General features: G+C 41.0%; 4 protein-coding genes across 5 annotated transcripts; 1 reads left to right on the top strand and 3 right to left on the bottom strand.

Moving 5' to 3' along the window:
* Positions 1–59,394: 59,394 nt before the first annotated feature.
* RHOU (ras homolog family member U) lies at positions 59,395–78,380 on the bottom strand. Of its 2 annotated transcripts, XM_063306935.1 has the most exons (4): positions 77,822–78,380; positions 75,101–75,159; positions 68,742–69,077; positions 59,395–59,692 (listed from the first exon to the last, which is right to left on the bottom strand). In XM_063306935.1, the coding sequence occupies exons 1-4, from the start codon at positions 78,126–78,128 to the stop codon at positions 59,582–59,584; spliced, it is 813 nt and encodes a 270-aa protein (XP_063163005.1). In that variant the 5' UTR covers positions 78,129–78,380; the 3' UTR covers positions 59,395–59,581. The 2 variants fall into 2 exon arrangements, with proteins under 2 accessions (XP_063163005.1, XP_063162995.1); XM_063306925.1 differs by lacking the exon at positions 59,395–59,692 and having other exon boundaries at positions 65,869–69,077; positions 77,822–78,368.
* Positions 78,381–97,820: 19,440 nt separating this feature from the next.
* On the bottom strand, positions 97,821–104,267 carry EXOC8 (exocyst complex component 8). The gene is made up of 2 exons (XM_063306897.1): positions 102,631–104,267; positions 97,821–100,484 (listed from the first exon to the last, which is right to left on the bottom strand). Exons 1-2 carry the CDS (start codon positions 104,182–104,184, stop codon positions 99,876–99,878), a joined length of 2,163 nt encoding a protein of 720 aa, XP_063162967.1. The 5' UTR covers positions 104,185–104,267; the 3' UTR covers positions 97,821–99,875.
* A 180-nt stretch (positions 104,268–104,447) lies between these two features.
* Positions 104,448–112,040, top strand: SPRTN (SprT-like N-terminal domain). The gene is made up of 5 exons (XM_063306912.1): positions 104,448–104,814; positions 105,495–105,594; positions 106,730–106,858; positions 108,611–108,869; positions 110,286–112,040. Exons 1-5 carry the CDS (start codon positions 104,576–104,578, stop codon positions 110,996–110,998), a joined length of 1,440 nt encoding a protein of 479 aa, XP_063162982.1. The 5' UTR covers positions 104,448–104,575; the 3' UTR covers positions 110,999–112,040.
* A 4,525-nt stretch (positions 112,041–116,565) lies between these two features.
* EGLN1 (egl-9 family hypoxia inducible factor 1) lies at positions 116,566–140,984 on the bottom strand. Its single transcript, XM_063306883.1, has 5 exons — positions 139,642–140,984; positions 128,072–128,191; positions 126,946–127,082; positions 123,363–123,430; positions 116,566–118,955 (listed from the first exon to the last, which is right to left on the bottom strand). The coding sequence occupies exons 1-5, from the start codon at positions 140,596–140,598 to the stop codon at positions 118,891–118,893; spliced, it is 1,347 nt and encodes a 448-aa protein (XP_063162953.1). The 5' UTR covers positions 140,599–140,984; the 3' UTR covers positions 116,566–118,890.
* Positions 140,985–144,179: the final 3,195 nt, after the last annotated feature.

Raw genomic sequence — 144,179 nt, 5'->3', positions numbered from 1 at the left:
CAAAAGGAAGACAAACATACATAATATAGTACAATCTCATGAAGTATGAAAAAGCCTAAAGAAAGAGTGTATCTGTAATCACATACACCTAAGAAACAAAATCTAGGGCTCTTGCATGGTGGTACTTATTAACTTGCACATAAATGGGCAATGTGCTTTTAAAATGATATCATGCTCCAGGCCTTGCAGTGATTCCATCAACATAGCCTATAGGCGTCAGGCTTTATATGCTTTGATAAATTAAAGGAACGATGGGGAGGCAGAGAGGCCAAATAGATTTTATCTGTTATTGCTTGCAGGCCCAAACCTCAACCTGAAATTTATATCCAATAGTATATTCCTCTAGCCTCCTCACCATATACAGATGTATTACTATAATGCTCATCTGTGTGTATATCCACATGTGATGTGATTGCAATTATGTATACACATTTCAGATCTATGTTTCCATGTTTCTGGGTCCTTAATCTGAATGTGAAATTTTACAATTTCTGTTGGAAGGTTGAGTAATTGCAAATCATCACCATTATAAAAAGCCATTCTATAATCAAAGACCAAAAATAAAATTCAAAATGATCTTCATCAGTTAGAGAAATGGGCTGAAAAATAACAGAATGAAATTTAACATTAATAAATGCAGAGTTCTTCATTTTGGAAAAAAATCAAATGTACAGATATAGAATGATATGATACTTAAGAAAAAGATCTTGGAATAGAAATTGATTACGAATTGAATATAAGTAAGCAATGTGCTGAGGCAAATAAAAATAAAATAAAATAAAAATAAACAAGTAATTTCAGGCTGTCTCAGCAGAATTCTACTTTCAAAATCATGTAAAATAATAGTTTTACTATATTCTGCATTGAACATAACTTCACCACAAGTGCTGTGTCCTCCTCTGGGCACCATACTTCAAGAAGGATTCAGACCAATGGAACAGGTTTAGAGAGGAACAATATGCATAATCAGGGAACTAGAAACTAAGTATCCCAAAAGAGTGATTAAACAAGATGGGTGTGTTTAGCCATGAGAAAAGACAATAAGATAGCATATTTTTCAAATATCTGAGAAAGACATCATGCAAAAGAAGGACAAGACCTGCCGTCTATCATCCCAGAATACAAGACACAAACACAATAGATATAAATTACAGGATTAATACCAGAGAAAATAACCTTATAGTAAGAGCAGTTTAACAGTAGAAACAATTACCTAGAAAGCTGGTGGGCTCTTCTTCACTAGATACATTCAAGTGAGGTTGGGCAGGAAGGTGGACCTGATGGCCAAAATGGCACCTTCCTCCACTGTGATGCTGAATCTTGGAGTGTTCATGCTTCTATACACTCCTACTGTAGCAAGGAGATATTATAAGACTGAGGGTAATTCTGAGACTTGCAGGACTTTTAACAAATCACTGAAGGCGGGGAATCTCAGAAGAGGAAACTCTAAAACAACTGCTCAGCTACTGATTGACTATTGGGAATGGGGGTGGGGAAGAATGCATGGCAAGGCAATCAGCTGGGAGAAAGAGTTGAATGAAGTACAGTACAGTATCTGGAACTGGAGCCTGCTACAGGGAAGCTTTTTCGTTGCAGTTTCTACTTCTGTAGGGTTACTGTGGCTACAACCTGGGGTTGAACTTTCTCCATAACAATCCGTTATGCGCTCCCTGTTTGAGGGAACAAGCCACATTACTGACATTTTAAAAGACTTTAACATGGTCTATGTGTCACAATAGTTAATAATTCTAACGTATTTTTAGTTTGCAATATTGTTTTAATATTTTTCATTAATTCTGTTTCTATGTTATTATCGGAAACTACAGTGAGATTTTAGTAGACAACACTATAGAAAATTAATGTGAGGAGACGACAAAATGCTAGAATTGAAAGCCTCCCTTCTCATTGCAACATGAGGTTTTGCTTTTATATAAAAATTAGCAATCACAATTGAATAAATAAATAGCAACCTCAATTATGTATAAATCAATTGCTAGGTAGCCAAAACAATACATCAGCATCTGGGAGCCAGTGTGAGGAGAAGAAAGCAAACAGATTAGTCACCCTGTTCATCTGACATTTTGGAAGGGTGGGGGTAGTTTATCATGCATATAGCTAAACCCTACCAAACGCCCTAATTGTTTTAATTCCAGGGAGGTACATTCAGCTCCAAACAAAGCTGGGTCTTATTTGGTTTAAATTAATTTGCCTTGGTCATATACACAGTAATATCATCCAACCTTGGCAACTTGGTAGACTAAGAGATTAGTGGCCCTCATCTTTCCTGAGATTGAAATAACAACCTAGAATAGGCCTGCAAAAATAGCTGTGCTCTAGAAATGTTATCTCTATGCCTCCTCTAGTTTTTCTATTCCCCCTCATGGTCATACCTGGGGGGAAGATTAAAAATGGCAGAAGCAGGTGGAGGATAAGAGCCCCTAAAACCTTTCCACAATGATGCATCACTGATTGCATCACTGCATCTTGACCACCTGCCTGCCCTCTTGCTATAGTGCAGTGTTTCTCAACCTTGGCAACTTTAAGATTTGTGGACTTCAACTCCCAAAATTCCCCAGCCAGCATGCCAGAATTCTGGGAGTTGAAGTCCACATGTCTTAAAGTTGCTAAGGTTGAAAAACACTGCTTTAGTGAAAGAAAGAAAAAGAGAAAAGAAAAGAGGGAGACTACTGCCTTGTGCTGGCAGGGAGGATTGTCAGCATGGCCCTTCTTAGACATCCCTTATCATGTGCTGCTGGTGCATAAAGGGAAGTTAAATGAAGAAAGAAGGGATGACACAGCTGCATCATGGAACAGGGACACTCTAAGGTTTGCATATATATAAAAAATCTTTGTATGTCACACAGGCAATGAGTATTTTGGGAGGAGAGCCCAAAATGCTACTGGTAATTACCACTGTTTTTTAAAGAAGAGATACTGTATATAAATAAATAACACCTCTCCATTCTGCTGCAGCATTAGGGTAAGATGTCTGTTCTGTATCCACTGCTGTCTTTGTTGAAGATGTTGACAAATCAGCATGCCTAATTTTTGTATATGTATGAGTTGCTCTAGGATGCAGACTCTATGTGCAAGGAAGCTGTTTGTTGCCATTCCCACTTCCTCTGTCTCTCTTCCTTCTTCTTCCACCAACTGAGGAGGCAGCAAGCATGCTGCTCTCTCTCCCTCCATTATGGCCACATGCTTGGGCCTTGAAGAAGGATTTTCCCCCCTTTTCTCCATGCAGCTCTTAGCAACTATGAGGCTAAGAGTTCATTAAGTTTAGGAAACAGAAGAAACAAAGAATCTTCATTTTTCCACCAAAGATGGATGTAACTGAACCAAGAATAAAATCAGTAAGACTCTTTTTACTTTTAAACCTACTTTATCTAAGTGTGTGATTTTTTTATGCTTGGGAGGGCTGAGTGTGCAAGATCAATAACCCGTATTTCTCTAACATGCTCATTAAAGCTAATTTAAGATAATATTCTTTTTTCTGTGCGCAGCTTCTCTGCTGTGTTAAGCTCTGCTCCATTCAGTGGTCCTAGTTGTCCACTAATGGCTTCAGTCTTCAGGGGGGAAAAACACTTGGGAGTGAACCTTCCAAACTGCTATAAGACTAGATGGGATTAGTGGGAATAGCATGCTAAGCAGCTTTTGGGAGGTGGGAGGGAAATGTGAAACAGGGAGGAAAGGGGATGGGATTCAGTGGATTTTATTGCAGGTCCCACTCTTTTGCTGACATAACTTGAGTCTAATGTCATAAAAGTTGCATGTCAATCAAGTTTAGAACATATCTAGCTGTTTGCCTTGTTCAGTAAAATGGAATAATGAATACTGTATTCCTGCACTAGAAACAGAATATATATTATAAGCATCTTTCAACTTAACTGAGATTAAAATTTCTGCTGTCCCATAACAATAGAAGCATATATATACTCTTAAAATTGTTACCAGCCATCATACTATCTGAAATTGATTGTAATATGATGTGAGAAGATAATAGCTTTTAAAGTATGTTGTTCATACTGGAAAATACTCTGCTTAAAATGACACCTGGCTACAATTATAGTATGCAACTGGCCTATAGTGTTTTCCCCATGCTTCTTTCATTTTTTTTTTTTTAGTTTGCAGTGCAGAAAATCCAACTTTCACCAAATGTAAAATTGTCAACCGAACACCAAAAGTGTCCCAAGTCATTTCCTTGTGAGCTCCCCAGAGGCATCTGGTTGGCCAAAATGAGAAACAAAATGCTGGACTAAAATGGGTCTTGGCCTGGTTCAGCAAGCTTTTCTTATGTGCTTATGATCACTGAAAATTAGATTTCCTGCCTATGAAAGCAGAAGTGCTTTTAGCTAAGGGCAAAACCATCCTAGTATAGAGCCCACAGTATTTCTAAAAAAATCCTATTCATCATCTCGTAAGCCATGGTGAAAGGCAGATTAATGACACCTTTACACAAAGTAATTGCATCATTTCAGAATAAGCTCTGGATCTGTCTAATTACATAACATAGGTTGGTTCTGAGAGTGAGCCAATTTTTTTCTGGCTCTGCAATTATTTACTTGAAACCAGACTGCCTGTGATTTTCTTCTAGAGCTATCAGAAAGATAAGCATTCCCAGGAAGTTCAAACTTCAATTTTCAAAACAAATTCAGAAAGTCCCATATAAAAAAAGATTGAAGAGAAAGTACAAACCAGTACTGTTTGAAGCTGCCTAGCAAATGGCATTAATTATCATGTTGAAAACATGGATCAGGAAACATTGAGTCAAGTGGGGGAGGCAAATACTTGACCTATTCCATACGGGCCTTCCATTGTTCTACTCCAGTGTATTGTGACCTGCTGGATGCTTGTTAGCTATTTTTTCTTTTTTCTTTTGTTTTTCTGCATAGTTTCTGAGAAAGCGATCCTCAAAAACCTGTTATGTTCACATAACTTGTGTGACAGGCAAAGCTTAAGAGCAGGTAGATAGAGATGCAGATATAAGTTCAGGTGGACAAAAATAAGGCTGATGGATTATTAGATGCTAGAGAAGCCGTCCAGATGTGTTAGATTACCCTTCCCATCATCTCTTCCCAGCATGGCTTATCCTGACTCGAAGGGATGGAAGCTATAATTCAGTACATTTGGAGGTCGTTTAGTTGGAAAAGGCTGAGTTAGAACCATGTTGTGATGAAAGTAATAAGGATTTATTTATTTGTTTGTTTGTTTAATTAACAAATTTATATAACCATCCATCCACCAGAGGATGGTTTGCTTTTTTAAATAAACAAACAGACAAACAAATAAATAATGCTCTAGCAAGATGGGAATACTTTACTGATAAATTATCTGCCCAAAACTAATGTGGAATTTAGAGGAAAGACTATAATTCTATGGCAGACTACATGACTTGCACAGATGGCCCCATACTTGGCTTCTTTATTTGAAAAGGAGTGGATGGCATCCATGGAGAGCCATGGGCAGAAAAGACAATATACTGGCTATATTTAAAAAGCTGCTGACAGCTTTTTAAAGATATACAGGCTTATTGATGATGATGACATTAACATTATTTCTATTACTACTATTATTCCACATAACATCTTTTTAAAGCTATCTTAGTAATGTTTAGATTTAATTTTCACTAAACTGGAGATGAAGAGTTATTTTTCCAAAATTGCAGGTGAAGTGTCAAAGTTGGTAGAATACCTAAGTACCACATAAGCTTATGTTGACCCAAGGCTTGCACCAGAGGCTTATAAACTGTCTGCAGCTTCTGCCTGACCCTGCATGTAGCCCACAGATATCCTTTTTATGGTTCCTAGATCTTCCCACCCCAAGTTAGTGGAGCCAACATTGTTAGCCTTTTTTTTTTTGCATTTTGACTATTGGAAGGTTTAAAAGACAACATGGATGCCGCAAGGCTTAAGGAACCCATTTCATCTCTTAAAACTCCTAAAACTCCCTCTCAGAATGAGCTGTGGCCCCACCCACTCTGGAGTTCTCAAGCTAAGAAAAGTAGCATCAGGCAATTAATATGGAATTTCCACACCTAGTTCACATAAATGGGGTCTTCCTGTATTTTCCTAGAGTTTCTATCTTAAAAGAAAAAGTAGCAGAACAGTAGCACAATTCCCAGAAGTGTGGACAGCTTAGTGCCATATATCTCTTTCCAAGATAGGTGGATTTGATTCATACAATAATATATGGAACAGTGGAACTCATTATCATCACTTGGCATTCCTTCATGGTTAAGTCTCAGGCTATTTTTAATCACTTTATCTTTTAATATATTCTAAAATGTTTTTGATTATTTTTTAAAAACTTCATAGTGCTATTATTTTTTAATGCTCACACTGTATGTCCAGACCCTGTGAACTGCAGTGTGTTTTCATTTTTTATTCAATTCTCCTATCTAAAACATTTCTGATTGAAAACCACACCAAGAACATTTCACTCTTCAACCTTTTAACCAGGTCTGTGGACCAGAAACCAGTGAGAGAAGAGGTTTTAAAAAAGGTGCTCTGTGATTTGTGGAAATCATTTATCATTCTGCTTGTCATTTCTGAGTAAAGGAGGATTGGGTGCTAAGACTGAAGGTATATTAGAAGCATGCACATTGCCTTATAATGGTGGCGATAAGGTCCTTAACTGAGCAGCTACTCCGGAACCATTACTTAGGAGCCCAGCAGCTGCCTGGCCAAATAGCCTTCTTGAGACAGAGTCTTAAGGCCAGAAAGCAGCAACTGGCAACTGGTACAACTGGTCTTGCCTGAGGCTACTGGCCCAATGCAAGTTTTCCCTAATCTTATAACCACAACACTGAATTCACCAACTTATGGGCACCAGTTGATTTGCCCATGCAACAAGAGCTGCACTGGTTACCAGCATATTTCCAGGAACAGTTCAAGGTGCTGGTTATCACCTTTAAAGGCCTTCATGGTTCAAGATCTGAGAATCTACAGCAGGGGTCCCCAACCCCCAGGCCGCGGACCAGTACCAGTCCATGGCCTGTTAGGAACTGGGCCACACAGCAGGAGGTGAGAGGTGGGCAAGCGAGCAAATTTACAACCTGAGTGTTTACAGCCACTCCCCATTGCTCGCATTACTGCCTGAGCTCTGCCTCCTGTCAGAAAGAGCAAGCCCAGAAAAACAAATAAAAGGTCAGGAAAAAGAAGAAGCTCTTGAATCATCCCGAAACCATCCCCCCCCCCCCCCCGGGTCCGTGGAAAAATTGTCTTCCACAAATCCAGTCCCTGGTGCCAAAAAGGTTGGGAACTGCTGATCTACAGGATTGCCTACGTCCGGTGTTTCCTGCCTGGCCAATAAGATCTGGAAGAGATGGCTCTCTCTGGATCTGATCCCTTAAGAAGTGTTATCTGTTGGGATCTCAGATTAGGGCCACTCCTACCCATGTTCTCTGGAACAGCATTCCCTGTGATGTCAGACAGGCTTTGTCTCTCCTGGCCTTTTGCAAAGCTGCTACAGCCTGGTTCTTTCAATGATTCTTTGGGATGTGGGGTGGGGGCATGTTTTGTTCTTCCTGGAGTTTTATGTTATATGGGCAAGTCAGAATTCTGTTTGGGAGGTTTCTTGTTATTATTATTACAGATATTTTAATATCCTTTTAATCTTATTACCAGTGGTAGGAGTGTAAGCCCCCAGAGTCAGGTATGATTGGAGTGTCATATTAGCTTAGTAAGTAAGTAAATGTGCTAGGATCAAGTTCCCTGGATTTATCTGGGTTGGCAATGGGCACAGGACTTTAGCCTCCTTGTCTCTGTCACTGGGGCCCTCATTTCCCTGCACATCTGAAAATGCATGGCAGGAAAAAGAAAGCAGGTGATTCTTATGAACAACAGACATGATTCATGGACTGAATTCCCTTAAGGAGATTTTCCTGGCTCAGGGAATACCCCAGATTCGACTTCTTTTTCCTAGAAAATAAAAAAGGATTTTCCCAAGTTTTCCTTAGTCTTTAACATCTCTGGGTGAACTTGCTGTAAATAGCAAAATCATGGCAGAATTAGCCACCTTAAACAAGTTTGCCAGCTAGACGTTTGCAAACGGGGCAACAGGAAGGAGGTGGTAAAATATTTGGCACTGATGAAGGTAAATGAAGAGCACAGGCTGTGATTATCAAAGACCTGTCAGAAAATAAATACCAGTATTATGTGCTTCAGCTGCTGCCATCATAAACCAAGTCTACAGTCAATAATGGTCGCTGAAGTGCTTTCCCAGCAAGCAGTGCTTTAATTGCTGGCTCACTTGGTGGTTTCAATGCAAATGCCATTTCTTTTGTGCTCCCTTGTAGGGGTCCCTCTTCTCCCCCTGCTTTACTATTCTTTCCTCTCAGTGTAATAATAATAAGAAAAGGGAATGTTTAGTACAGGGTGAATTGCAAATGAGCTTTTAGGCAGAATCCAGAGACACTCTCATGAATGAGATCACAAAGATTGGGGCAGCTGTCCCACATATACCATAATATGTGAGCCTTGGGCATATGAAACCAATGGGGGAGGGTCATCTGACAATTTGGGGTACAGTATTATCAGTATGCTGATCTACCCATCTATGCATCGCTACCCTGGGCTGTAGGGGAGGTGCTGTTGAGGTTCAGTCCCTGAACATGGAGGCTGTGAACAGAAATTGAACCCAGACAGAGTTACTGTTTGTACAACAGGGTTCTTCTCTGATGCCAGTGTTATTCCTGAATGGACCAGCTCTACCCATCCAGGAGAAGGTTTGTGATTTGGAGGTCCTCCTGGACTCCCAGCTCCTGTTTGAACAGCAGGTAGAGGCTGTGGCTATGGGCCTTTTGCCCAGCTTCAGCTGGTGCTCCAATTGCCTCCTTATCTGTTGCAGGAGGACACAGGAACAGTAACTCATGCTCTCATCACCACCTATATAGGCTACTGCAATGTGCCTTATGTGGGGCTGCATTTAAAGACAAGCCGGAAATTACAATTAGCCCAGAATGTGGTGGCTAAAATGTTAACTGGTTCCCAATGTCGGGAGCATATTATACACATATTAATGAGACCTGGACTGGTTACTGGTTTAGTTCTGAGTACAATTTAAGGTGATGATGTTACTCTATAAATTCCTTCACGGCTTTGCAGTTGGATATTGATGGGACCACCTTCTCCAACTGGATTTGGCCTAGGCTGTTGGATCATATAAGGATACATTTCTGGGATGTTAGGGGAGCTGAACTAGAAAACATTGATGTATGGAATGGGTTCCCCACTGAGATCAGACTGGCCCCTCCCTGATAGCTTTTAGGAAGTTATTAAAAATTGAGCTTTTTCAATAACATCACCTGTGCCTCTTGTTCTTACTTTTTTCCTACTTTAGTTTTGTTTTTGCAATTTGAATTATTTATTGGTTTAATTCTGTTTTTGTTGTGACACTGTAACCACTGAAAGCTGTGAGATTGCAGCAGGATAAAAACTGAGTGAATGAGAAATTGCCTTCTACGGAATCTGCTCTCTGGTCCATCTAGCTCAGGATTCTCTTACAGAGATTGACAGCAACTTTATCACATTTCGGTAAAAATTATTGTAAATCCTACAGTGAGCGGGCAGGGATTAGAACTAGGTTATCTCCAAATCCCTTCCAATTGTGAAATTTAGTGAATCTCTCATCCCCAGTTTGGTTTCATGAGAGATGGAACCCTTAATTTTTTCTTCTAGAAGTAAAGCATGTGCTTTCCCACATGGCCTTTCTTTTCCCCAAGCTATGAATTATATCTAGCACTAATAAATACAAAATTGAAGCTGGGGGGAGTGAAGTATTAAAGAGTATAAGCTTTGATGAGCTGAACATCCCTAGTCCAAATCTCAGTGTAACCTCAGTCTCATTAAGTAGCCTTAGATAAGCCAACATCTTATCTTTCAACCTTAGATTTCCCTCTTTCTACCCTCCAGAAATATTATAATAAATTGATAAATTTGGCCTGTTCTTTGAAGAGATCCTTGGGGCAACGTGCCTTCTGAGCACTTAGGAGAAAAAGAAGTGCTAATTATGCATTTAACACTGCATACAGAGAGCTAGGAGTCCTACCGCTTTTTCCAGTCGTTACCTCCCATCAGCAAACTGGACTATATGGCAATTAATGCAATGGCTTGACTGGAGCAACGCACCACCAAAGCTTGTCACATTATATACAAGCCCAACACAAAGCAGAATATCTCTTCCAAAATTGTAGTATGTGGACAAAGTCCATATTAAGTAGCTTCCAAATAATCAAGCAAATGCAATTAACTGTTGTGCTAATAGGAATGAGAAGCTCATAAGAGGTAATTAGCTTTTGTAGTCATCAAACTCATTTGGACAACAGTATATTACAGTTTCCTGTTAATCAAATGAGACATAAGCCATGAAAATCACTCTCCCTCAGGACCCAGTGTGCTTTTAACCAGAGACACCTTGGGTGTCACTGAGTACAGTGATGTTGAATTTAATAGTTTTATGCAGGGCAAATTCCAGACAGGGCACACACTGAGGCTTTAAAGCCCACTGTGGAATAATGTGAAAGACACTGTGTGCAACTGCCTTTGATTTTTATACCATAATTGTTTCAGTTCCCAGTTAGTGTACAGAAGGTCAAACAAGTGAAATCTGAATCTATAACATTCAGGTCAGGTCTAAAATAGAAGGAATAAAATTAGTTGGCACTCTGAAGATGGATCAGATTCAACCAAGAAAAGTGGAAAGAGTGGTTAGGTACTTATATTTGCTATCACTTCAGCAGACTTACTGCTAAGACGTGATTGGAGAAGGGCTTTAGCTTGCCAACTATTTGGGAGCTCAGAACTACAACTTCTTGAAAATGCTTCTTCCTATAAGTTAAAAGCAGTGAGTCTCTATTCTCAGACCTCACCACCAACCCACTCTAATTATCTCTTTAACACTCTGTCCTGGAATGTTCACAACACTTCTGAAAAAGTGACAATAGAGGTAGCAGCAGCTGGCTGATTTTTTTCTAGACTTGGAAGCTGTGGGTTGGGTCCAGTTAGTACTTGGATGGAAGATGACTCAGGAATACCAGAGCTGTAGTCAGAAAACACTCTGGATATAGGCAGTGACAAAGCACTTCTGTACTGTTCCCAAAAATGGCATAATTGAGTCCATGTAGTTATCAGAAGTCAAGCTCAACAAGAAGACATCATTATCTTTTATCTTTACCATTCTATCCTTTGTGGCTCTGAGGTGTGTATTTGTTTAAGTAAGCCTTCATCAGTTTGTATCAAATTCAGTACCAAAATGGAACCCACCCATCAATCAAACATACATTCTCCTGCTTAGCTTTAAAAATGCAGGACTGTTTGTTTAACACAGACAGTTTTAATGCTTCCCTTCTGGTACATTCAAACTTAGCCCTTAAAAATACTTTATGCAGAAAAATACAACCTGATTGTTGTTGTTGTTATATTACAATCTTATCCCAAGTATGAATGTAATACAGTTTATTGTACAATTGTTGTTGTTTTAGAGAAAGCATATGATAGTGAATAGGCTTGAATTGTGGAATGTTTTCTGGGAATATGGAGTTGAAGTTGGTTGCTGAATGTGATAACAGCAGTACTGTATATGATGTAAGTAAAGTACGTGTGAGAAAAAGTTGAACGTTTAGCAAATGGATTGACACCGAGCAGTGAGGAAAATAAGGATGTGTGATATTCTTTTAATTATTTAATGTATTGTGGACAAACTCATAAGGGATGCTTGGGGTGATGTTAAAAGTGTGTCTGTTGGGGACATGAATGTGCATGAACTTTTGTATGCAAATGATTGCATTAGATGGCAATGAGGCGTATGGAGATGGCAATGAGGTGTATGAAGTGTGTGAAGATTAATGTATCAAATACCAACAAAGAAAATGGAGTGAATTAGTACAAATTACATACATATGAGGTAAACTAGAGCAAGTAGATTCATTTGTGTTCCTTGACAGATGAGGCAATGGACAGAAAAATTACAAGGTGTGCAAATGTTGATAGGAAGGTAGTGGGTAACAATGAATGACTGTTTGTTGAAAGAATTGAAAATGACTGTGTATAAGAAGTGCTCTACCCACTTTATTATATGGAAATGAAAATTGGGTATGTCAGAAGAAACATAAAAATAAGTTGAATGCAGTGGGAATGGGTTCCTCAACACATGTGTGTGGCAAAACAGAAATAAGATCAAGAATGAATGAGTGGTGAATGAAACCCAGAGTGAGTGATTAATTTAAAAAAAAGACATTTGAGTGGTTTGATCACATAGAGAGGATGAAAAGGAAATTTCCTTTCCTTTTACAAAGGAAAAGTATAGAGGGTAGAAATTCATGGTCAACAGGGTTGATGAGCTTCTAAAAAAGAAAATGATGAGAAGATTAAAGGACAAAAGGTGGTGTGTGAATTGGCATACGGAAAGATGGAAGCAAAGATAGAAAGGTATGGAGGAGTATTGGGAATGGTAGTGTAAACTAGATATAGCTGTATTTCTTTTCCTTATGCCATAATTTCGTTTGCTTGCTATTTCTTATTCTTTTCTGCACTTTGCATAACGTTGCTCACCCTGAAAGGGATAATGGATATGTTTATATGAATACTCAAGTTAACAATTCCACTGCCAACAGGCTGAATGTTATGCCACATACTAGGGTTGAGATTGTATCTTTAATTAGCATCATGGATTTTATGATTCTTAATTGTAGCTATTAGTCACAAGAAGAGAAATGCTGTCATTTATTTCTATCAGGGGAATAATATTGTTTGGATTTCTCCATGCCTTCTCTCTGAATGAGAAGTTGTCATCATTCAGAAAGACTTATCTCCCAAAAGAATATCTACGTCTTTCAGAAGTCAAATGAAAAGAATCATATGTTGATATTGTAAAGAAAAAACAATACCCCATGTCAATTGCTCATAGCAGCCAAAGTCAGTGATTTCCAGAATAAAGTATTAGGTTGTGAATTGAGAGAAAATGTAGTTTCAAAAGATGTAATAACCAATAGGTTGCCGATATACACACTACACAATTATCTGCTATTTATCTTGATCTATTGACAAAACTAGATATCTGCAGTACTACCTACTCCCTGTAACATTTGCTCACCTGATAAGATCTGGTATGGCACGCTTGCTACATGTCTCCTCAGTTAGAGGCTGTCACCCTCAGGGGCCACGTAAGCATACATGTTCAGTCATCTCCCCTCTTTTCTGGAAAAGCTTACCCCCTGAGGTATAATCAGGCCCATTGCTTCTTGCTTTTAGGAAGCCGGTAGGACTCCCAGTTTCATAGGAATACCTCTAGCTGTTGTTTTTAACTAACTGTACAATTTCAGTCTGAATTACTTGTTAGGGAATTGTTGAGATGTCAGATTGGACTGGCCTATAAACGCTGTGCATAAGTAAATAACACTGAAAATATTTTTGCTGCTAATATCATTCCACACAGTCTGCATTCCTTCCATCCATTACCTGGACTCTTAGTGTAGTTGAAAATAACAGTCTTAAATTAAGGTTAGTCTGATGGTTGGTGAAATGGGATACAGGGTGGACTGTGGCAGAGAGGGAGGTCACATATGTACTTATTGGTGTGAGCATTTGGAGTTGGGGCAGAAGCAACAGTGCTGTGCAGATATGTTGCAGCTGAACTGTCAGACCCTTCTAAGGTCAATGGCCTACACTGGGCCCTATTGATGAGGACTGGTCCCAGGCATTTTGTTGACTGAGGCAAAACAAAAACAAGGTGGCACTCTTTTCCATTCTCTGTAAGAAATCTGATTACAGTAGAAAAACAAAGACTCTTTCTTGAGTTCTGACAACAAGATAATGCTCCCTACAATCTAGCTTGCCTTGGGAGTGCAGGGCACCTGCGTGATACCCAACTCTCTCTTCCAGCATTTAGTTGCTGACTTTCAGCAAGCAATGACCAAGCTGACCATCTCATTCTGACAGGTAGAGCCAACCTTCTTCTGACTATTGAGCAAGAACAAAACTGCAGAAAACTTCTCCAGTAAGTCTTGTGTTGCTCTTTAAGAAGACATTTTACAGATGTCAGTAGGTGCCCTATACTGCCACTTTTCTCTAGTTCAGGCTGAGCTAAGCTGAAATCTTGCAAAACTAGTTTTTCTGAACAGGAAAAGATCTGTTTGTCCAGAACATGGATTCTTTCAAGGTAGCCTTACTATACCTAAGATAAGACCTTTTCACTCCCCATTACTTTCTTTTCCATTGGCTACATCATTTATGATTCCTTTGGTAGCTTTTCTTGCTGCAATTGAAAGGCAGAATGTGGACCTGAGCCTCTGTTCTGACAAACAGTTGAAACCAGCATTTGTAGCTGATTTAGATTTCTGTGATAAAATGCCTAACAGACCTTGGGAACACAGAGGTGGCAGCAAGACAATTAAGGGAGAAAACAGGGTGGTTATAGAAGAGATTCTAGAGCAGTGTTCTCAACCTTGGCAACTTGGCCATCTGGGAGTTGAAGTCCACACCTCTTAAAGTTGCCAAGGTTGAAAAACACTGTTCTAGAGATCAGGGGGAGGGGGAAGCATGAGAAAGAGGCTCAGAGTAACTGCATCTTAATTACATTAGATATAAGTTGTGCAGAAAAAAATACTTTGGGAGGTTTTCAAGATTTTGTTACATTACCCTGCTTGCAATAAAAATACTTCCTGAATCCCAAGTGGTTCTTGTTTCAGATTTGCCAGCCTCACAGGACTTGATATTAATCTGCCTCCTCTGTGTTTTCAAGCGATGTTAGACATCCCACTACAATTTCCTAGTAGGTAGCTTTTGATGGGTGAAATCCAGAGTTAGATGACTAAACTACCACTTGGGCCTCAAGTTGTCAATTCTCTTCCGACTAGTGGGTTCTCCAAAGCTGCTTCTGAAGGTCAAATGATCTCTGGAACAGTATGTGGTGGGACATGGGATAAGTACAGGTGCAGCAGGAAAGGAGGAATATGGCAGCCCTATCTTGCATTGGTGCAGCATTGCTTAAACTTTTTTCTCTCAGGACCCCTTCCCACTTTTAAAACTTATGGAGGACCCCAAAAATGTTTTTTTGTATGCATTATGTTTATTGCTATTTACCATATTAAAAATTAAAAGTGATGCACTTGCAGCCGCTACAGCTTGTCACAATTATTTGATGGGATTTTAATATTGTATTATTTTCAACATAGGCTGGCAAATAATTTTGATTTTGTGGACCTTGAGAGAGCTTTGGGGACCCCCAAGGGTCCTAGGACCACACTTTAAGAAACACTGCATTAGTGGAAGGATTGTCCTACTCCAGCAAGGTATTTTTGATTCCATGCAAATTTTAGCAGTCAAGCCAGTAATCAAAAAAGTATATGGCAACAACACTTTCATGTATATCCAATTATTTTTAATGACTTTTTTAAATGATCAAAAATAATTAGATATTGCATTTAAGAGCAATGAAACAGCATTTTAACCTACTCAGTTAAATGAAAAAGTGAGTGAGAAAGGAACTTGTCTGTCAAAGCTGAAGCACAAAATCTGATCCTTGTCAAAGGATTCTGAAAATGTCAATTGACTTCCTCTTCTCTTGCACATACTTATATACATTTAAATAAGCAGGAGCTATTTAAAATATACTCTTCTCAACCAAATCCTTACTAAATATAAACAAAAGATTAAATCGAAAAGATCCAGATGTGCATGGTATCAGTTGCTGGATTACTTTTTTTTTCTGAAATGGAAACCGAATACCTTTAAAATAAGCCACATAGTTGAAAAAACTAACCAATATCTTAGCCTTTATTAAATGAGGAAAGAAACGGCCTAAATGAAGATACCAGTCACTAGTTGATATAGGGTGCTACTCTACAGCAGGCTTGTAATGAATTCAATCTTTTGTGGCCTATTTTAGAAGGGTAAACATTGCCAAATAAATCACAGACATAGGTAGACTGCTCTGTGAAGCCCAAATGAAATTTAAATGTAACTTGACTGACTAGCCATATGTAGTTGAAATATTTTCTTCTTATAATCCCATTGCGAATTTTCATTCATTCATTCAAAGATACAATCTTCTTCTGTACAAAACCCCCAGTAATCTCTCAGGATCTTACCAGAAATAATAAATGGATGTTATATTGATAAAGAAATCGTAACTGTAAATTGTGCAGGGCTAAGAATAAAGAAGGATAACAGTGTAACACATTCTGTTTCCCTGAGGAAACAGAAAATAACTACTGGTGAGAATCCAAGGAACACAAGCTAATTCCACCCTTAAGCTGCTGCAGAAGGAAGGGAAGCTGGGAAAATTAGTTTATTGCATGTTGGATGACTTCAATTGTATGTGGTGTGGGTTTTTTTATATTTAAAATCCCTGTCTACTATTAGCTTTTCAAAAGGAAGGTGTCTCCTACAATACACTCAGGATATGTTAACAGTTAAAGTATAATTAAACAGTATTAAGTGTTCCTGTGCCTCTGTTCCTATGCCTATGCATTTTTGTTTAAGGATGGAAGAAATACCTCTGAGTCTGTAAGAGGTGAATCTGACAAACTGTACACTGTAGATATCATGCAAGATTTATAGTGAACCACAATCCACTTTCCACTACTTAATATACCATACTTAAGAGTCATCCACAAATGCTCTTTGCCCTGGCTCTGAGATGGCCTGCATACAGGTCACTGAGGACATCCCCTCATTGGGTACATGCCTACCACTGGCAGGCTAAAGCCAGATCAAAAAAATCTATCACAAAACTAGTGTTTTCCAGTAGAAAATGGGACAAGCCCTCCACTGGGTGAACATTTTGATTGGCGTAATCTAAAGAGCTCCAATTGGCCCCTGCAGGACCATTCCATCTCACCCAGCCTTGGGGCTCTGTGCTTCCATGGCCATATCTTCTTTGGATAGAACAGGGACTCAAGCAACCAAAATTTTCTTTTCCTTTGGCTTCAGTGGCTTTCTTTGGCTTCTACTGATCCTGTAGAAAGGATTCCATGAGTTTGATATTCTTACCAATAAAGGCTACCATTTCCGATTGCAGTGAGCCCTACGTAGAGTGATCCTCTGTGCCTTCTCCAGCGAGCATGGTGGTAAGGGCAGGGATTGCCAGGGTGGGAGGCAGCAAGGGACCCATGCTTGCTTTTGGGGGTAGGAGTGGGGTAGAGAAAGGCAGCAGAGAAGTCAGAGTCCCCTTCCCTGAACCTGAATGCCCAACAGCAGCAGCAGAAACTACAGCTCCTGACCGCATCTGGGCAACTTTGCTGGCTCCTTTTTCAAGGTGCAGCAAAAGGCTCCTGTGGATGGCAGCAGCTTTCCACTTTCTTCCTGTCATAAGGACAAGAAAAAGCACATCTCTTGGGAAAGACCCTACAGCGTGTAATCCAATAGTTCTGGAACAGTATCCTAGAGCTCATAGTATCCCATAGTCCAGGAGCCCCTCTGAGATCTGAGGTAGGACTCCAGTCTCACATAGGAAATCCAATACCCTGAATGGTTTCAGACAGCAGATGTACCCCCTCCTTTTTAAAAAAAGAATGGGCTTATAGTCCAAGATAACATCTTCTGGACCTTTTGGCATGAGTAAAGTGTTCTCTCTTTGTCTCCATGGAGAACAAAGAAACTAAGGTTCCTTCTAGTTAGTTGGATGAGAGCTGAGATCCTTGGCCTACAAAGATATATTCCAACAGAGAAGGAGAAGAAGAGATACATCATGCTGGGTTCACACAAGACATTGTCAAAACCAATCAAACCATGTTATGGTTTGTCATTATGTGTGAACCCAACCAGTCTGCATTCTATAGCTAACTAAGAAGACACAGCTTGATGGAGAGGCAAAGATGTATGATCCTGGGTCAGGGAGGCTGATTCGTGCTCAAGACTATATTGCCAGCTACTGTATAGTCTACTTGGGCATTTGTCAGATGGCATCCCTGTGCTTTGCTGGCAGATTTGTTAATAATCTGGCCTTGTAGAAATAGAGTGTCTTTCTTCTGGGAGTGGAAGTGGCAGCAAAAGGGTGAAAATCCCCTCCCTTGGAAAAAAAACACCAGCTTGAACAATAGAGAAAGCTGAACTCCTGCCAGAACTGCTGGAAAGCGCCTCCCCTGTTGCCTCAATGACCTTTCTTTAGGATGGGAAAATGGAATCTGTGCCAGATTTTGGGTCCAATTCCTAGTACATAAATAAATAAAAGAAAAGGGGCAATTTCCTCTCTCCATGAGCAGGAGTGCTGTCTGGCTCCAAAACATCTGGGTGTTCTTATTGCTCAAGGAAGTGTCTAATCCAGTCCAGAAAGTGGTTTCTTTTTGAAAACATGGGCCTTCTGGCTTCCCAACACCACCCTCTCATCTTGATCACAATACTCAGCCTCCTTCCAGATGTTACCAATTAGCTGTGGAAGCTGGGGTCTGTCCAGGGGGCAAAGGGGAAGAAATAAGTGGAACTATCACTTTGAAGCTCATGGCATGGAAAGGCAGGAGCAACAGCAAACATGGAGTTCTAAAGCTGCGCTAAGTCTTGCCTCTGTGATTTATAAGGTGCACGAGTGCGTGTTTGGAAAACTGGGAGCATTTACTTAGCAACTGGGTGTCTGGATGGGCCAGAATGGTTCATTGCAGTCCAGGATTTTATGCGAACCAAGATGTGCAATGGAATATACACAAGTCTAGTTGCACGCTTGCAATGCACGTCCAAATCCAACTGAACTGGATAGGTGAATCTTTTCTTATATGAAGGAGGAAGCATTTCCCACAGCCATTTGTTTCCTTTGACTTTGGACTAAATCACCAGTCCGTTATTTTTTTCTCACACTGCAATTATGCAGCCAGAGAGCCAGTTTGGTCCAGTGGTTAAGGCAACGGGCTGGAAACCAGAAGTCTGTGACTTCTAGTCCCACCTTAGGCATGAAAGCCGGCTGGGTGACTTTGGGCCAGTCACTCTCAGCCCACGACATCAGACTCTGGCAACAAGCCAGTCAGTCAATTCCTTTCACAACCAATGGATCAGCATTTGGTTGATCTGAAAAGCAGACCCTTCCTACACCTTTGGGAAAAATGCTAGGAAGAAAAAAAAATTGTAATTATGAAGCTGCTATAAAGGTAAACATCTCTCTTGAGAAAAATTAGTTATTTTAATGGTAAAGATTTCTTGTCTTCTTCTGGGATTTTTTTTTTACTTTGGTTCTAAGCCTACACCCCTGAGGTTTCCTAGTAATCTCCCATCCACGTACGAATTAGGGCCAGATCACTCAAAGTCAGCTAGGCATTAGTTGTGCAGAAGTCCAAAATCACTTTCCATTTAATGCCTTGATTGTGGGAGAATCTGCTGCTGGAGAGCATCAGTGAGTTCTGGTCAGTGTCTTTACCCAAGGGAGCAGCATCAGTGGCAATTGTGTGGCCAGGCTCAACTGTGCATACGTTGGCACATCTGCACTCTTCATCAGATACTAAAGGCAAAATACTGCAAGACAAACATCTGTGCCAATTGTAGTGCCAGTTTACAAAAAGAAGGAAATATATTATCCTGACAAACTTTGCCCAACGAGTTTTCTTTCTGAACTGGAAAATTTACAATCATCTTTTATGTACTTGCCTTTTATGATGGCTGAGGGAGAAAGATTTTCAGGAATAAATTAATTGTGTTTAGATCAGCAGGTTCAGCAGTAGATCAGGGTTTCCTTTTGCTCCATCCCAAGGAAAAAAAATTAAGACTTGTACTTTTATAGTTCTGAAATTTCATTTTGTTCTAAGGAATTTGTTATGGATAAAGCACTGATTATCGATAGGGTTTTTCTTTTTGCTTTTAATTCAGAATTTATAGAGTGTGTCTGAACTGTGTATACCCAATTCACAGATGGAATTGCTCTGTGATTCAGTTTACCTAGAAGAGAAAGAGTACATCAAGGATGGGTATGTTATATTTTAATCACTTTGTAAAGTGATATTACTAGTACTTTAGCATCAGTGTTACCTATAACATCATGACAAGAAAAGCCTTCATTCCTTCTGAAGGAATGAAGTTTGAATTGTACAGGTTGATAGATATTTATTATAGAAATGTTGGTGGTAATGGTGGTTAGTGTGTGCCTAATCGATTGCTTTGCCTGATATAGACCTGTGCAAATGCAAAGTTCATCCAGCAAGGCCTGTTGGTTGTACTACGTGCCAGTTTTCCTCTGGTAGTTACTCAGAAGTGGGGGTTTTCTGCGCTAGGCCCATTCTTTGAGGCATTCTCCTGCCTTGTACGTCAATAGTGCCAGATAGGGTGTCCTGTAGAGCACAAATCCATCTCTTTACTCAGGTCGATTGGTGTGTTTGTATTGTTTAATGTGGATCTGTAATTGACTGGGAAGTTTTTGCTTGTTTTAACAGTGTAATTAAAAATATATATATTACAAAGTATGTTTGTTTTGACTGCAGTCAGGAAATCAGAAGACACTTAATCTTTGGAAGAAGAGCAATGACAAATCTCGATAAAATAGTTAAGAGCAGAGACATGACACTGACAACAAAGGTCCACATAGTTAAAGCAATGGTGTTCCCTGTAGTAACATATGGCTGCGAGAGCTGGACCATAAGGAAGGCTGAGCGAAGGAAGATAGATGCTTTGGAACTGTGGTGTTGGAGGAAAATTCTGAGAGTGCCTTGGACTTCAAGAAGATCAAACCAGTCCATCCTCCAGGAAATAAAGCCAGACTGCTCACTTGAGGGAATGATATTAAAGGCAAAATTGAAAGACTTTGGCCACATAATGAGAAGACAGGACACCCTGGAGAAGATGCTGATGCTAGGGAGAGTGGAGGGCAAAAGGAAGAGGGGCCGACCAAGGGCAAGGTGGATGGATGATATTCTAGAGGTGACGAACTCGTCCCTGGGGGAGCTGGGGGTGTTGACGACCGAGAGGAAGCTCTGGCGTGGGCTGGTCCATGAAGTCACGAAGAGTCGGAAGCAACTGAACAAATAAACAACAAATGTTTGTTTTATTTTTGAACTTGTGTTGTATATTTAAGAAATCTGGAATGGAATATCAATTGTCCAAAAATAATTAATTAGATTCATAAAAGGAACACCAAAGTAAAACACTTTTGCAAAAAAGCAGCTATAAAGTGTAAGTGTATATAAAGCAGATGCTGAAAGCAGGGTCTATCTGGCTTGGAAAGAGTTTATGATTTTATGCAAGTTTACCTAAGGCTTACTGACTTCAATGGGGCTGACCCTGCAATAAGTGTGCATAGGGTTATAGCCTCGAACTGCAATGTCAATATTTTTTTTCCTGAACTGACGCAATCCAGAATTTCCTGACAGCGATATATAAATATAGTTTTGCAATAGGGATAAAAAAAATGCTTTGCAATAAAGAGGAGTTTGATATATAACTGTAAACCTATTCCTTAATGAAGGATTTTTGGATCTGGTAGCCTGGGAATAAGCCAGCTGTTTCTGAAGGAAGTTTATTATGGAAGATTAATGGAGGGCCCTTAGCCGAAACAAATCACTTGACTGTTTATTGAAGCATTCAGCTAGAGAGAACAAAAAGCAGCTCTTGCGGAGAACTGCAGTAAAAGATGTATCTGTAGGACTGAGTGATTTTTATACCCAGTTAGATCTTCTCTTCCCTACAATCTCCTTTCCATTCTGGTCAGAAGCTATACTAACTCCTCACCAAAATATAAGAAGCTAAGAAACCTGGCTGCAAAATAATAAACCAGAAGTCCTGCCCATTTGAATAAAAAATGCCTTCTAATGTATTCCCTGCAAATCAGCTTAGCTACAGGCAATTATAAGTAAAAACAAGTTGGCTGAATAATGAAGGTGGTTCATAAAAACTTGATGGGACTTGATGGGAATCCTGCAGACCACCATGAAGGAAGAATACCAAGTGAAACATTGTTCAGCATGTTTTCAAGCATTTTCTCGAAGTGTTCCTCCTCCTGCTCTCCTCTAGGTGTGTCTCAGCTACAACATCTGTCCTGCTAGCTGTGAATTACAAAAGCTGTAGTCTAACTATCTGAATGGTACCAAAGTGGTGAAAGCTGAATCTGAGTCTTGAATGTCTGTCAAGACTCAATTTGAATGTCTCCTCTGAAATAATAGTTCATATCAGAATTCTGCAAACTGTTTGGACCATAAACAGAACTACCAGATATGAGCTGCAAAAATCTGGAGGACCGTTAGATGGCAGCAGGCCATTAGTCTATTCCATATCTCTTTGCTGCCATCTAACGGTCCTCCAGATTTTTGCAGACCTAGCCAAGTTAGCTCAAAAAGGAAAAAAAAAGCCACCAAGTTCAAATGTCATATGTGGAAAAGGTACTCCTGAATAATCAAAATGTAGTGGATTTGATTTTTCTTTTTATACAGCACTTTCTCTTCTAGAACAAACAAACATCCACAAAACAAGTTTTGTATAATGTGGTTCTATAAAGTCACTGCTACCTTGTTGACCAATTTAAATGTAGAGTGGTCCTCAGAATATCTTAGTGTAGAAGCAACAGAATGAATGAAAAACAAAGTAGCTTTGCTATTAGGAAATTTAGCCCTGATACTCTTATGTACATACTGTATATAGTTTAGCATCATCTTAAGACAAGATGGCAACCTGACTGGCTCAACTAGTTAAAACATCTGTGGTAATTATTTGCTCCAAATACCTCTACTTGTTTTCCTTTCCCCTTCTTCTTGGTCCTACCTCACTACTTAGCTTTAATTCAGGAATCCAAAGAAAGATTGTTTTTAATTTCCCAGAATCAACCTATCCAAAGTCTATCCAAAGTCATTTGTCCCAGCTTGAAGTCTGTTGTCCCACCAAGGTGACATTGTGCTTCTCCTGGATTGGCTCGATCACACACTGTTGGACTGCTGAACTACTTTCCAGCTCAGAATTGGCACACAAGGAATCACTGAGCATGAAGTTCTGTGGCCGAAGCCCCAATTTTGAGAGATGGACCGCTTCCACCTCTTGGTTTCTAGCTCTTTCCCATTCAAGTTAAAACACTGGTCTTTTTCCAGCTCCACTCCCAGTGGTCCATCATTACTTTTTTCTTTCAAATGCCGTAAAAATAAACAGTGTAAAATTAGGACAAGGGCCAGGATGTTGACTGGTTACTGATTTGGGGGGCCCCTGGTCTGCTAAAAGACACACACACTGGTTGGCCCATGAGCAATTCACAGAACTGTAAGAACAGAAGAGGTGAATGGTGGGATGGCATGAATCGCTTTCTGAATGTTGGGGGGTGAGAATGGTGGCTGTGAGGAAGCACTTCCAGACTGATTCCTGGATTTCCTTTGGTTTAGTTCTCTTTCTCTCTTCTCCTATTTTTGCTATTAATGTCTAGACAGACACCTTAAAGAACATCAGCCTCTCCCATCTTGCTTATGGGTTCAGCAGGAAAAAATCCTGCTGTTTCATACCATAGGTCAGTGTTTCTCAACCTTGGCAACTTCAAGCTGTGTGGACTTCAACTCCCAGAATTCCCCAGCCACACAGCTTGAAATTGCCAAGGTTGAGAAACACTGCCATAGGTTACTATTCCTCCCCCTGATTTCTAGTGGGTAAGACCAGCTCTAATCTGCCATTTCACACAGCGAGCTGCCACTGTCCTTTGTTGCAAGCAGACCCACTTGATTCAAGCAAAATGTGATTGTCACACAATAATGAAATTGACGTCTCTGCAAGCTATAATATGCAATCTCCCTTCATCTTAAATTTTATTGCTGGGGCTCCACTGGAGCAAGAGAAAATAGATTTTGCAATTCAACAGTAAATGAAATATATTAGGGACAATAGAATTCCATTAAAGAAATTGTTTTAGTATAATAGGACATGTTTATTCATTTCTGTACTAACTTGCAGCATATCTCTGATGAAATTAATACGGAATCTGGATGTCAAATTACTAACATCACAGGAATCATATTTGTTTCTCTTTAGAGCACTTGCAAAGTGCTTGTTGGATCTATGAATTAAAATGGTACTATACAAAATTCACAAATGTACTTTTAGAATAGATTTGTCATTAGTCCTTCCACAAAGTTAGAGGGTGAAACGTGGAATATCAGCATAATGAATCTTTGAAAGAAAAATGAATCAGTAAGGAAAAATGAGTAAAAAAGGATGGGCAAGGTACCTGCCAGGCTGAAACTGGCAATTTAGAGGAAAAACATAGCTTCCCACCTCTTACAAAACAGTCAGTATAGATATAAAAATAATAAAACTAAAAGCTTTATTTACAATATTTATCTCATTATGGCACATTGGCATCAGAAGTTTCAACTGGCTAAAGAATTATTCCTTTGCTTTAAAGAACTATGGGAACTGTAGCTCTGCGGAGTGAGCTTGCACAATGTTTTCCCCACATCCTTATTAAACTATAGTTCTATCAAGCCATGAGAATTTAATTTGTACCAGATCAGTTCAATGTGACCACAGAAGTCTGTCTGACCCATAGCCCAGTATTTTAAGGCAGCCTGTAATTCTGTGTAAACCAGAAAAGATACGTTAATGATTTAGGAAAAAAAGGATAAAATTCAGAGGTAAAATTGCCATGAATTCTGATCAAAAATATCATGCCATACCAGCTACGTCTATCAACATGTATTGCCTTTGTCTGAACAGTCTGTTCTTCCCCAAGTTGAGTGTTGATCAGAGAAGGTCTGGCACTAGTCTGGGTCAAGCCTAATTGCTCACCAGTAGTAATTATTAAGGTCTGTTGCAAGTAGCAAGAAAAATGATTCACATATATATTATACAGGGTAATTCAGTATATGTCCACCGAGAAACAAGTCCCATTGAATTTACTGGGCCTTATTAAGGGTTAGATGGCTTTATGAATAGATGTGAATTCAACAAGTACTATTTATATTCTGAAGTGAGGCAGTTTAAATTAGCACCCAATTAGACAAAAAGGGTGAAGGTTTTTCCTGTTCCTCTTTACATATGATTATTAGCTTAATTTTGTCCCATGCATTATTATTTGTACCCACATTTCCTTCTACAAGGCAGCTCAAACATTGCTGGTAATGAACAAAACAAGGAACAATAAATATATTATTAGCATTCAAACTGATAAAGAGATTACATATGTCATTCTAAACCAGCTTTCCCCAACTTAGTACTCTCCAGAAAAGTTGAGACTTACAACTCCAGCATTCTCAGTCAATTTCATTGAGGCTTAACAACTCCCCAAATTCCAGACTATCATTCTGGGAGTTCTGGCCTCAGCACATATAGAGGGCACCAGGTTAGAGAAGGCTGTCTTACTTCTTCTTTGCCATGGGTAAGTGCTGTGACCACCCAAACTCTTGCTGATAAGACTTTATCCCATTCTTCTCATGCATACCTTTTAATGTATACATCTGCTTTTCTGTATATATGTGCCTGAGTAGATTTATGTCAAGAGCCCAATTCTCCTCTCTCACTTTGCCCAGCACAAATCCAAAGGAACAGCAGTCGCATCAGTGCATAGCATGACCCACAGCTGTAGTCCTGTAACCGTCTCCTGGCCTACTCCTGCTATCTGAAGCCACTGACTGGTACCAAGCTTCACTACATAAACAATCAGGGCCTGTGGAGAAGATGATGGGGTGAGGTTAAATACCTCTTTCCCTTTACAAGACCACCTACAAAACGTTGCAGAGGCTCCTTAACAAAAAAAATTGGCCACCATTTTCAGCATTGGCGAAAACATAAACAAATTAAGTGTGCTGTTAAAAAAAACATCTGGGAAGAGGTCAGGGCTGGCCAACTGTTTTCACAAGTCACTTCTTGGGCAGGCAGGAGTCTCTTTGCTGAATTTCCTGCCTCTTTGGTCTTTTCTGCCTTAACTAGATTTGCGAAGGGCTGATGTAAACATGATTAAATGGTTTTAGAGTATTAAGAATTTGAAAATTAAAGGAAGCTGATAGCTGATTTCAGTCAGAAACATGTAGCCATGAATGCAATTACACACATCATTGCCAGATTTCACTCTTGATTGGGTTGTGTTTGTGTAGTTGCCAAAAATTAGAGAAGGGGAAGGAAAAAGTCACAATCCATAAAATACAAGGAAAGATGGTTAGAAAACCACACCACAAGAGCTGAATATTTACAGAACTTAAGAAAGTAATCAGGAGTCAGAATTGATAACACTGAAGAAACGTATACTTAATTCGAGAGAGGAAATGATGTTAAAATTCCAGGAAGATTTTGAGAGGCCTTTTAAAAACATTAATACCTGTTGATGGCATAACCTTTGGGGGATCATTATGCTGCAAGATTTCATGGCCTCAATCCATTTCACTTGCTAACAGGGCTCCTAATCCATGTGAGCTTTAGCAGTCTTCTCAGTGTCACAGAAGTCTCGATTGTTTCTGCTCTGTATATGAAACACAGTGCCAATGCTTAGGCAGCACTAAATCATATGAAATAGCAGCTCTTAGCACTTAGTGAATCATTTGTGTACAACTCTTTATAAGGGTAGGGCAATTTTGACTAGAAAATGTACAAATTTCCAAAGCAAAAAAGTTGTTATTGCTATGGTAAAAATTACCTGAACCAGACCATCATGGTCTAAAGATAATTGAAGCATAGTTAGATGGGGTTAGATGAACCCATGCATGATAAAAAAGGCATGTACTATGTTGTGGCAAAACCACTGAAGAATCCTGGGTATATTAAATGCTAACAGCTTAATTGTAGCAGGAATTTTTATTCAGGTTTTTTGTTGTTGTTGTAGCCTTTGAATCAGCCTTGATTCCTGGTAATTGCCCAGACAAGTCTCTGCAGTTTTCTTGGCAAGATTTCAGAAGTGGTTTGCCATTGCCTCCTTCCTAGGGCTGAAAGAGAGTGACTGGCCCAAAGTCACCCAGCCGGCTTTCATGCCTAAGGCGGGACTAGAACTCCCAGTCTCCTAGTTTCTAGCATGGTGCCTTAACCATTACACCAAACTGGCTCTCTTTTATTCAGGAGTGCTCACTTTTTCAAAGTGTTAGACTTTTGCATTTGGATCTTCACCCTGTATATTTTTCTCCATATTCTTGGATTACAAAAATCTACCAATTGATACATTTGCGTATGCATTAAAAAATCTGCCACCATAGAGAGCATATGCCTTAGTAAATATATTAGCCCTTAGCGTGCCACAAAACTCTTTGTCACTCTCACCTTGAGATGTAACATTTATTTGATATTTATTTTAAACATTTATTGGTCAATTAAAATGAAGTGCCTGTTCAGTTTGGCTGTAGAGATTTTAAATTCATGTTATGCAAACTTGTTAAACCAGGAGCTGCTTTTTGTCAAGACTAGTCGGTGTCACCCTTTTATCAGGAAAAGATGAGAAACAGGATTTTCCCTCTGCAACAACTAGTGTTCATTCTTTCTATGAAAGAACTTACAGCCACCCTATTTTTATTATTCACTTGTGTTGTTGACCAACAGGATTATTTTTCCTGGAAAACTGCAGAACTTGTTCATGGGGATTGATCAAATCTGTGCTTCAGACAGGAGCAGTTAATCCTTTGGCTTCCACTGTAGTCTCACACTGTACCAATCTACTTCTGCTTGCAGTTTGCACTGGAAGGCTAGCAGGCAGGCAAGCAAGCAAGCAGAGGAATTAAATCCTCACTCCCATTCCAGATCCCAGTCCAACTACAGAAGGCTCTATACAGCAGTTTTCGCTGTTGATGGATACTAGTCTTGATGGCTGTAAGAGCATACTGTACAATCAAACTGTTTTCAAATAATCATGGAATTTCTCTTTTCAGAGAATCTCCACTGGGGAGGGGGAAAATCCTCCCCTATTCTTCTCAGTGACTGCTGAGAACAACTGAGCAGATGGCCAGAACGGCTAGTGGCTTCAACATTAGAAGGGATTTTCATGGAGGAGTGGAGCAGAGTCAAAGTCTCCTCCACTTCGTCTCCCTGCTGCTTCTCTTCCACTCTCCTGGCTGCAAGCAAGCAGCATCTGCAGGCATGGCGTTCTTGATCTGTAACTGCTCATACATTTCCTTGTTAAGACAAAGCTATGGTGGGCAATAACATAGTGGCACAGATTTAATATGCCCCTCCCCCTGGACACTTCCTGCCTGGAATGACAGTGATGGAATTCAGCTGCCACCTTTGCTCTTCCCCTGTTGTTCAGCACCATCCAAGTCTGCCCAGAACACACTTGGGAAGTAACCATTTACCTGAGTGTTCAAGGCTCCTCCAGGTGGCAGCTGTTCCTTGTAGTTGTTTCAGAACCAGAGCTGGCAAGGGCAGGAAAGAATCCAAATAATAAGATGCTGGCTACAATCTTGGCAACTGCTCAATAAATAGTTATATCGCATGCTAACTGACAGACATTATAGTCATTTGCCCTAGAAAGCACAGGAATAATTAATGTCCCCAAATCCAGCAGCTGAAAAAGAGATCAAAAGGCACCCACAGCTGTTAGAGAAATGGACGATAGCTCCTTTGCAGAACCAACCCTTTTGGCCAACAAAGCATATTTGTCAGCCCTGATATGCAGAACATGGGATAGGAGGACACAATCCAAAATGGACACACTCCAAAAGATCTGATCTTGTCCCAGGATCTGAGGTCAAAAAGTCTTGCTCCAGTTGCTATCTCCCTATAGCACAAACCATAAACTTCCCGCTTTCTGCAAAGATTAAATTGCCAATTGTATTCTAATGAGATCCAGTTGAAGAACCTATTAACGGAAAAAAAAAATAAGCACAGGACTTGAAACCAGTAGTTAAACTGTCTTCTGCATTGCCTTTGCTAGGGACACCATAGAAAGAGTGTTTGTTGTGCGCTTTTTGAATGATATTGACAACAGCAAAATGCACAGGTTAATAACGATGACCTTTTTCAGAAATATGTCTATGGCAGAGTGTGTGGAAGCTTGGTGATTATTTGCGTTGATGTGTGTTCCACCTCCACCAATTTAGGGATAGTCCTACCTGCACGTGATGCGTCCTGCATTTGGCTGACTGCTTAGAACTTAATCAACCTGTTTCAGAACCTATTAGAAACTTTCCTAAGATTAGATACTTTCTAATCTTTCAGAACCAATTAGACACTTTCTGAGTTTTGTTGCAATAGGCTATCATGACTACCTTTCTGGAATTATTTCACCTGAATACTGATTTTCATTTGTTTCTGGGTACCTAGTCACAAAAAGCCAAGGTACACAACAAAACCAATTTTATTCTGCTTTGCATCAAATCCTTAATCTGAACCAGCTGTTCTGGTTACTCCTTTCTGTTACAGTTAGCCATAGCTCTTTATTGTGGCTCTTACTTCTGAGTAGATATGTAAAAAATTGCCTGGTGAGTTACTCTCTCTTTTATGTTTCTTATCTCCTGGGACTGTCTTATTACATCGGTATATCTATGACAGAAGGGTTTTTTTTTTGATGTTTGCAATACAGATTAGAAACACAGAGCCAACAAAAAATGTACAACTCAGGCTGCTTTCTCAGTATCCCTTGTGCTGACCTCAGCATTTATATCTGCTGTGGAAGGGGACTCAGAGCTGCTGTTGGGGGAAAAGTCAACAGCTGCCACCATCAGGCTTCAAAGGTGTCCAAGAAACAATAATGGCTTGATTATGTACTGGAATGATCCTCTGGAAAAAGAAAAAGACCTTGAATGAAAAAAAAAGCTATGAAACAAGGAAACAAAACCACTGATATTCATGCTTTGTCACTGGTGTTGCGGCAAATACCTAATCAGAGGAGATCTTTGGTCTCTTCTGCAGTCCTGGTTGAGGTAATGTCCCTGATGTCTCTCCTCTCAGACCAGATCTGTTTATTGTTTAAGTGAGGGCTGTAAAAATGACAGAATTAGGTTGTGTCATCAACCTTCCAAGGAACCTCTTCTCACTTGTGAGTCATTTAGAAAACAGTTCTTCTGAGTAGTCTCAGGGTATGCATGATTCTTCCTCTGAAAGAAAACCAAGGTCAAAAGTTGGAAACTAGTGACTGTGGTAAACATCACCACTGTTTACAATATGCAAATGCCTAGTTAGATATATTCTTCCCTATCCCAGCCTGCTGAAAAGGGGCTATCTTGGGGGAAAATAGAAGGCACAAACATTCATAGCAGCATAGCGCTCTAAACCTTTTATTTTATTTTATTTTATTAAATTTATGTCACCGCCCATCTCCCCCAATGGGGGACTCTGGGCGGTTTACAATAAAATGACACTAAAAACATATCCACCTAATTTACCATTAAAATATAAATAGAAAATGAATATAAAATCCAAGTGGAGATGGAACACAATCACTAAGGGGTGCTATGGCACCATCCACCCCCAGATGGAGCTGTCGCTCTCCCCCTCCCAAGCAAGGCAGCAGAACCAGGTCTTCAGTTTCTTCCAGAAGTCCGAGAGCGAGGAGACCTGTCTCAACTCTGGGGGCAAGATATTCCAAGGGGCGGGCACCACTGCAGAGAAGGCTTGCCTCCTGGACCCTGCTAGATGAAATTCCTTTGCTGATGGGGTCCGTAGCATGCCCTCCCTGCCTGACCAGGTGGGGCGGGTCGATGTTATGGGGACGAGACAGTCCCCAGGTACCCTGGTCCCATGCCATGTAGGGCTTTAAAGGTAATAACCAACACCTTGAATTGGACCCAGAAGCAAACTGGTACCCAATGCAGCTCGCGTAACAGTGGCGTCACATGGGCTGATTTTACAGCACCAGTAAATGTCTGTGCAGCCACATTCTGGACCAGCTGAAGCTTCTGAATACTCTTCAAGGGTAGCCCCATGTACAGCGCATTGCAATAGTCTATATGGGAGATGACAAGGGCATGAGTGACTGTTTGGAGGGCATCTCGGTCCAGGAATGGGCGTAGCTGGTGCACTACCCAAAGATGTGCAAAGGCCCTTCTGGCCACGACTGCCACCTGCTCTTCGAGCAGGAGTCGCAAGTCAGGAGGACCCCCAGGTTCTGCACTGGTTCCAAATGGGGAAGTGCCACCCCATCCAGAACCAAAGAAGACAACTTCCTGGAACCCGAGGGGCCATCAGTCCACAGCCACTCTGTCTCACCAAGGTTCAGTTGAACCTGTTGTTCCCCATCCAGACCCCCACAGCCCCTAGGTACTTGGAAGGGGTGGAGACCACATCACTTAGTTCACCCAGGATGGAGATATATAACTGAGTATCATCAGGATATTGATGATACCTCATCCCGTGGTGATGGATGATCTTACCCAGCGGTTTCATGTAGATGTTAAATAGGAGAGGAGAGAGTACTGAACCCTGCGGCACCCCACAACAGAGGGGTCGAGGGCCAGATCTCTCCTCTCCTATCACCACCGATTGGGAACAGCCCTGGAGGAAGGAGGTGAACCAGTGCAAAACTACACTGCCCACCCCCAACCCCCTGAGCCACCCCAGAAGGATACCATAGTCGATGGTATCGAAAGCAGCTGCGATATCCAAGACAGCTGGATGTACTCCCTCCATCCCGCTTCCACCAGAGATCATCCATAAGTGTGACCAATGCGGTCTCCATCCCATATCCTGGCCTGAAACCTGACTGAAAGGGGTCTAGATAATCCATTTCCTCCAGAATTCTCTGGAGCTGCAACGCAACCACTTTCTCAACCACCTTTCCCAAAAAGGGAAGGTGGGAGACAGGACAAAAATTGCCCAGTATAGTAGGGTCCAGGGATGGCTTCTTGAGGAGGGGGTATACCAGCGCCTCCTTAAAGGCAGCTGGAAATACCCCCCCCCTCAAGGATGCATTAACCATCGCCTGGACCCAACCACAAGTCACTTCCCGGGCTGATTTTATTAGCCAGGAAGGGCATGGGTCAAGCTGACATTCACAAGTTGCATTCACAGTCCAGAGGATCCTGTCCACTTCCTCAGGCCCAACAGGATCAAACTGTTCCCAAATAACAGGGTAGGTACATTCCCCTGGCATCTCCCCAGACTCCGCTTCATGCTTAGAGTCCAACTTAGAAATGGATCTAAGCGATTTTATCCTGCAGATGCTATGAAAACTCTTCCGAATGGCCCTGTAAGTGGGTCCCTGAATCTACCTGACCCAGAAGAGATCGAGCGATCTTAAACAGGGCTGTCGGGCGGCATTCTGCAGATGCAATAAGAGCGGAGAAATATTCACGTTTTGCCACTCTTACCTCCACAAGGTAGGCCTTAATAGCAGCTCTAGCTTGTGTTTGGTCAGATTCAGTCTTGGTCTTACTTCAGTGACGCTCCAGACATCTCTTAACCCTTTTCAAAACCCTCAGCTCCTCCCTAAACCACAGGGAGTGACGGGTCGAGCGAGGCAAGAGAGGTCACACAGGCACGATCCTGTCCAAGACCCCGGCCGCGGCCGTGTTCCAGGCCATGGCTAGGACCTCTGCTGGACTGTGCAGCAGGTCCTCGGGAATAACCCCCAGCTCCCTCTGAAACCCTGCTGGGTCCATCAGTCACCGGGGGCAGACCAACCGAATGGGTCCTGCCTCCCTGCGGAGCGAGGTGGCACAATAGAATCTCAGGGTCACCAGGGCATGGTTTGACCATAACAATGGGGACAGATCTAACTCTCCCCTCAGATCACATTGTCACTGCTCCAATAAGAAAACCAAGTCCGGGGTGTGACCACTGTCTCGAGTCGGGTCCCGGATAATCTGGGACAGGCCCATGCCTGCCAAGGTAGCCATGAACTCCCGAGCCATCTCTGAGGCACACCCCAGGGATGGCAGATTGAAGTCCCCCAGGACCATAAGCCTGGGGAACTCCACTGCCAACCCTGAGATGGCCTCCAGCAGCTCAGGCAGGGAGGTTGCTCCACAGCAGGGAGGCTGGTACAGTAGCAACACCCCCAACTGTTCTCGGAATCCCAGCTTGAAAAACAGAGTCTCACAACCACAACTTTTGTATGTGAACTTTTGTATGTGAACAGTCACAACTTTTGTATGTGATTCTTAAAGAGACCCAGACAGTTCCAGTTTGGATATCAACTCTGACCTTATCCTCTTCCCAATTCAAGAACTACACACTCCTGTACCTTGTTTTCATATCACATCTTTTACTATTAGCTTCCACTGTAATGGCTTCTCAAAAACAGTGGGTTTCAATTTATTTCTATACTTGTATAGATGCATAAATAATATGAAATAATATGAAGTGGGATAGGAAGAATAAGGTACTTCAGGAATATGAGCCCTTAAGAGTATGGCAGTGACATTAAGCAAAATGAGTTGTTCCCTTATAATGGAGATAAGATACAGCTAACTTGACTTATCTACCATAAATGTGTCCATTTGCCTTTTAAATCCATCTTGGTCAGTTGTCCTATCACCTCATCTTACAGATAGTGAATTTCATAGTTTAACACAGATAGTGAATTTCATAGTTTAACTACTGTATGTACCATGTGGAGAGTAATTCTCTTTATCAGTCCTGAATTCCCTAATTTATTTTCTTTGGATAATGTGGATAATAGATGGGGGGGGGGTCTGTTTACTTCCTCTATATCATGCATAATTAATGGTGCCTGTATCATGTTTTTCAATTGTAAAGGAACCAGCTGTCAAGAAATACACCACAGACATGGTAGAGGAGCAATGAAGGCCTTGGAAGGATGTATTTATACCTACAAAGATCAGAATCATGCAGGCAATGCTTTTTCCTGTGACACACTATGGAAGCAAAAGTTGGACTTTAAAAAAACAGGATAGAAAGAGTATTGACATTTTTGAACTTTGGTGTTGGAGAAGACTCCTGAGAATACCGTGGACAGTCAAGAAAACAAACAAATGGATCATCAAACAAATCAACCCAGAATTCTCACTCGAGGCACAAATGACTAGGTTCAAATTATCATACTTTGAATGTATTATGTGAAGACCTAGCTTCTCTCATTATGGAGAAGTCTATAATGCTGGGAAAGGTAGAAGAACAACCAGCAGCAAAGTGGATGGACTCAGTTACAGCAGCAATGGGTACACCATTGAAAGACCTGAAGGACAAGATTAGGGATAGATCCTCCTGGAGAAAATGTATCTATGTAGTCACTAACAATTGAAACTGATTTGATGGCATATAATCTCTCTCTCTCTCCTTGTTTTCCCCTTCCTTGTCATTTGTTTAAAGAAGCCCAAATTTTATCCATCCTTGCTTTTTTGCCTCTGTGGTTTCTCTTTCACAGTCTAGTCCAGGTCTTCCATCTTTATTAGAAATGTTGTCCCTTGAGATCAGGGTGAATTGGCTGGTCATTGATTGGCTTCTCAGTAGCCCCAAATATAATCAGTGAAGAGTAAAAGTAGAACCTTCTTCTTCCAGAGAATCATTTTTGTTGGCCACACCAGGCTGTCCTGCTTTACCATCTGTTACTTCTCGGAAAACAAAAGGAAAAGGAGAAGGAACACTCTCAGTTGCAACATATTTATTCCTAATGAGGTATTCAGAGTGAAGAAGCAAGCAGGAATTACTCATTTTGAGTGTGTCATTCCAGATTAATGGCCTCTGCATTTCTCCTCTGCAGAGCTGCACTGGTGAATGTGGTAACTGTCCAAAAGTTTTCATTAAATGATGAATTAACAGAGCACTCTAGACTGCAACAACTTTCATCCTGATCAGTTGCCAGGTGCTTTTTGCAGAATGGAGTCCCAGAGCCAATAAAACGAATTCCCACTGCATTTTCCATATCCATGCACGCAATAAAATTAATGGGCAGGGTCCAACCAAAGCATTCCTAAGGCATGGCGATTTCAAGTGAGATGGAGGAGAAATTAAGTCTCCTTCTCAGTGAAAGTGAGAGAATTAGACTACAATAACAGTTGAACAGCTCATGCCTATAACAACTGGCCACTGGTGCACACTCATCATACTTTGTGGAAAATGTGCACACTGACTCTGTTCCTGAAGATGGAAATTGACTAAGAAATAGACACAACCTCCAACAAACTTTGGGGAATGTGTATAATGCAGCAGGCTCCTGTACTTCATCTAGGTATTATCCTAATCTTCAATAGGCCTTGGGTAATCTGCATACCTGGGCAACAGGCATTTTGCGCATTCTCTGGGCAGTATGCTTATTCTTTCCTTTATCTCCAGTTCAGAAGGACAAGCTGCTATCTAATTTTCTGTGAATTATAGCATTCCCCCTGCCACTCAACAGAAGGGAAAAGAGGTGTATTACTGCAGTTATTCAGCTGTTTTCTGCCCATCAGCTGCTTGATGGTGGAGGAGACATTTAAACTACCCATCTCTCCTTCAGTCCTCAATAAACTGCCCCTACATTCATCCATTGCTATTAAGCTTAAAGAAGCTTAAAGAAAAGCACCATTCTGATCTTCATTTGGTTTTCAGGGCAGAAGAGGTCTAGAGCAGCCAAGAGGTGGGGAAATCAAGGCTGATAACAGCAATAGGCACTGTCTGCCAAGGCTGATCTAAAAATAAAACTCAGAGAGGGCTTCTCAGAGCAGGCATATTGGTGCTCAGTTGATTATTTAGATCTGATGGGTTTTTGTTGTGGGGATAAAATGAGGGGAGACACACAAGCTACGTATGCCAACTTCAGCTCTCAGAGGAAAGGTGGGGTATAAATGCAATAAATAAATAAATTGACTGTTTAAATGTTCACTCATGGATCACCTGGCTGTGTGATGATTTGGCATTCAGATAAGTATTGGCCCCTATCTGGAACCGATTCTCTTTTATTTAATCAATGGATTAAGCAATTAAGCCGAATGCCTTCTGTGCTCTTCCAGTTCATGAATCCTGCTCTTAAGAGTCTCCCAAGTTTGGATCTGGACAAAATGGACTTCCAAGTCAAGTTACCATGATAAGGTTTAAAAGAAAACAAGCAAAGGCTTGTCCATGATGAAGAAATGCTGGTCCATGATGAAGAAAAATACATAAAATCCATATCTGGGCAAGAATTTTATCAGCCTAACTAAGATTCCACAAAAGAGCATGCAAGCATTTGAGTCTTCCATAAAAATTATAAGTCATAAACATCTGAGACCAAAAAGCTAGCCTATCCAAGTGCCTCTGTAACATAACTAAATTCATTTCATTGCATCAGCAAAGTTTTGAGAAAAATGAAACCCATCAGCAAGGAGAATAGGGAAAAAAACCAGTTTGAACTAGTTCTAGCTACATTTGCCTCCTTTTCTTTCAGGAAATAGAGTACAAATAGTTGTTGGCCAGAAAGGAAGTCATTTTCATAGGAAATATTCATACAAATCAGATTGTCACTTCCCCTGCCTTTAAAAACTGGAAATACAACACGCACATTAATGAAACAACAGTGTGGCTGTCCAACACACAAATCAAGTGCAATGTTTCAAACCTAGCAGATATTTCACTGTCTATCTATGACCTAGATCTCTGTGTTGACTGAATAATACGCTTGCAAAGTTCACACCCCACAGACAGATGAATGAAACAAGGCATCTCCTCCTGCTCCTTCAGTAACATGTAGCCAAAAAGGACAAACAATGATCTGCCTTTATACACCATTGCAACAACAACAACCCAAAACCTCAACGCACGGGAGCGTTAGTTTATATATCCTACTTCTGTGTGTTTCCCAGTGGCATGTGGTTGACCAGGGTGTGAACAGAATGCAGTTCTAGGTGGACTTTGATCTGAGTTCTATTTATATATTCTTATTTCATTAACTAGGGAGAGTGCCAGAGGCAGAGGAAGATATGCAGCACAGTTGGAATGGATAGCCGCTATACATTTCTTGGCAGCAATTGATAAAATGGAAAATACTATAAAATAGCCTTTCACATCCCAGTCTTGATTGGACTTGGTGGATGTAGGCATTGAGATATGCAGAATGCTTTAGCAGAAAAAAGTCAGCTGTATCCAAGAAATTTTTAAAAAAATTACAAATTCTAGTCCTAAACTGTGATACAATCTCTGAGAATAGGTCCTCATCTTTGAAGTTGTAAGTCATGGCTAAAGTCACAGCATGTTTTAAATGCAGCTTTGAGCATCCTTTGCAGGACCAAAGATTCAAGTTCTGTTCTAATGGTTGCATTTTACAAATCCTTCAACATGTGGGAAGAATTATGAAAACAATAACAAGCACTGAATCTACTTTTGGCAAGTGTGTGCAAGTGATCTTTAGACATGCAAGTTTCAGAAGGACAATCCTCTAACTACATTTTGTCTAAGGATCTCAAAATGCATTACAGGCCTCCACATATCATAAAATTCAGAGCATTCCATGGCTCCACAGTACGCAGTAAAACTAACATATAAGGAAGTTTAGTGGCTTGAGGGAGGCCACACAAGAAGTATTTGCTCAGCCAAGAATTATGATTTACCAGGTCATATCTGGGCCATTTCCATCTTAGCAATGTTTCTTTAGTTTTTACTTTACAGTTCATAAACACAACACTAATTAAGAAAACAAGTTCCTTGGGAATTTGCTGATGAAATAATCCAGGCATGGATTTTGGGCCAGAGGCACATTTGGAATTCTGAAAGCTTATAGTAGGTGCATTCACAAAATGGTTGCCATTCAAAAACTGCCCTTTGAACAAACAGCTATGGCTTGTTTACAAAACACCAATTTTCCAGAAGATGAACTAGCCCCTATAATGTTCTCTAACACTGTAGTGGGACCATTATGGAGTCCAAAAGAGTCCTGAAAATACGATGTTAGAAGGTTATAGTATGCCTTGCGGTATGCCAGCTTTCTGTTGTTGCTGCTGTTACCTTTTTCAAAACATAAGGTGGAACCAGGAACTTAGTGGACAATAAGACAGAAGTCTGGGGCATATTGGTGCCTGTTGCCTAGCCCTGAAATAATCCATGTCATCAGATCAGTACTACATTGTCATTTTTTAATCCTTTCATTACAGAATACCTGTAAAATAAAGGATAGATTTTAGAATGCCCTTTCCCATTCTTGGTTCTCAAAATATTGGAATATAACTCCCAACATCCTGGATCAGCACAACCAGAAGTCAGGGATAATGGGAAAAAATGGTCCAAAATATCTGGGGACCCAAGTTTGGAGCGGGGGAGCTTTATTGGATGTACTACAGTTAGGAAAGAAAAAATGGAGTTTTGAAATGTAAAGACTTCCTCAAACTGAGCTCAGCTCCTGGGGGCTACATGGATGCATTCAGGTACGGTTGTGTTTTGGCAACCTTGCATAAAGGTCCAAGCCAAGTTATTGTGCTGCTGAGGCTGCTGCTAAGACAAGTACCCCCACTGTCCATTTCATGTACAGAAGTCAATTAGGCTGCCCATTAAATCTTATTTAAAGTTGGCAATGGAATAGCATTTTCCAGTAAAGCTAAGGAACCAGGCTACTTGCATGTCTGGAAGTGAGGTCTGTAGAATGTAAGCCTTGCCTCCAACAGAAGGAAACAGCTGGGTTGTAAGAAGAATATCGGGGGGGGGGGGAGTGGAACTCCTCCAACATCTGAGCATCTGCCCCCAGGGTGATTGCCTCACTCTGCTTATTGTTAGAGCCAGCCCTGACACTGCAAGAAAAATAACCAAGGTGTCAGCATAATCATGGGATAGGACCCACTTTGGATTGTGCAGAGTGCAAGTACAGTTAAAGAAACAAGGGTCCCAATCAGAAGGGATGTGACACACACCAGATTAACAGCTGAAGATACACTAGACTAAATGAGATGTCAGTAACAAAGACTAAACTCTCTACTTCTTTCAGTAGTCAGCTAACCAATCATGGAACGAGACGGAATCAAATTCCATGATGTGAATTTTACTAATGAAGTACAGTGCATTGATTTCTTCTCTCTGTCATTAATGAATGGGCAATGTCCACCTCAGGGTCTCCCTTTGGAACAGTTCCATGGGAATATGAGATGCAGGCTTTTCCCAAACAAGGGTGGTGCTGGTCCAAAATTGGCTCAGGCTCTGCGTATCTTCATGATGCCTCAAGGCTTTGAGAGCTCGCTGAAATCTGAGTCAATTAACCCTGGAAGTTAATCAGCTCACTTTCAAGCCAGAGGAAACACTGCCAGTTTAACAGAGTGTCCTAGGGAGCTGCAGAGCAGGGAGCTCCCTCATAGGCAGGAATATCCAATTCTTCCCACTTCCCATTTCTGGAACAAGCCAAGGTACCGTGACTTTTCCCCCCAAACAAAGAAGTGAGTTTGCTGCTGCTTTTCCCCGCAATGAACAATTGTTGTTGCTTCCCTTGCCTTGAATGCCCATATAATACTGCTGCTCCATGAGCTGTACTGGTTGCCAGTTGAATTCTGGGTGCATTCAAGATGCTGATTGCCACCTATAAAGCCCTTCATGGCACAGGGCCTGGCTGAGGGACCATCTATCTCCAATAGTTTTTGCCTGTCCTCTCTGATCGGACAAAGTTGGCATGTTCTGGGTCCCAGCAATTGAACAATGTCATCTGATAGAACCTACAAAGTGGGCCTTCTCTGTCACCAGGCCTGCGCTCTGGAACAGCATCCCTCCAGAGATCCATATATTCCCAATATATTAAGTATAATAGCAGACAACTTACGTGCTTTTTAATTTGATTCTTATTATAGTAGACAGAAATGTATAGAATAGTGGTAGGAAGGGAATAATTAAATAGGTGTTATGTTTTGGAGGGGAAAAAGATGTTTAGGAGGTTTATATGAACTTTTTTTTCCTTTATTTTGATATAAGGGGGAAGAGTAACTGTACTTAGTGATTTTTATTATGTGTTAAAGTGGAATGATTTATAGAAATAATGTGATGTTTTGGTTTAATAGAGAGTAAGAGATTGATTATGAAAATTTTTGAATATCCTTGCTGTTAAAAGTCAGAAGTCACATCTTTTTATAAATTTGAAAAATTTTTCTTGTGTTTCCACAAGAACCTTAAAATTTGCTATAAAAAAAACTGAATTCAGGTCTCAGGAAGAAGTTGCAGTGGATACACACCTTCTGAAAATGTAAAATTAAACAAGTAGCTTGGATCTGCCCCCGTGCTAACTGGAAAACCGCTTCCCTTTATAGCACAGAGAGAAAAGAAATAGGGATTTTTTTCCCATATGGAAATCTACTTTAAGACAAATGGGACCTGCTGCAGTCTAATATTACCCTGTGAGTGCCCCTGCTCAGAGATCCAGTCAGCCAACCAAGACTTTTCCCTCCCCTGCCCCCAGCCACAAGTCTTGAAGCTTCAATTCTGGAAAATTAAACAGTGTTGTCTCTTTCACAGGTGAGACTCAGCCCAGTCCAAGTTCCAGCTACCTTTGCTTTTCCACTCCACCACCACCCCGCCTCCCCAAGGTCATCGGCTCCTTTAACATTCCACATCCAATAAACATTACTCAGTCCCCAGTTTTACATTTTGCCCTGAAGCTATTTGGAGGTGGTGTGGGGTACTTCTGTACCTACCTCCCAAACAAGCTACTGATACTTCTCTCCAAGTGCCCCTGTGGCTTTTTAAGGGCTGGAACTGAGAGAACCCACCACCCGCCTGTCAGTTGGTCATACTGTGGTGGCTTGCATGTTGCTATGATGCTGGAAGCTATGGCACCAGTAGTTCTATTACCAAAGGGTCACCCGTGGTGGACAGGTCTCAGCAGAGCTTCCAGACAAAGAACAGACTAGGGAGCAAGGCCTGTCAATCTACTCCCGAAAACGTGCCAATGAAAACCCTACGGATTACAACACAACGTTTTGCGATATAGTGCTGGAAGATGAGCCCTCAGGTCGGAAGCCACGCAATAGGCTACTGGGGAAGAGCTGCCTTCTCAAAGTAGAGCCGACCTTCGTGACGCGGATGGAGTAAAGCCTCCGGGACCTTCATTTGCTGATGTGGCACGACTCAAAATGAGAAGTAACAGCTACAAACATCCATTAATAATTGGGACGCAAGACCGAACAGCATTTTGTTCTGTTATACATAGGGTCACCATGGGTCGTAAACAACTCAACGGCAACTAACAACAACAACGAGAACAGGTTTGCAATGAATATATAGTAGCTACATATATTATGCTCTCCAGATGTCTTGGATTACACTTCCCATATGCCTAGCTACAATACAGCTAATGGCTGTGAGGGTTGGGGATTATGGGAGCTGAAGTCCAATACATATAGAATGTACCAGATAGGAGAAGAAGATGCATAAGATAACACATTAAATATCATCAGAAACCAAAGGGGATTGGTTTTGTCCTAACAGAGACGAGGAGTAGGTCTCTAGTGTTTATTACTGCTACATAAAACAGAATCCTAACAAACTGAAGAAGCGTGGGAAAAACCCAGACAGATAAACCCCAAAAGTTAAGGCGGATCTGATCTGTGTCTCTTTGAATGGCTGCTTAATTCCTCAGTACTACGCATGCGTTTTCCCCCCTGGATAGAGGCCCCTTCCAGCTCGCCATCAGTACTCATGACAGGTTTCCCTTGTAGGTGGTGTGTCCTTTTATCTTTATAAATCCTATTGTTAAGTGATTAAAAAGTCCATGATGTTCCACTTGTAATATTTTTATTCTCTCTCCTCTCTCCACGTGGATTAGCATGGCAATAGCTGCCAATATTTACATACAGGCTTACATTTTAACTCTTATTTGATGCACTAAACAAACATTAAACCCACAATGGCCATGTGTCTCTCCTGCAAACTTCCAAAGAAATACAATAGTTCCTTTGTAGGAAGTTTTGGGAGTATGCCCCCCCTCCCCATTGTATGGTAATGTGTGTAAATGATTTAACTGAAAGCAATTGTGTTTATCTTTCATAGAGAAGGGCTGTGTATATGTCATAGCAGACACAAACTGACAGCTGAATCGCTGGGTTTGTTTGTAGATTAAATATGGAAAAGCTGTATTTCTATACTGGACTTAATCTGAGTTGAATAATTTCAGTAACCTGGCCTGCTTTGTCTAGGAAAAGTTAGCCATCCCTTTCCATTTCAGCAGCTTGGAGTCTAACAGACCAAAAGAGAGTATTAGGCTACTTTATTGCACGAATTAGTGCTCTAAATGCTGGAAGCATGCTTTAAAGTCACCTAAAACTACTTTTTAAGAATCTGTATTTAGAACAGAAACTGAAAAACAGTGGTATGTGTTCAGAGTAACATTATCCAGATGAAAAAAATAGTATTCTTTTAAGATCTGAATCAAGACTTAAATGTAACACAGGTTAAGAGCAATTTTCTGAGCTGGTATGTTATGTTAGATCAGGGTTTCTCAACCAGGGTTTCGTGGAATCCTAGGGTTCCGCAAGAGGTCACTAGGGGTTCCCTGGGAGATCATGATTTATTTAAAAAATTATTTCAAATTCAGACAACTTCACAGTAAAGAGGTAAGTTTCATTCTTTATTTTTAGTTTCAGAACACTTTTAATGCATATATGCAGGCCTACCCATGAAACAAATGTAATAATTTTGTGACTTGTGGCCTATATTTGAGCCTGAATGTGCAGGGGTTCCCTGAGGCCTGAAAAATATTTCAAGGGTTCCTCCAGGGTCAAAAGGTTGAAAAAGGCTTTGTTAGATATTTGATGTTTGGACTAGGAGAAGGATGAAGCTTCTGGTCATTGTTGAACTCGGGCATCTCTTCATTGAGTTCTGATTGCTTAATATATGCACCATAGAGCCAACATGTCAGAAGTTGATAGTATAATTTAATTATTGTAAGCTGCCTGGACTGTTTATTTAAGCAAAAAGCAGGATATAAATTTAATATTTTTGTAAAACATTAAAAATTGCATGTGTGCATAGGATGATGCTCCTTTGCTGGCTGTGGTGCGTGAGGAGCTCTGATTACAGAAATACTGTCCCTGTGCCTTGCTAATTATAACAACCAGGAGGTGGGAAGCAGGAGAGAGTGTTTATCTAAAATAAGCATTCGCAATAAGTGTTTAAGTGGTCTTTCTGACTAGGCTTGGGGATGCTGCAAAAAGGAGAGCCCCCGAGCCCAGCTGGTTGCCGCTGAAGGGCTCCAATGCTGAGTCATTGTGCTGCTGAATATTTTAAGATCCCTGATCCTCTGGGCAAAGAAGAGCTTTGTTTAGTGGCAGGGCCTGCAGAAAAAGAGGCAGGAGCTTTTGCTTCTCTGCTGGTGATCTGCACTCTGGGGCCGAGAGGCCTGGTGAGCTTTTTCCTCTGTCTTCCCTGAGGCCTGTAAATGGAGCTCAGTGGCTCTTGGGGCAGAAAACACGCAAGCTTGGCTCAGCCAAGCCAGGCCAGGCCTGGGTAAATGGCACATCTTCCACAGCCAGGGCTATTTGTATAAGAAATAGTTGCTGCTGCTGCTGCTCAGGTCAGGTAAGTGGGCAGGAACCAGCAGATCCGTGTTCCTGGCCTTTGGGGAAAGGGGCAGATATCAGTATTTTAGGACACAGGAGCTTCTCACCTTTTATGAAAAATGTTCTCCATACAGTCCTGCAAAAGCTAGTCTCAGAAAGGTCCTTCGGAGGTCCTCATCTGCAATGCCTTCTTCAGATAGTCCAAGGTATTGGTGGCCTTAAGAAACAGTTTTCTTATTTAAATTTATTTGCTCGTTTTATTGATTTAGACTTCCTTCTTATTTCAGAAAAGGATTGAGGAAGGATTAAGCATGGAAAACACAGACAAATGAAATGTCTGTTCATTTTTAGAAGTTTTTTTTCTTAATGAAAATAATAATACAATATTGCTTACTGGGTGAGCCATGAGAAATTCACTGCAGGTTCTTATTTCCCCTGCAAGATAGGAAAAGACTTCATCTCTGTCCTACATTGCTCCTGTCAGGGGTGTCCATGGGAGGATCAGAAATGTCAAGGCAGTAATCACAGCAGGACAGTCGAAGCCCCACTTCTTTGCACACACATGCAATGCCAACCTATGTACAAAAGGATCACACAGCCACAACCCCCATCTCAAGGCCTTGGAGCCCCTCTCCTTCTCCCTCTCCCTTAGACACCCCTGGGTGCTTGCTATAAGGATTAAGGTAATACAAGGACATGGGCTCTGCTGAGTAAATGTTGCACATTATCATACACAGCATAATGCTCATTCACTTCAACCACATTTCAGTCCATTTTTAAAACGCAAACATGTACGCAGCTCAGAATAGCAACACCTACCAGCAACTAATGGTGAGGCTGCCTCTTTATTCTAAAACCATTTTTAAGCTGCAGCTCTTGCAGCCACAGACTCTGGCTTAACTTCTCTGTTTCTTCCCCTATCCCAAGTTTTGGAAGCATATTGCCCGGGATATTTTAGACATACTTGTGTGCAACATTGTGATGCAAGTACAAAAGGGCAGAGTTTGCACTGTGAAATAGTTGGATGTCACTGTGATTAGGAACAGACACCTAAGATGAGGACCTGCCGTACATGACATCCATAGATAGAATCCTTGTCAGATAAAAGCAGCAAGAATACTGATTCATTTAGCTAAGCCCCTTTTATCCCAAACAGTGAACATAAGAGTATGGTTAGTCAAATCAGCACCCATCAGTTCTGTAGACTGAATGATAGCAAAAAATTGCATTTCTTTCCCAGCGTAAGTACCTCTTTGTGGGTGTATGTATGGTCATGTGCATATATTCCTATTTTTTTAAACATACCACTTACAAAATTTAGACTCTATCTCCATATTTAAAATCTGCTTGACTTTTCTGGGGATGAATTCTGGGCAATTTCAAAGTTTGCATTCACTGTTTTGTGAATGCAAGTTAGATAATGGTGTTAATTGCCTTAATAGGTCTAGTGAGCTCTAGTCCTGCCTTAGGCATGAAAGCCGGCTGGGTGATCTTGGGCCAGTCACTCTCTCTCAACCCAATTCACCTCACAGGGTGGCTGTTGTGAGGAAAATAGGAGGAGGAAGTGGTATTAGGTATGTTTGCTGCCTTGAGTTATTCATAAAAATAATAAAGGCAGGATATAAAAGCAAATAAATAAATAGCCTTAATATAGATTTTGATTTTTAATGGCTACTTTTGTTTGTTGCATTGCAGTTAGATCAGCATTCTTCAGTATGTTTATGAAATGTAGTTGATGCTCTTGTAAGTATAGAAAGGATAGTGGTGTCCTGTTCAGACTAAGCACCAGACAGGTTCTCAAAGAATATTCTTTATTAAATAACTATTTTCAGTAATTAAGTCCTTGATATGCAAGACTGGGTTAAGCAAGCCCAACTGGGCTGACTGGATCTGACTGGAACACGAAGGCTGGAGGCAACAGTTCTTGAACTGGAACAGTACTGAAATGACACTGAATCTTTGACTCACTGGATCTGGGATCAGGACTACGAACAACAGACAGGGATGAACTGAAGACTTGGATCAGGACTCGAACTCAGAGCAAGGTTAGACTTGGCTGGGGGTTCTAGACTAGGCTGGGTACTCTGAACTGAAGACTTGAAGGCAAGGCTTGAAACTGGAGCAAGACTGGACTCGGCTGGAAGCCCTGGACTAGACTGGATTCTCTGGGTTGGAGACTGGGAGCAAGGCTTGGAACTTGGAACTTGGCTGGACTCAGCTAGAAGCCCTGGACTAAGCCGGCAACCAGATCTTGAATACAGTAGGTGTGAAATTCCCGACACAACAGAGCATACGAAGCACAGGTGCGCAGGACTGAAGTCAAATGGCGGCACTGGAACGTCAAGGCTTGCCCACGCTGCTGAGGAAATTGCGGCGTTTCATGGCTGGAAGCAAGGCAAAGGCTGCTGGGCACGGCTGATGCTGATTCCTCATTGGCAGCAGATGCAGGATTCAATTAGTCTTTGGAGTGGAGCTTGAATGCTGGTTCCTCTTCGGCCACAGACGCTGTCTCCGATGCCGGTAAGGACTCTTCTCCCAAAGCTGCAGGCTTGGAGGATTGGTTGTCTCCGGCAGCCCGGTCTCCGCGTGGCTGCCTTTTATCCCGTTCCTTGGCACGCTTGGAGTCTCCTGCAGCCAATTGGGCTACCTTCTCCTTCGCGCACTTTTCAGCCCATCTCTGGCGCGCGCTGATTGGAGTATTCAAATCCTCCTCCGGATCTCCCCCAATCAGCGTTGTGGATTCTTCACGCTCTGCTGAGTCGTGCTGGAGTTTTGTTTCTCCAATTCCAGCCCGGTAAGTTTCCAATTCCTCCTCCGACTCAGAAATAGTTTCACTTTCCGAGTCAGAGGCAAGCTTGGTTCTGACAAGTGGTGTGCTCTGAAAAGTTTATAAACAACATGTTCGATTTTTGAGCACTGGAGTAAGATCATTCGCTTTTTATATCTTTCCCCATTTACCGTTGTTCTTCCAATCATGCTATGTAATCAGGACACAGTTGTATCTGGGTGTTTCTCCCCATCACAACTACAGCTGATCTCATACCAGTATCTCAGCTGTTGCCCTGTTAAAGCCTGATGTTCAGTCAGCCAATGTTAATGCAATAGATTAACAACTGAATTCTCAAAAAGAATTTTCAGATTATCAACACAAATCTATGTCCAACCAACTTTAAAGCCGATTTCTGCTGCAAAACGTATCCGTGTTCCAATTTTTAAGGTTACTATGAAATATTTCTTTCTCATCTCTGAGCAAAAGCAACAATACAGTACACTTCCCCCAGCCCCCTTGGGAAGAGACCAGGATAAGATCTAAATGAGGCAGATGTTTGCTGTCTTAGCTAATGAACATCGAGAGACATTTGCATACCACAGAGATGTTCCTAGAATTAGCATCTAACTATTAGTGTCCAAATGCTTCTATTATATTAAGCACAAGTTTACTTCCATTTCAAACTGGTTTGTTTAATGAATGAATGAAAATCTTGAGAAAGGAAGAAGAGGAACAGAATGGCCTATTTTTTCCCTCAAAAGAAAGTAAGATTCTCTCATTTCTCTAAATGTGAATGAACACATACCGTCATATATATGCATGCATATACAGATTTGTTTAAACTCAGCCATCAATAGTAAAAAAAAAAGTCTTCCTTGAGTCACATTTCACTGCTGGATGCTATAGAGACACGTCTGTGTTGTTTTCTTGACAATCCGAATAATATGATCCTCTTTTTTCCCCCTGAAGATACTGTTATTTGGGATCTACATAAAGCAAATATTTTAAGTTTATCCAAGAAGTAAATTACTAGTTACATAGATTCCTGGCAATGTTTTCAGGTAGCACTGAGCACTGAACTGGATTTACACCACAGCTGCCAAACAGGTCAGGAGATACAATTTCATCTCTGGTGATATATCATCCTTCAAGGAGCTCAGCTAGAAGCATCTTCTTGCTCAAAAGCTGCATAAATTGGCTTTTTTTACACCAGCTTGACATACTGCATAAATTAGGGTGTCTTCCAGGTGGCAACCTCTTTAAATCCTCTGCTGCAGTGTTGCACCTTCAGGTGAGTTTCTCACTGTTGTGCTCCAGTCTTCCACTGAGCTGGCCAGCGCCCCTCTAGCTGGTCACTGGGAAGGCCCATAAAATGGCAGCTGCCCAGCATGCTCTTCCTGCTTTCACTGCTTTGTGCAGTGAGAAAAACAAATTGGAAAAATGCAAACAGCTGGGGGTGTAACTAAGCTGCTCCTCAAAACAATGAAGGAAAATGGGAGGGGGGACTGAGGTCAAGGCACCACAGCGCCTTGGCTATAGGAAGGAGGGGAAATTCTGGAAGAGGGAAATGGCAAAAATTCTTTGCAGCATTTCTTCTGCAGCAAGAGCTGAGAGAATCAAGCCAAGCCATTGTGCATGATGGGGACATATGGTCAAGATCCGGATCTCAAACAGGTGCAGGATGTCTGTTGGAAAAGGCCCTCAGAACCAGCAGCAAGAGATGTTATGGCATTGATATTATGGCTCAGAGGCATTTAGGTTCTGAGAATAAGAGTGGCAGAGTACTGCTGACTCCCCTGACCGTTACAGATGTGCTGTAGTACCTTAGTAATTATTATTAGGATTGATGTTTTACCCTAACTAGAAATAAATGGGTTACATGCCTATGTGCTCAGTCTTATACTTAAATCATGTGCAGCATGATAAAAAAGAACTCTTTAAACAGCTCAGCCAGCACCACTATGAATAACCATCAGAATATGTAATGCAGAATGAAGCTGTCATATGAAAATAGGATTTAAAGAGCACTTAGCCTAGTGCAGTAACTTTTAAGCAGAATTTCAAAATGAATTTTAATATCATGCTTTAGAAATCTATATCTGTTACTGGATGGATGGATGGATGGATGGATGGACAGATAGATATAGATACAGATACAGATACAGATACACAGATATCTGCCTCCTCAAAATTAGCTTGTTACGTTAGCTTTTCAGATTTTTTATTCATAACAGTCATATATCTTGCAATATGTTTTGATGTTTTAAATAGACTTCTTGAAATAAATGCCTTGGGTATATATTTCCCAACCCCATTCACAAAAAGCCCCTTTTTGCCATAGACATTACTTGTACAAACTTAACTCGTTTACAGGTTTCTAGCTTCACAAAGACTATATGTTCAGGTAGAATTTACCTTTTCCATTAAAATGTTATTGCTGTCAATATCCTCAGCAACTTTTATTATTGTCTGCTATGGGTAGGATGGCCCTGGAAGACCTCTATTTTAAGTCCCACCATATCTGTGGTTACTTTAAGAAAGTCGTCACTTAGCATAGGTCCTATCCTGGCCATTTAAAAAATGTTCCTCTTAGTGTTATGTTTTCTCTGCAGTGTTGAGGATACCTAGGTTCAAATTGCCACTATTACCATTTATTTATTTATTTATTTATTTATTTATTTTATAGCTGCCCATTTCACAAGAAGTGACTCTGGGTGGCGTACAGTTATCTTAATCTTAATCTTATCTCAATTTACATCACAGTAAAACAGAGAGCCAGTTAAGGCATGAGGCTAGAACCTGGGAGACCGTGAGTTCTAGTCCCACCTTAGGCATGAAGCCAGCTGGGTGACCTTGGGCCAGTCGCTCTCTCTCAGCCCTAGGAAGTGAAGCCAATTTAGTGACCTGCTAGAACCACTGAAATCGAGCAGAGCTTATAACGCAGCTGAGAAGCTGGCACAGAAAAAAAATTATCTTAGATAGCTTCAGTGAGCATGTCAGAGAAACACAGGTTTTTGATCTTACACATTCAGCCCTCCCAAGCATAAAGAATTACACACTTAGATTAGATTAAGAAGTAAAAAGAATCTTACTGACTTTATTCTTTGTTGTTCTGTTACATCCATCTTGGAAAAAAATGAAGTTCCTTTGTTCTTCTTTTCTTTCTAAATACTTAGTTTGCCCTAAACCCTCAGCCCTACAGCTGCCAAGAGCTGCGTGGAAGAAAGAGGCAGAATCCTTCATCAAGGCCCGAGCACATGATCCTGATGAACGGAGAGCGGAGCAGCGTGCTTGCTTCTCCCTGGGTGGAAGAAGAAGGAAGAGAGGGAGTGGGAGTGGCAACAAATGGCTTCCTCAGAGTTGCATTGTGGGACAACTCAATTTACATTCTAATTCACATGCTAATGAGGCATGCTGGATTTGCCAGGACTTCCAACAGGAAGGAGGTAATGGCAAACCACTTCTGAAAAAAACTTGCCAAGAAAACCACAGGGACTTGTCCAGGCAGTCTCTGAGAATGGGACATGATTGAACAGATTAAAAAAAAAATAGTAAAACACTTGTGGTAGGGTTTTACATAAGCAGGGCTTTAGTTCCTGATGAAAAGGCAGGACATAAATGTAACTAATACATACTATTTCTTTTTTTTGCTAAGCAACATTATACAAAGCACTGAAAAACAGTAGGAAATGTAATCCAGGGAAATTAAGGGACAACATAAGAAAAAGAAATAGAAATAATCTAGTTTATACCAATGCTATTGACTCTATCTCCTCATACTTTCTACTCTTGCAAACCATTCTTGTTCCTACCATACACCAATAAACACACTATTTTTTGTTCTTTAAACTTCTCACCTTCCTTTTTTTGGGGATCTCCTAAATTCTTTCTAACTAGGGATGTCCACAGGATGTGGTAAAAAAAAGTGAAGGTGGCAGCCACAATGGTGCAATTAAAGCTCCACCTGTTTATGTGTGATGCCTATAAAAGACAGGCAGAGCTTCGATCACACCATTGTGTCCACCATCTTGACTTTTTTTACCATACCATACAGACTTCCCTGCAACTCACCATGACTTTCTTGGTCTTTCCCCAGCCCAGCATAGAGCCGCACTGCCTTCCCAAATTTTGATCTTTGAAAGGATGCAAGAGGTAATCAGAATTCTACTAAACACTTTCACAGACACATATAGCAAATTAATCCCCTTGTAGTTTTTGCATTTATTCTTGTTACTCTTCCTTCTTATAGTAGAACAATAATGACATTCTTCTTGGCAGAGTGCTGGAAAGCATTTGGCCCGAGAGATCAGAAAAATCACACACCAGGCATTTCTATAAAAATAAATTTATTTACAGAAAGCACAAAAACATATTTACAGGCTTGTGCATTCACACATGCTCAGAGAGCACCAAGCCGCTTACTGGGCTGCAAAAGTGAAACTAAACAAGTAACAAGCAAGCTGCCCTCCCCCAGGCAATGCAGCTATTAACACCTAAACTGAGGACAATTAATTTCGACCTCTTCACCCTGCCAATACTTAAGGAAGTACTCAATTACCATAGTAACCTTAATGGCTTGTCTGGGCAAAAACAAAGAAATTCCAACAATTCTTCCCATTTTCAACACATACACATCTTTCTACACATTAAACAAATTGTACAGCCACTCCATAAGTACATATTTTAAAATTTCTCCCATTATACCTAAAGCCTTACCATTTTTCAACATTGTCACAACATTTATGTTTTTCTTTCCCTTGGACACTAACATTTATAACATTCAATTCAATTCCTTTCTTCAATGAATCACTATCATTTCCATAGCAAATTCTGAACTTCTTCCAGCATTCCCCTACCTCAGTCACATCCCAAATAATTTTATCATTTTTATTTTTAATTCCATTCACTTTGCTGGAGGCTCCTTGTTTAACCTTCTTCACCCACTTCCATTTTTTAAAATCCCATTAAAATTGCTCTGAATTTTCTCTGCCTCTTTGAGAACAGTTCCTTGTTCATACTTTCACACTTTCTGACATATCCCGACCCATTGGGATAATTTGCATACTCCTAGGGTATACTGGGAAGGGAGCAGAAGGTCACTATGAACAGCAGAGAAGTTGGATTTCATCTCATCAGTTCAAGTAGCTGCTCACATGACTAACGGCATGTGAAAGTTAACAAATCACTTTGCTTCCCCCTTTTCCCTTCTGGATAAGGCAGTATACAAAAGAAGAAACTGTTTGAAGTTGGACAATCTTTGGCAGACACAGAGAAAGAAACATGTACTGTGCTTATCTGCAAGGTCTGTACCATGATTTTTGTTCCTACCTAAGGAATATTCCAACTGTACCTGCACCATGTGCATATTCACTGCATTGCTGGAGGAGAAAGTGGAGGACTGGGAGGCACATCTGGTCACATTGAGACCCATTGGAGAAGATGATGAGTTTCTGGACAAAGCAGAAGGAAGTCTGCAGAATGAAGATAGGACAAAAGAGACTACAACAGAGAAAACAGGATCCCTGGAGGAGGGTTAGCAGCCGTAACGTGGAGAACCAAGAGACAGTCACTGTCACTGGAGCTGTGCAACCAATTTCAGGTTCTGAAGGGTACCTTGAAGACTTCTGCAGAAGAATTTTCAGCTAGCATTCCAGGGATGGGAAGAAAAGCTCAGATTTCCTTGGATGTAAGATGCAGCAGGTAAACCTAAGAACAATAGTACTAAAGGGCTCAGACACCTGTACACCAATGTTCAGAATATGGAGAACAAAGAGGGAAAACTTGAAGACTTAGTACAATAGGACTTTGTTGGTATTACTGTCATCTGGTGGGATGGAACTCATGATATAAATTCTGGAAGGATATAATTTCTTCAAAAGAAACAGACCCAGTAAAAGGGAGCGGGTTGCATTATACATAAATAATGACTACATCTGTATGGAAATTCATGACACCAAGGATGAAAGCCTTGCTGAAAATGCATGAATAGTAAGGGAAAAAAGCAATAAGAACATTTGTGGGTGTGTGCTACAGGCCATCCAACCAAAAGAAGATAAAGATGAAATTTTCACAAATCAGATGGCTGAGTTGTCCAGGAAACACACCACTGTGACATTGGGGGATTTCAATTACCCCAACATCAACTGAAAGTCACACTCTGTGGCAAGTAGGAGATATAAAAGGTTCTTGATGTGCCTTGCAGACAACTTCACCGCCAATGATTGTGGAAGGAACTAGAAGATCAGTTATATTGGACTTAATACTTTTCTAACAGGGAAAACGGTTCAGGAAGCAGAAATTGTAGGAACCTTGGGAAACAGTAACCATATGATCCTAGAATTCACCATATTGCAGGCAGGGAGAAGTTAGTCAGATTAGTGCTCTAGATTTCAAGAGAGCTGACCTCAGTAACCTAAGGGAAAAAGTAGGAAGGGCGCCATGGATGAAAATCCTGAAGGAAAAACAGGCAGATTGGGAATTTCTGAGAAGTAAGATAATCAAGGACCAAACTCAAACAATACCAGAGAGAAAGAAAAATGTGAGACAGCTGATGAGGCCAACATGATTGCATGAAGAACTCTCTGATAAACTAAGAAACAAAAAGGACAAGTTTAAAGAATGGAAAGGAGGGGCATATAACAAAAGCAGAATATTGGGAAATAGCCAAGGATGGAATCAGGAAGGCTAAGATTCAGAATGATCTGAGGCTTGCAATGAATGCCAAAAATAACACACACAAAAAAAGATTCTTTTGAGGATATGCAGAACAAGAGGAAAGTCAAGCAAATTGTCAGTCAGTTGCTTGGAGAAGATGGCAATATGATGATGGACAACAGAGAGAAGCTGGACTACTTAATCTATTTGTCTTTTTGCAAAATGAAAAAGTGATTCAACCTGTTAGAAGCTGCACCATGGGAAGCAAAATAGAAATGCAGGACAAAATAGGTGACGAAGTGTGAGAGAATGCTTTGAATGAATTCAAATTGCCAGTTGGGCAGCCATTTGTTCAGGATGGTATGAGGTTTCCTGCTCTGGGCAAAGAGTTGGACTAGAAGGCCTCTAAGATCCCTTGCAATCCTATGATTCTATGATTCTGATGTTTAGTCCTTTCATTTATGAATAAACCCATACCTTCATTTCCCTACATATAATTCATCAACTCCACAAGGTCAAGCCACCTTCCTTCAGCCATATTATATCCTTTCTCTTAATTTAATAGACATATAACATATCTCTTTCTTTAATTCAGTTCATTCATTAATCCATGTGATTTACTGTTTAGTCCTCTTACATTCCAGTTTGTTATCTTCTATATGGCATGGTCATCACCAGATAGGCCGATAGATATTGGATCCTCATATGCTACTCATCATGTTTTTGGTCAATCAAGGCTTTCACGTAATGCTTTTTAGTAACCTAGAGATGTCAACTAAGTTACCAACTTAGTCCCACTCATGCCACATCTAGCATACACTACAATGGTAAGGGCAGTACTAGTTACAGTAGTTTAGCCACATTTTGTCCCGATTGTCACTAGTGTAACCAAAACCCAGTTTTATCTCAAGCATGCTCATGAGCCTCGTGTGGCACAGAGTGGTAGGCAGCAGTATTGCAACCGAAACTCTTCCCACGACCCGAGTTCGATCCCAGCAGAAGCTGGATTCTTGGGTAGCTGGCTCAGGTTGACTCAGCCTTCCATCCTTCTGAGGTCGGTAAAATGAGTACCCAGCTTGCTGGGGAAGGTGACGACTGGGGAAGGCAATGGCAAACCACCCAGCTACAGTCTGCCAAGAAAACGTCGCGAAAGCAGCGTCCCCCCAAAGGGTCAGACATGACTCGGTGCTTGCACAGGGGGCCTTTCACCTTTTTTTTTCATGCTCATGCTATTTTATGCAGAATAGGATCTCTAATCTAGAAACTACATGCAAGTGAACATATTGTTTCCCACATCCCACCAGCTAGGAAATGACAATGTACTAGCCCACACTCAGGGTGCAGTTGTTCAACTGTATAGCTCTGTTATACAGATGGGTTCATATTATCTCTGTAACAATGTATTGTAATGGTATGTGGAAATGACCTTGGGAGACAGTAGGAAGAGCTGCAGACTAGATAATGGTCAGACAAGTGGCAGCTGAGTCCTCAGAAGGAATGGGGGCATGACAAATGTCTCAGAAGGGACCCTCCCTAGTTTCTTGGACTGTAAAGGCAAAGGGGAGGAGAGATGTACTTCCAGACTTGCAAGATTCTGGCTGGGAGATTCTGGGAGTTGAAGTCCACACATCTTCAAGTTGCCAAGGTTGAGAAACACTGATCTCAGATTCACATGTTCTGTCTCTCCCCAACTTACATATTCCCATCTGAACTGAAAACAGCGAGCAGGGGCATCTATTCATCCATAGTGCCATTAACTGTATTTGGCCTCTTCACCAGTACTCTGTATTCTGAGATGGTACTGTTAGACCACACAGTATGGCCTCTGCAATTTCTGGGCAGGCCAGTTTGATCCATGCAGGGAAAGTGGCTCATTTTGCCTGAAGTGTCTTCAATCAATTCTAGCTTGGTTTGCCTGATTGCATAAGTGAGCCCACCCCACGGACTCTTTACAAAAGGAAGCAAGTAGCAAATGATGGGAAGAGGCTTTGTTATCCAACTGGCTTCTTCCAGAGCAGTCTCAGCTTTCCCCACACAATTACTGAATTTCTAATAAATGAGCCCTTTACTTAGCTAATGAGGTTGCTTGTGGCCAAGAATGACCCCCACCATCTAATCTTCATCAGCTGTAGCCATAAAGGAAAGAGAATAGCAAATTGTTTAAACAAAGCATCTAATGGGGGGAAATTAAAAAGCTGGGCCTCTGTTTTCCAACATTTATTTACTTTTCCTTAGGTCTTGTTAAAATTTGGCACTGTATCCAGTCCACAGAATAAAAGGTGGAAGAAACAAAATGACCAGGATGTATTTCTGACCCTTTGTAATTCCCCAGGTATTTTGTAAAATTTTGAGATAGCATTGAGGACCATCTGTGTCAATTGGACAAACACTAAATTGAGGAGCTTACTTGCTCCCCTAGGTGGACAATATCAATTTGATAGTGCTATTTATAGCAGTTTCCTCTTCACATACGCACTTAGTATGCCAGGCCTTGTTGGCTGCAGGCCTGTGAGCCAGCTGGATATTCTTTCAGGTAGAAATGCTAACCTGATTGTGTAGCTTGGGAAATTCTAAGCCTGTAACACTGATTCTGGGCAGAATAATACAGCACAACACAGCACTAACATCCCACAATTGCACACCTGCATGTACCTCCCCCACAAATATTTTGCTCCCCCAGTAGCCTACAAATCTGCAGTTAAATTTTATTATACAGGAATAAATCTAAAGATAAATAAATAATGCAAATGTGTTAGGTATACAGATACATGGGATCATTCTGCTTCCCTTTAACTAAATCCAGAAACAACAGTCAGGGGGAAATAGTGAACCAGCAGTTGCATGGTTAGCAAGATGTGTCTAAGTCAACCTTTTTCAACTTTGTGCCCTCCAAATACGTTGGGACTAGAATTCTCAGGCTGGGAATTGTAGTCCAAATATGTCCTAGGAAGCACCCATTTGGGGAAGACTGGCCTGTATCTAGGCAGATGTGCTTTTAACTTGAAATGGCAAGCAATTTTGGACTTGTTTATATATAGCCAATGGTAAAAGAGAGAGAAAGAAGGAAAACAGAGAGTCAGCCCTACAACCACGGATCAGTTAATTCATATTCTTTGCTCTGTGGGGCCAACATAACAACAGATATGGGAGGTCTGGATATATGATGCTTGTGCATTACTTCACTTTCCTTCTTCTAACATTTCCTGTGCCTCTTTTTGTGGGTCGCACATCTGGGCCTTGTTTTGTCTGGCATTTACAGTTAAGCAGGCTGGATAAACGAATAACCATTTTCAGAGAAAAGCCCTCCTCCTTCTCTTTGTCATCAGTTATCTCCCGGAGAAGATAATACAAAGCTACTTCAAAGTCTTTTGAAAATGGCCAGGATTCTATCTCAATTAGAGCCGAGAAAGAGTGCTTTTGCTCAGAGATGTCAGCCACCCTTCCTTCTTCTGCATAAGCATTGGGTGCCCCCTTATCAGCATGTGTTGCTGTGGCAAAGTATCAGGCTTCACCTCTCGGATACCTCTTTCTCTTGTTTATCACTGTTGGCAAAAGTCAGATCTATTTTTTTAACTTCGGATTTGTTGATTGCTGCAATTTGATGAGGAGCGGATGGGTGCGTCCATATGTGATTCATTCTGAAGAAGAGTTGGGCGTGCTGGGACTATCATTACCGAAAGGTTAGGCCTAGCAAGAAATACATGCCAGCAGCACCAAAAGCAGGCAACTGGGACCAAATGCCACTTTCAATTACAAATAAATGAAACATAAGCAGACTCTGAATTTGCAAGATGAGTCGGGGAGAACTGAGGGTAAGGAATCCTGTTTCCAGTCAAAGGGGAGAGCAAGATGGAATACAATGTTCAAAACTACAGGGAGCACTATTTATATACATTGGAATAGAGAGGATCACTTAAAGAGCTAAAAAAATAAATCACACAAAAAAACTGTTAGACAGACTACTAGTCCTGTATGCTGTATAGTTAATTTAGAGTTTTGCAAGTAAGGGGCACCCTCATAACATCTTTCGAACGGTCTGGCCTTTGTCCTCACTCTTTTCAGAGTTCTGGGTTTTTTCTCATCTATACTGGTGGTATAATCAACTTCCCGAAGTTTGATACTGCTGAATGCAGCTTGAGGTACCACATAACATGTTTATGAATGGCAACGTTTTAAAGATGGATATTAGCAAGAATTTTGAAATACAGAGATGGAATATCTTATGAGGACTAATTAATAAAGGCTTTGTGCTTTAAAGAAGGTTAAATACATTTCTTATGATCTTCAGATAAGATTAATTTATCAAAAATTACTTGTGTTTATTGAACATCTCAGCACAGATATTTAAGAAGGCTTGCAGGGGTATCCACAGGGGATAGTAAAAAAAAAAAAAATCAAGATAGTAGCCACAAAGGTACAATCAAAGCACAGCCTAGTTTTCACATCAAATGTGCACTTAAAAACCAGTCAAAACTTCAGTTGCACCATTTATTTATTTATTTGTTTGTTTGTTCATTTAATTAATTTTTATCCCACCTTTATTATTTTTATAAATAACTCAAGGTGGCAAACATACCTAATACTCCTTCCTCTTCCTCTTTTCGTCACAAAACAACCCAGCGAGGTGGGTTGGGCTGAGAGAGAGTGACTGGCCCAAGGCCACCCAGCCGGCTTTCATGCCTCAGGCAGGACTAGAACTCACAGACTCCTGGTTTCTAGCCCAGCACCTAAACCACAAGACCAAACTGGCTACCATCTTGACTTTTTTTTATCAGACTCTATGAATACCTCTAAAAGGTCGGATGTCAACTGCTTTGCATGGAAAATGTAGTACTGTATATCCAAAGGTGTTTGACACGTGATTTCAGCTTGTTCTATGATTGTCCCATTTGGGTCTAATATTCATACCAACATTGAGCAGGATGGGCATGCTTCGGGTCCCACTGCCCAGGGAATGCCAGTTGGCGGGGCCCAGGAGGCACATCTTCTCTGTTGTAGAACCTGCCCTATGGAACATTCCCCCTCCAAGAGTAGGATGGCCTTGTTATGTGCCCAGGCCTGGGGCCCAAGTGTGTGAAGGGTCCCGTCTCCTGGCTGTGTTAACAACCATGGTTTGTAACAGCATCTCTTCGGCTGCTGTGTGCCTTTTAATTTTTGTGCTATGATGGAAATTTGTTTTTAATTTATTTTACAGTTGTTCACCACCCAGAGTCACTTGTTGAGATGGATGGAGATACAAATTGAATAAATAAATTGTTGATATGATTTAGAGAAGAAAAATGAGGTTTAAAGTTGTTAATGAAGTGTTGAATTATATACCAAAACCTTGGAATTAATCAACTTATGAAAAACTCTGGGCATATAACTTGGAGTATAACAAAAATTATAACTGGAAAACTCTACTTCTTATTTTCCTCCATTGAGAAAATTGCTCATTTATTCCTATTCTTCGCTTTTCAGGTTGTTGTTATTGTTGTTGTTATTTGGAGGGAGGGATGGGGAATTCTGGGAGTTGAAGTCCACACATCTAAAAGTTTCCAAGGTTGAGAAACCCTGTTCTAGACCCCCCAATTAAACAGGCACCTTGGGAGTCACTGGGCAGGTTCCATCTTGCTGCCCCCTATTGCGGCCTTGGAGGTGTACCTTCTGTGTCATGTTGCCAGCCTTCTAGTATTCCTCCAGAGATAGATATGTCTTCCCCCTTCTAAAAGGCCCTGAAAACCTGGCTGTTCTTCCAGGTCCTGGGGCAGTGTGTTTGGTGAGCCTCTGTAAGATTTTGTTTTGTTCTGAATGGGGTTATTTTTTGGATGCAGAGATTGATGGAAATATCAGCAAGATGCAGCCTCCCCTGTGGCTCCTAAGGGAGCTTGCTGTCTTCATCGTAGGTACCACTTACACCTGGAATGGAAGAGGCCACCCTCAGACCATGACACTTTTCAGCTGACTTATGCAGCCCAAATATACATTTACTGCAATTGCCCCTTGGCATAGCAGCCAGTCTTCAGTACTGGGGGCTTGTAGATACTCTATACAGCCATGTAAGCAGCTTGGCAGACACTGGATTCCTTCACAAGGACACACATTCAGAGGGAACGTTACCTTGTGGTGAGACTGTGCTCTTATGAATCAAAACTTAAGCATGCTTGTCCCTCTTTCCCAATTACAACTTCTCAAAGCACCTGGTTTTAATATAAAATCCCACTCCAGGAATGTTCATCCATCAGAAAATGACGGAGGATTTAGTGTCCTGGGAAATTTTATTTACAATGGACTTACTTCAATGCATTCTTATCAACCTCGGCTTCTACTTCACCCCATATTTCAGACCCAGAGGCTGAAAAGGCCTTTTGATCAAACCATGGTGCACATGTACAAGTTACCACAGGGCAAAACACAACCAGACCTTACTAATTCAGGTTGGGTGCTATCCAGTTGTGTATAGCAGCAGCTTACAGAGCAGCAAAAACACATAAGGAATATCAGCTTGTTGTGTCATTTAAAGCTTATCTAAGCAATGCTTCCTCCTGCAGGGAGATTAGGGGCTGAATAACATGAACAAGACAGAATTCACTGAAGGTTAACAGGCAACCAGGACTGCTCAGGGTGTCAGCATCACATCCTCCAATGAACAAAGCAAGAGCTGTTTACATTTCAAAGGTTTACGGGTTTCCAGTTACATGGATGGATTAAGTTGAACCAGTAGTTTGTCAAAGATATAAGCCATCTCCAAGGTGATGCAGCAGCAGATACTTGCCAGAGACATGGAAACTGTGGACATTTCAGGTATCCACCAGCCCATATCTTCACTCGGAGTCAAGCTTGTCCAAGCTAAACTGCAGGAACTTCACTTTTCATCAAATTCATGGAAAGCATAGTAAAAAGTAAGCTGCTGTAAGTCAAGACCAAAACGCCCAGGATCTCCTCAAATGTAACTAAAGACAGGGAGTTGGAAGTTGAGATAAGGAAATGGAAGCTCATGAAAAGTAGCAATAAATATGTTATTAAATACAACAGCATAAGATTGGCTGGGACTGATGAAAAATGTAAGAATAAAAAAGTAACAAGATCTGACTTCTCTGTTTTCTGCACCTGGGCATACAGACCACAGCTCTCTCCAGTGCTGTGCACAGGCAAGTAGTGGTTGATCTCCAGACTTTTGAACTTGTTTATGCAGCAAACAAGTATCAGCAATAAGTACTGCTGGCTGGTTCTTGCTCCATCATGCTATTAATTGGGTACAGATATTTAGGACTAGTTCTCATGCTCCCACCTTAATGTAATAGTTGTCACAAGAAGGGCTCCCTTCATAACCAGATCAGCTCAGGCAGATGGTTCAGGCACAGGTCACATCCTATGGGAGAAACCAGATGTTGCTATCCAGATAACCACCAAGCACAATTCTTGCTTGAGTCTTGGTTTAGAGTAGTCCAAACCTTCTTTTTGGCTAATGACTTCCCCTCTCTAATCCAGCCAATAAGAGCCAAACCTTTTATAGTCTCATTATGGTAGCCCAGATCATCAAGCTATTGCAAGGCAGGCCCTGAGAGGTCCCCACACTTAGGTACCTATGTACAGTAAACCTCTTCCAAACCAAGAGATACTACTGCAGTTTGGAGGGCAAGGGTTCCCATCCTGAGGCCTCCTTTATCTTCTAAAACATCTTTATAGAAAACCAGGGGATGGTTTCTAGAAAAATATGATAGCATTGGAAAATCAGCACTGGATGAACTCTGGCTGTGGTCTGTTGCCCCTCATCTGGTGCTCTCTTTCACAATCCTGAATTAGGGAAAAGATGAGTGGGCAGATCAAAGCTACACAATAGGAAGGGATGTTGTCACATGGTCCTCTTCAGTTCTGGAATCTCACACAGTATACCTGGCTCTTACAAACGGGACCCGAAATTCCAAAGCTCTCGGCAGCAATCATACATTCTAAAAATTAACTCTGTTCTCCAAATATGGATCCTTTGGTAGCCAAAATAGGATCATCTCTGCACTAGAAGAATGGATCAGCAGGCTGGAGTATCTAAAGCTTGGCAGAATTAAAAAACAAAACAAAACACCTCTTGGGGAAAGACCCATATAAGTAGCCAATTATTAGAGCTGGGAATTGAAACTAGTGGAATGGTATATTTTGCAGGAGAGCATAGCCTCTTATGCCGAAAACCTGCATGCTACAAACATTTTGTTGTACATCGCAGTTGTAGAATTGAATTTAGGAGATCCTTAAGTGAAATGGCTCTGGGAAAGGGAAGAAAGTTCATGAAAATTGCTCATAGGAAGAAAGAGAAGTATAGAATCCAAGACTATTTTGTAGTTGTCTTCAGGAAATGCTGTTTCCCACTTTCATTTTTAAAACAGATGTGGGAAAAGCAATCATAAAATGGCACCAGATGCCTGTCTTCCTAAGGTGAGAAAAGTCAGGCTTGCTTCTAAGACCCAGGTGTGTCTGTCAAGGTTTCAAGAATGAGAACTGCCTGAGCCCACATCTCAAAGATCAGATGTTAAAACTTTCTTTATTGGAAGATAAACTAAATCTACTTTACTTCAGGTTAGGTTTTATACTGTATGTGAGAAGCTTGCTTACCCTGAACTATTCATTATCACATTTTTTTTCTATTTTTTTTCTGTTTTATTAAAACAGTTTTAAAAACATTCATTTTTTTAAAAAGATGAGGGGGAAGAAAACAAAACCAAACTATCCATCCAACATTCATCCAGGGAGGGCCTGAGTGAAGAAGCAGGACTTTTTGATGATCTTAATGGTCAACTAGGTTTTTAATGAATATCCAGTCTGTTGGATAGTCTGGTCGCAAGTTGTTTAAGGACTTATAAGCATAAGCAAATCCTTGAACCTGACCCAGTGACTAGTTGGTGCAGTTGCTTCAGCAAAATAAATGCACAGCCCATTGTCCCATTCCACAAAATGATCACCACCTTCTGCACCAGCTGTAGCTTCCAGATCAAAGGCAGAGAACATTACAATAATCAAAACAGGAGGTCACCAATGCCTAAGCAAGAATTTCAAAGCTGTCCCTGTCCAGGAAAGGGTAGAATTGATGTAGCAACCCAAGGTGGCAATAAGTCCTTGGAACTTGTTTCATCAGCGAATCTTGGAGCACCTTCCAACCACTTACTGAGAGTGCAACTCCCATCACTCCAGTTCCAGTACCCAGGAACCATCCATCCACAGATCTCCACCTTGCCAGGACTCAGCCTCAGTTTATTGATCCTCAGCCACCCCATTATCACATCTAGTTTTTAATAGACAGTTGTTTCTTTTATTTTTAAATACAAAAATGAAGCTTTAAAGTTACAGGGGCCTCTTCTCTGGCTGATTTTTCAAAATACAAATAAAAGTAGATATTGTACCGCCAGTCTGATGCATACAGCCAAGTTCTGCTTTTGGGGTTGTGTTTAATAATGGAAAGGCAGGATAGAAATTTAACAATAAAATAAATATATAATGCTGCATTATAGGGGAAAAAATCAAGTTGGGGGCTACAATCACACAATAAAAACCCACCCCCTTTTTACATGTGTAAAAGAAGAGGAGGATTTCTATTACGCGGCCACAGCCACCATCTTGACATTTTATAAACACAGATGCACACTTGGACCCCCCTGTGCTGCATACATTTTGAAACTTTAACAGGATTTGGGGACAAAGATCTATTATCCTACAGGATCCTCCAAACTAGTCTAAGAATTCCAAGCACATGTGAAGAGTGTCAGATTAGGAAAGGCTAATCTATGGTATATCCCTAGAGCTTTTTTTTTTCTGGTGCAAAATCAAAATAACCAAAACCTTCATAGACATTTTTGTTCTGAATTGTTGAAACTTTTAATTAAGTAGCTCAGTAGTTACTTGAAAAACGGACGTACTTAACAGTACTTGTCACAACTTAGAAGAATTTGCACCTACCCCAAATTCAAACTATAACACATGGGAGAAAAAACTCAGTACTACTAGAAGACTCCAACAGTCCATCACAGAGGTACTTTAAGAAGTTCTATCAAACGTTATGTTGGATTCTTTCCCTGTTACGTATTTTTTTTCTATCTTCCTTCATACATGGACAGTATGCATGTAGAAGGAGGAGCCTAAACTGCAGTACCTGAATCACTGAAAAGCAAGGGTTTGTCAGAATTACCACAAAAAAAGAATCTGAATCTGAGTGGTGCAGTACAGAAGAGTTTGCAGTTGTGTTCTTAACCACTAATTCCTAGAGACAGGGCACAAACAGATCTAGTTAAAAGCTCGGCAAACATGTCAATGAGCAGGGAGAGGTCTGAGCCAGGCCAACAGAGCCGCCTGTCCAAAGTTTGGACTTTGGTGACAAACAAATGAAGTCATCCTTTCTCACGCTCCAGAGGCACTCTTTGAGCCTCCACATCCCTGTGTAATCTAAGGGTGAAGATGTGGGACTTGGACCAGGAACTTCAAGTTCCCTGTCAACTGTGTTCACTGGATGATTCTGGGCCAATTTCAGCCACGCAGGGTGGTGGGGCAGGGAGACTGGCTTACATGTACTATACATGGCCTTGAGGGAGCAGATGCTGTTAATTCCCAGAGAAACATCAGATTATAATGCAATAATTAAGTAAAATTGGCATTCAAAGTTTTGAAATGACATTATTCATCCAGGCAGACAAGAAACCTTGACTTCCATCAGCAATCTCAGCTGTTTCGTGGACATTTAAGCTCCTTCAAGTTTTATTTTGGGGGGGGCAAGAGATGTTATTAATAACAGGTGTACAAGCAGTAATTTTAAGTTAACATCCAATATACATTTACTTATTTTTGATTAATCAGGCATAAATTAAGACTGTCAGTATCTCACACGCTCTACAGACAGGATTGCCTCTTGTATGAAGATGAAGGCTTTTCATTTTCCTGGTTTAAAGGATTATTTCCTTAAGGCTAATGTTCAGTCCAGCACTGAGCTAAGATTTGGACCTCCCGCTACTGAGACTACATCCGAAGTCAGATGGACCAGATCAACTCTGGAATTCAAGCTGTGGGACTGGCAGAAGATGGCCTTCTGGAGCTCAGTTGGAAAGACATCTTCCCATCCTTACTCTACAGTGAATTCACACAGATCTATTTTAGGATGTTAAGAGGAAAAAAATCTGTGGAATTTAAGCTACAGTGAGACAGCAGCCTTGAAATGCTTCTCTTGGGATGAAATGTTCTCTCAGGGTATCCAAGAAGCCTTACTTGTCACAGATTGCAGACTGGACAGGAGGAAACAACTAACTCTAAAACAGGTGGACCAAACCAGAGTTCTAGATTTATTTGGGGATGGAGAATGAGCTTATATTGTTCTTCTGGAAAACTAATTTTTTAACATGCTCTACACTTTTGGAAACCCATTTCATAAGGCACAGCAGATAATAAACCAAAGAAATCTTCCACTAAACTTGCAAAGTTCCAGTAACATTTTAAAAGAACATTCATCCAAAATCTGGAAAAATGTAGGTGGCCTGCCATGTATCGGTATCCACAGTTACTCCTAAAATGCTGAATTTGTTTGTACTGAAACAAAATATTTACTACAAGTTACACACTTTTTAAACAAAGCAATCTTACTGGGTTAAAGACAATCGCTACTCACATATGGAATGCCCTTCAACTCTTTTCTGTTCCCACCTTTCAGTAGAAAAAAAGGAAGTTTTCATTTCTAAAATCATCCGTATTTTATTCCTTTTCATATCACAGTAATAAAAACAGAAGGGGAAATCCAATACTTTAAAAAATATTTTGAAAACTTTATTTTATGTTAAATATTCTAGTTGGAAACAGTAAAAACAGCTCCTGTGCATTCTCAGTTATGCATACTTGGGACTAAAAATGAGTTCTTCATAACTTTATAAGGGAGCCAGTTTGGTCTAGAGGTTAAGGCACCAGGCTAGAAAAAGGGAGACCCTGAGTTTTAGTCCCGCCTAAGGCATGAAAGCCGGCTGGGTGACCATGGGCCAGTCATTCTCTCAGCCCAACTCACCTCACAGGGTTGTTGCTGTGGGGAAAAGAGGAGGAAGGAGTGTTAGGTATGTTCACTGCCTTGAGTTATTTATTTAAAAAATAGTAATAAAGGCAGGATAAAAACTTTTTTTTAAAAAAACCTTTTTTTCCTCTGGAAGAACCTGTATGTTTTCTACATTGGAGCAAATTTGAGCCAACCAGGAGCAGGAAGTAGGGGAATAGAATTTTCTTTTATCACCCTGACCCCTGCCACTTTTTTTTTTACAGGCAGAACAATATCCTGGGTTACAGATACCATTTTTATTTTTGAACAATGTCTGTAGTCTCCAGAGTGTTCTAAACTGAGACTGCACCAAAGGTATTTTCCTTTGCAACATGCCAGTTCCCCATTAAAAGAAAATAACACTAACCAATTGATGTGAGATAGGACAGGGAGCCTGGCTTATTATCTATAAAGCTGATCACACATCTATGTTTTCTTCTGTGTATATGAATGGATGAGCAGATGATTCCAAAGCAGTTTCCTCAGCCTTTCTCCACTTTTTGACCCTGGAGGAACCCTTGAAATATTTTTCAGGCCTTGGGGAACCCCTGCACATTCAGGCTCAAATATAGGCCAGAAGTTATAAAATTATATGTGTTTCATGTGTAGGCCTGTATATATGCATTAACAGTGTTCTTAAACTAAAAATAATGAAACTTACCTCTTTAATGTCAAGTTGCCGGAATTTGAAATATTTTTAAAAATAAATCATGATCTCCCAGGGAACCCCTAGTGACCTCTCATGGAACCCTAGGGTTCCATGGAACTGTGGTTGAGAAAGGCTGGTCTATGCCCTTCAGTTTACATTAGACTATGACTCAGAGCCTCCCCCAGCCACTGTGGAGGCTGATGGTTATAGTCCACGACAGCTGGCAGGTAATAGGTTGGACAAGGCTATTGAATAGCACAAGTGGAGCAGAAAAGATTCAAAGTCTAAGTCATACTAGCAGTGAAGAGAGAACACTTCCTCTACCTGAAAGGAATTCTCTGCCATTTTTTAAATTATATTTTTGTGTGTGTGTTTACCAAATGCACTAGATTATTTCTGTGTTAGAAGTTACAGTAAGAGGCACATCCTGATCGATTTGTTTTTTAAAACCTCAAGATCTTTAATAAATTTCTTAGGCAGCTACTCACCCAAAAGTTGGGGTAAAATAGATTCCTAGCCAGCAAATGTTTTCAGCACCTGGACCATCAGGTAAATTGGGACCTTTCCAATCCAGTATCTACTGGCATTTCTCATACACAAGACTTAGGACAAATTTGGTAGCCATCCTCTAGGCTCTTACGTCAGTTTTATTAATTGGGCTTCACATAAAACCTTCCCATGCTATAGCTATGGACCCAGTGAGGCCGATTTAGACACAACAGGACTTGGAAGTACCAACAGAAATGTTTATGTGTCAGGAGGCAATCAAAGCATCCGCTTTATATCAATTATCTACAGTTCCTCTGATATCAAACCTCAACACTACAGTTAGTAGAAACAAGCCAGCATCCATATCTGTAGGGTGGTAGTTTCCTGTAGCATAATCACAAAGATACTCTGGGATTTAAAAATTACCTGATTTGTTCTTGCATAAAATTTTGCCAATTACATCCACTTCATCAGATGCATAGAATATCATTTGATATAGGCCTCTGATTACAAAGCTGCAATTCATGCATCATGCTAAATCACAATATGGTTTGTTAAACAACCTTTAATGTGGCTTCTTAAACAAGTCATAATGGCCTAGTTCATACAAAACCCTTAGCCCAAATGGCTCTGTTCATGTATCACATGACGTCCAAAACAAACAAAACCACACTGCAGCATGAGATGATCTGTATGGTGGTAAAATAAATGTAGAAGATAATGGATGCCAAATTACTATCCTGCTATTCATAAAACAGTTGTTCAGTGTGATGTGGACATTCTTGCTGGGGACAGTCACGTGATCCAGCCTCTACGACCCTGGTTCAGTCTTGGTTCTCTCTGGCATCTGATAGGAGGTAGTTGTCATATTAAACTTGCACAATGCAGGTGATGCAAAATAAATTGCTGGTGGTTTGTAGCAGGGCAAGAAGCCAATGACTCATTCATTGCTAGGCTATGGTTGGCAACAGCCACGTTGTGTAAATGTAGTTGTACTGTGATTTTTTTTAGACAAAATAATTCTGATCCGTTCCAGCCATAGATCAGCAACAACGTTTTGTTCCTGGCTTTTAAAACTATGCTTTTAAAAATTACAATTCCCATATTCAGGCATTATGGTGAAATGTAGTTAGTTTAAAAATGAAAGTTAATACTTTTGGTCATGAATATATCTATCTATAATAAAAGAGCCACGTGGAAGAACACTTGAGACCAAGACTCATCCTGGAACGATAAAGTATGATTTCTTAAGTTCAAACACAGGTTGATCATATTATAAATGCAAAGGGCTACATTAAAAGCAAAGAAGGAAAATTAGACAGAAAAATCAAGCTCCTAAAGTAGCCCAATTATAGTTTAACATTAATCTCTGTATTGCATTACTTAATCAGAACAGGAAGCCCCAAAACAGATGTGCAATTAAATAATAAATCTACAACAGTTCAGACACATTTTAGTTTAATCTATTGCAAGGAAAGGCCATTTTGCTTTTGTTTTTCTTTGCATGGTCTTAAAAACTGACCTAAGCCACCAAAATATGTGGCATTTAGCCAATGTTCGGTTCATTCAAGATATGGAAGACCAAATAAAACTTGTACAAAAGCATGTCATCCAAGTAGTTATAAGCACTGGTAAACCAGCATTTGCCATCATTTTAAAAACATTTATTGCTACAAACATTGGCAGAAAAAGATTTGGCATCTTTTGAATGAAAGTCAATTCCCAATACTATACACATTTACTTAGATGAAATTTCCCGACTTCAAAAAAATAAGACTTCCTGGAATTTTGAACAGATAATTGTTTCTCATTCCAGTTTATCTTACACTAGCAAATATTGTTTCAGTGACACAGGTATTGTGATACCCGACTCAGAGAAGAAGACTAAAATGAGAGATTATCTTATAGAAAAATGTCTCCACATGAATTTAGACAAGACTTCCCCATCTTAGAACCATTCTTGTTATAGACTATAATTGACCAATTATAGTCTATAATTGAGAGGCTAGCACTGATGGGCATCAGATTGGGAATCAGCAAGACCACCATCTACATTTTGTGCCACATTTCTGCAGATATTTGGTGCATCTTTGAATGAACGGTCATAGATTTTCTATAAATAGAAGCCCAGTGCTATTCAAAATACGATTTTCTCTCCCTTTTTTCCAGGTCAACAAGCATGCACATTTCATGGTGTAAAAGGGATCTGTCAATCAGGGGTATACAAGGAAGATACAATTTTGCAAAGCTGCTCAATTTATGACATCCCCACATTGTGCATGAAGTAGGCATATTATTTTATGAAAAATGTATGAGATTCATGTGCAGATTCTGCTAATTTAGCAACACAATGTACATTTCAGTAATGTGCTGTATTATTCCTGAAGCCTACAAGACTGAAAATGCAGAGAAGGAAAATCTCCTTTTTGAGCCAAGTGTCATACGAGGCAGTTTTATATATCCACCTGAAAAACTGAATTTGACTATATGGCAGTCCTCACAGTTGTCACGTAGACTTCTTAGCAGAAGCCTTGATTCTGGCCCTTCCTACACCTGTATACAGTCAATTCATGGTTCAACTTTCAGTTTCACCGAAGGGAGGGAGGGAGGGAGGGAGGGAGGGAGGGAAGGAAGGAAGGAAGGAAGGAAGGAAGGAAGGAAGGAAGGAAGGAAGGAACTACCGCTAGCGGGGAAAGCCCTCAGTTTGGTCGACCTCAGCTGGTCAGCTCATGTTCTTCCCCATCTCCAACAGGAAGGGATGATTTTAGCAGCATGTTCAGTGGTGGAACTTATCTGTGCACTCTGGAATAGCAAAGGTCACCTCAAACCACCCTCAGTGATCAGACTGCCATTTCCAAGGCCTTTGCAAAAGGAACTATACAAAACAGCAATATTTTTTCCACCAGGACTTGGAGAGGTTTTTCATTTTGTCCGGAGTCCTGTTTTTTGATTTCTTTGGCTGTTGCTGGGTATCAGAGTAGTGAATGCCAGCCACAATGGCTGCATCAAAGACTTCTTTGAGGTTTTTCTGAGTCAAAGCGGAGCACTCAATGTAAGAGGCAGCTTTTATTTCCTCAGCACAGAGCCTTGCGGCCTCCTCCGTCACAGGCTTCTCTTTGCATTTGTCAAGCTCAATTAGGACTTTGACGTCTTCCCGGAGGTCCGATTGGGTCCCAACGAGAATAATAGGGGCCTTGGGGCAGTGACATCGGATTTCAGGAACCCATTTCTCGGTCACATTCTGGAAAGATGAAGGGCTCACGACACTGAAGCACAGCAGAAAGATGTCTGTGTTGGTGTAGCACAGTGGGCGGAGCTTGTCAAATTCATCCTGTGCAAAAATAAAAGCAACATGAACATAGTGAGACTCTGTGGTAACAAAAGGGCCTTTCTATGCTCCATAAAGCCAAGTATAGGATAGAGAGTGTTTTTATTCCTGATTCTAAATCATTGCTCCCAAATATAGCAGAAACATTATTATCAGCTACCAAATGGACACACAGAGCAAGTTCTATGAAAAGAGGAAATGTAACTGCTCTGCCGAGGCGGCGGCAGAACCCAGGGTCACAGGCTTCCCATCAAGTGTACCAAGGTAGAATGTAGCAAGGAACTAGTTGTTTGAATGCTATCCCAGAGAGAAGGAAAGGGGTCACTGAAGAAGGAAGCATCTGAACAGAGAAAACTAACAACGGTTGAGAAAACTAGAGCTAGAACTCTCCTCCTTGACACAGCTTTGTTTTTGTTGCTTTACATGGAACATTATTTAATTGTGCACTGTGGTTTGGCAAAACCTCAGGTAGTCTGTCCCGTGTGGTTCCACAATACAGAAGTGAGAGTACAGCCAGGCACTGCGTTCAGTGTCACCATCAGCTGACAACCAGCATTGGGAAACAGCATTGGTTCAGGGGGTTGGCTTTGCTACAATGCAATGTTAATTCATTCATTTCAAAGAGGGCAGCATTTAACAGAAGGCATTAACTCAGGAGCAACTGTTGATGTTGGAAGAACTGAGGAATTATAGGTGACTCTCATTATATGTGGTTCCATTACCCATGGTTTTGCTTATCTATGGTTGCTAAAAACAAACCAGACATCAGTGTACTCTTTACCTAGCTGTGGTTTTTGCCTTGTTTTTTGTTACTTTATGCACATGCAAAATGGTGGGCCAGGCTTTGGCACATGCATAAACTATTTCTTAAGGTCAAGTTATCCATGATCATGAGGTGGGAATGGAACTCCCCCAGTCAGCAAGGGGAACCTGTATACAACATGGAATGAATACCTATAAGAACTGAAGTGAGAAAATGGGAGAACTGGGGACCTTCATGAAGTGAAGAACCACAAAGTATTAAAATAATTCAATCAAAAGAAGAAAAACTGCTGTATGTGGTAATCTTCAAATGAAGAAGGCAGTTGTCTAAAATATGATCTCAGGAATCACAATTTAAAATGGCCATAAACTACCAATGCAAATGGGGAAATACAATTCAGGGCTAGATCAAATCTGATATACTAGCTATAATCTAGCAAAGGGTAAATACTAGTTTATAATACTTTTTTTTTTAATACCGTGGCATAAAATTTGCGTATGAGTCATCCCATTCTTTGCTTTCTTTTCGACTACTGCTTTGTTGCATTTACTTATTGATGGATTATTTTAGCTTTTACACCACTCCGAAATCCACTTCGGTAAGTGGTGGCGGCAGCAGAGAGAGAATGAATGAATGAATGAATACACAAACATACACACGCATATACATGCATACATACACCAGACAATTTTCTTCTCAAACTTAAAGAGAGCAAAATTTTCTAGCAACCAGATTACAAAGAAAAAATTCTTTCTTGATTTTTGAAGCAACATGGTAATTACACTCATTTTTAAAGCATTATCTACTCAAATAAATTCTGTCTTCGTTCTTTATAGTAGTTTATTGTCTGTGTATCTTCTGATGCTTTTGGAGTATAACTCCCATTTACAGTGACTGATGGGACTTTGAATCCAACAACATCTACAATGCTATAATGTTACTGGGAACTGGAGTTACATATGTCTGCTTAAACCCTTTCCTCTGAACAGACATGAGACAATTTGGTTTGGCTTAGGATTCTACAAATGTACCAGAAGCATTAACATAACAGAATGAGATGATTTGGTTTTCAGCTTAAATCTGATACCCTAAGCTACACTCATAATGTTTATAAATTAAATGAGACCAGATTTAATTTACGGAGGATAGCGTGTGTTTTCTATTATGATCCATTGGCATCCATGGGGGATTCTGGGAGTTGAAGTCCACACATCTGAAAGTTGCCAAGGTTGAGAAACACTGCTCCAGAGCTTTGGAGGTATCGAACTGAATGCCTGCATATATAAATTGAATAAATCAATTGAATAAATCAATATCCTGGAATGTAAAGTTGACTCTAAAAACATCTTCCTTGGAAATGCAATGCTAGGATTGCATATCACATTAAGCCATTGTTTTAATGCTGTTTTTTGACAAACCACAAGGGACTGGTTCACTCACACAGTAATGCTAAGCCATAAGCCTTATGGTTTAAAACTATGGGATTTATCCACACTCTGATAAAATTACAGCTTAACATAAAATGTGAACCCAGCCAAAGTGAACTTTTTTTCTGGTGAGGTACTGGCTCATGATTAGTGACCCAAACCTTGGGAGACAGTGTAACTTTTACTGCTGCTGTGTATACACTGCCTCATCCCAAGCATTTCCGCTTTTAGGAATACAGTCTCAGCTTGAGGCAATTGTGGATGGAGTCACTGCATCAGGTTCTGCAGCCCTTCAGCATCACAGGCAAAAAGATGCTTCAGAGCATACAGGAGTGTGAATGCAGCATCTGTCTGCAACTCCTTAGATTGGTTGATTACATGCATCAAGTTGGGCTCGACTCTTAGTGATCACATTGACAGATTTTCTCCATGACGATCTATCCCTACCCAACCTGTTCTTTCTAATCTCCCAATGGTGCACTCATCATCACTGTAATGGAGTCTGTCCATCTTGCTGCTGGTTGTCCTCTTCTGCTTAGACCAAATGCTTTTTTTCTGGGGTCCCATGACTCCTTTAAGGCAGCACCAGCAGGAGAAGCATGCATGACCAAGCCCAGTCTGGAGCCCCTTTTGGATCCAAAGAACAGCACTCCCCTACCAGACCACATTTACATCTCTTTCAGTACTCTGAGCAGGGGAAAAGATCATGTATTTAAATAATGAGGGTTTTTGGCTAATCAAGATGAGGTTGCTGAAAATTTGATACTAAATCCTGGCAATCTTGACACACCAAGGAAAGAATAGAGCTACCAGCCATGTCCAGGAATCATGCGGAAAGACATCAAGAGATAATACAATGGCCTGCTTTAGGTTCATATTTACTGTTGCCTTCCATTGCAATGACCTGCGCTTGACACACTTCTCACACCGTGAATAAAATAACACCTTATGGTCTCCTTCCCCAACTTCCTGGTTCAATACAATGAACGTTGTATGCTATGCTTTGGAACACTTCACACAATGTGCTTTTTAAAAAGTTTGGCTCTCATTGTTAGATCTGAACTCAACTTTCTTCTTGGAAAGAGAGAGATCTCATAGTAAAAAGGGAACAGCCTGACAATTACACAAGTTCCAAGAGCTAAAGACAAGGAAAGTAAAGAGATGAAAATATTAACATGGCAACAATGGCCTCCCGAAGAGGCAGGATTTGTCTCTGTTGTGGTGGCATTTTAATTAAAATCCGGCAATGTTTGTCAGAGGGCCTTAAATTAACAAGTGCAAAGAGCAAACACACTCTAAAATGTCCCTCTGGTGCCAACGTTTTGCTGCCAAGTTAGAACTTGTGTATCAATTTGCAAAGAGGAGGTGGTAGTTTGAGGTTCTTATTTGGAAAAGATACAGATGTGCAGCCCTCTTTTCATCTGAATTAATCTTGGGGGGGGGAGTACTTGCAAAAGAAAATCGAGGTCTAGGAGGCAAGATTTCGTTAGCTCACTCATTTCACAGACCTCTCAGGAAAACAAGGCACAAAGCAAGGCACCCATATCTTGGCTAAGGGGCCACGCCTGTGGGGTGCCATATTGCAGCTACGTGAACCTACAAGGGTGCTCTATTTGCAGCTCTAAATAATTGCACGATTAGAAATCATGTTGTGGATCTCACAGCTCAGAGGAACAATTGTCCATTCACACAATCAAGGAATAAATTGAGAGGTCAGGGCAAGGTAGAAATGTGAAAGCCCCTAGATAATCGAAGGCTCTTTTCTCATCCCTTATCATCACCTAACAGACTACAGAAACAGTCTTTCTTGACAAAAAGATGGCATTAGCATCCATAGCTCCAAGAGGCTTTCCAAAACCCTGGGGAGAAAGGTTACCAGGGTCTACAGCTGGTGTTTCCCATGACTGGATTACCTGACATCAATCAGAAGAAATAAAGTAAGTGTTATTTCTTACAATATATGTATTCCATGCCAGCCATAAGACTCCAGGTGGTTTTCATTCACTGAAAGGCAGTAAAACCTCCAACCTGAACCACCCCCAAAACTTCATAAAAACCATAATATAAACCACATCTTAAAATCAACACAATGAATAGCCCTAGACTCCAAGCACCTGCAGAATAATAGCATTTTAACTGCCTTCCATTATAACTAAAGTTGGGGGGGGTAGCCTTGGGGGGGGGGTATTCCATACTGCAGGGACAGCTACTGAGAAAACCTGACCCTGAGGTGCTGTCTCTCTCACCCCTCCCTTTGAACTGTACTCAGATACGTATTGGAAACAAATGTAGTGCCTGCAAGTGTCTTAATTATTGTGCTGAAGTGGGTCTCATGTGCCACCAGGTGTGCAGCTGCAGTTTCCAAGTAGTCTTCAAAGAGAGCTCCATGTAAAGCACTTTCTACTAATCCGATCTTGATCAAGTCCCTGATCTTGCAGACCACTTACATAAGAAGTGGGGGGTAGTTTGATAAGGAAATAGGACGCATATGACAGCAGACAAGATTTAGAGACAAAAGCCCAGGGTTCTACTCTGCAGACCTGGCTTGTTGTATCTGAAGTACTTAAAGCCATATGTGAGAGCCGGTTTGATGTGGTGGTTAAGGCACCAGGCTAGAAACTGGGAGACTGTGTTTTCTAGCTCTGCCTTAGACATGAAGCTAGCAGGGTGACTTTGGGCCAGTCACTCTCTCTCAGCTCAAGGAAGAAAGCAGTGACAAACCACTTCTGAAAATGTTGCCAAGAAAACCTGGAACTTGTCCAGGCAGTTGCCAGGAGTCAAACCTTCCTCTAAGAATGGATGGATGGATGGATGGCTCCATTACTGTTGATGGATATAAGTCCCCAAGACAGTCCCTCAAGGCTTGCCTGGGCCTACTGAGACCTCCAAAATTTGTTACTGAATTCTAATGTATCATGTGCCAGAAAAGGAGAATGTTTTAATACATGACCAGAGGGATATCATAACCACATTTAATTCTAAGTGGGTGTAATTGAAATGAATTCAGCTTAAGGTTTTTGTCCTGTTCCTGTCCATGTTATGGATTTAAAAGCTAATGCAGCCCTCAGCCCAGAAAATGTTGCACAATCCTGCTATAAATCCAGTGCACCAATGCCCAGACACTGCAAGGAGCAGGAAAGCTTTTTCTCCAGACTCTGAATGGCAAATAGGCTGCCAAATATAAATATACATGCCCACAGGCACAAGCTCATTCTCTCGCACTCTCTCTCTACGCCACACATATACATATCCACAAACACACAGAACCACACGCTCTCTTTCACACATATGACACTCTTGTAAACAAACGGAGCAACTCTTTTCCCCCTTCCACTGTTGCCATATCCTGTTCAGGGACTGTCACTGTCCCAGTGACAAAGAAGCCATTACAGCCTTGTGCCCTCAGGGTAACAAAACAGCCACTTCCCAGCCACCGCTCAGAGGGGCTGTGGGCCCCCAGGCTTCTCATGTCACCCTGGGAAACGGTCCAAGACAGAGCGGCACTGCTCCCAGGCTGTCACCAAGGTAACCCAAGTGTCCAGCCAAAGGCCGCAGGGGAAGGTCCAGGAGGTGGACGAAAGGGAGCCAGTTCTGTAATGGCGGCTGTGAGAAGGTAGCAAAGGGCCACAGGGCAAATCTGACTTGGGAAACTGACTGTGCCCCAGGTTAGTCCCTTCCTCCAAGGTTAAGGACTTCTGGGGATTTAAGAAGGTGGAATCTTCTAGAAGGAGCAGAAGGATGATTTTCCATTACAGATCCACAGATGTGTGCTGACATACACACTTATACTCACGCACACAGCAGGAAAATCGCCGTATGTACGCAGCTTTACTGACCTGCCCGGCTGTGTCACAGAGCTGGAGCCTCACTGGCCGGCCATCTACAGACACTACAGCTGAAATGGAAGGGAAGGGAGAGTCAGAACAACTTTTACCCATTCATCAAGAATTACATTTGTCCTCACATTGCTCATTTGCCTTTGTAACAGCCTGAGCTCAACAGCCTGCAGAGCCCCAAGTCAGCTTCTTCTCTCCAGCCTCCCCCCACTCCCAACATCTCCTGGGCTTACACAAGCCCTTGGGGGCTTCTGGCCTTCATTACAGAGCAGAAAATTGTGACCAAAAGACACTTGCCCCATATAAAAAGAGAGCTGTCCCAAACACAAAGGAGGATTTTGCTCCACAAACACCCTCTAAACATGCTTGAAGATTGATTTTGGGGGGAGGGGGGTCAGGTTCTGTTTTCAAAGCTTATACACTAAGGAATCCCTCCCCAGTGCTTTAAATCACAAAGAAGACAATACAAATATTTACATATGTCCCCTGGGGAGAAATCTTCTCTTCTTATTCTGCTGTTTTTCCTTTGAGGATTAGGTTGGCGTCTCCCCCCACCCCCACCCCGCCTTGCCCATCATACAAGGCTAAAGACATGTTGCTTTTGGTTAAGTACTACTCTATCAATCTGTCACACCTATAGCAAAATTGTGCCCTTCAGGTATTTAGAATAGCAATTTTAGCTGTGAAGCAAAATTGCTTGCTATTAGCATAAGGCAATAAATGTGAAGTCTCAAAAATTGTACAAAACTGAGGATTTTTTTTATTGCTGCGTTATAACAAACCACAATAGCGAAATATATACACTAGAGACGATATAATATTAAAAAAAACTACGTACACTATTGTGATTAAAATAAAGCAAAAATTCAAAAAATGAATACAAAAGGCAAATCTTCCTTTGTAATCACAAGCCCTATATTCATTCAGGTTCTCAACTGCAAGTCTGCAAAGCCTAGGTATGTATGCTTATTTGGGAGTAAATTCCACTAAATCCAAGGGAACTCATTTCCAAGTAAACGTGTACCAGAGTGGTTTACAGGTCTTGCAGAAATAGGGCAATTTACAGTAGAGACAGATTATCTCTGGTGGTATAAAACTCAATCATCCCATGTTTCATATTACAACAAAAAAGTCCTTGCATTTCGACATCAGGTCAATGCAAGAGTGAATGTTCTACAATGCTGGCTGGAAAAACATGTTCCTGCACTGAATGAAATACACACAAAACTCCCACAATTTCAGCCCTGTGTTTACTGTTCAGTGTTTGCTTTCAAGCACATAAAAGCTCTTCAAACCTTACAGAAAAGATTCAAGCAATACAGAAACTCCCCTGGAGGAACCACCTTTTCCGGAAAAGGCAAGTAACAATGAATATCTTCTCCCAAAGACAAGCGTGATGAGCCAGCATTTTCTCACTTCAGACCACCACCCTTATTTTAAATATTGGGGAAGTTGACAGGGCAATATAATTATAAACATTCACAAGGCACACAGCAGAAAGCTATCTCTACAGTGGTTTTCAAGAAAAATAAAAGGAAATCTAAACTAACTGGTGGGAAGGTGAGTAGGAGCTACCCCCTATCTTAAGGGATAAGAATTATGAGTTAGCCCAAAGGATTTGCAAAGCGATAGAGAAGTGTAATATTCTAGAAAATAAGAAATAAGAAATCCAAGGAGAGTGAACATTCAGTGTAACTTTTCTGACCCTGAGATAAACCAAACTACACCAACAGCCAAAAATTACTATGCTCGATATGGTATATTACGATATAAACATCTGCCACAGCACTCCCTCCAGCAAGCATTAGTTCTAAAGATTTTGATTTTAACCCAGTTAACAACTTGCTGGTCTTCATCACCAGGACTAGGGGAAAAAATATGGCAGTTAAGTATCACAAATGAAGCAAACAAAAAGGACACTACACATAAACTTTTTAATCCTGTGGGGAAAATAAACCCCACTAAACGCACTGAAACTTCCCAATAAACATAGGGAACATTGTGCTGCACGTATAGTTTTAAGTTTAGCTACTACAAGAGGCACATACACCTGGCAACAAATAGAAGATGTCCAGGATTAAATACAATACTAAATGTATGAATATAAACACGAACTCGCTACACAGCTGGGTATGCAAAGCTAGCGGCATGTTTTCGACTCTTAATGACTGGATCAATCACAGTAATGGTCCGAAATGGGTCTGCCCGCCCTAAGGGAGAAGAAAGGCACCGTCTGCACATCCTCCTTTCTCACAAAAAGGTCAGACAAACGTCTATTGGCGCTGCTCTCCACGCCGACGTCTCCCCCTGGCATAGAGATTGGGTTGTATTCGTTTTTCGCAAGGATTTACTAGTTAATTTAGGATTAACTCCGCCCCAGACGCAATTAGGGATTGATCCATTTCCTTGGCCTGCAAGTCCGTCTTCTTCCCCGTACCCCTTCCAATATGAAAGAGGGATCAGACCTGGCCAACCTTCGTTTCCACAAGCACCTTCTTCAGTCCGCGGGGCACCGCCCCTTCCCGAGTTGGAAGATTCAACAAGAGGAGACGCCGCTGAGTAAATTGGGCGAGTAATACCCGAACCGCCCGGCTCGATTCGAGGCGGCACTGAGAGAGCGCGCGCGGCTTGGGGCTCTCCCCCAAAGGGACCGAGCGGGTATAGGTGCATCAAACGCTTCCGGGAAAATCCGCGAGGAACCCTCCCGTCCCGACCGATTACCTGAGAAATTGTCGAAGGCGGTAGGGATATATTCCGTCGGGTAGCCGTTGGTGGTATAACTCACCACCAGGCTGGTTTTACCCACCGCGCCGTCTCCCACCAGCACACACTTGATGCTGCGCCGAGGCTCCGCTCCGACCGCTCCGGCCCCCCCGCTAGCTCCGGCCCGGCAGCGGCTCCCCAAGGCAGCCCCCAGCGCCGCCGCTCGGCTGCTGCGGACCCGACGCGGAGGCACCGGAGGCACTTCGCAGCCGCCCGGCAGCGGCTTGCTGATGTAGCCGGTTTCTCCTTCTTGCTGCGGCGGCATCCGCCCGGCTCCGATGCGGGAGACCCCCAAAGACAACGGGCTCCGCAGAGGCACAGCCACTGAAGGCAGTGGCGAGGGGCGCCGGGAAGCAATCGGGTCACGGGGGCGCGCCTGGTGGACAGGAGCTTTTCCAGACCCGAGCGCCGAGCTTCGTTCCTCCCGACCTCTGCAACTCCGGCTCTCTCCGCCGCACCTCCGACGCGCGACCTCGCTCCTTCGGCCTTTGCTCGCGGGAAGACTACGGCACCCGAGCGCTCGCTCTGCCGCCAGATGACATAATCCCGAAGAAGACCGGGAAAAAGAGCCAAAGGGGGCGGGGCAGGCTGGGACGGGCGGGGCTTGGCTGAGAGGGAACTGCCAGCAGGCGGCGCTCCACCACAGCGCCGCTCGACCGGGGCGAAAGCGTGGGGAGGAGGCGATTCGCGCAACTTCTGGCCAACGTGGAAGCGCTCGCGGCTGCAATCTGTGGCGCTTTCCATTGGCCAGTCTGCTTCTTTTCAATGCTGACGACAATTGGGTTTTATCATTTGGCTGGACATTTGAACAAGGCCACGCACGTACCCCGCGCTGCCTGCGGAGGCGTCGCACGATCTGATGATTCCAGTCTTGGAAACCTGCTCCTCTCGACGTTTCCTAAAACTTAATTTTCTTTCCACTCTCATTTCTTCAATCTTGTCTGGCCCCTTTGCTTTATTTTCCATTTCTCGTCGTTCTTCTTGCGTGTGTCCTCTCTTCCTTCTCTCTTCTGCCGGATCAATTGCATTTTTTTCCGGAGAGGTAATCGACTTAAGTCCGTTGCTGCAAAAATAAAACTCTTACAGCACATCAAGGAGTAACATTTATTACGGGATTAGGACTCTAATATCCTAAACTTCCTAACATAATAAAAGGTATTTTGCAGTGTTTCAGACTGATGCTTAGTAGCTCAAGCACATTTTCTAAGTAATACTGTAAATCCCATTGTGGTACCCTTCAAGCTCTCCAGAACACCTGCTATAGTACTATGAACTGAGATACTCTAGGATGAATACCTTGTTGTATAAAGAGTGTGTGTGTGGGTATTTGTTTATTTATGCATTAATTATTCAAATTTAATTACTGCCCATCTCCCGCAAAAGATATATATCTTATATATCTTATAGTAACAGGCAACAGGCAACCCTCGCTATCCTGATGTAGGTTAAATAAACCAAGACCAAATGTGCCTGAGTAGCAAGCCTTCGTTCTTAATCTGTTTTCCCACCCCAGCTCTTTAAGACTTTACATCTTTAAAAAGTAAAGATATCCTTGATTTGATCTCAACTTCGATGACTATATGGATGCAGCCATGCCGTTTTCTTGGTAATAATGCCAAACTCATTTGGCATTCCCTTCTTCCAGCATGTTTTCCAACTTTTCCATCTGGCCTAAATCTCTGCTATTCTGCACTGCAGTGGTCTTCCATAAGGTCCTTCCCTTATCTGTGTGTGTGTGTGTGCAAGTATGCACACTTTCAATGAAAATGTCACATATAAATATGGAGACAAAAACCTGTAAAATTTGAGGCGCACATGGATTACAAAATTATATGAGTGAAAAATATTTTAAGAATATTTAAGAACAAAATTTTAAAAATTAAAAAAATAAAAATGTCTTCTGATCCCTTAGCAGCAAAGTCACAGAAAGTGCAGTAGAACAGAAGTGAAGGATGAATTGCAGATGCAGAAGGAAATGAACTTCCAAAATTTTCCAAACAAACATCCCATGCAAAAAAAAAAAAAAATCCTGCAGATCAACCAAGCTCTTTTAACATCTTTCTCAGGGAGAGAAACCATGTACAGTGGGCTGAACTGTCTAACAGTCTAGCAGTCCTTTAGCATTTTTTGCCATTGATTGGAGAGTTCTGATAAAATCAGTCACTTGATTAGAAGTTCAAGCTGTAATTCAAAACTATCCCTTCTCTCCCATCTACATTTTTCTTTATACAAACAGCATGGTGGAGTGGGGGGATACAATAGCTTTGCAGATACACTTCTTGTGTTCCTATGATTCTTCCAGTTATAAGCTTCAGAATGCTCCAGTTTGGATTCATTCTGCTTCAGAGCATCCCCACTTCGATTTGGACTATTTAGTCAAATCCGAAGAACTTTCCTATAATTAAGTACAACCGTATTGGAAGTGCAGTTCTTTTCCTGGATGCTGAAGCAGTCTAGCTGTGTTGATACATTTTATTAAACCACGGTTTGTTGTCAGGCTCTGCCTGCTACCCAGTAAAAACACAGACGCTAGTGTAGGCTTAGGTTCTGGTTTTATTTGAGTATAGAATGCATGCCCTTAGAAAAGCTGAGAGTGAGTGGAGTGCGCCGGAACGGGATTTAAATAGCCCGCGCCGGTCAGCACTCCACCCCTTCTTACTTCGGGTGCACCCCGAGCCCCGTCGGTTCCATTGCTGGTAGGTGAGGGGTCGTGGAGCCCCTCCTGTGCTCCGGGCGTTTCCTTAATTGCTTCCCTGGCCGGTGATGGTTCATTGCCGGGCGATCAGGTTCGTAATCTCTTTGACAGCTGGGGCGCGCCTCGGTCTGGTCTTGTCAATTACCTTCTTTGCAACATTGTATCTCTCTCTTCCACGCCTCCGGCTAGAGTTGATACTTTGTTGCCAGCACCTGTTGCTCTCTTTTGTTAGCTAGTTGCCTTTTCCCTTAATCTGCCCGGTACCCATTTCCCTGCATTGTCATGCGAGCCGTTGCGATGTCACAAGCATCGCAATGGTGATCATGACATACTGCCCCCCTTTGAGAAGGTTAAGCCGCGGGTTTGGAGGGGTAGGCGGTGTGGAAGGTGTGGATCAGGTTGGGGGCCTGGACGTCACGGGCAGCGACCCACTCAGGGTGTGGAAAGTGTTTCCACTTTACGAGGTATTGGAGGGAGCCCCGCCGCTTGTGGGAGTCAAGTACCTCCTTTACTTCAAAGTGTTGCTGCCTGTCTATCATCACTGGTGGAGGGGGGGGGCGTGTGTGGGTGCCACCGGGAGGGATCACTTGCCGGCTTGAGTAAGCTGCAGTGAAATACCGGGTGCAGTCTCTTTAAATTATGGGGCAGGTCCAAGTGCACCGTGACTGGGTTCACGATTTGTGTCACCTGGAATGGTCCAATGAACTTGGGGGCCAGCTTCTTCGACGGTTGCGGCGATTTTATGAATTTGGTGGATAGATAGACCATGTCCCCCACCTGAAATGTTGGTTGCTGGTGCCGGTGTTTGTCCGCTTGTAATTTGTACGCCGTTTGTGCCTCTTTAAGCGTGTCCTTGATGACCGGCCAGGAATCTGCGAGTTTCTCATCCCAATCACAGGCGGCCACTGTTGGGGATGGAGGCTGAGGTAGTTCAGGGATGGGGACGAACTCCTGACCCGACACTACCCCAAAGGGGTTTTTTCCCGTGCTTTGGTGTATCGCGTTGTTGTATGCGACCTCTGTAAACGGGAGGAGGTCCACCCAGTCGTCTTGGTGATAGTTTATGTAGGAGCGGAGGAATTGCTCCAGTGTGGCATTAAGGATCTCTGTGGATCTGTCCATCTGGGGATGCCAGGAGGTTGACAGGGCTTGCTGGGTACCTATCAGTTTCAAAAAAGCCCGCCAAAACCTCGAGGTAAATTGTGTGCCCCTATTGGTCACCAAGCGAGAGGGGCAGCCGTGTAGGCGGTACACGTGGACTAGGAACAGTTGGGCTGACGGGATCGAGGCGCAGGGGATAAAATGCGCTTGTTTTGAAAAGTAGTCTTTTACCACTCAAATGACCATTTTCTTTTGGCTGGGCGGTAAGTCGACTATGAAGTCCATTGAGATCTCATCCCAAGGGTGGGAGGGTTCAGCCACGGATTGCAGCAGCCCCTGGGGTTTGCCAGCCAGTTGCTTGGCCATAGCACACACTGGGCAGGACGCCACATACGTCTTGACGTCCTTCCTCAGCGAGGGCCACCAAAACTATCTCCGTGGTATAGGGTTTTCAAGAACCTGAAGTGACCAGCCTGCTTGCTGTCATGCGATCTGTTGAGGATTGCCTGCCATTGTGAGTCGGGTACATATAACCTTCCCTCCGCCCATGCTAGGTCCTGGTCCATAGTGACCTTGTTGGGGTTGGCGAGGAGCCAGGGATCAGATTTTAATGCCGTTATGAAATCTGCCCGTAGCCCACCTGGCATTTGAGGTTGCCTGAGTCTAGGGGCGGGTTGCGTCATAGTTGTTTGCAAGGGGGGGGCAGGCTGTCCCCGAGCGCGATCCCGGGTGACCGCTGCCATACCCAGCTGGGAATTGGAAAGCACCATCCCTATGATGTCGGAGATAGGCTCCGCATCCTGAGGCAGTCGGGAGAGTGCATCTGCCAGGAAGTTCTTTTTGCCTGGTATGAACTTCAGCTGGAAGTTGAACCGGCTGAAGAACTGAGCCCAGCGTATCTTGGGACTGAGGCGCCGGGGCGTACGGAGCGCCTCAAGGTTGCGGTGGTCTGTCCAGACCTCAAACGGGCAAGTCGACCCTTCCAAAAGGTGACGCCAAGCCTCCAGCACTGCTTTAACCGCAAATGCTTCCTTTTCCCACACGTGCCAGCGCCTCTCTGTCTCCGAGAATTTCCTCGAGAGATAGGCATATGGCTTCAGGATTCCAGCGGAATCCTTTTCCAGCAGGATGGTGCCTATTGAGAAGTCAGAGGCGTCCACCTGCACCACAAAAGGCCGTTCGGGGTCCGGGTGAGCTAGAATTGGCTCTGCTGTGAACAGCGCTTTTAGCCTGTCAAACACGGTTTGACAGGCAGGAGTCCAATTAAGTATGGCCCCCGGGTTTTTTACCTTGCGCATCTCCCCAACGCCTTTGGTCTTGAGCAAATCGGTTAGGGGTAGGGCGATTTCCGTGAACCCCCTCACGAAGGACCTATAGAAATTCGCAAACCCAAGGAAGCTTTGAAGCTGGCGCCTGGTGTGTGGGCGTTCCCAACTCAAGACTGCCTGAACCTTCGCGGGGTCCATCTCTACGACTTTGTCAGAGATTCTGTACCCTAGGTAGTCCAAGTGCGACTTGTGGAATTCGCACTTGGACAGCTTAGCGTAGAGTTTGGCTTTCCGGAGCTTAGTGAGGACTTGCCTCACTAACCTCTCGTGTTCCCTCTGCGTCCCCGTGTAGATGAGGACATCATCCAGGTAAACCAGTACGCCCTTGAATAGGTGTTCATGCAGTACCTCGTTGATGAGTTGCATGAAGACCCCCGGGGCCCCCGCAAGACCGAATGGCAGTACCTTGTATTGGAAGGAGCCCAAGGGGCAGTTGAATGCCGTTTTCCACTTGTCCCCCTCCCTGATGCAGATTCTGTAATATGCCTCGCAGAGGTCGAGTTTGGAAAACACCCTTCCCTTTGACAGGTGTGCTAGCATGTCCTTTACGAGGGGTAGGGGGTATTTGTTGGATAGGGAAGCGGAATTTAATCTGCGGTAATCAGTGTATAGTCTCAGGGTGCCATCCTTCTTTTCCCGAAATAGGACAGGTGCTCCAACCGGTGAGTTCGCTGGTTCTATGAAGCCCCTGGAGAGGTTTTTGTCCAAGAATTCCCGCAGCGCCGCTAATTCTCTCTGGGTCATGGGGTAGATCTTGGGCTTGGGTAATGGGACGTCTGGGAGCAGTTCAATTGTGCAGTCCGTCTTGCGGTGGGGGGGGTAATTGGTCCGCCTCTTCTTCTCCAAAGACATCTGCAAAGTCTGCATATTGCTCCGGCAGTCCTTCTGGGGGGGGGGGGGTCGTGGGTATGGTCGACAACTTCTGCCCTCCCCACCGTCGGAGCAGATGGTTTGTCCAGTGTCAGTGCCTGGTAGACCCCATCTTTGAACTTGATGGAGCGTGTCCTCCAGTCTATGTGTGGGTTGTTGCGTGCTAGCCAGGGGATCCCCAGCACTACTATGGGTTTCCCTATCTGGGTTTCCACAAAGTCTATGGATTCCTTGTGGGTGTCCATTGTCAGGGTGACCATTCCGGTCCTCTGGGTGGCCAGTCCCCACCCCCCGCTGTAGAGCCGTCTAGTTATTGGAACGCCAACGGTTTAGGGAGGGGGGAACAGGGCAGTTTTAGTGCAGTGACAATGTCCGGGTGGATCAGATTTCTGGAGCACCCAGAATCCACCAGAGCTTCAACCGTAATGGCTCTAGGGCCATAAGAGAGTTTAATTGTCCCTGCCAGGATGGAGCAATCGTCACTCACCCTGGGGTTGTTGTGCCCCTTCTTCACCACCTGCCCAGCGGCGCTGCTTAGAGCAGGTGGGGAGCGTTTTCCGCCGGCTGTTCTTGGGCGTCGATTGCGTCCCCTGCGAGGTAGGCATCTGCATCCTCCTCCGGGGTTGCTAACGCTCCTGTCAGGCGTCTGGGGGGGTTGGATGGCTTGTGCGGCGTCTTCGGTGTGGGTCTGGGCAGGCGATCCGTTGTCCTGTTTTTGTAACAGTCCGCCGCTCAGTGGCCCATCTTCCCACACCTGGTACACTGCCCGTGGGCAAGCCTCCATTGTTGGTCTGCGTGCCAGGTCGGGTCCGACTGTGGGACTGGTCCTCTGGTGCTGGGAGGGATATTGTCCTCTGCGGTTGCGAGCAGGAACGTGCACTGAGCGTGCTCCGCTTTTCCGGCTAGGCAAATCCACCCGTGAAGGGAGGCTGGGTCGTCCCTGTAGAGTGCCCATTGTAGCACCTCCCGGTTGAGGCCACGCTTGAACATGTCAATCAGGGTGGCCTCAGACCATTCCGTGATTTTGCCTGCGAGGACCCTGAACTCAAGGGCGTAGTCAGCCACCGTTTTTCTTCCCTGGCGCGGTGCTTGAAGTGTGCACTTGGCCCTTTCCTTCGCCAGGGGGTCCTCAAAGTAATGCTTCAGCTCGGCTAGGAAGTCGTGGAAATTGGCCAAGGCTGGGGCTCCGGACTCGGACATCTGTACGTACCAGTCCACAGCCCTATCTTGGAGCTTGGTGGCCACTGCCAAGATTTTTGCAGCTTCTGTGCTGAAGCAATGGCCGTATTGGGCCATGTAGTCCCTCGCATTTGTTAGGAAGAAGGACAGTTTCGTAGGGTTCCCGTCAAATTGTACAGGGAAGTCTTTGGCGAACCTCCCAATTTGCGGGACCCCTACCTGTGGGTGGTGAGGGATGGCTCCCACTGGCCTGGGGCCACGAAGCCCTGCGACAGAGTCTCGTGCTTGGCCCCTTCCACTCAGGGTTGTTGGCGGGGTGGGTATGGTGCCTCGATCCCCTCTTGCCCCCTGTGCCGCCTCAGTCTTGGAGTGCTCGCTTACGATCGTTGCCAGGGACTGAAGCATATGTTCCAGGTCTCGTACCTTGGCTTCCAGGGCCGTGTCCTTGTCTGGCGTGCTCCGGTCTGCCGATGTCGGGGACAGGAGCAGGTGTTCAAGGTATCGTACCCTGGCTTCCAGGGCCATGACCCTGTCTGGCGTGCCCTGGTTGTCCGACGTCGGTGCTGCCAGATGCTGTCCGGTCTGTAGTCTTGCGCCTTCCTGCTCGGGCGTTTGGGGGTAGCGGAGCCTCCAGGTGGAGTAGGGGGTTCCCGTCCAGGGTCCTGCTCCGCTGGCCCATGTGAGGAGTTGCTGGTCCCCGACTTCGTCTTCTGTCGGGGCTCTCCCATCTGGGTTGGAGCTCCAGGTCTGGAACTGGGGTGCGGTGTGGGCAGGGAGGGTGTCCGTGTCCCATTTCGGGTGCGCTGCCTCCAGCAGCTGTCGGGTCGCCTCTGCCTCTTGCGGGCCGTCCTTCATGCCTCTGGTGCAAAGTGCTGGCTCCATTGCTGTCCCTGGTTCCGTTTTCACCAGTTGATCTCTCCCGCGGAAAATTTTCATCCGGTGGAGCTTGGCGACTTTGGTTTGGTGACTCTCAGCTTTATGTCAGGCTCTGCCTGCTACCCAGTAAAAACACAGACGCTAGTGTAGGCTTAGGTTCTGGTTTTATTTGAGTATAGAATGCATGCCCTTAGAAAAGCTGAGAGTGAGTGGAGTGCGCCGGAACGGGATTTAAATAGCCCGCGCCGGTCAGCGCTCCACCCCTTCTTACTTCAGGTGCGCCCCGAGCCCCGTCGGTTCTGTTGCCGGTAGGTGAGGGGTCATGGAGCCCCTCCTGTGCTCCGGGCGTTTCTTTAATTGCTTCCCTGGCCGGTGATGGTTCATTGCCGGGCGATCAGGTTCGTAATCTCTTTGACAGCTCGGGCGCGCCTCGTGGTCTGGTCTTGTCAATTACCTTCTTTGCAACATTGTATCTCTCTCTTCCGCACCTCTGGCTAGAGTCGATACTTTGTTGGCAGCACCTGTTGCTCTCTTTTGTTAGCTAGTTGCCTTTTCCCTTAATCCGCCCGGTACCCATTTCCCTGCATTGTCATGCGAGCCGTTGCGATGTCACAAGCATCGCAATGGTGATCATGACATTTGTTTAATATTGGATTGTTGAATAAACAAAAATAGGTTGGATTCATCCAATCATAACACATCCAAGGGTTGTGTTTACTCAACTTACCAGACCAAAACCTAGCAAATCATATTATAGTTAAGTGCAATGTGTGAATTCAACCACTGAGTTTAAAGGGATTTCCAGATAAACAGCCCTTCCAGATGTGTCAAGCTACAATTCCCATTGTTCTCTGCCAATGTCCAAATCCTGAAAGAGAACCAATGGAATAAGTGGACATGATTATCCGCAGAGAAACTAACTAGACAGAAATTCACCCAAGGGTTGCAGCAGAGTTTTTTGCAAGTCTTGGGCATTGGGGCTGCTGAAGCCTACCTATTTTATGATTAGCAGAGAGGTGTCCCTTAGCCTAGCTGATGCTTCCTCTTCTCTGAAACTCTGGCTGATGTAGGAGTTTACTCTTTAAGAAAACAAACAATATTCTATCTTGCTGCTGTTGCAAACTCCCCATTGGGCCTCTAGATGCTTATTTTGGTGACCATTTTGGTGACCATTTCATCTGCCATGAGCTCAGATGCCAGGAATTTTGGTGCTAATACTGGGGAATTATGCAAATGGCAGAAACTACATATAGTACATCATGTTTAGTGATAATAGAGTTTTAACTCCTTCATTACTGCCATTACAGCATCTTTGCCAGTGAGGAAAAAATCCACCACAACAGAGGAAGATAATTCATATAGAAAAGGAATCTGATCTTTTGGTCAAATAAATGATTTCAACAATCCCATCGTGTAAAAGCAAAAATAACTGCAGAGGTAAAATACTTAATGAAATCACTGCAAGCAATCGACAAAATGCTCTATGTGCATTTCTAAACATGTAGTCCAACTTAAGTTTAAGAAGCATGAATGTTTGACTTGTTCTTGAATGTTCAGAGTTGCTTTATTCTTCTACGACCAGTACTGAACTGTAATGCGTCTTTCAGAGTACACTAGGCTTTTGTTTAACAGGATGGTCAACTAGCTGTTGTGCAGCACCCCCACCCCTTCCTCCAGTATCAAGTTCAACCATTTTCTTGTGATGGCATAATCAAAGAGACTTTGCTGGTGACATGACATTTCTATACTACTAAAAGCCTATTTATGTGTAAGATCTATAGATTTCCTTCTGAAGATTTCTGAACCTCTGGTATGAACAATAGAAAAGAAGAAAGAAAGGTGATTCAAGTTTATGGACATAATCCAGCAAACAAGAGTTCAGGTCCTATAATCAGGTCCAAGTGTCCAGGTAGCACCAAAAGCAGTTTTAGATCCAGGTCATAGACTAGGATTTATCTTTGATCTCACTTCTAATGTCAAGTATGACTGCACTGGTTATGGATTGTTCCACTGTTTATGTGGCAAGCACAAATTAGATAAGAATTGCAATCAAAACAGAATTCTTTATCCAGATATAAATTGGTAATAGGATCATAACATCTTGCATATTGCTTTCTCTGTATTGTTTAGGATAGTGTGTTAGAACTTCTTGTAAGCTGTCTGCGTAGATCCCTTCTCCATCTTTTTCACTAAGATTATATCACAAAGTTTTAGTGTTTGCTGGAATCCCTGTGTCATGGGTTTTTTTCATCCCCAGGACTCATATTGCACAGAGAGATTAGGAATCTTACTGGAATTATACATTAATTAATTATTAACTATTCAACTTAATGATTGGCACTAAAACTAGAATAATATTTCTTACTTATTTCAAAACTAGTAAATTCCATCCATTTATAATAAACAAAAAAAACAGGACAAGTTTGCAAAAGCTGCATTGTGTGTTGACTTGTCTCCATCTTTGGTGAAGTCAATTTTCAGTTTGTACAACTTGTAATAAAATCAGGATCAGATAAAAAGGTGTATTATATGTTTTGTGGACTGTGCTTCTCTAGAATAACTTCTGAATTTTAGAAATGCTGTGTTGTAATGGAATTTATGGATTATATGCTATTCACTTTTGGTTTGATAGTTTATTGGGCCAATGTTTGATTCAGAAACAAAACAATGCACACTGATTTGATTTATACAGTTTAAACAAATATGCTTGCTTGAATCGTAATTTTACCACTATAATCTTGACTTCACATCCACAAGAATCCATATGAGCACAACTACTGAGATGTGCCCCCCTTCAAGTCTTGCTGTGCTGCCTTCTTGTGGGGAAGGATGAGCAAAACAATAATGGGAGCAAGGTGTGAAGATCATTCCAGCTGCCAAGCTGAAGCAAGCAGACACCTCTACCAGGTAGCAGCAATTTAGGAAGATGCTGAAGGCAGATTATCACTTAGTGACAATGGTGAAGACATTTCATGCTGCACAGGAGAAGGGACTGGAAAACCACACCTATATTTTACCAAGAAAATTACATGAATAGATAATGACCTAACTCTTTTGAAAAGTCTATAATTCTGAGGAAAATCAAAGGAAAGAGAACAAAAGGCTATCAGCAGGAAGGTGGACAGGCTCAATTACTCCAGTCATGGGTGTCCTGTTGGAAGGGATGAAGGGCCAGGTTGGAGACAGATCATCCTGGAGAAGGTCTATCTATGTAGCTGCTGTGAACAAAATAAGTGATGATCATGGACCTGACTAGGACATGTTGCTTCTTTGGGAAGGGCATGGAGATGCCAGGAAAGACAGCTGTTTCCTATTATGTTTAGGGACCAAGCTGATGGTTTCCTCCTAAATCTCATTTCCAAAGAAAAACAGGCAAGCTGCTGGGTCAGTTATTATGACTACATTCAGGGGTGTCCTTAGGGGGGGTCAAAAAAGTCAAAAGGGCAACTGCAAATAAGCAATCAAAATTCTCACCCCTTTTTTACATGTGTCACACATGACACACATTTTAAAAAGGCAAGGTTTCAATCACAGTTGTGGCCACCACCTTGATGTTATTGACCCCCAACCTCCATGGATGCCCTTGTCCACATTCTGAACTAGTTGGACTGTCTATATTTTCTCTGTTAGTAGTAGAATACAGTGAACCAGGCATTAACTCTTGCAGTACCTCCGCATAGTAAAATAAACACTTTCTAATTTTTGGTTCAATTTAAGCAATTGGCACATTTATTTATTTATTTATACTTCAGTTTATGCAATCAGCTTATGTGGAGATACTGGTCCTCTAAAAATACATACGCAACGTAAGCTTTTGCTTTTGGCTGTCTGCTGAATATATTTATTTATTTATTTATTTATCAAATTTGTCACCACCTATCTCCTCTGAACAGAGGGACTCTGGGCGGTTTACAGCATAAAACAATAACTATACAATAAAATTCCAATATAAAAATAGGCTAAAACAATTTTAAAAACTACCTAATATAATAAAATCCCTATGGCTATGATCTCATTCAATCTTTGCATAGGAGGGGCACTTCAAGGCACTAGCCAACCCCAAGTATGATTATTCTCCTCCCTGCCCCAAGCCCGATGGCAGAGCCAGGTCTTCAATTCCCTCCAGAAGGCTAGGAGCAATGGGGCTAATCTCACCTCCGGGGGAAAGATGTTCCAAAGGGCAGGCGCCACTGCAGAGAAGGCCCGCCTCCTGGACCCCACCAGATGGAATTCTCTTGCAGACGGGGTCCGCAGCATGCCCTCTCTGCATGACCGGTTGGGACGGGCTGATGAAACAGGGATGAGGCGGTCCCTCAGGTAACCTGGCCCCATGCCATGTAGGGCTTTAAAGGTGATAACCAACACCTTGAATTGGACCCAGAAGCAAACTGGTATCCAGTGCAGCTCGCGAAGCAAAGGTGTTATATGCGCCCTTCTAGGGGCATCAAAAATAGCCCACGTGGCTGCATTCTGGACCAACTGAAGCTTCCGGATACTCTTCAAGGGTAGCCCCATGTAGAGCGCATTACAATAGTCTATATGGGAGATAACAAGGGCATGAGTGACTGTCCGAAGGGCCTCCCGATCCAGGAAAGGGCATAACTGGTGCACAACACGCAGCTGTGCAAAGGCCCTTCTGGCCATGGCTGCCACCTGCTCTTCGAGCAGGAGCCATGAGTCCACGAGGACCCCAAGTTATGTACCAGGTCTGTCTGGGGCAGTGCAACCCCATCCAGAACCAAAGATGACAAAGTCCTGGAAACGGCAGAGCCCTTAACCCACAGCCACTCCGTCTTACCAGGGTTCAGCCAAAGCCTGTTGTTCCCCATCCAGACCCCCACAGCCCCCAGACACTCAGAGAGGGTGGTCACAGCATCACTTACTTCACCCAGGATGGAGATATACAATTGAGTATCGTCAGCATACTGATGATACTGTATCCCATGGTGACGGATGATCTCACCCAGCCATTTCATGTAGATGTTAAATAGGAGAGGAGAGAGAACCGAACCCTGCGGCACCCCACAAAGGAGGGGTCAAGGGTCAGATCTCTCACCCCCTATCACCACCGATTGGGACCGGCCCTGGAGGAAAGAGGTGAACCAGCGCAGAACCACGCCACCCACCCCCAACTCCCTGAGCTGACCCGAAAGGATACCATGGTTGATGGTATCAAAAGCTGCTGAGAGGTCAAGAAAAACAAGGATGGATGCAGACCCGCCTTGAGTTTTGGGTTTATCTGTGTGGGTTTCCCATGGTCTTTCAGTTTGGCAGGATTTTCTGTCTACTAGAGTAGTTCAGCAAACACTAGAGACCAAGATACCATCTCAGCGTGGTCCTTTGCTCTAGTTAGGACACTAAGTGTTTCAAACATTTAGGAGAGTCTGTTTCTGAAATTACTCCATTATATTCACAGCAATGCTCTTAAAGTACACTAGCTTTTAAAATACAGCAAGAAGAAAGAAATAATAACGTTGAATGCATCCCAAAGCAGCTTTTCAAAATCCACATTAAATCTTATCATGATATGTGATAAGTCGCAAGAATTTGCTCCAATACTGATAGGGAAAACAAGATAATCAATCCTAGGCTCTTCATAGCAATTTATCTTTACACTAAATTGGCATAAACTGTAGAAATGTAAACCCAGCTAACACCAAAACTCACTTCAATAAGGCTGTTCTATGAATCAAATTTCAAGCACTTCTTTGTTGTAAACAGGCCATCGTGCATTTGAACTGTTAAAATGTAAACCATGATAGAAGGGGATCTAAGAATATTACCCCAACTTACAGTTTTATCTCAATTAATTAATGACTCACTATATTCAAGATTTAATTCACCTTCTCCTTCATGGGTCATGTGCAAAGGTATTACATGAATCCAGTGAATGATGCTTAATGGACTGACAGCTAAAATTGCCCGAATGGTTTCCACTTCCATCCTGCCAGGCAAGCAACTTATTGGATCCCATTTAAGGGTCAAAATGTGGGACATTTTCTGGTTGTCTTCAATTACCATTCTACTCAGACATAATTAACTGGCTGTAGGTGAAGCTTGCTTTCCAATTTAAAACTTCTGCTGAAATATTAAACATCTGAATGACTCAAGCCCAGATTCAGAGCTATTGATGTTCTTGATATCAGTGGGTGATGAATGTATATTAAATCAAGCTTACCAACCTAGGGCCTTCTACTCAAAAAGGGCCATGCTGGTTGGGAGTTGTTATCCAATTCATCCAGATGATACAATGAAAGGCAAAGATGGCTTAAATTGTAATCCTAGACATGTTTACTAACAAAGAAATTCCCATAGTTTCCTCGGAGTAAATATATTTGGGAGATGGGTAGGAACAAACTCAGCAAAGCAAAAGCATGTAAGATTTCAGATCATCTTTAAGGAGCAAAATATTTCACCCACATTCCCTCCCAGAAGACTCTCTAAAATAGAAACTACCACATGAACCTGCATAAAACTGCCAGAGAAAAGGAAGGAATCATCTTATACTGACCTTCTGGTCAAAGGGGGTCACCCTTTGCTGCTGCTTTTTTTAAAACCAGCTGGTTGCTATGTTGCCTTCACATATACAAGAATAAAATAAAAATATTACATAAAAATGATTTTAATCACATAAAAGGTTGGGCAATGGTCCAAATGCAGACTTAACATAAATATTCCAAGTACCTTTGGCAGAAAGCCTCATCACAGAGTTTCAGTGGTGCAACTGTAAGGATTGCAGGAACTACAGGATAGTGTTTTGGGAGCCCCATGCATGGCAAGTGCCAAAGTGCCCACTCCTGCTTTACCTTGTGATGTTCAATACTTAATGAAGATGTAACTGTTGATGGAAGGGAAGTCTACCTTTACTGCATCAATCGTACCATTGGCCATCTACCAATCATGTGACTGTCCTTATTTACCTCAATCCTACTTGAGCCAGAAAGTGGGCAAGTTTCATCTTGACTACACAAAAAGCTGAGTGAGGATCCAAAAGCAAAAAAGAACACAGAAAGATGGAAGAGAACCAGGTCACCCAGTCACCAAGGAAGACACAATAAAGATAGTTCAGAATGGTAGAGCTGCTGTCAGAAAAGCTAGATACATACTGATCACACTATCCTCTTTCAGGGTAAACAGTGTTATGCAAAGCACAGAAAAGAGACATGAAATAGTAAGCCATACTGATTAAAGTCATGAGGAAAGGAAACATGGATTTTTAAAAAAGAGTTGGGGGAGAAGATTGTTGAGTGCTTAGCAACCAACAGCGATCCATGCAAGTTCATTCACTTTGGGCAAGTAGCAGAGATCTTATTCACTCAAATGAACATGTATGAATTCAGTTCATGTCCAGAGAAAAAATCCTATATTTTGGTATAACTGAACAGTGTCTCCTTGAGCATCTCATTCCGCGCTGGGAGGTCTGACGAGACATCTTTCTGCACAATACTTCAACAGGTTAGAACTATGATGATGCTTTGTCATTTAGTTAGGAAAGAAAGTGAATTCAGCCATCAGGCAACTGTCAGATTTGCTAACGAGACTTAATTTAAAATGTCACTCTTCCATAAGATACTGGGGTTTTTTGTCCCAGTTATTTCCACTTTCTCTAAAATTGTAAAATTATTGCTTTGAAAGGAAGAAAAACAGCTTATGGGAGACATTTTTAAATAATCAAAGCAGGAGGCTAAGATATTTTATCTCAGGATTATTTGTACCTGATGGAACTCTGAATATGTTCTGAGTTCAGTTCAATATCCTAATAAGTAAATAACTTAGATGGTTACAATTTATTATATTTGGAATTCTGGCTGGGTGGTTGCTTTCTTCCTTAATTTTTCTAATTTCCCCTTTTTCTCAAATAAATTCCTCTTTTATATCAAGCAATTTGGCCCAATTGTTTTAAAAAGGAATTCCTCATCAAATCCTTGTCACATGAAGACCACAGTTTTTAGTATGTGTTTTCACATGTGTGGAAGCCTTGTGTTTCTGGGTATGAGGCCAGAACAATTAGAAGCTTTTTTTTTAAAGCAAGACAGAAGGGACTAGTCAGCTGCAGAAGCATTAAAGATTAGGTGCTAGCCAGGATTCAGTGAAAAGAACTTTATATATCCACTCTCTGTGACTTTCAAAGGGTTTGTTTTATTTTGTTTTGTTCATTTGTTGAAATATTATAATTATCAAGAACATTTTACCACCTTTCCCTAACCTGTTCTGTCTGGACAGCAACAGATTGAAGGTTTTGTATTATTAAAACTGACTGCTAGATTACATCATGCGTCACTGCATTACAGCTATCTGTATTACAATGATACCATACCAGTTCATATATAAAAAAATGATCCATGTCGTGATGCCCTCTGTGTTGCAAGCTAGAATTAATTTATAACCAATAATATTTGGCACATTTTTCTTACTCAGCTGCTTCATTTTAGAGGGCAAGGCTGCCACCTGCTGCACAGACTCATCTACTGCCTCTATTTTATTCGGCCACTGCCACTGCCACAGCGTTCATACATGCAAACCCATGGTTAAGAAAATCATTGTTTACTGAATTAAACCAGTTGCTTGAACCGTAACCTGACCATATTGGCTGAGTTTGCAAAACACTCTAAGCCACAGACTAGGCAATGTTTTATTCCAGCATGTTGCACGAATCCAGCCAATGTCTTAAGCCACAGGTAACTGATTGGGCAGGCCAGGGATCTCCAAACAACTGCCAAGGAAACCACAGATGATGAGAGCAAAGTCAAACTAGTTCACTGCATGCTAAAACTCCCCACACCTGGTGCTCAAGGGTGGCTGGCTAAGCATGTGCATCAGAGGTGGCCAATCCACTGCATTCCAATTGTTGCAGTCCTACAATCCATAGTATTCCTAGGAACCATACTTAGTAGAGAGATTTGCTGGGAATTTAATTCAGCAATATCTGGTGTGCCACAGGCTGCCTCGTTTTGTTGCACTTAGCTATAGGTAATTTATTATTAATCACCAAATTTATTATGTATATCAGTAGGAAATCTATACTGAGCAACTGTTGACATCTAAGTGTTCTTATTTAAGTAGATACATGATCCATTAAAACAGGGATGGGTAACTTGCAGCTCCTGAAGCCTTCTCTGACCATGATTGCTGAAAATTGGGGACATGGTTTTTTGCCATTATGAGTGGAACTTAACATGCATACAAAATATTGATAGGCCACCAAACTCTTCCATAAAATCCAGGAAAACAAGCAAAGAATCTTGATACAATCTACTGTTTCCCCCATGGTAATCCCAAATGCAGCCATCAGCAACCAAAGGTTACCTGCTTCTAAATTAAAATGTCTCTATTCTTATCCTTCAGATCTTGCCACTAGGGAACACTGTTCCCTGCCTTCTTCTCCTGAGTGTTTTTTATTTGCAAATATCAAACTTTGTTTTAATTACAACAAGGTACAATTCCTTAAATTTGATTATTTCATAACATTGCTATTACATAATGGTTTATCCAGTATTGCAAGTACTATACAACCATAGGAATAATTAAAAACTAACCAACCACAAATGTTATCTTATTGAAGTCTGCCATGGAGGAAAGAACCTGAAGTGTAATCTGTGGAAAAAACAAACTAACTAACCTGGTGGCTTTGTGCCAGCATTTCTGAATATGATCATGTATTAGACAACATGTCCACCCACTTCACACTTCCCAGCATACAGTAATCTGAACCAAATTAGGGGCAGATTATGAAACAGACAAGAATGGATCCTCCCATATTATCAGAGATTACCAACATGTTGGTAACAACAGAACTGTTTTTTGCATGGTGAACATGAAGACAACAAACATGAAAAAGTAAGAGAAGAAACTAGGTTTTGAAAATCAGAGTCTCTGGAATAAAGTGATATTCAAATGTTTGCTTGAATGGTTACTGACCAGCTGAATAAATGCTGTAAATGTCCAACTGAAAGATGAGAGCAATTATTTCAGCGGTTCAGAAATATTAGAATTAAAGCTGTGCCTTACAGCGAAATACTGCATAAGACAAATATGTATCAATTTCCAATTAACTTTCTCCCTAGGCAGTTATGCTGATCAAATAAATGGGTAAGTGATGGACATATAAATGACTGAGCACAGCTAACTTCATTCATCTGGAAGTTACAGCAGTACTCCTATAAGCACTTAATGTGTCATTTCAGGCTTCAGTGCAAAACATAAATACAATTAATAGAGTCTGACAAGGAAGGCTTGTGCATACAATATGCCTGATCTGATTAGCAGCTGAACATTGGAATAACCTCAGAGTGTTGCCCCATGACAGCAGCAATGTGTGTTTAGCACTCTTCATCCAGGTATCTCCCAAATTTAAGAATATTAAGAATGCTTCCTCTAGATCAATCCAAGACTCATAGCATCAAAAGTTCCATCTCCAGCCCAGCGTCATGGCTAATAGCAATGGATAGTTTTTGTCTCCAAAAAGGTGTCTATTCCTTTGATAAAGCTGTCTTTAAAAAGGGTCTCTCCTATCTTTGGGGAATGCTGGGCACATTCAAACTTTTGTGAATTGGAATTTTGTGAGCATGTTACAGGCATTTCACCAAATGGGTACCATGGGAGATTGCTGATTCACAAAATGGCTGCCATAAAAAGTGGGAGAGTTACTTACCCAAAGGGAAGCTAACAAAGTGCTGTCTGCTGCTGCCTCTAGGATCCCTACCCCTCAATTTTACCTTTTTATGTTTTGGACAGGTAATCATGCTTCCCTACATAAAACATGGGGTGGCAGCCAACTTCCTTTTTTTTTAAACAGTGTCTTAGGCCTGTAGTTTTTACTCTTGGAAAACAAAATGATACTGGAAATTGGTGCTTTGCAACATGTCAGGCCTTTTTAGGCTTTGATTAATGAAAAGCAAATGTCAATATTTAAAATGCTGCAGTTTCATGCTTCATATCAAGTTCAAATGAAAAATATGAAGCGGCCTTATATATGCCATGGAAACTTCCTGGGTGACCTTGGGCCAGTCTGTCTCAGCCCCTTACCTTATAGGGTTCTCGCTGTGGAGGTAATAGAAGGGGGTGCTAGGAACACCAACTTACTTGCTTCTATGAAATTAAAACAAAACAAAACTCAACATTGGGCAGTGCTTCCCTTTACTAAGTAATTGGCCCACATATATTATTGGGGCATGACATAAATTGAATAAATTCCTAAATTCCAAGACTATTTAGTATTGATCTGCCCTATCAACTTCACTGTAATTCAGTGCTTCCCAAACCTGGGTAAATTACCCAGAATTGGGTAAAAGTGGTTTTTCTTTGGGTAACAACATACAAACTCATTACCCAATCACTACAGGGACATTTAAATTGACTTAAATTGTTTTACTTTCTGATAAATGGTGTTGGGTAATGAAGGAGAAAGTTTGGGAAGCACTGCTCTAATTAAATTTCAGCTTCTTTGGTCTGCTGAGGCTGCTATAAAAACAGTCCTGAGAAACAATGTTTTCTGTCCATACAAGAGGCATGAAACTGCTGGAACCCTTAGAATTACAGTACCTTTAGGGCCTTTCCTTTGTGGCAGCAAATAAAGTTACAAAATTTAATTGTGTGTCCTCTGAGATACAGGCCTATATGCCACCAGTGCGTGTTAGAATGTTTATGCTCAGAACATCTCTTACACCTGCATTCCTCTGGGGAACGAAAGAAGATGCAGACATTCTGTTAACATTTTGTCCATGGCCATCAGCCAGAACAGAACAAGTACGATAGCCCCACATTCACAAATAAAGGTTTGACCCAAACATTACTGAAATGTGGGGTAAGAATAGTTTTTCCCCTTGCCTCTTTTTTTCTGGAGTATTTGTTTAAATGGCGAAGTCAATTCACCCAATCTCCGTGACACAATTCTATAGGCCACAACAGAGAAGTGGTAACAGTCTTTAATATTTTCAGCATAGCATTTCATTTTACATCCTACTGAAGATAAGGCTGTTTGCACAACAAATGGGAGCACTTCCCTGGAGTTATTAATTCTGGCTTAGTGCCCATTAGATAATTACACTACACCAGTATATGCATGATAGGGATTCATTCAATAGGCATTAACCTTGCAGAGCATATTTATTCTTAAAAAGAAAAAAAGTCTAACTCTCTACCCATATTAAACATAAGCACTGTGGGCAAAACTATTGAAAAAGCTACTACAGTTGCATACCTTGATTACTGCCCTGGTAAGTTTTTACTTTAACTCAGGTACCCTACCCCTCCATCCCATATATATGTATGTATGTATTTTGCAGTGCCCTAAATGTTGCATCCTTTACCACTTAATTTTACACCGGTGATTTTTCATATCATGAAATTTTCAGGAATACAGATTTGTTAACATTGTAAAACTATTCTCCATTTCATTTCAATTTTCAGTTGATCATTGATGATCACATACAGATATAATGAAACTGAACCAGATTATATATCTTCCCTCAAATTAACATCACTGTTTACAATTCAAAGGATGTGTGCGCATGGGTGCATGAAAACTGTATTAAGCACAACTTGTTCTGCAGTTAGTCACAGTACTTTCCATTTCTAATCAAGAATAGAGTTTTATTTTTTAAAGATTTGACTTCAGTGATGCCAAAACTGCAGCAAAACTCAGAAATAGTGGCAAGGTTACTTTTTGGGGACAACTATTATTTTATTTGAAATTACTCAGGTTTCACCTACTGAAAATCAAAAGGAAGCAAATTTTACACTTAAAGTAGCATTTATTACTGCCAAAAATATATGTACACTAGAAATGCTATCATTAAGTGTGGATCCCATGCTGAATTAGTTTTCGAAGTATTTTTAAGCTGGATCTTTTTGAACTGTACTATTGACTGCAGCTTTTGTAGTATTTCCTCATCATCTGAGAGGGATTTGTTCCCACACAATTTATGCTACTTTAGAAACAAAGGGAAATAGTCTAATATTAGGGGTGTAGAAAATGTTCCATGCATGGAATAGCTGGCTTTAGGTGGCCGATGCCCAAACTGATATGCAGGTTTTGGCATGAAGGACTGTGAATAGCAAACTGGAGCTGTTTTGTTTCAGGCAGAAATGATTTGGGGGGAAGCAGGAAACATGATAAGAACACTGGCATCAGAAGGGAAGGCAAGCCCTGGCGAATCAGCAAGAAAGGCAGGCCAGTACTATATGCCAGTCTGGAATGTCAACAGTGGCAAAGGAGGGAATGTGCTAGGAAAGTGAGGGCAAGGGCCACTAGTATATGCCCTACTGGCATACTGGCAGTGGCTGAAGGGAGAAGTGCTGGGAAAGGGTTGTGTGGTACGTGTATGTATATGGATAGTATATGGTAGGTATCACCCCTCTTTCCCTTCCTCCCTCTCAGCTGTTCCCAGTATGGTGAGATATGCCATACTTGGAACAGTTGAGGGAGATGAAGGGAAAGAGGGGTGATACATGCCACCTAACCCTACTTGGCCCATTTGGATTTTGTTTCATCTGAAACCCAGAATAACATTCTGGGTTTGGGTACTGCTAAACTCTGGCTGACATGGAACAGCTCAACAGAACATTTGGATTACAATGGATTGTTCAAAACAAAACATTCTTCCTGTATCATGCACACCCCTACCTAATATGGAGAAATCAACAGATGTATCTCATAATTTATATTCCCAAAAAAGGGCTAGACTTTTTTCTTGAGCACCTAATTATATATTAATAACATTACTTATTAACATAAACAGATTATGTCACCATATGACCTCTTAAAATCTAAACTGCCACCATCAGACCTTCAAAAGAAAGATGTTATTTGAGCTTTCTAATAACAGTATTTGCTTTAATTCTTTTCCTTTTTTATTTGCTGTCTGCTGTATTTGTAAAACATAATTAACTAATGAGAGTTTTACTGATCGTGTACATGTCTGTATATACAATCTTTATATAAAAAGCACCGAGGCATTACATTTCACACCACTGAGGTAGTACTTTCAGGATTAATACGCATTAGTCGTGAAACATTCCTCAGATCCTGCAACTGCTTAGCAGGCTTTCCAACACCTTCCTCAAATCTTTTTTCCACAACAGGAAGCACAGTTTCATAAAGGAAAGATGCATTTTGCCTGATGAATGCTTTCTTCTCAGGGTCCTGTTCACACCGTAAACTGTAATCAACATGTTGGATGGCCACAAGGATTATCTCCATCAGACTTTCTAGCAGAACCATATGCAGCTCTGGGAAATACAGCTTGAGAGCCTCCTCCAAGAAGGCCATGGTCTGTTTCGTGAAAGCCACAACCGTGTAGCTAAGATTCACCCAGCAGTCATCTCCAGTATACTGGTCAAAACTGGTCACACCACAGCTCCTCATTTCCTCTCTAAGCCTTCCTAAGGCTTCTGGTGTCATCAAGTTCATTCTCCTCCACATCTCCTCAGAGTTGCGATGTTTCGTGGCCTCGATTATGATGTCTTTGTAGCTCTGCAAAGCCCCTTTGATATCCTTTACTAGTAGGGCATGAATGATGAAGGTCAGATCCAGACCAATATCACTGAGTTGCTTACAATGTTCCTTGGCCACCTTTAACAACAAGTGACATTATTAATTTAATTAAACCTTAAGGAGTTGCACAACACAGAGAGATGGTAAAATAATCTTCCTATTAGAAACATTAGATAAAACTAAAACATAACTTAAACGGGACTATTTCAAAACTGATCTCTGCACAGCCTCACAGTGGGGATCGTTAACATGTAACTTTTTAATCAATTGACAGCCACGCTTCCTGGGAGAATTTGTTGCTGAATGTCAGTGGGGGAAAGAGCAAGTGGAGCCAGAGCTAAAAAATTCCTTTTTCTGAAGTTGCTTTTTCTGATACCATTTTTTAAAATTCTTTCTCTTTCTGACAATCACGCAGTAAGCACTAGGGAAGAATGTCTTTTATCAGTGGTCTAAACTGATTATTTGCAAAGACATTTTGAAATTAAACTGTGGACTGCTTGTGATCATATAGACATAGATTGCCCATATTTACTTTAGCTGTTTAAGCAATTTTCTTCTTCTCTTCTTTTGCTTGTTTTTAAAAGAACACTTGATAATGATCTTTCAGTCATATTTTACATGAGCCTTGCATTTTGTCACTGATCTTCTTGTCTGAAATATGTAGCAGTGATCCCCAGGAAAGCAGCTAAAAAACTTTTCTCTCTCTCATGTGAATATAGCATGATGATGCTATTATCTATAGCATAGATAGCATAGCATAGATAATAGGCTGAAAGATGAAGGGGAGGATGGAAGAAAAGTTATGGATGCTGTATATATTTCTAATTCACAAAACAGTTCTTTTCTTCCAGTTCCTTATTCAACACAGGGCACAAGCAACTCAAAGTTTGTACAGTGTATGGCTCAAAAGAGGCTTTGCGCCACTCAGTAAATATGATCAGAGACTGCCTCATGATTAGAGCCTGCCTGTCAAGATCTATTATTATAAACTTAAGTTTCTTATTCAACCTGCCCACAAACATGTGACAGAGGAAGAACCGGAATCTATGAAGTTTAACCCCCTTCTTGACTCTTAGTGCTCTACCTAACATTAAGCACTATGCAGGTCCTAATCCAAGTAACATTATTTGTACTAAAATTTAAGTAAAAGTAACAAGCCAAGGTTGCTGTAACTATTAATTTAAACCATACCACTGAAACTAACTTGCTTCATTCATTTAAAAGAAACTTATTTTTTAGTAACTTATATTGAAATATAGGGACGCAGTGGCGCTGCAGGTTAAACCGCTGAGCTGCCGATCGGAAGGTCGGCGGTTCGAAACCGCGCGGCGGGGTGAGCTCCCGTTGCTCGTCCCAGCTCCTGCTCACCTAGCAGTTCGAAAACATGCAAATGTGAGTAGATCAATAGGTACCGCTTCGGTGGGAAGGTAACGGCATTCCGAGTCGTCATGCTGGCCACATGACCCGGAAGTGTCTATGACAACGCCGGCTCCAAGGCTTAGAAACGGAGATGAGCACTGCCCCCTAGAGTCAGACACAACTGGACTTTACGTCAAGGGAAACCTTTACCTTTACCTTATATTGAAATATATCCCTAATGTTAATGCCAGTACTGAAATAAAACCAGCTAGAAAGACCAGTTTCATTTCCATTACTGCCACCATTCAGGTCAACTGAAAAGAATAGTCTGTATTCCATTGCAGTCTCTTCAGAGATAAAAGACATAAATCAACTGTGACAACAGACAGCATGTGTTTTTATCTTCTTTTGGACAGTAAAGAAACAACAACATCAGATTATATGTAGGCTCTAAATATTCTTTTCAGGTAAGACAGGATCTGTGGTAAGATCCAGCTGCACTACAAATGCAGTGCATATAACTAAAGCTCTCTCTTCCAAATCTTAGAGAGTGAGTCTGTTTACCACTAGCAGAACTGGAAATTCAAATGTCGCTGTCTTCCAGCCTCTCTACCAATTGGCCATAGGCATCTTGTTCTGTGTAACAAACAAGATGTTGCATGTGCATTTCTGCTCTCCTCTTGTGCTGCATCTATGTGTGTATCTGCACTAGGAAGCACCACCATATATTCCATGCTGGTCAGATGACAAGGTGGGAAAAGGACTTGATCAGCCATTACATTCCAAACCACTGCCCAAATACCTCTCCCATAGGGATGCGCTGACACACTTTTTCAGGATTTTATTCCATTCTCCCTCTGCTTACCTTTACACACTCAGCAGCAGTAGATAAACTCTCCTTACTGTCAAACACCTGCTTGCTAAAGGCATCTACAAACATCCGCATGGTAGACCGGGCCCAGACAACAAAAGCTGAATAGCACCCACTATTTCCAGCAAAGTCTGTCTCAAATTCTCTTGCAGTCTCTAACAGGCTGGTAAAGAAGACATGACAAAGCTTGTGAATGTACAGCAAAGTGGCACCTTCAATGCGCAACTGTCGGATGGCTGTGTGAACAGCAGCTTCCCTATTCTTCAAGAAAAGTTCACATGCCTTAGTTGACTGGCCCAAGCGAATGAGCTGGGAAACAGCTCGGCGGGTAGCTCTGGGCCCTCCTCGGAGAGATCTATCTGGAGACAACTCAAACACAAGGACCTCAGTGAGCTGTCGGACTCTTTCATCCACCTTTGCTCGCAGCTCTCTAACCATCTGGGTCACAGGTTTGTCACCCAGATATTCCTTCAGCTTATCTAACAAATCAACTGCCCCTTCAAAGTCTCTCTGAGCAATGCAAACATCCAGGTCTTCTGGCAGTTCCTGAATCCATTCTAGAGACAGATCCACCATTTCTTCTTCCGGTGTTGCCTCCTCTTCCTCCTCCTCCTCTTCATCAAAAGGATTAGTAGTCTCAGCAGGCATTGAAGGAGCCCGTATTGGGACCTCCTGCTCCAGTCTTCGTTTCTCACTGAGAACCCGATTCCTTTTTGCCTCCTCCAGCACTTCCAACCACTCTTTCTTGATCTTGGCATTCTCAGCTTGGAAGATGCGACTCTCGGGGAACATAAGCAACTTGAACATATCTTTCATGGGGGGGTTGTCCTTAACATTAACCACAGCCAGCCCATCAAGTGGGTAAAGGGCATCATAACGATACATGCCCCGCCGGTTGGGCAGCCATGCTGCCACCAGCAGGCAGTCATTCATAAGGAAAGCATGCACTTTCTGGGTCTGCACCATGTGGTCAGCATCGTACTCCACAAGGTCCCCATTGTACACTAGGTACTTGCCAGGACTCTCTGGAAGCAGGTCTTGGCAGCCCTCCACTTTCTCCAGGAGGGTGGTGAGAGTTCGCTGCCGGCCCTCCTCGCTGGCCGAGGCGTCCTTGCCCGAGAGAGGCAGGAAAGGGTTCGTGTGGGGGTCGGCGGCGGCGGCAGCTCGCCGGGCGCCCGCGACAGCCGGGTCCTCTCGCTCGCCGGCGTTGGCCTGCAGCAGCAGAGCCTGGGTGACGGTTTCCATGATGCCCTTCTGCTCCGTGAGGATGTGGCTGAGCTGGTACATCTCGCTCTCCAGGTAGCTGATCTCACGGGCCGTCTCGATGAACTGCCGGTAGTTCTGGTAGACATTGCGCTTGAGGCTCTGCGCCGTCTCCTCGCTCAGCGCCTGAATGCGCTGCCGGTGCTCCTGCAGGTCCCGGTCCCCATCCGACTGCTGGGACAGCTGCTTCACGTACTCCTCGGCCGCGTAACTCCCGGATTCCAGCTGCCGCCGCAAGCGGCTAGCGCCACCGCCAGCAACTACCTCGCCCAGAGAGACCGCCATGTCCGGGTAAGAGCAGCGAGAGACCGAAGACCAGAGAGGAAGGCGAACGAAAAAAGGACTCCGAACGGCGCCTGCGCCGAAAAAGGAGACGTTCCCGGCGGTCTTAAGAAGTCAGGAGAAGAGTTTGCGGGAGACGTAAACGTCATGGAACGGCGACACATCTCTCTCCCTGTCGCACATTACCATAGATGTATTCTATAGACTGGGCTTCACTTCCGGATGTTTGGAGAGATGCGCAAGCGCTTTACACCATCAGAGGGTAATGAAAAAGAAGAGGCTCAGACGAGCTTCGAAAGGCGTGAGGCTTAGTGCATGCGCCAGTTTGAAAAGCCGCTCCAGGCTGGTGGGCCGCGGTTGCTGATAGTTCGGGGGTCGCTTCTTAAGAGGTACTATGGACGAGGACTTCTTGCTGGCCCTGCGGTTGCAGGCGGAATGGGAAGCGGAGGACGAAGAGGTGCGGGTTCAGACGACCTACTCTGATCTTTCGCGGCCGCTCTCGTTGATGGACGATTCCTGGGAGCTGCTGGATCCGAACCCCGACGTGCGAGGCCTCTTTCTGCAGTTCAACGAGACCCTCTTCTGGGGGCGCTTGGCGGCGGTGGAAGTAAAATGGAGCCCGCGCATGACGCTGTACGCCGAAGGATGCGCCGGGGAGGGGGAACAGAGGCATCCCTAAATGGGCGCCCTCCAGGTGTGGTGGGACCACCACTCCTAGAATCTTCTGCTGCTGACGATCCTGGGAGTGGTAGTGCAGGGAGCACCAGTGGAGGAAAGGCTGCACCGCGGACTCAGGTGCCAGCCAAGGTGCCCTTAGTTGGAGCTGCTCCGATCGCCCTTTTTTTTTTAAGGGAGAGCACGTCCATCTATTAAAAATCTGTAAAATGTAGTCTGATATCTTAAGTTACAACCCTGATATTTCCTGCTGGTTGTCAGCCAAGTACAAAGCAGGTGTGATTTTGGTGAGCTTTCTTAGTCAGCCAAGGTTGAGTTGTCTGACTGCAAGAGGCACATTTTTTACCTGACAACCAAGCAGGACAGGCATAAAAAACTAGACACAAATACTGGTCTAGATCAATGATATCAGTGAGATTTTTGTTCTTGGATTTTGATCTACCACAAACTATTAGGATGAGGTAGCAGAATGAACTATGCTGAGCAGTGTGCTGCTTTTGAACTTTACTTTCTTTAAAAAATTTCCTCTTGCCAGAAAACTAGTAGATCAGAAGGGACGACTGTTCCAGTCTCATTCTGCTTTGGTAGATTTCTGCTGTTGGGAAACGAAAATGCATAGCTTGTGCTTTGCCTTCTAGGTGTGCTGGACTTTGCTGCTATGAAGGTCATGGTGGGATGTGCTCCATCCGACTTAGTGAGCCGCTTTTAAAGTTACGGCCAAGGAAGGATCTTGTGGAGGTGAGGCAAGATGGAATTCTTTGTACAAAGACAGAACTCAGTGTGTGAATTTCTTGCAGCCTAACATGGTTCAGTGCACATATACACTGTGGAATATATTTTGTCAGTAACAATAATTCCAATTTTGTAAACTTTATTGTTTTCAAAAACTGACACCCCCCCCAAAATAGCAAACACAAACACATTTCGAAATACAGACCAATCAACACAATAATAACCAACATTAATAACAAATTTTCAGTAACAATCAGATTTTGAAGTAGGCTTAATAATTTAAGGATAATAGTAAGACATCTAAATGTAGCAAGTGATCATATGAATAGCCAGATCTTTGTCTATGAAACGAGCACCTTCATTAATGCCTTAGTGCTCTGTATGATTGCAGAAGCTCACTACTGTATATGTATAATAAAGGATATTTTTTCCCTAGGAATTAGCTCCCACCTTCTGTCCCAGCAGGACGAAGTGTATTTGCTGCAAATAAAGATAATATTCTAATTCTACACAGACAGAAGAAGCAATGGGTATTGTGAAAACAGCAGGGAGCTCCTATGTAGTCCTATGTGCCTTATTTCTGAACTATAGTAGTGTTTTACTTTCTTTTGTAATGGAGTGAGAAATGTAATGAATGGAAAATAGACAAATCCAAGGTGTACTTCCCAGTCTCTTTCGGCCTCATTAAAACCTATGAGTTATTTTGATCAAGGGCTTCTCTTAGTTATTTGGATTCCACACAAGGAGATACAAAATTCTGTTATTATGTGTGACTTTCTATTGTAAGGATGGAGACCCTCTGGCCCATGGAGAAGCAAGTGGCCCTGCTTAGTTCTGTTGTTTAGCCTACTGATGGGAAAAAAAAGTTCCCTAGGTCTGTTCTATCTGCTTGGTAACTAAAAACAGTTCTACAGAGCTGTGGAATAAATGCAAAGTAAAGACAGTTTTATGAATTCCCATCGTAAATCAGGTACATTTGTACAAACCTGAATTGTAAGCACTAAATTTCAGAATTCACTTCATATTTTTGTTAGCATATAAGAGATAAACAGAAAGAGAGGAATTTATTTCCAAAACATGGACATGCAATTGTCTTTTGTTAGAAAATGGATACTTTATGTAATCTATTAATTGATTTCAGACTCTCTTGCATGAAATGATTCATGCCCTGTTATTTGTCACTAATAATGACAAAGATCGTGAGTCCCACGGCCCAGAGTTCTGCAAACACATGCATCGGATAAATCGCTTAACAGGAGCCAATATTACGGTAAAGGCTTTTTGTGATACATAGACTTGTTTTTATTCTTCAAGCACAGGATAAGAGACTGCATGATGTGATGGCAAGCCAGGTCATGGTGTGATAGTACACTTTAGCAGAGTTGGCATTTTCAGCCAATCCTCAGAGTTCTATTATTAGCAGATGTAGTTCCATCTTCTCGGTTGAGGGCAGCTCATTGAACTGAGAATATCCCTGTGGAACTCTGACCTCTAATGATCAGGGAATGTGCTCTATTATATGTTACTACAAATCAGTCAGGGTCTACCCAAAGGAAAGAATAGAAACAAATAAGTGAAAGTGAAACAACTGCAGGGAAAAAAGTATGAGTCCTGTATTAAAAAGAAGGTAGATAAATCTCTCCAACAGAATGAATGGAAAGTGGATTTAAGGAAGCTGAGAGAATGATGCTCTATAATATGTACACAGAGAAAAAGTTGTAAACAGTATAATCAAAGAGGGCAAAGAATAGTTGAGATTAAAAGAGGCAGAGAAAATGCAGAGTGATTTTAGTGGAATAAATTTGGTTTTGGAAGTGAGTGAAGGGGGCTGAATAATGAACCTCCAGTAGAGTGACTGGAATTAACAGAAAAGCAATGTTATGATTTTGGATGAAACTAAAGTAAAGGAACAGTGGAAGGAATATTTCACATATTTGTCAGGTTATAATAGTAATACGCTGACGTGTGAAAGTTGGGGATATAATAGTAATATGCTGAAGAGAGAAATTGAAACAAATGCTATAAATGTTAGTGTCCAAGAAAAAATTGGTGAAAAGCAAGTTGAAAAATGGTAACACAGCATGTATAGATGGAGCAGCTGGAAAAATAAGTAGTTTGGTTATGGATTGACTGTGTGACTTGTTTTAAATGAGTGTGAAGACTGAATCTGCCTGACAATTGGAAGAATGTCATTATTATTCCCTATACAAAAGGAAAGTTAGTTGTGAATGTAGTATGAAAATGACACCTTTGTTGTATGAGAACCTGAATAACTTACGTGAACGTTAAACAAATAGTATGCTGCAGCAAGGACTGTGGCGCTGAAAATCAAAGATGAAGAATCTTTGTTTGACAGGTGAAATGGTTTGAACAGTTGCTGGTTATATATATATGGTGAAAAACTAGAGCAAGTAGAAAAATGTGTGTACCTTCCTAAATGTTTATTGAAGATGGGAAAATGGATAGACATGTAATACATGCAAATACTGGTAGAAACGGATGTAGTCTGTAGCAAGGAATGAATGTTTGCTGAAAGAAGTGAAAAATAGCTGTGTTTAAGAGTGCGGCTTTTGCCCACTTTATTCATGTGAAAGTAAGGATTGGACATGCAGGAGAAACATAAAAATTGAATGTAGTGAGAATGGGAAACTTAAGTGTTCTGAAACAATAGCTACAGTAGGATCAAGAATGAATGGGTGATGAATTTATATGGACTGCATACTGAGTCAGTAGTATGAAATAAGTACGTTGAAGTAGTTTGCTTATGTAGAGAAAATGAATGATGATCAGTGTGGAAAACAAATGTATGACAGAAGAGGAAGTAGGTGTAGAGGAAGTGGAAGACCAAGGAAGTTATGATCAGATGGCATATTGAGACCCTCTTAATTTCTATTTCTTACTCATCTGCACTCTGCAACACTGCTTACCCTGAAAGAGAATAGCATGAGATGTGTATGTATTTACATAAAATGAAAACGAAAGTTGTACACTTGATTTTTTTTTCTCTTTGGATTAATTTTAGATCTATCATGAATTTCACAATGAGGTGGATTTCTATCGTCAGCACTGGTGGCGTTGTAATGGTCCATGTCAAAATAGAAAGCCTTATTTTGGCTATGTAAAACGTGTAATGAATAGGGCACCATCTGCAAATGACTTCTGGTGGGCAGAGCACCAACAGAGCTGTGGGGGAACATTTACCAAGGTCAAAGAGCCCAAGAACAGCTCTAAGAAATGCAAAGAGAAAGATCGTCAAGCAAAAATCCTAGCTGATGGTACAGGTATGTACCTTCTTTTGTTCTTTACCAACTGAGTACGATATATGTAACTATATTCTATAAGAATAAACTGAAAATATTAACTGGAAAGCTACGTAAAATTTTTCTCAACAGTGCTGATTAATATTCTCAAGTATATATATTTGTGCTCTGTATAAAAGGAAAAAGCACCGAATATCAATTTTCTAGATGAGGGTGATTTCAGCTTAACTTGAACTAGTGTTTTGGATCCTAAAAGCAGTTGGAACAGAATGAAGTTTCCGTAAGAGATTTTCTCAATGCCTCCACTTGACTCCACTTTCCTTTCTGAAAGGGGATAAGCTAAAGCACAGTGGTAGTACATGTTTGTCATGCAGAAGGACATGGGTTCTTGGTTTTTCCAGGTAAGGGCAGAAAAAACATCTTGCCTGAAATCCCAGAGATCTACTGGCATTCAGTGTCGATGATATGGGACAAGAGTATCAATGGTCTGAGTTGATACAAAATTGTTTTCTATGTTCCAAATAGTGATGGACAGGGTTTGGGGGAGGGGATGCTTGAGGAGGCTAACATTGCCTGAAATCACTAGATACATCTGCAACATTTTCAAAAAATCATGCCCTGCATTTCCCAGGACTTAATTTCTTCCTTGTCAAAGAAGTTTCCTGATCCTGCAGACAAGCTATGAAGGGAGCTGGAAGAAGATGAGAGAGTTCTGTCATGATAGGTTCCTTCTGCTCACACTATTTTTTGGGACAAGACAATGTCTACTTTCAAATACTATTTAGCTGCTGATAGAACTGCTTAGTGTGATCTCAGATACCGTGTACCATACAAACCTTAGTAAAATAGTTTTCCATCCCAATATGAAATAGGTTTATAGTGAATTCTGTGTGTGTGTAGGCTTTCAAGTCAGTCTTGATTCCTGGTAACTGCCTGGACAATCCCTGCAGTTTTCTTGGCAACGTTTTCAGAAGTGGTTTGCCATTACCTCCTTCCTGGGCTGAGAGTGAGTGACTGGCCTAAAGTCACCCAGCTGGCTTTGTGCTTAAGGTGGGACTAGAACTCCTGGTCTCCTGGTTTCTAGCCTGGTGCCTTAGCCACTATACCAAACTGACTTTCTACTGTAAAAATACAAAAATTAAATTCCACATAAATTAAAATTTAGCTCATTGTGGTCATACTGCATATTGCTTTTGCAGAATTTTCACTCAACAAATGCAATTTTATGGCTGATAATCAGCCAAAATATTCTTGAAACCTTACAAGTTCTGTTTTTTTCCTCCCTGCCTACAAGTAATCCTTCTAGGTTCATTTTGCAATTACATGTGAATATGTGAAGCTATTTGGCACACTTATTTGAATTACTTGAGTGAATTTCTTGAGTATTTGTAATAGCTGAATTTTATTTGAACTAAAGAACTTCTGGTGTATTTTCAGAAAGAGCTCATGGAAGCAGCACCCAGAACATAATCCCTTTTAGCGGGAAAGGATATATCCTTGGAGGAAAAAGAAGTGAATCATCTTTAGCTGTGAGTCCAAGCATTATTAAGAGCAGAGAACTGCTCCAGTCACAATATAATTCACCTGCTGGTTCATCTAGGTCAAATCCTAAAAATGAAATCAGGCTTGAACAAAATATTTCCTGCACAACTAGTTCCTCTCAAAACAGTGATGAAAACAGCTCTGCTTCTAGCATCACACTTCCTAGATTTTCAGTTGCTAACCACAAAGTTTACACTAATGTTAATGGCTCACCAGTTAAAAACATTCCTTTGGGTGGAAAAAGGTCAGAATCAAGTTCTACAAATGCTCTCAGGGGTATACCCCACAAACGGACTCCAGAAAACAGCATTTATGTATCAGCAGCAATGACTCCAAAATCCCAGTCGCCATCTCAGAGAAACAGCAGCGCCCATAATGGTGGGCCACCAAAACGGGCCAGAAGGGAAGATTCAGCTGCATTTGTCAACTATTTTTTTAAGAAAGGAGACCTCAAGGAGACTAGTTCTTCTGTGAATAGTGTGGCTAAACCAGCAACCTCAAAAACATCCACTAGTGACAGTGACCAATATAGAAACGTCTGTTGCCCAGTCTGTCAGTCTGAAGTTTTGGAAACCAAAATCAACGAACACTTGGACCTCTGCCTCTGAAATCTTTTAATGTGATCTTAATCTAATGCTGCTTTGCTCAAGATTTCTGTATCTGAGTGTTTTATGTATACCTGCTTTCTGTATTTTATGGAGAAGAGTTTATATTTGACCTGACTTTGTGTATGAAAGTTTCCTCATTTTGAATGAAAGTTTTTTTCTCAACACCTATGTGCTGATAACGCAGTTGACACTGAAAGCAACATAGCCTTGAGAAGTGTGTTCCTAGGAGACTGTGGTATTTAACACAAGGAATGTGTAAGGTAAGAAACTAGAAGAGTTACAGTATATGCATTTAGTTCTGTATCAGATCCAGATCTAAAAACCTTTGCTTTTTATATTTTAGAAAAATAGTTTGCTATTGTAAAATTTTCAATTTTTCTTTGGCCAGTTTTATTCGAAGTGTAAACGCTAAATGGGAACAAATAGTTTGAGTAGGTGTATGTATACATGTAAGAGACAGAGAAATGGGATTGTTCTTCCCTGAACTTGAAATCTGATGTTATATAATTATAGTAATGAATACTGGTTACTTTTATGATTGCAAAGAGGTAGCTCGCTAAGCTCTTGCTGTAAATTATGATGTCCACTTTTTATCACCAATTTATAGATTTTGGCTGGGCTTCCAAAGCTTTTTAAGTTCAGAAGCGTTAGACCAGTCTTTCTCAATCTTGGCAGCTTGAAGATGTATAGACTTCAACTCCCAGAATTCCCCAGCCAGCCATGCTGGCTGGCAATTCTTGGAGTTGAAATCCACCCATCTTCAAGTTGCCAAGGTTGAGACAGACTGGGTTAGGCTGATGATATCTTGTCTTATGCAATTTTTGATCAGGCAGATGTTCTTCTGAATCATGAACACAGCGAAGGCTACATCATACTGCTGGTCCATTTATAAAGTGCCTATTAGAATGACGCATGCCTATTATTTTTTCATAACAACATTTGAAGCTTATTTCCTCTGAGATGGAAGTATATTCTTGAACACAGCTAGGCGGTTTAAGATTGTTAGCCATTTGTACAATTAAAAATAACTTTTCAGAAATAGCACCTGAAATAAAAACTCTTATTTTTCAAAAATGAATTACAGATTTCATAATCTGCCTGTTTTAAATGTGCTGAAAACTTCAATGTAACGTGTTATAGGTCAGTTGTGTTTTGATAATCCAATGTAATACTCCTGTATTAGCTTTTATCCTTGAACAGCAATGTTAATATAGGCAGGCAAATATCCATGCAGTCTCCTTGTTACTGTTGACTGGAATACCTAAACTAGGCCACTGTTGTGAAAGGAACAGCAGCAGCAGCAGCAGCCTTCAGTTCCTTGTTCATCAGAGATTTCACCAGCTTGCTGGTTGCTGCTCCTTGTCATCACCCAGGAAAGAAGAAGAATCACCTATATATGGATGGAAGAAATTACTGCTGAACAAGTGACAGATAAGTGACCAATAAGGAGAGCAATTGTTGCTTCCCTTGGATGTCCACCTTTCACTACAATCAGAGTAGAGTAGTGGATCAGTATTGACTGCCCTTTTCTAGGGGCATCCTAACTCAGTATCCCTGTCCTCCCAAAGAGCCATCTATCGGCCAAAGATTAATTTGATTAAATAAGTCAGGCCTCAATTCTTATCACTGGGGAACAAGATTGGGATTTCAGATAAGATCAAAGCACATCTAGTTCCGCATATTGTTATTGCAGCAGCCAACTTAGATGCCAGTGGGATACCAGTGGGAAATCCACCAGGGAGATATGAATGCAACAGCATTCTCCTAAAAATAGGTATTTGGGTTACCACTTGCCTCCAATAGTGGGGCATTGATAGACTTCAGTGATAGAGAAAAATAGAATACACGCTGAAATATTTTTTATTTCTCTGTAGATGTACATGTGATCCAACTTGCCAATCTGCTTGCACAGAACACTTCTACCAAGACTTCAAACTTTTTTGATAGTAGTGTGATCATCTATAAATTTGGAGTATTTGTTAAAAAATGGTACCATAAAGTTTGCTGGGTTCAACTCAAATTCCTATTTGAATTTTTTTCTAGCAATTCTTAATGTTTGCAAGAAATAGTCAAGCTATGAAGGAATATAAGTAAGGAGTCAGCTATTTCTTCCTGCAGAAGCCCATCCAATGAGTCATATTCATCCCCATAACATGCAGAGGAACAAAGGAACAAGGTGAATGTTGCCAGCTCACATGCCTTAAGTAACACAGAAAATCCTCAGTGCAACATTAGCTTGAAGACCAAGAAATATCTTTGCTAGATTTTCCTGCAAACTGGTCAGATGTCAGGCTCTGCCTGCTACCCAATAAAACGCAGACGCTAATTTGAAGGTTAGGTTCTGATTTTATTTGAGTATAGGATGCATGCCTATTGAAAAGCTGAGAGTGAATGGAGCGCGCCGGGACGGGATTTAAATAGCCCGTGCCGGTCAGCGCTCCACCCTCCTTGCTCTGAGTGAGCCCCGAGCCCCGAGTGTCCTGTTGCCGGTGGGTGAGGGGTCGCAGGGCCCCTGCTGGTGCCCCGGGCAAATTCTTAATCTTCCTCCGGCCAGTGATGAGTTTAAGCTGGGCGATAATATCCGTGATTGTTTTGACAGCTTCGGGCGTGCCACATGCTCGGGTGTTGTCAGTTTCTCTCTTTGCAACCTTGTATCTTTCTATCAGCTTTCCGGCTGGAGTCGTTACCTTGTTGCCGGTGTCTGTTGCTTTTTATTGTTAGTCAGTTGCTTATCCTTTAATCCCTTGGCCCCTTTTCCTTGTATTGTTATGTGAGCTGTTGCGCTGACACAATCATCGCAACGGTGCTCATGACATCAGATCTGAAAAATGGAACGCACCATTACTGCAAACAATATGCTGAAAAGTTCAACTGACACTGGAGTAGTTGTCTACCATTGCACAGGTCAGCATTGCTTATACAGATAGTCCTCACTTAATGACCACAGTTGGGACCAACTCCATTGCTAAGCGTCGTGGTCGTTAAGCAAGACATCACATGAACATGATGGATTTAGTACCTCACCTTTACAGCTGTTAAACAAATCACCCAGTCGTTAAGCATGACACCACATGACTGCGACTTGGATTTTACTGCCGCTTCTCCATTGACTCAGCTTGTCGGAAGCAGTGATCATGTGACTGCAGGATGCTGTGACAGTTGTAACTGCCTGCCAGTTGTGAAGCCCCCGAATCTTGATCATGTGACTGTGGGGACACTGCAATAGTTGTAAGTGCAAGGACTGGTAAAGTTACTTTTTCAGCACCATCATAACTCCAAAGGGTCGCTAAACAGGGCAGTTAAGCAAAGACTACCTGTTCAATCGTGATATACATTGGAGAGTTGTCAAAAGAAAATCTTTCTCTGACCACAAAAACGTTTAAAGTGTATCAAAGAAAACCCTACACAAGGCACATTTGGAGAAAAAAGAATAAAGCATTTGAAAAAAAAATATCCACCATTAAACACAGGGGTGGCTTTATTATGCTTTGGGGTTGTGAAGCAGCCATACATACCACATCAACCATAAAACAACCATGAATCAACCATGAAAAATATATAGATAGGTTTTGGAAGGGCCTTCACAATCCCCTGACTTGAATATTACTGAAAATCTGGGGTGCAATTGCAAACATGTGGTACATGCAAGGAGCCCTAAGAATTTTTGTGAGCTAGAAGAGTTCTGCCAGAAAAGGGTAGGAAAAATGTAAAATCTGCCAGAACAAATGCAAATTGACAATGCTTGTGTTCAAACATCATGAATCTTGTTTTGTTAAACAAACTACAATTTGGCTGGGTTCACATAACACTCTAAACCAAAGCTACACTAGGTACATATAACTAAATCCTAACATCAACAACAGATACATATATGTAGATACGAAGAAGCACAGGATTGCCCCCAAAAGCTGGTTGGATTACAGGATTAGATCAAAGAACAAAAAAAGTGTTAAAGGAAGATACAACAAGTGCCAAAAGCGATGATTAAAAACCTCACAGTAGAGTAGGTAGGTAGGTAGAATATGAAGCAACTTTTAAAAGGAAGAATCTGAAGAAAAATCTGAAGAAAACCATGGTAATAACCACAGGCATTGATGAGGGGGCCAAGGGGTTGGCAAATGAAGAACTGTGTCATTATATGATGCAAAAACTTAATTTATGTACTTTCATCAGACATTGTGATACAAGTATGTAAGGATGGAGCATCATGACATTACCATGTGAGTCAAATTGTTATAATTTGTACTGTAGATTACATTCTATGCCTTTTTGGTAATGTAACTTGAACATAATTACTGGGTCAAGATGGTATCTACCAATTGATATTGCTGATCTAACAAAAATACATTAAATAAGCTTAAAACAAGCCCCTAACTGATCTCATCCAACTTATTCAAGTAACTGATCTTATTCATTCATTTTTAATGTAACCAACAACGTAGACATAGTAATTATGAAGAACCTCCAGGGATCTATTACACTGCATAACAAGAATGTCACTCCTTTACATTTAAGAGGCAATTTGTTGCCAAGCAATGGATATATATCATAGCCCCAAAGGCTGCTAGGAGATATACTTTTATACTGTTTTTTCATTTGCATTGTAGTTTTACTGTTGCTTTTATATGTATTGTTACATATTTGTATACTTTTATAGAGGGGTTTCCACAAATATTAGAAATAATAAAAAAAATACATCAGAACACAAACCAAGACTCTTGCATTTATGTGTCTTTGAAAGGTACCTGCATATTGTTTTGACTTAAGCTTTTTTAAACACACCAAAAAGATGGTCAGAAAATTAAATTTCTCACAACAAACTAGAGGTCTCTCTAATGTGATCAGTGCAAAAAAAAAAAAAGTAAACTATTGATTTGATGAGGAACCAATTTTATTTAAAGGTTGTTAAGTAGCAACCAACTGAAGATCTGTAGTCAGTTGAAAAGTGTTTAATACATCTGAAATTAGACTGCTTTATGTAGGTGGTTTAAAGACAATCCTCGTAGTGTCTTCTGACAAGTATGTGTGTATGTATATATGTAATTGTCCCTTCCCAATGGGATGACTAGCCTTGAAATGCATTCAGATAGCACATTTTGCTTTTGTGGATTAGAGGACGCAAGGGCAGGCAGAAGATCCTGCTCTATTTACCTAGTGATTGTGAATCTCAGTTTGTGTGGATATACTCAGAATACCTATCTACATCTCTGAACCAAGAACTGTCTGTTTACAACAAGGGAGGCACTGAGGTAGTCTCCATCTTAGTAGAGATAAAATGTTTACAATGGTAGTGTTGAGTTACTAACAGGCCACAACACTTTTCTCTCTCCTCTGCTTATTTGCCCTCAGCCACCTCATTTTTAAAAACAAACACAGCTAGATTAGATAATTAAAAACAGGGTTTATAAATAAAGCTAACAGACTTTTGACTACAGCTACAATGTCACTGCCTGCTAAAAACAGACACACGCACACAAACACACAAAGTTTATCAGATTAAAAATTAGTTGCTGTGGAATAGGCTTTAAAAATGTTACATAATTACAAAATAACCACATTGTTTCAAGAACTTTTATAATCTTTTAATTAGATTAGCTTTACAAGCAACTTGAGAGCTCTTTCAGTAAGGAACACTGATTTTCAAAAGTTACATGACTTTATAATAAATCTGCAAATGAATCCTGAATTTCTTTGCCTGCTAGATAAAAGTCTTGTTTTACAGCTGGCTAATGTCATGAAATAAAAATAGCATCATGAAGCTTTATCTTTAACCAGGACTAAACAGATATGCAGGCCATAAGACAGTTTAAAAATAGTCTGAAACAGGTTTCTGTTTGGTGATGCCCCAGGCTGAAAATTTAACTGACATGAACTGTTTTTAAATGGGCATCAGAGGCCCAGTTTGTTAACTTTTGTAAATAATGGAGATATCCAAGAGATTGTGTATCTCCCCAGCAAGCACAAATATAAGATGCTACCTTTGAATAAAGGGACAAAAAAGTATAGTCTTAGGTTTGCATTTTTAACACATTAAACATAATACAAAAGCAGTTAAAAATTAGGTTTGCTAGGCCTAAACTGGGCATTGCGCTGCAGACCAGTCAGTAAAGAATTGACACTCCTTGGCCAGGCTTGCAGAGGCACTTAAGAGTAGATGTGTTTTCTTCTGATTTACCAGGATGAAGAGAAAAGCCGAACTATTAGAAGTTTTGACAGCTAATAAGTAAATTTTGGAGAAGGGAACAGAAGGGAACAAAAAACCCAGTTTTTTTTTGTAACTTTCCCCAGGATGCTATCATAATATTGAATTTTCCCCCTTCTGTCAATGGTCATTAAGCACAATTCTTGTTTTTTCATGTTTTACATGAATAGTAAGGTTTTTTTTTAATAAAAATTACTGAGCTTTCCATAGAAAAGGACTCTTAAGAATATAAACTATACAGATGCTAAGTTGTACACTGAGAAATATTTCTGTACACTCACTTTATTTTGATTAAGTGAGGCAAAAAGGGATTGGTGATGCTATTTGTAAGGCTGGGAAAATGTAAAAGCTTTCCCCTTCTGGGGAATTACATTTCAGCAGAAAACTAAAATAAATTTTACACAGCTGGTGAATGAACTTCATTGTTCCTCACTACTTTTTTTTCAGAAACATCAGACCATTGTAAAAATTTCTCCACAGTATGAAATCCTTTACATATTAAGCCTGCAGTGATGCACTTCAGTCTTAATGTATTTGATATACCCTTGACACTATGTAAGAGGATCAAGGGGCTAAACAGTAAATGAGGAGGGATACTAACGCTCTGAGAGAAAACTTCATCTCTGATTTCAATTTGCATTAACTTACATGTAATGAGAGAAAGCTTTGAAATGAGTTAAGTCAGATCTCCCATCAAGGTAGTAGAAAGGGTGTTGGTACATCTAAAAGCCTAGAAGAGCCCTTACAGTTTAGGGATTGAATGGTATTTGTGGACAGAATCCACCTAGTAATCCATCTGCAGAAGTTGCACAAGAGCAGAGCTTTTCTTTGAATAACTGCATTTCCATCAAATGGGTTCACAGATGAGGTTCCCAGTGGAGTATACCCATAGTGTTCAACACTATGACAGTACAGATAGTGTCAAGTTCACTTAGTGGCCAGCCAGTCACTTAGAAAACCCAAATGAGACAGATTAAAAATGGTTGCTTTCCAGATTTAGTAAGTAAAGCCATAGACTTAAGTAACTGACAGAAAGACAGGCATCTGTTTCATGTTGTTTAAATTTCAGAAAGAACACAATACAATCAATCAAATCAGTATATGAAAAAATGGGTTCTTAGATGGTGATTAAAGTGCTCCTTATTGGACTTTAGGTGAAAAGACAATCATTTACTGGCAATTTTTATTTAAATTAAGTTCTATGTGGTAGAATAATCGGGTGAATAGCAGATTTACAAAAATAGATTAAATGCTACTTTGGAGAATGTTTGTTTTGTTCACTTTTGATCACCTGAATCTAGTTATACAAAATTATTTAAACTCAACATTTATCACTTTTTTTAAGAGGAAGATGAACAGCACTGAGCTGGATGACTGAATGTCAAAATATGAATGATAGAAAACCTCTAATGTCGGGCACTTCATGTGTAAACTGTTTCTTGTCAATGCTTATCTTTACATTAGCAGTCACAGGACTGGAGTCACAATCATGGAGTACAATGCTTCAGCAGTTAAAAAGCCATTTGATGCAACACTGAAACCCATTGTTTACTGATTCAAAATCTTGATTTGGTGTAGATTTTCTTTTTCTTATTATTCACATTCAAAAGTTAATAGATATCGCCAAAGTTTGATGAAGGTGAGGTGAAAAGAGCCAGGATGTAGAGGATGGAACTGTAGATCAAAGGCTTTACAAATGTTCTTTCCCATTTGAATCAGAAGGTTTATTTAGTTCAACCCTCACACCTTTTTCACCTGCAAAAAAGGGAGGGTATTAATATGGAAAGATGGTACTGATACAAGGGCTGGAAATAAGTTATAGTTTTCCTTCTATTAAACTTTAAAACAAAATATAACGCATATTTTTAAAGCTTCACAATGAATGCCAGTTTGAAAACAAGTTAAGTATACTGAGTTTCCTGTGGTTCATCAAGTGTCACTCCAGAGAAAGCCATTTAGATGTCTTTTCCTGGGTGGTAATAACTTTTAATATATTCTGCTAAATAATTACTAAGGCTTGTATCCAATAATAGCCTTCAGCAGATAAAACTTCTTCTCTCGGTTAAGTAAGACATTTCTGAAAGCAAAATGTGTCTATAAGCGGTTACATCTGGTACAACTTTTTAATGTACAAAGCACTTCCAAATTTTTAATTTATTTGTTCCTATGGTAAGTCTCTGCAGTAGAAAACTACCAAATACTGTATCTTGCAAATTAATTAATTATTAAAACCATTATTAACTAGCATAACATCCAGAATTATACAAAGTTAATGACTGCATTTAAAGTTCTACAAATGAAACAACATCAAGGTACATCTTTACATTTGGCTTTTGAATGTTAAAAATATTTTTATTATATTTTGTTACATGTTATAATTACCACAGCATGTTAGTTTTATTTTTATGTTATTTATTTATTTGTCAAATTTATATGGCTGCCCATGTCACGAAAAAGTGACTCTGGGCAGCATACAACAAGACTATAGCAGAGTTAATAGATAAAAAACAATTATTAAAAAATTTAAAAAACACAAAGCTAAGAGAGAACAGCAGATGTTAATAACAATGGAACCACCTCATTATCTCACTGGTCCCCTGGGGCCCCCAGGGGTGATGGCATAAGCAGGTTTTGAGGGACTTCCAGAAAATCAGCAAGGATGGGGCCAACCTCACTTTGGGAGGGGGATATTCCATAAAGCAGGTGCCATGGCAGAGAAGGCCTACCTCCTGGGATCTGCCATATGTAGCTCCCTAGCCGACTGGACCCGTCGCATGCCTCTTCTGCCAGATCTGATGGGACAGACATGGGAAAGGTGGTCCCTCAAATAACCTGGCCCCATGCCATAGAGGGCTTTAAAAGTCAAAACTAGCACCTTGAATTGAACCCGAAACAGACCAGCAACCAGTGCCGCTTGCAGAGGAGAGATGTAACATGTGTTGTTCTAGAGACACACGTAATTACCTGTGCCGCTGCATTCTGCATCAGCTGAAGTTTCTGAATACTCTTCAAGGGCAGCCCCATGTAGAGAGCATGACAGTAGTCCAATTGAGAGGTGACTAGGGCATGAGTGAATGTTAGTAGAGCCCCCGATCTAGGAATGGGATTAACTGGCACACAATATAAAGTTGTACAATCGCCCTCTGAGCCATGACTGTCACCTGCTCTTTGAGCCAGAGACATGAGTCCAGGAGGACCCCCAGGTTGCACATTGGGTCTGTTTGGGGTAGTACAACCCCATCCAGCATTAAGATGGCATAGTCCTAGAACTGGCAGGCCCCAAAACCCAAAGCCACTCAGTCTTGCCAGGGTTCAGCTGAAGCCTGTTGTTCTCCATCCAGACCCTTACAGCTTCCAGGCACCGAGATGATGTCCACGGCATTGCTTAATTTGCCAGGGGCAGATATGTTCCAAGCAGTGACCAAGGCTTCAGATACACAGTGCAGCAGACCAGTAGGAACAGCCCCCAGCTCCCTCTGAAACTCATCCAGATCCATCAGTTGCCGAGGGTAGATCAATCTAATAGGTCCTGCCTCCTTGCAGTGGATAGTGGCACTAGAGTATCCCATGTTAATCAGGGCATGATCTGATAATGACGGGGAGACACCAAGAGCTTCCTCAATTTCAGATCACATAGCCACTGCTCCAACAGGAACACCAGATCCAGTGTGCGACCACCATCCCATGTCAGGCTCTAGATGATCTGGGATAGGTCCACGGCTGTCATGGTGGCCATGAACTCCTGAGCTGCCTCAGACCCCACTCCTAAGGAAGGCAGATTGAAGTCCCCCAGTACTATAAGTCTGGGGAACTCCATTGCCAACCCAGAAATGGAATCAAGGAGCTCAGGCAGGGAGGTTGCTATGCAGTAGGGAGGCTGGTACAACAGCAACAATCCCAATTGAACCCTAGAGCCCAACTTAATGAACAGGGTTTCACATCTGGTGACCTGTGGTACAGCTCCCCTGAAAGCCATAAGAGATTCCTGGATGACAATCACCACACTTCCACTCCTGCCCCAGGGTCTCAACTGATGCTACAACCGAAACCCAGCTGGGCATATCTCTGAAAGGACCACCACCCCGTTCTGGACCCAGCCAGGTCTTGGTGATACATGGCCGTTCAACCCTCTCATCAGCAATTAAATCGCAAATGAGGGAGGCCTTATTACAGACCAACCTGGCATTTAGAAGCAGCAGCCGAAAGCCAGGGCCTCTGAAAGCCTGCTGACTTGGTTGAAGAGCTGGAACGTGAGACTGGTTATAAGACATTGGTCCCACATTCCCCGAGATCAGCCCACTCCTTGAGTCCCACCATATCTTCCCGTGCCCATCACCACCATGATACTTTGGCCCACCCACTCCCCAAAGGCAGCACCATTCCCCAATCCAGGCCTCTTAATCCTCAAGGCTGGGGACTTCCCACTGTCCTCAACAACATCCATCCCAGGGAGGGGAAGCCAGGCACCCCAAGGCACTTTAGCTTCACTAGCTCTCAGCGCCATCAGGGTACCCAGCAACTAGCAACCCCACTCCACTCACAAACATGCTCCCACTCAAAGGCATCCCTCCCCTGCCACTCTCACCAACTGGTCCATTCACCCCAACCCCATCAATCCCCTCCTCTGATTCTCACCCAAAGGGGAGAATCAGTCTTCAATGGGAAACCCACAGTCATAGGCACCTAGCCAGTACAGGTAGTCCACAATTAACAACCACAATTGGGATCAGAATCTTGGTCGTTGAATCTGTCATTAAGCGAGACTCCCACATGACTAATTCACTCAACGACCTCAATCCCAGCACTCCTGGTTGTGGTCATTAAGCAATCTCCTGGATTGTTAAGCGGACAGAGCAAAAGAGCTGCCCCAAAGAGCTGCCTGCTGAAGGGTTTCCTCTGTATAGGAGGGGAGGGGAAACCTTTCAGCAGGCTGAAGGAATGAAGCTCAGATCCTGAAGATCTCTGCTTCATTCCTCCAGCTCCACCAAAGATTTCCCCACTGTGCACAGAGGGGAGGGGAAACCCTTTGGCAGGCTGGAGGAAAGAAATGCAGTCATGTGATCGTGGGGGGGGGGGGTTGGCACAACGTTTCACAATGGCAGACCCGCTTTACAGGCTGTAAAGCACCCTTTCCAAGGCTGTCATTCTGAATGATTGTTAAGCAATTGTTTGTTATGTGAGGACTACCTGTAGATGGAATCTATGACAAAGTGGTCGACAATTGTCATGTCATCTTCTTCCTTTCTGGGACTGACAGAAGGGAAGGCAAAATGGCCTCCGTGGAGAGGGAGGGTCCACAGTAGCCTGCCACTCTACTGTTATCACACACGCACACCCGCCACCTAGCTACTGCCAGCACCTCCAGAATCCCAGCATCCTGGTTGGCCTCTTTCTTGTTAGAGTTATATTCTACTTTTTAGTCAGGATTGCAAGATGCCCTCTTTGTCTTTTCTCCCACAACAACCATGTATGGTAGGTTTGGTTGTCATTCAGTGAGCTTCTGCACTGAGAAGCTATTTGAATTTGGGTCTCCCCATTTTAATGGCTGAATCTCTTTTAAAGTAGTTTTAATTATTTTGTTCTGACTTTTGTACTGCTAGTTGCCTTGAGCATTTTTGGGGTGGAAAAATAGGATATAAAATCAACAGATTAATAAGCAGATCAATAGTGTTAATTCTGACAATGCTAGTCATTTGACAGGCAGTCAGCAAGCAGAAACAAAGGGATAACTTTTAAGTGTTGTTTAGCACACTAAAATCTGCAAAGTAAAATTTCAGGACTCTTCAGAGAATCAAAAAAAAAATGCTGCTCATCTTTTTAGAAATGATGCAATGAGCTGATTCAAAGGCTATATACCTTTCCATTTCCCCCCTATTCTTACACAGCAAAGGTCAGCTAATAAGTAATTTCTAACACAGAGAAATATTATACTACTTTTGCCTGAGTAGTCAGTTTTAGAAAACGTTATCCCCAAAGTTCATATTGTTTAACACTTAGTGCCAGTGACAGGAGGACAGCAGTAGATCAATTTTTATGCTCTAGATTACACTGTGATTTGATTAATCACAGTCTTTAAAAATAATTTAAAATAATCCTACTAGACTAGATTCAAGTAAGAAATTTGTAAATCACTCAATAAGAAGATATGGGGAAATTAATTACCTGTTAAGTATTTTACTTTTGCACGGGCTCTTTCATCTGCATCAAAATACCACACTGTTATTGCGTACCTTTAAAAGAATAAAAGAGGTGAAGCAGTAATGCTACATTAAAATCATGCTTCTGTCAAAACTGTTTGAGATTACTTCTCTCTGTTACACCTGAAAAGTACCATACCAGAACAATTTGTCAGTTTCCCCCTTATGTGGTACCCACGGATACCACAATCTCTCTTAGTTTATATAAATTATTACGCAACTAGTCATATTTTAAAATGAAGCTCAAGATGCTTGCTGTCTTAAACTCTCTAGAAGTGAAACCTTTGTAATTTATGGAAATTCATTTTTAAATCAGTATCAAAAGAAAAAAATATTAAAATATCTTGTACCTTTGCTAATTTATACACTTCAAAATAATTTTCACCAGTCTATCTATTCTTAATCAAAACATCTGAAAGATATTCCCCAGTTACATCATGTACTATGATTCCTTAATTTCTCAATTTATAATTGAAATGGTTTTTTACTTTTTACCATAGTATTAGTTAAAATTGTGATTTCTTGATCTTCTACGAAAAGTTACTTTCCATCCCCAAATTTTCTTAATGTCATTTCTGTAAGTACAACATTCCCCATTATATGGATTTCAACTCCCAGAATTCCCCAGCCAGCATGGCTATTGCTGAGAATACTCAGAATTGAAATCTACACATCTGGAGAGCACCAAGATAGAAGAAGGCTGTTTTAGCCTTTAAAGAAATAAATAACACCCTGAGATATTCAATTTATTTACCTTTTATGCAACCTCTGAAATGTTATACGACATTTCAATACAAACTTGTCACATCTTGAATCAATTCAAGATTCTGTTTCAACAAAATGAAGGACATCCATGCCAATAGTTTTTGTATTTTCAATTAAAGGAACAATTTAAAATTGATGCCCAAAGTTACAAATTCACAAAAGATTTAACCTGGTGGGATAATTTAGTTTATGCCAACAATGACCACATGATTTCCAAAATATATAAAATGTTATTACAAATAAGAATGGCAAATGTACAAATTAAACAATGTATGATTAAATGGGAGAGAAATCTTGGACATCACATTGACTATGATGTTTGGGAAAGAATGTGGACCAAAGGGCTGAAATTTACTTTAAATTATAATTTAAAAGAAAATTTTTACAAAATGATGTACATGGGGTACATTACTCTGGACAAAATATCCAAAATGTTTCAGAATACTTCAAATGTCTGCTGGAAGTGTAAAAAAGAAACAGGAACATTTTATCATATGTGGTGGACTTGTAAGAAGGCGAAAAAATTTTGGACATCTATACACAATATAATTTGTAAAATGTTGACTGAAGAAATTAATAGAACACCGGAATTCTATTTATTGGGGATCATGGACAAGGATTTGTAACATGAACATGGAAAACTTTTACAATATTTGATCACTGCAGCTAGAATTACGTATGCATCAAAGTGGAAGGAAGAACTGACCCCCTCAATGGAAGAATGGACATTTAAATCCCTGGATCTGGCGCAGATGGCAAAACTTACGGACCAGCTAAATGATAAAAATGTGGAAGATTTTCAAAATGACTGGACCCCCTTCTTCAACTATGTAGAATCGACCCCAAAATTAAAGTAAATGTGTAAAACATATGAATATAATACAAGATGTAAATATTATGTATTTGACTTATATAATCTCAATAGAACTGTAGAATTATTGTAACCAAATTAGTGAATTGTGAAAAGAAATTATTTAGTTAAGGTATAAAATTGTATTGCTTAGGGAGTTGGAAATCCATTTCCTTTCTTTTAAACCTCTTCTTCTCTTTCTTCTTTCTCCTTTCCTTTTTTCTTTCTCTTGTTTTTGCATTTTATGTTTATTGTTGATTTGTCATTTTATGTTTGTAGTATTTGTGTAAATAATTTAATAAAGACTATTTTAAAAAAATAATAAATAAAAAAAAAGATTCTGTTTCAGCAGCCTTTCCAACTATCCTCCCCCAAGTCTTTTCAAAATATTTGGTAATTTCTCTCAAGTTTAAATTGTGCAATCCGCTTTTGTGTTCTTATGTTTTTCCACAATGCCACTGGATCCTTTACACTGAGTTATAGTCCACAGTTTCTTGTGCATACTTTTGTTTGTATGCAAATAGACCAAAATAAAACAAAATATTTCCTGTTATTTGACTTTCACCAAAAAACATGCTGGAAATTGTTTTCAATATATCTTCTAATTCCTTCTTTTAAGATAACACAACTTAACCCATTCATCTATAATTTATCTTAGTTTTCTTTTTTGTGTGAATGTTTGTTCCTTATTTGACAGAGGAAATGCCAAATAAAGAATGTTGGTTCTTAATTTCACTTTTCCTTTTGAATATTTGTTCCTTATTTGACAAAAATTTAAATTACAGGAAATCTAACAGCTATAGTAAATTTAATGGGCTAATGTGGGAGGGGGTTGCCTGTTAAAGCCAATGCCCATTAAATCAAATTTTTATATATTGTATATACTTGTGGATAAGCCCATTCAGAGATAAGCTGACCCTTGCTATTTTCCTATGTTTTAATTTTCACAATTGGCTTATCCATGGGTGATGTCCTAACAACCAGGAAACACACTGAGACAAGGAACTGGTCTCTAATATTTATTGCTAGTACTTAACAGGAATCCTAACAAACTGAAAAAGCGTGGGAAAACCCAGACATATAACCCCCAAGGGTTAAGGCGGTCCCGATCTGTGTCTCTTTGAATGGCTGAACAATTCATCAGTGCTACGCATGCGCTTGACAGTCTGGATGAGAGCCCCCTGCTTGCCATCCTTACTCATGACAGGTGGCATATTTTTCATGATATTTTGGTTAAAAATTCAAGGGTCAACTTATCCATAGATGGGCTTATCTGTGAGTATATATGGGTACTTTAAAAGAGTATTACTGTATATACTCAGAGATAAGCCCATCTGTGGATAAGCCGAACCCAATTCTTTGGATGTATTTTGGAACTTAAAATTCTTGGCTTATCCACAAATATATATGGTAACCCAGGAAGCCACAATACTAAGTAGGAAAGGCTGGTGCACACTATCTTCCTACCCTCAGGAGCTCCTAGCATAGCATATCCCACTGGACCACCCACCCTGATCTTTCAAGAATCTTGTCTAGTCTTCTCTCAATCAAGATTGATGATCCCACATCACATATTCCAGTTCAAAAGATTTTGTCCATTAAATCTAAACTCCACTAAAACAAGATCCATTAAATTAAGGGTTCATTATTGCAAAATAATAAATAATCCACAAGTCTACATTGTTATTTAACATATTTTCTACAGTTCTTAAACTGATAGACTTCCACTCTGATGACCCACAAATAATAGCAGCATGGTAGACCCCCAAATTGCAGTGAGCATTTCAAATATTTAAGGAAGAAGTTTTGTTCACCTGTAACTTTCCAGAAAGCAATTAATCTATTTTTGAAAACCAAAACAGCACATTTTTAACATGTTTCCATATCCTTCTATGCTTCTTTAAAATCTGTACGTATAATTCATTCATCTTACCTTGTAGCAAATGCAGGCTGCACTTCATGAGGGTTGCGGCGATCAGACCAGAAGAACAGCAGTCTATCAAATTTAGGTTCAATATCAGCAAACTGGGCTTTGCCTTCTGGAAATATTCGAAGAATACCTCCACTTACCTTGAAAAATAAATCCAACAGTTCACATTTTTCAGCAGCTATCAGTAACTATAAAACATTAACATCACTACAAATACCTTCTTTTAAACTCAATAATTAAATCAAGTTACACCTCCTTCTCATTGTGAAAATAACTCTAACTATAGCTATGAAATCTTTTTTGAATGCTATAAAATGAAATAACATTACTTGACAGATCGCTTAACCCAGTGTATCACACACAGTCATTAATGAGTAGGTTTGGATGCATATCTATGTATTCACAATTGGAACTTTTGTGTTTTAACTAAGAAACAAAGTGATGGGAATAAATAGCAGAGTGCCTGCTCTACTAATGCATACAGGTTTATTATCTATTAAGGCAGATAACAACAAATGGCAATGTTTCCCATCATTCTTCAAGATGAAACGTAAGTAACAGGAAATTACAGTTACAAAGAGCCTAAGATGATACAAATTAGGCTCTGGCTGTCTTTCCACAGTCCTTCCAAAAGATGATTCTTCCCCCCCACCCGCCAACATATATATGGAATACCACAATTAAAGACATAACGCATCTGGTGCTTTATTATAAGCAAGTATATTACATTTTCATTTCAATCACTTTACTAAGCACTACAAAACCATGATGTTCATTGCCATAAAAGCATAAGCTGAAGGTAGGAGAATTACTTGAGGCATGTCTAAAGGTCTCAGTATACATAATGAGATTTTGGACATATTTTCCAAGAGTAGAACCAGATAACAATACATTTTAGATCCTAAAAATATGACATATATTTGTCCCTGAGACCTTAAGGTTGCAGTCTTAAGCATGAGTTTGTGAGGTGTTCAAGAGATTTAGATTAAAATTTATGGAAAAAACAGCCTGAGTATTTTCAGACTTATGTAGACAACTGAGCGTAACACTTATCTACTTACTATAATTAATTTAAAAATAATGCCTATTTCTTAAAACACGTAAAACTTTCTCCAAAAATAGAAAGTACCTTGGCATCCCAGTCTTTATTAAGGTAATATATACATGTGACACATCTTCCATCTCCATTTGGATTATCCACATGACGCACATATCCTGTTCCATTGCCTGGGTAACAAGCTACCATTGCCTGCAATTAAAAGAAAGCATAAACATAAAGGGACTTCTTCTCTATCTCAGAAAATGAGTTCCTGAACTTCAGCATGTTGACATTTAATCTGGTGAAAATATTTAATAAACATGTAAGTGAATATATGTAATATCCACAAAAATATTTTTAAGAACATAATTCAGAGGGTTGTCTAACACATTAGGTAATGATGTCCTTCCATATCTTGCCAATTAGTAAGTTTTAATAATCTGATATAATTATTGTGCCAGTGGCAACACAGCCAAATTTTTTTTAAAAAGAAGCCATCACCACAGGTCAATGCTCAGTAAAGCTTACCATCTATATTTCAAGATGAAAACAGGAAGAAACCTAGATAATTTCACAAGACCTTTTTCTGTGCCCAGGCCTGGGGCCCAGAGTGCGTGAAGGGTCCCATCTCTTGGTTATGTTAATGATTTTCTTGGCTGCCATGTGTTTTAATTTTTGTAATTGTAATTGTAATCGTTGTTGTTGTTTTATTTTTATTTTATTTGCTGCCCACAGTCACTTGTTGAGATGGGCAGCTATATAAATTGATTACATAAATAAATAAATCATCTATATTCAATATTGTGCAAGTGTTCCTCTGCTCACCTTTCCTGTCTTTTCCTCTGAAGACCTTTCTTGCTCCAGAGGGATTCCTTATTCCCCTAAGCAAATGGCATATTGGACAGAAATCTATTCCGTCACTAAACTGATATGGCTGGAATAATCCATATTGTTTTATTATGGCATAAGAACATTGTAATTTGGAGGAGAATACAGAGAGCTTCTCATTAAAGCCTACTCTTTATAAATTCTATTGTGTTGTTAATAATGTAGGAAATGGAAGATTAGTTGTTTTTGCCACTGTTTAAAACTAGTTATTAATTGCATTTAATAACTACACTTGCACAATATTGAATATAGACTAAGTATTTACTTATTTAATCAATAACTGCAATATAAACAAGAATGACTTTTCATTAGCATTTCAAAACAGTACAAAAATTATCAAGGTACAGTTAAAAACACACATATGAATGAATATAGATACTACTTTCCTGCAAAGAATTGGAAAGTTACTGTAGACCCTACACTAAAACCTAAGTTTAGGGATGGACATGGCAAGGAATTCTATACACTGTTTGGGTCCCCACAACATTCTAAACCTTAGAACAGATTAATGAAACACAACTGCAATATTCATATAACATACTATGTTCAAACAAATGTAATACACTAGAGCTAAACAGGATTGCCTATTTCATATAACATGCTAAGACAATGATTAGGATCCCAACAATACGTTGAATCACAAACTATCCAACAGCGTTTTAGCTCAGTATAGTGTGTTGTGTGAAACCAGCTATCATGTTCATTCATTCATTCATTCATTCATTCATTCATTCATTCATTCATTCATTCGATTTATATGGCTGCTCATCTTAAACAACTCTGGGAGGCTGACAACAGTAAATCCAGTAACTATAAAACAACCATAAAACCATAAAACAATAAAACAATCAAACAAACTCCCAAACCCTGTGCCTTAATCATCTCCTTAGGATGCCCTGCAGCAAGCTCCAATTACCCTCAGTATGTTCAGTTAAAATATATCCATGATCTTTTGAGGATAATTTTTTACTTGGTTTATCTGCAGCTCTTGTTTGTTGTTAAGTACCTTTAGATTCCTCTCTAAAAAACATCCCAGAATAATAGTGGCCAAGAAAACTACATAGAGATATTAATGAATTAATAAGTTGAATCTCAAAGGAGTATTTAATTTTTTTAACAGAAGCAATATAATAATAAATATATACTTTTAACTTTTACAGCCATATAATAATTCATTCTTTGCTGAGAACAGGACTTTCCTAGGCACAGGAAATGAAAGGAATGGAGACTGAAGATGAAGATGAGACTGAAGATGAAGATAACTCAGGTTATTTGACTATTCCTATATGAAACTATTTCCAGTAAGTCAGTCATACCATGCTTTAGATTAGAACAAAGAGCATGCATAACTTGCTAGGTCACATAATTTAACTGTAGTCAATATATTGCTAAATATAAAATTCAACATACTGGCTTGTTTCACACTTCATAAAATAAGCATAACTGGTTTGCACATGGACCACACCAAGCCAGTTGTTCCATGCATGCACATTTGTACTGTGAAAGAATTTAAATGCTCCTGAGCATAATATGTTTTAAGGATAGAAGCCATTATTTAGCAAGCAAAGCAAGCATGCAGTGTATTTTCAACTCTGTATTAGCAGTTAGGTTTTAATAGGAAGTTGTTCATTAGAACAAGTGGAAAGTTTTGGCTTCGCATTTGACAGGTGCAGCATGATGTGTCTATTTTTGTCTTCAGGCTTCTTTGTAACCAACCATGTTTTTACACATCTGTAGTTCCTTGTTGCTTGATACTAAATACACCCTGTTTTCTTTATTTTGGGGTCTTGCCCTTGGAATGTTACTGAACATGTCTCTGTGTGTATGACCAGGCTTTGCAAACCCTTTTCAATAAAGTTTGGAGACCAAACAATCACTCCGAGTCTTGAGAGTAGAGAAAATGAACCTCACTGCATTTCATACAATTGGGAAGAAGAAAAACGGTATACGGTCTCTTAAAGATTTTTCTCCTACAGCACTTGTAAGAGCTGAAGTGGAAATCTGATTCTTACCCTTGAAACAGTTCTTTTTGTAAACCTTTTATGTCGGGAAATAAGCAACAAAACTGCCACTGGTTAGAAAGGATCAGAGGTAAGGACTCAGGAATTAAACCTTGGGAATAACATATAACTATGGCAAGATTCTGGATTGTTAGATACAGAATTTCTTTGAACGCTTGGCTTCCTAATTGTTTGCAATAAATCTTCTAATTTAACTTTGTGTCTACTTGGGAATGTAGAAATGAGAGTGTTCAATTGCTGTACCAGGTATAAAACCTTGACATCACTAGATTAAATACAGCTTTTAAAGAAAAATGTTTTTACTGATGCTCACTTATCATTAAGAAGCTGAAAAAATTAGGAATTTAATAACAAGGAAACACCTTAAACACAAATTACACATGAAAGAGGAATCAGTGGAAAGATTACAAAATATCTATTTAAAAAAATCTAACAGATAACAACTTAATGATCATATACCAATAAATTGATGTATTAAATCTAAGTATAAAGCTAATTATTTATAATATAAATGCTATTATCCTATAAATATATATGAGTAACTCTCAGTCACTCATGCCCTAGTCACCTCCCGAATGGCTGACTGTAATGAACGTTACATGGAGCTGCCCTTGAAGAGAATCTGGAAGCTTCAGCAGGTGCAAAATGCAGCGGTGTTTGCTCCAAGAACTGCACACATTACACCTGTGCCCTGTGAGCTGTATTGGCTGCCAGTTTGCTTCTGGGTCCAATTCAAGGCACTGTTATGAACTTTAAAGCCCTTCATGGCATGGGACCAGGTTATTTGAGGGACTGCCATTCTCTGGTTACATCTACCTGCCCCACCAGGTCTGGCACAAGGGGCATATTACAGGACCTCTCAGGTAGGGAATTTCTTTGAGTGGGATCTAGGAGGAAAGCCTTTTCTGCCAGGGGCCTCACCCTGCGCAACATCCTTCCCCCAGTGGTGAGGCTAGCTCCAATCCTGTTGACCTTCTGCAGAACACTCAAAACATGGTTATATCCACTGGCTTGGGAATCCCATAATAGAGCAGAGCCTGCCAGATGGTTACATGATGGCTGACTGAATGCACTCTCTGTATGGTTTTTCCCCCCAGAATACTCAAAACATGGTTATATCCACTGGCTTGGGGATCCCATAATAGAGCAGAGCCTGCCAGATGGTTACATGATGGCTGACTGAATGCACTCTCTGTATGGTTTCCCCCCCCACTATTTTTAAAAATTGTTTTAATTTATTTTGCTTGTATTTTTAATTCTTTTTTTTATTATTTGGATTATTGCGTATACTGCCCAGAGTCAGTATGTGAGATGTGTGGCTATATAAATGAGACAAACAAATAAATACCCTATATGAAAAGCATTCTTAACAAGTATATTAAAACTCCTTCTTGCCTAATATTATTTCATTTCTCATGAACTTTTAAAATTAAATTTTATTCCTAAGATGGGTCTAAGTTCCCATTCATGATAACTGGCACTATGTGATACAGTAACAACATACTATGACTAACATACCTTCAAATACCTTATGATTCAGCCAAAGTTTTCAGCCAAAGTTTTCAGCTGAATTTTCTAAGTGTTTCTTAAACTTTTTCCTCTCAGGAACCTTCCTATGTTTAAAAATTATGGAGGACCCCAAAAGATGTATGTGTTATATTTATTAATATTTACCATATTAAAAATTAAAATTGATGCATTTGTTGCTGCTATCGCTTCTCATGATTGTTTGATGGAATTTTAATATTGTACTATTTTTCAACATAGGCTGGCAAATAATTTTGATTTCAAGGACCCTTGGGAGGGTCTTGGGTAACCCCCAGGAGTCCTAGGACCACACTTTAAGAAACACTGTTTTAAGTTATATCTAATTTATACCACTATATGAAAGGAAGCAATTTATTTAATCTGCTTTTTACTAATTGCATCCATCTGTCAACATAGATTACTTTCAAATCAACTGTTTTCAAACAAAAACAGCATTAGATTTATAAACTAGCATATCTATACCTCATTTGCTTCAAAAATATGTGCTTAATGTTTGTACAAACCCCAAAGCTGTAAGCTACAGTTCAAACTGTATTAATGCTTTAACACAATACATTTAATCTTATATCTTAGATGGTACAAAATAACCTGATTTGACTGCATTTATAGCATGCTTAGCAACTGGGTTATGAGGAAGGTCAGTAATGACCATACAAACTTAGAGATCTGAAGACTGGCCAGAAAAAATTAAAAAGTTCAGGAAAAATGGGGGGGGGGAAGGAATGTTTTCCCCCTGAAAAAGATTGATTATGAACTATTTCATAATATTTTCTTATTAAAAGATACGTATAATGGTTAACTGAAAAAGTGGACTATATTAGGAAATACACCAAGTAAAAAGTAAACTAATATGGAAGGATAGTCAGTCATGAAAATGATTAATTATCAACAACAATCAGTAGTAGTAGAGACTGTTGATGACAGCATTTCGGATTCAAAAAATGAGGCTGCTTAGAGAATGTTTCACATGGAATGTGTGGATTTTGAGACTTGATCATCACCTCTTTTTTCTAACCTTATTTCTTCTGAAAAATGAATGTTTTCTGCATATTTTCACTTAGCAGAGGATAAAGTTGGAGTAGAAGACCTCCAAGGTCCCTTCCAACCTTATGATTCTGTGACAGTTCACAACATTAAAAACTACAATTTTTACTTTGTTTGCAGTATTCACGCTTTCCCTAAACAAGGAAAATGAAGATATGTTATATATTTAGTGTTCAAAAGCTTGTAGCTCCACTTGCAACTAAAACTAAAAGCATTTAAGTAAATTCTATTGATAAACTTATAGACTTAATAAACTATACTTCTCAATTTTATACATCAAATATAATGACTTTATATCCATAAAAGTACGGTATCTATTTTAATTTATATCCATAAAAGTACTGCATCTACCTTAATTTCTCCAGAATTTAAAAAAAACAGTCTCCCAAGCCATTTGCTCTGAACTTGAAAAAACATTTATGATTAAAAGCAGATATGCAGACAATATGCAAGTAGCAAGTTTTCTCATAGCACCCTCTGCCAATCTTTTTTGAGACAGCAACATTCCCTTTCTGGCAATGTAACAGAAGTAAACACTTCCATCAATTTTGAATAATACTTCTTAATAAAAATAGGATGATAATGAACAAATCTACCTAAAAATAGATGTAGATAATTCTTTTTCATAGTACTCAATCCATCCCTCATCAAGAAAAAAATGGCTAAGAAAAGGTGTTTGTCCTGCATCTCAGACCTGGGGAGCAGACATTTACATGATGGTAATTTCCCCTTCAACCTTTGAAGAATTACTACATGGATTTGCTTGTTTTGTTTCCATCTCTTCTTAAATATTTGTCAAAGTTCGCAAGTCTTTTCCCCCTCATGTTGGGAGAATAAATGGCAACAATCATTCTCCACCATTTATTTTGATACTTTCAATGTGCTATTTAATGTTTTAACAGAAAATAGAAATATTTAATGTCAAGTTGACTCCAGTTTAACATAAAAGGACTAGACTTTATTAGGATTCATTTAACTTTAAATAAGTACATTTTTTTCTTTTCCTCCTCTTCATACCACCCTAGTGTATGTCCCAATCTACTCAAGAATCCCCCTCAGAAAATTTAGGGAGACACAGAGAATGGAGGGAATTCTTCTCTGGTGTGTTCCACTTTGTCAGCAGATGGGCTTCATCAAATACAATCCCTAGGTATCACATTCCCAAACAGTCTATTTCAAAAGCTACTGGAACACATTGAAATCCACAAAGTTAACATTTTTTAAAATATTAAACACATTAGTAATTCTTCTTAGACTATCTCAATTTCCTAGAGGAGAAAAGAAAACAAAAATGTCTAGAAGAAATATAGGTTTACCACAAACTGAGCCTAATATATCCCAATAAGTTAATTGTGTACTTTTTCTCAAAACAAATACAAAAAACAAACTGCAAGTGAGAAATAGATGTTTTTCATACAAAAGTGTTAACTCCCCATGTCAAGAGAAAGCCAACCCAAAAAATAATTAATTCTCCAATAAAGAAGCTCAATCAACCTCTGCAGTACTTTATAATATTTTACAGAAATGGGATATATACATTAACAAAGAAAAATCAAAGAAGAATTGACAAAATTTAAGATGCAGAAATGTATTCATCCTACTTTGAAATGGTGCTAGAAGTGCTGAGGCATTTTATAACTTCACCTTCTGGAACATTTTAATAGGGGTTAAATGAATGAATGAATGAATGAATGTATATGCCACCTGATCCCCAGTTATTCTGGGCAGTTTACAAATCATTAAAAACATTTGAAGACAAGAAAACAACACAAGACAAAAAGGAACAAAGATGGCGCAGATAACAAACCCAGATGGGAACAAAGAAAAAGAGCAAAAGGGGGCTTCAACCATACTTGCCAAAGGTGTGGGCAAAGAGCCAGGTCTTCAGGGCCCTTCGAAACACCAGTAGGGTGGGGGCCATTCAAATCTGGGGGGAAATTCATTCCAGAGGGCAGGCATTGCTACAGAGAAGGTGCACTTCCAGGGTCCTGACAGATGGCATTGTTTAACTGAAAGAACCCGGGCCATTCCAACTCGGCCCTACCCCTAATAGCTTTACGCCAAGGTGAACAGCAAGTCTTCACAGATACCAACCTTGGCATTCATTAGGCCCCCTGACCAAATATATTTATAATTCTTTTAATAACAAAAAGTGGGAAGCTGGTAAGTTGCAAACCAAAGTCCCTACCTGTAGCATCAGCTTTCTTTATTTACAGCAATGCCTCTGGGGTCTGTTCTTAAAAAATAAAAATGGGTAATGGCTGCAAGCCAATATTTGGTTTGGAATTCTATCTATGTGCCTAGAAAAAAAGATTAAAGTAAACTAGAATGACAGTGAGGTGGGGGAGAGGAACACAAGGCGTGGCAGAGAAAAGCACCAATAGCTTGCTTTCTGATAATATGACTGACCTTGTTAGCCATGGAGCTGATTTGTGAACAGCTCAGCCTCCTCCACTGATGACAATCATTCTGTGTGAACACCCCAAATTATTTTTAAAAAACTGCCCATTGCCTTCAACTTAATGGATATTTAAAAGAAAGACTGAAAAGGTTGGAAGGGAGACAAAACTTCAGCATGAAGTACCTGAGGTTGCTAAAAACAAAATGTCTTCTATGTCCTATCACATAGAAAAAGCAACAACAACATGGAGTAAAACAACTTTCTAGAATTCTACTTTTATGGTAAATACTTATTGATCTTAAAATAAGTGAAATAATAGGGCAAACTGGGCAAAATAGTGCAAAACGACCAACCTTTTTATGATATAAAAATTAGAATTATTGAACCTATTTGAAACAACCTATTTAAAGTTTTGAGTTCTTTTAGTCTCAAATTAGAACAGGTAAAAGAGACACTAGATGGGTGACCAACTCTCAAAAGTGACTTGCAAGGCTGCCCTTTTAAGCTACATTCATTTTTAATGGATAGCCTTAGATTGCTCATTACAAATAACCAAAATTCATTTAGAAGATATTTGCATCCAAGGACAGCATCCTTCTAAGAATGAAACATATGTGATAGTGCTATAAATATGATTTTGCAAATAATTGCTTTCTACAAAGAGAACTTTATAAAAAACAAAGGTTTCTAAATAATATTTTACATTAAAGGTTTTTAAATTACTCTTTTAACAAACTTGGAGTTTTTAAATAGACACCTCGAGGCAGTACATTTTACTAAACTTAAGCTAATGAGACTTACTCAAAGCGACATGATGGCAACTTTTGGTTTATATTATCCACAAACACATCCAGTAGGCAGTAATACTGTGATTTTTTTCTAAAACTATGCTAAATTCTATACAGCACACAAATGTAACATAGTCCCTTCATAAAGGGTTGTACGTTATATTACATTGACAAAGCTACAGTACAGAATAAAATTTGAGAAAAATGTAATTGAAAAGTAACACAAAGTTAGATAAAGCAAATCCATTTAAGAAATAATCTGGGGAAAAAGAACTGGAAGGTTTTTGAAAGCAGAAACAGCTAGCCTGACACACTGAAGTCACTACACACAGAGGTAGCACGTTCTGGAATAAACATTCAGGTTTGACAGGAGTTGAATATAAGAAAAATCCTATAAAGAGAGTTGAATTTTATATGTAATACTACAAGAATCTAAAAATGGAGCAAGGAAAACAAAGGTAAGTGTTCTGAATCCTCTGAAGGGAAATTTTAGCAAATACAGAAAGAGTAATCTGAGCTACTGCTGCTCACCGGCATTCATTAAAAGGTTTAACTCTATTTCCTGTGAATAAAAGATCATATCATGTGTCAAATCAGCTTATGAATACAAAAATCTGTCACATCCACAAACTGTTATTAGGTTATTCTCAAGTAGTTACACAATCTGTAACTTCTTCTGAGTTTCATTTTCCTCTAACTTCACAGTTTAATATACTTTCTCCCATAAATTCTTGTATATATTATAGGTCCACGCAATGCTTTTGATTTGAAAGCACAAGATGGTCCAGATCTCAGAGGAAAGCGAACGTAGCATGTCAGCAACTCCTAAAGCAGCCTTACCTCTTTTTGGGATTGTTCAGAAGGGTTGCCCTCTGAAATTGCTGCACAATTCTGGGAGAAGATATGGGTTTGTGCCTTCAAACCTGAACTGCTACATGACTCTAATACATACACTCATATTTCAGGAAAATATTCCATGCAAGCCATAAATGAACTTAGACCCATGAAAACTAGAGAGAGGGCCTTTCCCATCATCTTTTTCTTAGCAATACCAAATGCACTGCTCCCACAAGGTTCAAAAGCCAGCAAATGTCATTATGATTTGTCTAACTGGGACAAATTCAAAGAATAACAGAATATTCCGATTCTGTACCATTTCTCCCTATTTATTTTACAAACCACACTGGAAACTTTTACTTAACATGTGGGACACAAAACAGTGCAGATGAATACATTTGCCTTTTCCTGACTCTTTACATTAATTGTGCACTTCAAAAGTATACTCTTAAGGCAGCAAAAAATAAAAACAGAGCTGATTCCCTATGACTTCCCACCATGAAGACTTACAAAAAAATGGGGACAGAAGCTTCCTTCTCTCTAAAACTATACTGACTTAACCATGAGGCATTTTAAACAATGCCGCTATACAATTATATTTTAACTGAAGTTTAGCAAAGATATAACTTTTCTAGTATATTGGACTTACACAGCACATTATCAATTATATTGCACTGAATATAACATTATTTTTTTAAAATACTGTTAAGGGACAATTATAAACTTTTATAATATCAGTACATAATCCAACACTTTTTCTAAAGAGTGGATATTATCTACATTTTAAATCTGATAATTTCTTCCCACTAACAGTTCTCAGTTCCTTCAAACAAATGTCCAAGTGTTAATCCTCATCCAAATTTGCTTTATCCTGTTGGTTACAGAGGTGGAAAGGGGGCATATAATTCCAGGTAGTTCCTGCATCTCCAACTAGTCTAATGAAATGTTACTAATGTTCACTTAGTAACAAGTGGTGTTGCTCATCCTACAGTAGTTTAATTCAGAATATCATGTGCAAAAAAACACAACCACAATAAAGAAGCTTTATAATACTTTCTAATCATAACACAGTTCTGCTGCTATGTAATGTTGGTACCACTATGAAACTTTGTCCCTATATATAAAAATAAGATCAAAAATGTACTAGTCCCTAAATAAAGGTAGTTATTAAAAACTAACTTTATGTCTGCCATATCCAACTTAATGCCTTTTCAGTTTACTATGAGAAATAACCACTAAACATCAGTAAGTATAATTGTACATGTTTTTCTGGCAGTTAAGAGTTTTGTACTATATGTAACAAGATGTACTTTAAATGTCATCTTATAACCATAGAGCATTAAAAAATAATCAAGACTGAATAGGGTGTTGAGCAGTAGATTCAAATTCATCCCAGGATTACACCATGATACAATACTGTACTGTAGTGATTCTAGCTAATTCAATAGATAATATATATCATCCATATACTATTATAGGTATATGGGTAAAATGAGGGAAAACAAACAGCAGAGATATTGACATGACTACACTCTATTTTACTGCTTCTCTTCCACACCTGTTCGTCAACTACGTCACTTTACAAGAGCCTCATTTCAACCACTGCAACCCATACTATGCAACACAACTGTGGTATCAATTGGCTATATGGAAAAAATAATGGAATAATCTTTTTTTCAACCTTCTGTCTTCTCTTCATTCCTCCTCTGTGTACCTTAAAAATGGTATTGATAAATATGCTTGAATTATGAGCAAAAACAAGTTTTATCACATGGTCATTAGATAAAGGTTTTGGATTGTTTAACTGAGTGCTTATTTAGTTGGTATGCAATCTATTCACTTGGAAGCATTCAAATTCTACTAAATTCAGCTGGGATTAACCCCAAGCATACATATATTAAGAAACTCTCAAAGAATTGAAGGATTACTTATAGATGCTCTCTCACAATCTTTCTCTGGCCCATATCACTCACCCACAATTGAGGCCTTCAGTTAAGCTATTAAACTGTCCTAAAAATAAATGTGCTTAGGGAACATAAAGTGAGAAAGGACTAAATCAACTGCTAGAAGGCCTCGCTGCAGACAGCTGCTTAAGTACCACTACAGGATGGTGAGAAAGAGGATGCCACTCACTTTCGTCCTGCCGTTGATTTTGTAGTTACCCAGTTTGCCATTGCAGTGGCGTATAAGATCGTCCATACTGTTCATAAGCTTTCCGATGGTTTTGCAGCCAGGCTCTTTGCCTTCCACCCAGGTGATTTTATCGCCACGAATGTCCCTGGAGGAATCGCTCTTCTGGCTGACCAGCTGCCCGTCGGTGAAGCGTCCAGTGTGGTGCAAAGCACGCACCTCCTGCTCGATCTGCCCGCCCAGCTCCTTTCCCAGGAACTCATCCACCACGAAGATGCCATGCTTGTTCATGCAGGGCACGATGTACTCCAGCGCCAGGCGCTGAGGCACCAGCGACTTCATCTGCCCATTGGGACGTAGGGATGCTTCGCCAGTCAAATTGGATTTATCCCGGTAGAAGTGCCCCGCCTCCCCGGCCGGACCTGCCCCGGCTACCGCCTCTTCCTTGTCCTCCTCTTCCTGTGGTCGGGCCCCTGGCGCCACTTTGGCAACGTGGTTGTTTGTTACCACCACGTTCTCCTCCGAATTGGTGTCCGGGTGGGGCTTGGTGGGGACCGCTGTTGGTTTCTTGGTGGCGGCCGCCGCCGCCGCTCTCTCCTCACCGTCCCGTCCTGCGGCATGCAGACGGCTGTGGCGAGCACCCTGATGGAAGAGCTGGTTGCCGTCGCCCACGCCGCAGCCGGGCTTTCGAGGCTCAGCAGCGCCCCCTCCCGCCGCCATGGCGCCGCTGCCGCTTCCCCGACAGATGAGCTTGTGCTTCTTCCAGTCCTGGCGCTGATGCTCTTTGCTACAGTAGAAGGAACTGCGGCAGCGCCCGCAGCGGAGCAGGTTCTCCATCTTCCCGCACAACTCGCAGTACTGCCGGTCCCGTTCTTGGCTGGTGCTGCTATTGCCGCTGCCGTCGCATCCACCGCCTTGGCCGGCCCCGCCGCCGCCACTCCCACCGCTGTCATTGGCCATGTTCTCGCGTCCCCCTCCTTGGTCGCCCCTGTTTTTCCGCGGCTTCAGGAAGGCGGCGAGTGGCTCACTTCATCATGGCCGCCCCCCGGCCGTCAGAGCTGCGCCGTGGCTCCGCTGCCTCGTCCGCCTCCCCCTCTCCTCCTGATGGGCGGAGGACCGCCACCAAACCCCGCCGCCTTCTTGCTTGCTGCCTCAGAGGCTCCCTCCTATCGCCGCCTCATAGCAGCCTCGGCAGCGGAGCAAGAAGCTTCCTCTCCCGCCGCGGCTGCTTTTCTTCTCCGCCTCCTCAGGCGGCGGGAGAAGCGAGAGACCCGTCCGCGGCCGGCGCGAGCTCCTCTCCAGCTCGCCTGTCTCCTCCTCCTCCCCTCACCGTTGCCCGGGCCTAGGGGGCGGGGCTTGCGCCGCCACTCTCCGGCTCTGCTTTGCACGTACGCCACTTCCAGTCAGTCCGCTCCGGAGGGGAGGGGTGAGGGGAGGAGCGCGCTCCCGAACCAACCCGGAGGCTCAGTAGCTGCGGAGCGAGGGTGGCTGCGCGCGTTTAGGGGCTTTCCTTTCTTTCGCTCTTTCTCATGCGCGAGGGTCGGGGCCGCGTGGCCATGGGTGGTGGACGTCCGAGGCGGCAGTTCCCTACGGTGAACCATCAGTTCCGTTTTAGTTTAGTTACGCGACTCGGTTGAGGGGATTGAAGGGGACTGTGATTCGCGAAAGCGTGCGCGGCAGCAAAATCTCCTTTCTCAGGCGTGCCGCGATACACTTACTGGTTTTGCTCTCCGAAGCTAACGCGGCCGACCGTACGCAACCCAGCTTGCGTAGTCTGTTTGATCTGCCGGGCTAACCCAGAAAATCTGGTTGAGTAAAGCAAAAGGGAGCCTGTAATTCAAAACTAGCCAGGGAGTTTAAAATGCCAAGAAACGTTGCAGCTGCTAATGTGAAACTACAGCGAATATCTCTAGATTTAACAAAAAACACGAGTATTCCTTCTACCAGAAAAAGACATAAAAGAATTTCAACCTTGTGAACTTTAAGATGTGTGGACTTCAACTCCCAGGATTCCCTAGCCAGCATGCTGGCTGGGGAATCCTGGGAGTTGAAGTCCACACGAAGTTCCCCAGGTTGAAAAACACTGGCATAAAGTATCTTCCTTAGTTCCAACACTTGAGCTGTATCCAGCTATGTGATGCTAAATGTAGAAGTTATATAGGTAGAGGTCTTTTGAAATGTTTAGAATCTGTTTACATCAAAGCAGATTGACATCATTACTTAAAAGTAGAGTTTGCTGTATCGTTTGGTCTACTTGAAATTCTTCTATTCATGCCAGATGAAAAATAAGCTTGTTCAGCTATCCACCCCCAACTTGGTATCCATAGATGTATCAGATTGATTGATTCTGACTGATTATGGCCATCAAGTTGGTGTTGACTCTTAGTGACCACATAGATAGATTTTCTCCATGATGTATCACATCGTATTTCCAATGATCAGTAGGCTAGCTTCTGAAGAGTTTACTTTATGGCATGGTAGGTACATAAGGATGAAGAAAAATCTGCATAGCTCCTTCCTTGGTTTTGTTTGGGATGGCTATGTACGTATGCATTGCTGAAAAAGGACACATCTTTACAACATATATACATGCTAAGAAAGATGGAAATCTAGAAATAATAAATTGTGAGTTGGTAACCTGTATACAGTGCCTACTTGAGGTATTGCTGTCTAGATGCTGTCAGTAAGCAACACTGAGCCTTCTATAGTTGATGATCTTGGACATGTATTCAACTAGAGAATGCCATCAGAGTGTCTTTCTGAAAAATGTAACAAGTAGATTGTGTTTATTGCTGTGATGCTAGAATGTGACATATCCTTGAGCTTTTATAGAGCATTAATGACACTTTCAAGGTGAGGCTGGATTTGCATTAATCCATTATTTGTTTAATTGTTTATTGATTACACCACAATTGGCTAGAATCAGAAAATAACCCAAGACCAAAGAAACCACATTGTAGGCTAGTGCAACGCAAACTTCGGCCTCAACATACTTGACTTCTAAAAATGAAAGTTCACTTCATGGATTGATACAGTTTGCTTCCTGGGATTAAATCTTTAGTTACTCCTAACAGGCTCACAGCTTTCATATCTACAGTTATAACATTGCTGAAGATTAGAGTGTTGCAAAACTTGAAGACATCCCTATATTGCCCTTGTCCTCATTTTAAACTCTGTCCTGTGAAAAACTGAAATGCACATACCACACGGTACCGGAGGTTTTCAGTTGGATGCCATGGTTGAACTATGCGGTGTGCCCTCTGGCTCAAGCAGATGACTTGCCCTTAAGGCCTAAATTCTGATACAAGACAGCAGAGGAAAATGCCTCTTACAGATTTCCCGGAAGCTTATAGACTACAATAGCAACGATATTCTTCATTGCAAAACTGGAAGAACTGCTCAGCAGTCATTAATTTATAGAAAAACAACTATAATGTATACAAAAGATTGTATACATCGATGAAACCAAATAGAGGTTGTTTCCAAGGGAAACTGTTGCTTTTTGAAAGAGACTGAACATCTGTGAAGATTGTTTTCAAAGGAACCAAAAATTTTAGTAGAGTATAATTGTTCAATTTATCATACGTAATAACAGAATGAGAGCCTCTAATAATTATACAGCCATGAAGTAATGGGTAGGCAATTGGATAGCCTCCAGAAGGATGGAGTTCAGCTCAAGTCAGCTTCAGCTAGCAGGACCAATTATAAAAATGTGGGAAGTTATCTTCTGAAGAACTGGTTGACTAGCCGTCTTTGTATTGTCCATCAGTAGGTGAAGGTTAACTTACGTATTTTGGCTACAAAAATCTGGACTACTGTTAGATGGCAGCAAAGAGTTGATAGTTTTCTGTATCTCTGTTTCCCTTCAATGGTTGTCCAGCTTTTTGTGGTCCAGGGATATTGTGTATAATTAGTGCATAACACCAGTTTATAGCTTGAGTGCTGCAGAGCTAGAGTGTGCTTGAAAGAGAATATCTGTGTCTTCCATAACCAGAACATTTTAGAGACAAATTTATTTGGCAAGGGAACAATATATCTCAAACATAGTCTGTATAAGTTTGAAAAGGTACAAATGTTGAGTGGGTAGTGAATTTTTGAATATTTATGACTCTGGATATTAAATTCTTAGCAAATGATAATTCTAAAAGAGTTCTAAAAACTAATTTCTGGAGACTATGCATCCTAGCATAGTAAATTTACAAATGCTTAGTAGAAATCTGTTCAGCAGTATGCTTTCCCTCCCTGCCCAAGAAAGGCACAATTGCTCCATGACCTTACTTTGCATTGTGATGTTTACTTAATATAATTACATCACCATGACTCAGCGTAGCAACATGTTGAGAGCTGATCTTGTGCAAACAACAGTAGAATGCTAATTCCTGCTTTGATTTTTTTGCATAAATTTGTTTAATTATTAACCTATCTTATGTCAATCCTTCATTTCCTCTTACAGAAGCAGTTACTTTTTTTGATGCACTATTGTGTAAATTCTAAAGAATTGTCATATACACTATGATTTCTGCTCTTTAGCAATTCTTACA

Source organism: Candoia aspera, chromosome 1 (genome assembly GCF_035149785.1).
Source record: "Candoia aspera isolate rCanAsp1 chromosome 1, rCanAsp1.hap2, whole genome shotgun sequence".
In the NCBI taxonomy this organism is placed as follows: Eukaryota; Metazoa; Chordata; class Lepidosauria; order Squamata; family Boidae; genus Candoia; species Candoia aspera.
Note: the sequence above shows the minus strand (reverse complement) of the source record. Positions and strands in the feature narration are given on the sequence as shown.

Bases quoted from the DNA above. Each gene is read 5' to 3' on its own strand.
- RHOU (XM_063306925.1), bottom strand. From the start codon at position 78,128: ATGCCGCCGCAGCAAGAAGGAGAAACCGGCTACATCAGCAAGCCGCTG. The intron at 75,160-77,821 runs GTAATCGGTCGG...CTTCCATTTCAG, and splicing joins CGCCTTCGACAATTTCTCAG to CTGTAGTGTCTGTAGATGGC. The intron at 69,078-75,100 runs GTCAGTAAAGCT...ATTTTTGCACAG, and splicing joins TCTGTGACACAGCCGGGCAG to GATGAATTTGACAAGCTCCG.
- EXOC8 (XM_063306897.1), bottom strand. From the start codon at position 104,184: ATGGCGGTCTCTCTGGGCGAGGTAGTTGCTGGCGGTGGCGCTAGCCGC. The intron at 100,485-102,630 runs GTAAGCAGAGGG...TTGTTGTTAAAG, and splicing joins CTGCTGCTGAGTGTGTAAAG to GTGGCCAAGGAACATTGTAA.
- SPRTN (XM_063306912.1), top strand. From the start codon at position 104,576: ATGGACGAGGACTTCTTGCTGGCCCTGCGGTTGCAGGCGGAATGGGAA. The intron at 105,595-106,729 runs GTGAGGCAAGAT...AATTGATTTCAG, and splicing joins CAAGGAAGGATCTTGTGGAG to ACTCTCTTGCATGAAATGAT. The intron at 108,870-110,285 runs GTATGTACCTTC...GTGTATTTTCAG, and splicing joins AATCCTAGCTGATGGTACAG to AAAGAGCTCATGGAAGCAGC.
- EGLN1 (XM_063306883.1), bottom strand. From the start codon at position 140,598: ATGGCCAATGACAGCGGTGGGAGTGGCGGCGGCGGGGCCGGCCAAGGC. The intron at 127,083-128,071 runs GTACTTTCTATT...TTATTTTTCAAG, and splicing joins ATAAAGACTGGGATGCCAAG to GTAAGTGGAGGTATTCTTCG. The intron at 123,431-126,945 runs GTAAGATGAATG...ATTCTTTTAAAG, and splicing joins CAGCCTGCATTTGCTACAAG to GTACGCAATAACAGTGTGGT.